This window comes from Delphinapterus leucas, chromosome 20, assembly GCF_059928025.1.
Source record: "Delphinapterus leucas isolate spDelLeu-1000000601 "Yukka" chromosome 20, BTC_Dleu_Yukka2, whole genome shotgun sequence".
Lineage (NCBI taxonomy): Eukaryota > Metazoa > Chordata > Mammalia > Artiodactyla > Monodontidae > Delphinapterus > Delphinapterus leucas.
Genome location: NC_143148.1, coordinates 13,377,332 through 13,499,301, shown reverse-complemented (window position 1 = coordinate 13,499,301; position 121,970 = coordinate 13,377,332). Strand labels below are relative to the sequence as shown.

At 51.2% G+C, this 121,970-nt stretch overlaps 5 protein-coding genes and 1 long non-coding RNA gene across 10 annotated transcripts; 2 read left to right on the top strand and 4 right to left on the bottom strand.

Annotated features, from left to right (window-relative positions):
- Positions 1–4,301: 4,301 nt before the first annotated feature.
- LOC111180539 (F-box only protein 27-like) lies at positions 4,302–9,850 on the bottom strand. The gene is made up of 5 exons (XM_089902876.1): positions 9,493–9,850; positions 9,173–9,287; positions 9,001–9,096; positions 5,190–5,325; positions 4,302–4,519 (listed from the first exon to the last, which is right to left on the bottom strand). The coding sequence occupies exons 1-5, from the start codon at positions 9,842–9,844 to the stop codon at positions 4,376–4,378; spliced, it is 843 nt and encodes a 280-aa protein (XP_089759002.1). The 5' UTR covers positions 9,845–9,850; the 3' UTR covers positions 4,302–4,375.
- Positions 9,851–17,586: 7,736 nt separating this feature from the next.
- LOC111180538 (F-box only protein 27-like) lies at positions 17,587–22,812 on the bottom strand. Its single transcript, XM_089903497.1, has 3 exons — positions 21,342–22,812; positions 21,164–21,280; positions 17,587–17,918 (listed from the first exon to the last, which is right to left on the bottom strand). The coding sequence occupies exons 1-3, from the start codon at positions 21,944–21,946 to the stop codon at positions 17,741–17,743; spliced, it is 900 nt and encodes a 299-aa protein (XP_089759623.1). The 5' UTR covers positions 21,947–22,812; the 3' UTR covers positions 17,587–17,740.
- Positions 22,813–37,360: 14,548 nt separating this feature from the next.
- On the bottom strand, positions 37,361–41,413 carry LOC111180537 (F-box only protein 27-like). Its single transcript, XM_089903496.1, has 4 exons — positions 41,377–41,413; positions 40,751–41,116; positions 40,267–40,480; positions 37,361–37,961 (listed from the first exon to the last, which is right to left on the bottom strand). Exons 1-4 carry the CDS (start codon positions 41,411–41,413, stop codon positions 37,769–37,771), a joined length of 810 nt encoding a protein of 269 aa, XP_089759622.1. The 3' UTR covers positions 37,361–37,768.
- A 484-nt stretch (positions 41,414–41,897) lies between these two features.
- LOC149744602 (uncharacterized) lies at positions 41,898–51,715 on the bottom strand. The gene is made up of 2 exons (XR_016390935.1): positions 51,342–51,715; positions 41,898–42,190 (listed from the first exon to the last, which is right to left on the bottom strand). It is a non-coding gene; the product is annotated as an uncharacterized LOC149744602 (long non-coding RNA).
- A 215-nt stretch (positions 51,716–51,930) lies between these two features.
- Positions 51,931–63,033, top strand: ACP7 (acid phosphatase 7, tartrate resistant (putative)). Its single transcript, XM_030761426.2, is given in 15 exon segments — positions 51,931–52,736; positions 52,738–52,825; positions 54,489–54,655; positions 54,657–54,696; positions 55,004–55,186; positions 56,279–56,402; positions 56,624–56,686; positions 56,785–56,843; positions 56,846–56,898; positions 56,982–57,089; positions 57,181–57,238; positions 57,330–57,397; positions 57,516–57,587; positions 60,845–60,982; positions 62,099–63,033. Coding segments are annotated over 15 exon segments (1,368 nt in total). The 5' UTR covers positions 51,931–52,700; the 3' UTR covers positions 62,210–63,033.
- A 4,148-nt stretch (positions 63,034–67,181) lies between these two features.
- On the top strand, positions 67,182–113,231 carry PAK4 (p21 (RAC1) activated kinase 4). 5 transcript variants are annotated; one of them, XM_022585701.3, is made up of 11 exons: positions 67,182–67,394; positions 96,355–96,529; positions 101,803–101,876; positions 103,204–103,461; positions 106,296–106,757; positions 106,950–107,390; positions 108,735–108,868; positions 109,146–109,272; positions 110,410–110,535; positions 111,795–111,929; positions 112,453–113,231. In XM_022585701.3, the coding sequence occupies exons 4-11, from the start codon at positions 103,258–103,260 to the stop codon at positions 112,606–112,608; spliced, it is 1,785 nt and encodes a 594-aa protein (XP_022441409.1). In that variant the 5' UTR covers positions 67,182–67,394; positions 96,355–96,529; positions 101,803–101,876; positions 103,204–103,257; the 3' UTR covers positions 112,609–113,231. The 5 variants fall into 5 exon arrangements, with proteins under 5 accessions (XP_022441409.1, XP_022441408.1, XP_089758984.1 ...); XM_089902856.1 differs by lacking the exon at positions 67,182–67,394 and adding an exon at positions 91,447–92,670; XM_022585700.3 differs by lacking the exon at positions 96,355–96,529.
- The last annotated feature ends 8,739 nt before the right edge of the window (positions 113,232–121,970 follow it).

Genomic DNA, 121,970 nt, shown 5'->3' with positions numbered 1-121,970 from the left:
ATTTCACATCAAAAAAAATTTTTTTAATCTACTAATGTGACACACCATATTATCAAATTAAGGGAGATGAAACATTCGATGGAGTTCCACACTCATTTATAACAAAACCTTTGTGACCAACTAGAGATAAAAGGGAAGCATCAGCGTGATATAAGGACCCCACTGGAAACCTTCAAAACATCCAAGTTAATTAGAAAACTTCCCTGTAAAAAACAAAAACGAAATTTCAGCCAGTCTGCTGGATTAAAGATCAACATACAAAAATATCATTAAGACTCCTCTAATAATAGCAATGACCAATTAGAAAATATAATTCTTAGAAAAGATTCCCTTCTCTTATACAACAAAAAGTAAGGTGCATAGCCCAAATGCCAAGAAAAGATGTTCAAGTTCATTTTGGAGTAAATTATGAGACTTCATTAAAGGATGACAAAGATGACTCAACAAGGAGACAGATGCTATGTCACAGGGTAGTTGAGATGAATGAATTAGACCAGGCACAAAAGGACAAATATTGTAAGATTCCACTTTTATGAAGTGCCTGGAATAGGCAATTTTACAGAGACAGAAAGTAGGATAGAGGTTACCAGGGGCTGGGGGTGGGGAGGAAGAATGGGGAGTTATTGTTTAGTGGGTACAAAATATCTATTTGAGATGATAAAAAAGTTCTGGAATGGATAGTGGTGGTTGTACAACATGGTGAATGTACCTAATGCCACAGAATTGTAGGCTTAAAAATGGTTCATGCTATGTTTATTTTACCACAATAAAATAAAGAGTCTCAGGGAAACAACTCCTGAAGGAACCATGTAAAAACAATTTTTAATGAATTAGATATACGCAAATCCATATGGATACATGTAAGAAATGTGATGTTGAGTGAAAAGAGCCAGTTGCAAAAGATGAATATGAAACTGTGACATTCTCTGTGTTCATTAGAATTTGGGTTTGGCTGTGTAAAATAGACACTCGAAATCATAGTAACTTAAACAAGATATAAGTTTATTTTCAAATGGGACCTAATGAAACTTAAAAGCTTTTGCACAGCAAAGGAAACCATAAACAAGACAAAAAGACAACCCTCAGAATGGGAGAAAATATTTGCAAATGAAGCAACTGACAAAGGATTAATCTCCAAAATTTACAAGCAGCTCATGCAGTTCAATATCAAAAAAACAAACAACCCAATCCAAAAATGGGCGGAAGGCCTAAATAGACATTTCTCCAAAGAAGATATACAGATTGCCAACAGACACATGAAAGAATGCTCAACATCATTAATCATTAGAGAAATGCAAATCAAAACTACAATGAGGTATCATCTCACACAGGTCAGAATGGCCATCATCAAAAAATCTACAAACTATAAATGCTGCAGAGGGTGTGGAGAAAAGGGAACCCTCTTGCACTGTTGATGGGAATGTAAATTGATACAGCCACTATGGAGAACAGTATGGAGGTTCCTTAAAAAGCTAAAAATAGAGCTACCATACGACACAGCAATCCCACTACTGGGCATATACCCTGAGAAAACCATAATTCAAAGAGTCATGTACCACAATGTTCATTGCAGCTCTATTTATAATACAGGACATGGAAGCAACCTAAGTGTCCATCGACAGATGAATAGATAAAGAAGATGCGGCACATATATACAATGGAATATTACTCAGCCATAAAAAGAAATGAAATTGAGTTATTTGTAGTAAGGTGGATGGACCTAGAGACTGTCATACAGAGTGAAGTAAGTCAGAAAGAGAAAAACAAATACCGTATGCTGAAACATATATATGGAAACTAAGGGAAAAAAAAAAAGGTCATGAAGAACCTAGGGGCAAGACGGGAATAAAGACACAGACCTACTAGAGAATGGACTTGAGGACATGGGGAGGGGGAAGGGTAAGCTGTGACAAAGTGAGAGAGTGGCATGGACATACATACACTACCAAACGTAAAATAGATAGCTAGTGGGAAGCAGCCGCATAGCACAGGGAGATCAGCTCGGTGATTTGTGACCACCTAGAAGGGTGGGATAGGGAGGGTAGGAGGGAGGGAGATGCAAAAGGGAAGAGATATGGGAACATATGTATATGTATAACTGATTCACTTTGTTATAAAGCAGAAACTAACACACCATTGTAAAGCAATTATACTCAAGTAAAGATGTTTTAAAAAAAGATATAAGTTTATTTCTCTCTAAGAGAAAATTCAGGAGTAGGCTGTGCAGGTTGGGCATGGTGGCTCTAGGATCTAAGCTGCGTCTGGCTTCTCATTCTGCCAACATTAATTAGGATGCGGCTCTTGTCCTCATGGCCCACAGTGTAACTACAGCCATCACATCCACCTTCTGAGAAGCAGGAATGCTGAAGAAGGTGTAGAAAGGGCATGCTGCCCCCCACCCTAAAGTCATATCTTAGAAGTTGCGAACATCACTTTCCCTACATTCCACCAGCTGGGACTTAGTCACATGGCCTCACTTGGCTGCAAGGGAAGCTGGGAAATATAGTTTTTATTTTAGGAAGCCTTGTGATCAGAGATATCAAGGGCAGGATGGACATTGGAGGACATCAAGTAGTTAATCTTACATGGTCCATGACAGAGACTGCTAACTTCATCAGTTTCCTCATATCCATTTTCCCTTTCTTGCTTTTTTTTAAAAATTTTTTATTTATTTATTTTTGGCTGCATTGGGTCTTCGTTGCAGTGCGTGGGCTTTCTCTAGTTGCGGCGAGTGGGGGCTACTCTTCGTTGTGGTGCATGGGCTTCTCATTGCAGTGGCTTCTCTTGTTGCGGAGCACGGGCTGTAGGCACACAGGCTCAGTAGTTGTGGCTCGTGGCCCTAGAGCGCAGGCTCAGTAGTTGTGGCGCAGGGACTTAGTTGCTCCACGTCATGTGGGATCGTCCTGGACCAGGGCTCGAACCCGTGTCCCCTGCATTAGCAAGCGGATTCTTAATCACTGTGCCATCAGGGAAGCCCCACAATCCCCTTTTGATGATACTGGCAAAACACTGTCCTCAGTGGGTGTGTCCCATGCTGATACTGCAGGTGGGTGGGGCAGTTCAGGGTAGTTACATCAAAGGCAGCAGCAGGCTTCATCTGCTTTACATCAGGAGGCTGGAACTCCTTAGGGATCCTGCAGCAGTGAGGCTAGCCACGACCCCTGGACTGGGGTGAGGACAGCCAGATCCTGCCATTGCATGGTCCTCTCTCACCCTCATCATGACTAGAATGTCACAAACGTGGTGTCACTGTGACACTGTACCCACATCCACCACCTGCCTAATGCTTTTAACCCTGATTGATAATCTTTGACTCCATGATTTCCTTAGGGCTTGGGAAATGGGGTGCTAACACTTCCACGCTCTCAAATGGAGAATACCTTCTATAGGTGTTTTCTTCTGTACAATTTTCCCTCCTCAACTGGGACAAATCCTTACTGTGAACCAAGTAGTCACCAATGCAGAAACATTGTATGTATTTCTATTAAAAAGACATGAGAGGGCTTCCCTGGTTGTGCAGTGGTTGAGAGTCCGCCTGCCGATGCAGGGGACACGGGTTCATGCCCCGGTCTGGGAAGATCCCACATGCCTCGAAGCGGCTGGGCCCGTGAGCCACGGCCGCTGAGCCTGCGCATCCGGAGCCTGTGCTCCGCAACGGGAGAGGCCACAACAGTGACAGGCCCGCATACCGCAAAAAAAAAAAAAAAAAAAAAAAAAAAGACATGAGACACTATTGGCAAAATAATACCTTTATTACCTATGATTGGCAGATATATTTCTGATTTATTCTTTCCATGTTTGAAAAGAATTTCAAAATAACAAAATAATTTTATACACCATACAATTCAGGGTACGGCTGGACTCAGGGGACCACTTGATTGTTCACAGGGTGGGAAGAACCCTCTGTCTCCATACATTTTTTTGAGGTAGTTTGACTTTCAGCTCTGAGTCCTGATCCCAGTCTTGAAACGCCATGGGGTTAAGTTCACCACCCGTGGGGGCTGGAATTTTCTCCGCCATAGGGATGAGCTTCTAGGAGACAAGGGTAGAGGGCTCTGGAGCTGAAACAGAGAGCCTGGTGTGGGTGGAGGGTGAGAAGCCCTCTCACAATCCAGTGTTTCCCTGTGCTGATCACTGCGTATCCACTCAGTAAAACAGGGGCTGCCTTAGAGCAGGAGCAGCCAGTAAATCTGATGGAGGAACTTTCTTATAGTAGTTTCCAGAATCTGAAGACAGGGCCCAGTAGGAACTTTGACCAGATCCAGGAGATCCCAGGATGCCAGGGAGCTACAAGCCCTTGATTACTGAGATGGCCCAGCCAATGGGCCCAGCTCCCCGGAGGCACGGTCAGGTAGTTTTCAAGGACAGCCCTTGACTAGGACAGACAGACCTGCACGATAACACTGGAATTCGTCACAGAGATTCCATACTGCTCATTTCTGAACTCCAAGTCCCAGATGCAGCATTCAAAAGACACAAAGCGAACGCCCTTCTTGAGGCTGGAGAACACGTGGCTGACCTGTAGGAAGGAAAAGAGGTAAGCCTCATTGTGACATAGGTTTCCTCTCAGAAGCTGAGTTGGGGTCCTCAGGCAGGTGGTATTTTCCATAGATGGCTGTGACAATGTCTCCACAGGTACTTCTAGAATCATGCCACTCCTTATCCAAGGATAGAATCTAATTCCTGTTCCCTTGAATCTGGGCAGGTTTCCTTGTAACCAAGAGTGTGGTGGAAATGACGCTGAGTGACTTTTGCTAAGTGACTTCCAAGGCTGGGTCAGAAAGGCAATGCAGCTTCTGCTGGTTTCTCCAGAAGCCTCATGGTGGAGGCTTGAGCCACCAAGAAGCAGCTGACTGCCCTAAAGCTGCAATGCTGCGAGGAAGCCCGAACTAGACCAAGCAGAGAGATCCCATGGCCAAGCTCTGAGACTAAACCAAGAGATACTTGGCCGGCCACCAGCTGTATACACACTCACATCCTGCCCTGCCCTTCGGCCCCAGCCAGTGCCTGAAGGCCACTACATGAGAGACCAGGGCCAGAAGCACCCAGCAGAGCTCTACTCACAGAAACCACGAGAGGTGAGAAAATGACTGCCGACGCTATTAAGCCACTATATTTGAGGGCAATTTTTTACGCAGCCATAGCTTCTCATAAGCCCCACTGTCCTTTCCCACACCCCAGAGACTCACCCGAGGAGAGACGCTGTTTCTCCACTTCCAGATGGGAAAAGGCAACGGAGAGAAGTGATCCAGGATGGCCTGGTCGGCATCTAGAAGCTGGACAGTCAGCTGATATATACAGTCAGTTCCTTGTTGGTCATTCCGCCTGTGGGAGAAGGGAGACCTTGAAGGCTGGACTTGCCGTCCTATCTCTTTGGGGGTCTGCCTGCTTCACCTGAATGGCCTTCCCATGTACAAAATAGTTTTGTGATCCCCGGGACTGGCACCATTAGTGTCACTTAGGAGTTTGGCCCCTCTGCATACCCAGTGAATCCATCTGCACTAAACTCTCTCCCCAGCTGGTCCGCATGCACATTCATTTCAGAAGTAATGACCTAAAGCCGTGCTCTTCAGGGTACCTCCTCCCATATTATTTCTCATTCTATATTTCACTGGTGGCAAAAGATGTCATTTCCGATGTGTACAACGGTGATGTTTTAAGATACAATTTTCTTATCAGCCATTTACAAGGATCCAGAGGAATCTAGATAAATTGGTGATGGGATATCCAGCAATATTCAAAGACACAACATGCAATGTCCTTCAATGGTAAATGGATAGATTATGGTATATTCATGTAATGGAATATTATAAAGCCACGAAAGTAAACTAACTGCAGCTACATACAACTATGGATGAATTTACAAATGTGTTATTGATTGAAAGAAGCTAGATACAAACTATATGACTCAATATGTATTAAGTACCAAAATGGACAAGACTTATCTATGGTAACAGAATTCAGGATGGTGCTACCCTTGGGTTGAAAGTGATGGGGCATGGTGCATGAGGGATGCTGAGGGTGGGGTTTGCTGGCAACATTCTGTTCTTGATTTAGTGAATGTATTCACTTCGTAATAATTCACTGAGTTGCACAGCCAAGACATGTGCTTTTTTTTTTTTTTTTTTTTGCGGTACGCGGACCTCTCACTGTCGTGGCCTCTCCCGTTGTGGAGCACAGGCTCCGGACGCGCAGGCTCAGCGACCATGGCTCACGGGCCCTGCCGCTCCGCAGCATGTGGGATCTCCCTGCACCGGGGCACGAACCCGTGTCCCCTGCATCGGCAGGCGGACTCTCAACCACTGCGCCACCAGGGAAGCCCAATTTTTTTTTTTTTCCGTACGCGGGCCTCTCACTGTTGTGGCCTCTCCTGTTGCGGAGCACAGGCTCCGGACGCGCAGGCTCAGCGGCCATGGCTCACGGGCCCAGCCACTCCGCGGCATGTGGGATCTTCCCAAACCGGGGCACGAACCTGCGTCCCCTGCATCGGCAGGCGGACTCTCAACCACTGCACCACCAAGGAAGCCCGGGAAGCCCAATTTTTGATGTTAGAAATTAAAAATTTAAAAACAAGAGTAATAGGTGGTATAAATACACAAACAAGTAAGTATCTCCTTTTACAGAGATTTCACATCACTCCACTACTTGGACTTAGAGGTCCATTCAACTTCTCCCACAGAATTTTGTCCTAATGTAGTACTAATATATTTTAAAATTCTTCTGACTTACCTTTCATACTGTTTGTGCCAACCACACACACACACACACACACACACACACACATACACACACACAAAGAATATAATTAGAAATGTAAAATTTTTCCTGTGACCATAAAACTCTAAGCATTAACATTTTTTCTTTTGGATTAAATTATTTCCTACTAGTGATTCCCAGACATTGGTGCAGATTGGAATCATGTGGAATCTTGAAATGATACCTTATAGAAAAGCATTTAGACCTGTCCAAAGGTAAGGTCTTTGCTGTCCACTACTGGGAGGGAATCCCTGGACCCTTGGACTGTTGTGTCTGACAGGAGTATCTTTGCTCACCTGGGGCCCTTGAGTCACATTGAATAGCCTGCCAGTATGATTTGGCGGGGGCTGGCCACATCCACATAGATAGTCTATAATGGGAGCAAAGCACCGCAGGAAGACGAACAATGTGACTTAGGGTGCCTCACGCAATATCAGTTGACCTGGAGGCTGAGGTGAAACACAGGATAAAGCCCCTATAAACTCAGGTGAGCTTCCCTGGCTGGCAATATTCCATGGGTACTGTCACCCATGGAGGCCAGGACAGTCAGGTGTCCTGATCCCATGGGGAGAGGGCGATGGAAATCTGGTATCCCCTGGATGCTGCCTGGGATCTTCCCCTTGGCTAACTTTAATCTGTATATATTCCATGTAATAAACTAATTGGATAATAGTTTCCATTCAGTTCTGTCTGTCTTTCTAGTCAATTACTGAGCCTGAGGGTGATTTTGGGAATCCCCCAAACTGGCAGTTGGAAGGTGGTCTTGACATTGTGCCCTTTAACTTCCTAGTTGGCTCTAAACTTCTCACAGATGTTGATGCCTGGCTCTCTCAGCCTAGACAGTCTATTTCATTGGTATATCCCAGACATTGGGAGTTATAGATATTTTGGGTGATGTACGACAAAACTGGGGAGTCACTGATTATTACAATCAACTGGTACACCATTGCTCAAAGCCACACAACCATGCTACAATAGTTTGATAGAGGATTAAATTAAAAACAAAAGTTGATTGGAAATACGCCTCCTAAAGATATGGATTTGCAGAGGGAGGAATTTTACGGTGCCTTGATTGAAAGTGAATGTGGTAAGGCCAAAATTTTAAATGGTCACTTTTCCTGTCTCTCAAGTAGTCTTTACATCTGAGGACCACGCAATACAGTGAGGGGCTTTCAGTTTCTGTAAAACTGGGGGACTGTGAGATAGGAATTGGGAAAGGATAACTATATGATGCTCCCACTCTCGATGTGAACTGTAGTGAGTTGTTTTAGAACAAGGAACATAAAACTGTAGAGGACTTGGATTTTGCCTTGCTTAAAATCATCTGTGTCCTGTATCCCCTGGAAGGTGCTCATGGACCGCAGTTTCAAGACCATCACTACAGAGCACAAGAGTCAGACAAGTATGAGTCTAATGCCAGGCCCTGCCAAGTCTTAGCTGTGCCACCAGGGAAAAATCACCTCCCCATTCCGAACTTCCCAGTTTGAGGTTTCAAAAATAATTTTCCCACAGGATCAAGGACCATGAAGGGTACGAAAACACCTCAAACTTCAAAGCACTGGCTTTGTGTTTGACATATAACCCTATCTTATAAAGATAGGGAAACTGAGGCACACTGTGACTTGCCCAAGGCCACAAAGCTGGGAAGCCAGGGTTTGAACCTAAGAGGTTCTAGCTCCAGAATCTGACATTTAGCCAAGTCTCCTACCTTGTCTCCTCCTAAACCAAGGAGCATCTCATTCACAGACAAGACCGAATTGGGCCCAAGTCCTCTGTATAGGATCCAAACTGGCATCATCCCATTTGGGTCCTTTTGGGGGTTAGGGGATGGGTTCAGGGAATGTACTCTGCTAAGTACTAAAGCTATCATGGTGGTTAAGTCTCACTTCCCTACCTGCTTTATCCTAAGGGGCTGTTAGGAGGCCTAAATAAAGTCACCCAGGGACTTCCCTGGTGGCGCAGTGGTTAAGAATCCACCTGCCAATACAGGGGACATGGGTTCAATTCCTGGTCGGGGAAGATCCCACATGCCACGGAGCAACTAAGCCCGTGCGCCACAACTACTGAAGCCAGTGAGCCTAGACCCCATGCTCCGCAACAAGAGAAGCCAGCGAACCACACCGAAGAGTAACCCCTGCTCTCCACAACTAGAGAAATACCCATGCACAGCAACGAAGACCCAAAGCAGCCATAAATAAATAACTAAATAAATAAATAAAGGGCTGTTTTTATCATCACACTCACCAGTCAGAGACACAAATCTCAATCTTTCCACTGTCCAGAAGTTCCCGCCAGAAACCCTCCTTCTCCAGGTCCAACACTTGCTTCTTGTGATAACCCCTAGGAAAGAGGGAGAAAGGTCAGTGAGGACCAGGCAAGTCCTCAACAACCGCCCTTGGGGAAGAGGGACATTCACCTGCAGGCAGACAGGAAGCTGGTCAGCATATAGGCACTAGGTATGACCTCCAAGTTTTCCTCCTCCGCCGCCCAGCCGTCTTCACTGCTCAGCACCGTCCATTTCAGGAAACCTTCTGTTAAATGAAAACGGGTTTTCCCCAAGTTCTTTGCCATCCCACCCGCCCAGGGATAAGTCCCCTGGGGTTTCCCGTGGGGACCTGCACGTCCCGCTCCTCCCTTGGGATCCGGTTCCACCCCACCCACGGAGTCCAAGCGCCCCCCGCATCCGGCCCCTCCCACCGGCTCCCTTGAGGAGGACCCCTTTCCTGGGCTCCCCACCTAGGCCCCTGGGGTTCTGGAGAAGGTTGCGTCCTATGGGTCTGCGCTCGCAGAAGCGGCCCAGGACGCAGGGCCTGGGGTCGTCGGCGGCCGGCAGGCAGGTGCGGAGGACGGGTGACAGGGCGGCGTGGTCTCGGGACAGGATGCTCAGCCACAGGGCCTGGCAGTCCACCAGGTCGCGCCAGCGCCAGCACACCCGGCGGCAGCGCCCGAGCAGCACGTGAGGGGGCACGTGGCTCAGCACCATCTCGAGCAGCTCCGTGGGCAGCTGGCCCAGACCCAGCGGCTCCTCGGGTTCAGGATCCAGCGCGGAAACACCGACTAGCCAGTTCCTGGAAGCCGAGGCACCCATGGTCTCCTCACCAGCCTCGGCTGCCACTGTGGGAGAGCCAGTGTCAAAACGTCAGGGACCTGCAGCCATGACAGCCCCGCCCCTGCCAGCCACACCCCAAGACTGTCACCCCCCCAAAGCCCGTCAGCTGCCTCCCCAACCTCACCACCCCCAGCCCCATCCTCCAGTCCCCAGACTCCCAACCCGTCCTTGCCGGCGGACCACTGCGGCCCCCTGCAGCCAACCCCCTCTGTGGCCTCACTGACCCCTTGGGGTCCTACCCTGCATCTCGGCCAGTGGTCAGTGCTCCTGGAAGGCTGGCCTTCACCTTATTTCATGTGTCCCCATCTCTAAGTCTGTCCTTTTTATAGGCCTGCCCCTCCCTAATACCCAGCACCAACCACACCCCTGCCCCTCCCCCTGCCCCACCTTACCTGTCTCCCCAGTCTCTGCCTGCCCCTCCCTTCTCACTGTCGTGCCCCCTTCTCCCTTCACCTTGCACCAATTTACAAGCCAGCCCTTCCCACCCACCCCCACCCCGCCGTATTCTCTAGATACCCCCTCCATCGGACTGTATTTGGACTGAGGGGTTAATATGGAACCGAATGCCACACAGAAGACGTTGTCGGACATTTATCAATAGAAATGTTCTAGAGATTATATGAAGTTCCTAAAATTTGAAATATCCTGTCATGTGGTCAGTCATAATTCTAGTTATTATCTTAAAATTAGACTTGGTAGCAAAGGGACTTTCACTTTGTATGATGGTTATTTCAGAAATGACTCTCTTATTTATTTTTATTTATTTAATTTTGGCTGCGTTGGGTCTTCCATTGCTACGCGCAGGATTTCTCTAGCTGCCGCGAGTGGAGGCTACTCTTCGTTGCGGTGCGTGTGCTTCTCATTGTGGTGGCTTCTCTTGTGGAGCACGGCTCTACACGGGTGGGTTTCAGTAGTTGTGGAGCTCCGGCTTAGTTGCTCTGCGGTATGTGGGATCTTCCCGGACCAGGGATGGAACCCGTGTCCCCTGCATTGTCAGGCGGATTCTTAACAACTGCGCCACCAGGGAAGTCCCAGGAATGACTTTTATGGAAGGCTTCTGAGGAAGTGGTAATAGGGTCTCCTTTAACTGTCTCACCATCAGTTGAGTCTCTTCTAAACTCTCAGTGCAATTCTATAAGGCAACTAACTTCTTATGAAGTATTGTTGCTTTCTGCACCTAATACTACCCTGGTTTTCCTTTTTCTTTTCTTTTCTTTTTTTTTTTGGCTGCGCCGTGACAGACTTTTAGTTCCTGACCAGGGATCGAACCTGGGTGCCCGACAGTGAAAGCACCAAGTCCTAACCAGGGCATTCCCTGGGAATTCCCAGTATTACCCTGGTTTGATGTAATAACATTAATCTTGCAACTTTGCTTCCAGCATCACAGCAAGAAAAAAAAAATCATGATTGCATTTTGTTAACAGATTCTATTCTTGCTCCCAGGAATGACGTACAAGAAGTCCCTGTTGATAATGCTGATGTAATTAGATTTACAGATGGGTCGTATTTAAAGGATGAGCAGGGACATTACCGAGCTGGATATACAATAACGCCCACAGTGGACATAACTGAAAGCTCTTATTTACCAGAAACAAAGTCAGCACAACATGGCCAATTAATTGCCTTAGCTCTAGGATGTCAATTAGACCAGGTAACAAATACTTACGCTGACGGTTACTATGCTTTTGTAGTGGTACACAACTTTGGAATGCCATGAAAACAATTAGGTTTTTTAACAACTTCAGGGCAACCTATAAAAAAAATAGAAAACAGGATGCCGAGTTATTAATTGCTATATAACTGCCAAAGCAGTTAGCAATTATTAAAACACCAGGGCATTCCAAATCGGACACCATGGAAGCTAAAAGGAATCAGTTTGTTGATGCTGCAGCCAAACAGTTAGCTTTAAACATTCATCCTGTCCAGCCTTGAAAATGTCCACTCTTCTCCATTAACCCTGCTAATCCAGTAAAAGATTTCTTTCTACAGGTTCAAGAAATCACCACTAATGAAGAGAAACAGATACAGCAACAAAAAGGAGGTATTTTGATCCCACCACACAAATATGGTTTAGATATGACAAAACAAAACAAAACAAAACTTACAGTGTCTATTGAAGCCCAATTTGCCAATACTCCAGCATGTACATTCTTTACCCCATTGGGCATCTGAGAAAACGGTTTTATGGGGAAAACAATATTTTGGAAACTTTCACCCATGATGGTTCAAAGGAAACATATTACATTATTGGCAGGCCTTATTGACATACTTAAAAAAAATTGGGGGACTTCTCTGGTGGTTCAGTGGTAAAGAATCTGCCTTACAATGCAGGGAACACAGGTGTGATCCCTGGTTGGGGAACTAAGATCCCACATGCCGCAGGGCAGCTAAGCCCGTGTGCCACAACTATTGAGCTCACGCACCTCAACTAGAGCCCGCGAGCCGCAAAGTACAGAGCCCACACACCCAGGAGCCTGCGCACCACAACTAGAGAAGAGAAAACCTGCATGCCACAACTAGAGAGAAACCGCGCACTGCAAAAAAGAGCCCGCGTGCTGCAGCGAAAGATCCCACATGCCTCAATGAAGAGCCTGTGTGCCGCAACTAAAACCCAATGCAGCCAAAAATACATAAAAAATAATAAATAAAATAAATAAATAATAAATAAATCTTAAAAACAAAATTGGGATCTACTTTTACAAAGAGCTCCCAGGAGGTGGAAAAGATCATGGATTATAACCCAGGGATTTTGCTTATTGGAAAGGACATCAAATAAAAGATTTTTTGCAGCCACGATGGAAAGAAACTTTTCAGATATGATTAACTAATCCATGCACAGCCAAACTGAGAGACATTAATTCAAGGATTCACATCTCTCATTCTCCACCTGAATGGACTTTGATGGCTGTTTCTAGCACCTGACTTCAACTAAGACAGGCGTCACCAAGTTAGGAAGAGAAGATGACAACAGCAATAGCAAACAGCTGACCCAAGGGTCTGGGCCAGGCCTAAAAGACCCATCCTACCAGTTCAAATGTACTGTTACCAAAAGTCTGTCTTGAAATCAAAATTGAAGGTTATTTTTTTATTTCTAGCCATGTTTTTACCCCAAAACCCTTTAGTAATGCTATCACAAAGTATTACTACTGGGGACAATTTAACTGATCGTTGGATTTTTCATTAAATTCCTCGGTCAATAAGGCCAATAGAAGCCCCTCATAATTCTCATCATTGACTTTTCAGATGTTCCTATAACCTACAAAAATTTCCCCATCAGCATATAGCTCCAAGTTTACTACACTCAATTAATTTATACAATCCTGAAGTTTCTGGGATGAGACTGTGATGTTGCAAAAGCAAGTAGCTCTTGATTTTTAAAACTGCTTTGCGGGGGGAAGTGTGCTAGAATCCAGACAATGTTGTACTTTCATATCAGATGAGTCCTCTAATATAACCACCTAATGACTCTCATACAAAATGAAAATTTCTACATTGAAGAACCCACTTTCTAGTCTAAATGAAATCTTTGGTAAATGGTTCAGTTTGGGGCATTCATGGCTTAAATCTCCACTTCTGACTTTGTTACTGTTATTGATTCTGGCGATTGTGTTCTATATCATTTATAGAGTAATAATCTCTTGTACATCTCAATGTATATATATTCAAAACTCCAATGAAAATAATGATGTCTAAATGACTTGAAACTATTGATCATATCTATTGTTCTATATAAAAAGGCATGCACAATGCACATACAGGGTAACATTGGCATAAGTCCTATTGGAACGGACTGATAAAATTGACTATCAGTCCTTGTGAAGCATTCTACTAGCATAACCCCTAAAAGGAAAGGAAGAACTGGGCTGTTAAGACTGGCAGCAAAGGACATGATGGATCCAGGGCAGGTAAGCAACCACCATGGCATCAGAGGCCAAATATTTGATCACCTAATGCTTTCTATCGGGATATTAATGATCAAAAGGGGGAAAATGATGAAATAAAATCTATATTTTGAGGCAGGAAAAGAAAAAATTAGACATAAAATTGTCTCTGTGGTTTTTTAGGCCTCCTACCTCCCTAATGTGGGGTGTGTATCTGCAACCAGAGCTCCCCAAAGTGCCTGCTCAACCGAAAGATCAATTTTTTTTCTTCTGATGCTGGTAATGTAACTTTCTAAAAAATAGCGTTCTTTCCCAGCTCTGTAGGGGGTCATGGTGAGTAGCTGCTTGCTTTGTACATTCTTACCTGGACTAGGTACCCTTGGGGAACTTTATGTAAAATATAAGTATGTTACACTGATGTGTAATGCTTTGTCTAGAAAATGTGTACGACTGTGCCTTTGACTTCTAAAAGGCAGAAGAGTTCTCAGAGCTTTGTGAGAATCTGCTTCCCGGGTTATAATCCTCAGTTTGGCTTTTTTTGCATTTTCATCTACAGGTGCAATTAATTGGAGCTCTCTTACCTGTGGGAGTGACGACATGGTACTATCACATTGGAAAATTGTTTGGCAGCACCTACTAGAGCTGAATATATACCTACACCATGACATGTATTCATCTAAAACAATAAAACAGCCAGTTATTTTTCTAGGAAGACAAGGTTATTCAGAAGCAGTGAAGAATTGCAGTTTGGGATATGAAAATATGGTGAACCACATGCAAGTCCTCTAAAGCAAAGGAGAGGGAATTCTTTTATAGAGGAGGGGGCATGTTTGGAGGGACTGTTATAAACAAAAAGTCCATTGGAGGAAAGGAGATGTTCTAAGTATAGAGGCTTTTTCATTGGCTGAGTTGTGACAGTCTCTCATTGGCCGAGCTGTTGCCAGGCCAGGAGAAAATCTTTCTTCCTCCTGCTGGCTGTAGTAAAGTAGTGTCACTTCCTGCCAGAGATGCAAGGTAGATCTCTTCCTTATGGGATCTGACATGGAGGGGTACCTGTGTGACAGCTCTCCTTTCTGGCCTCCTGACTCCATTTTATTTTATTTTTATTTTTTAAATGTATTACTTACTTATTTTGGCTGCGCTGGGTCTTAGTTGCAGCACATGGGATCTTTAATGGTGACATGCGCGCTCTTAGCTGCAGCATGCATGTGGGATATAGTTCCCTGACCAGGGATCAAACTGGGCCCACTGCATTGGGAGCGCAGAGTCTTACCCACTGGACTGCCAGGGATGTCCTCCTGACTCCAATTTAACGAGGTTTCTCTTCGTTAATTTTCACATGAGCAGTTGTACTCCCAGTTATGAGAAATGTGTGCACATAAAGATAGATATTAGAGGACTTCCCTAGTGGCACAGTGGTTAAGAATCCACCTGCCAATGCAGGGGACACGGGTTTGATCCTTAGTTGGGGAAGATCGCACATGCCGCAGAGCAACTAAGCCCGTGTGCCACAACTACTGAGCCTGTGCTCTAGAGCCCTCAAGCCACAACTATTGAGCCTGTGTGCCACAACTACTGAAGCCCGTGCGCCTAGAGCCCGTGCTCCGCAACAAGAGAAGCCACTGCAATGAGAAGCCCGAGCACCGCAATGAAGAGTAGACCCCGCTCGCCACAACTAGAGAAAGCCTGCCAAAGCAAGACCTAAAGCAGCCAAAAATAAATAAATTTAAAAAAAAAAGATAGGTACTAGAATGTTCACTGCAGCTTTATTGATCAGAGACTCAAACCAGAAACGAACCAATGTCCACCCAGGGCAGATGAATAAATCAAGAGTATTCAGCAAAGAGAAGAAACAAGCTACAGCCACTTGCAAAAACATGGATGGACTTTAGAAGCCTAAGGTTAAGGGAAATAAACCAATGCAAAGGAGCAAGTGCCATGTGATTCTGTTTAATATACCTCAGGAAAGATGCCATCAGTGACGCTAAAAGTCAGGACAGCAGTTACCCTGAAGGCGCAAGAGGCCGTGTCTGATTTCTCAGTCAGTGGCTGTTTATAGATGGGCTCGGGTTACACTTTTCTGTGTGCACATTATACTTCAATAAAAACGTAAAACACGAACATAAAAAAGTGAGCTTGTTTCAAAGTTAAAAAAATTTAAATTCCATAAATGATCCAGCAATCCCACTTCTGGATAAATACCCAAAAGAATTGAAAGCAGAGTCTTGAAGAGATATTTTTACACCCATATTCACATAAATATTCACAACAGCCATAGGTGGAAGTAACCCACGTGTCCCTTAACAGATAACTGAATAAATAGAATGTGGTGTTTAGACACAGTGGAATATTATTCAGCCTCAGAAAGGAAAGAAATTCTGATACATGCTGCAACATGGACTTTGAGGACATTATGCTAAGAGAAATAAGCCAGGCACAAAAAGACCAAAATTGTATGATTCCACCTATAGGAGGTTCCTAGAATAGGGGAATTCATTGAGACCAGGTAGAATGGTGGTTGCTGGGGGTTGAGGTGGAGGGAATGCAGAGTTATTGATTAATGGGTCCAGAGTTTCCACTGTACAAGGTGAAAAGAGTTCTGGAGATGGGTTACACAACAATGTGAATGTACTTAACATTATTAAACTCAAAAATGGTTAAGGTGGTTAAATTTGACATTTTACAATTTAAGAATATTTTTTATTAAAATTTTTTAAAAATTTGATTTACAAAATCTTAAGGTGGCTCAGAATAAATCCAGCAAAAGATATGCAATATTTTATGAAAAAATTTATAAAACTTTATTGAAGAGCATTAAAGAAGAGTTAAGTACTGACACACAAGAGGACAAGAGCTCCAGGTAACAATATGGACTAATCCAAAAGCACATCCTCAGGGCAAACATGAAGCTGTGGGTTGGTGACTACAATATATCATTTCCATAAAACTTAAGAACACATTAAAAAAATGCTATATAATAATTGTGGGACATATGGAGAAAAAGGTGGACGTAAGCCAAAGCGTATGCCTTCCCAGGACGGTGGCTGAGGGTGGGGAGTGGCATTGGAGGGAGGGGGCAGATATGGAGTGTTTGGTTTGGCCCAGCTAAGGTTTGAGACCTGGCAGTCTCGGCTTCAGAACTGATGCCAACGGTTCCTCTAGGCTCCATGCCAAGTTCAGGGACTGCTGGTGGAGAAGGACCTGGGGCTCAGGGCACCTGCCTCCACCTGCCCCCGAGAGCCAGCTCCTGGCTGAGACTGGTTCCCTCCCGTCACTGCCCTGCTCAGATGCCCCGCACAGCAGGTTAGAGGCAGACTCAGGAGCCTCCTCCCTGTGGACCGGGGTCCAGCTGTGTGACTTTCGGCAGGCTGCTGCCCTCCCCAAGCTTTTTTTCTCATTTTGTAAACTGGGATGGTAGCAAGGCCTACATCAAGGGGGAATTGAGAAGAGTTGATGAAATAGTGCTCCTAAGATGAGCAGCAAAGTGCCTGGGATGGGAGAGGGCACTGTTATTACTGATGCTATTATCACTATGTTCCCTGGGTGAAAGGGTCAAGAAAGGTTGGCCGTCATCCAAGGCGAATCCTCATAGCCCTTGACCTCCCCATCCCATGCAGAGACATCAGAAGTCTACTTCTCTAGGGAAATGGCAACCGCATCTCCACTAACACCAACCTCTCCAAGGGGTGGCGCAGTCCTGGCATTCAGACCCCTCTGAGCTGGGCAAGTCACTTGCCTTCTATCAGAAGCTCAGTTTCTTCCTGAATTTTCTGTGGGCAGTCACATTTGTTCCAGAGGTGGACAACAATTTCCTGACATGGCCCATAACTGTCACCACTCTGCAGCCCCATGCAGAAGAATCTAGACCCTCGACTGGACCCAGGAGATCCCAGGATGCCAGGGAGCTACAAGCCATTGATTATTGAGATGGCCCAGACAATGGGCCCAGCTCCTGGAAGGCACGGTCAGGTAGTTTTGCAAGGACAGTCCACGACTAGGACAGACGGACCTGCACAATCACACTGGAGTTGGGCAGATAGACTCCATAATGTTCAGAAAAGAACTCCATGTCCTGGACCCAGTGTTCACAAGACACAAAGCGGACGCCCTTCTTGAAGTTGGAGAACACATGGTTGACCTGTAGGAAGGAAAAGAGGTAAGTCTCATTGTGCCTTCAAACACTGAGTTGGGGGCCTTCTGACAGGTGGTATTTTCCATAGATGGCTGCGACAATGTCTCCACAGGTACTTCTAGTTCCACATGTACTTCTAGAATCATGACACTCCTCTTCCAGGGGTGGAGTCTACTTCCCATCCCCTTGAGTCTGGAGGGGTCTCCTTGTAACCAAGAGTGTGGTGGAAGTGATGCTGAGTGACTTTTGCTAAGTGACTTCCAAGGCTGGGTCAGAAAGGCAATGCAGCTTCTGTTGGTTTCTCCAGAAGCCTCATGGTGGAACCCTGAGCCACCAAGAAGCAGTCTGACTGCCCTGAAGCCACCATGCTGTGAGGAAGCCCAAACTAGACCAAGCAGAGAGATCCCAAGGCCAAGCTCTGAGACTAAACCAAGAGCTGCTTGGCCAGCCACCAGCTGCTTTATACACACTCACACCCCGCCCTGCCCTTCAGCTCCAGCCAGTGTCTGATGCAACCACATGAGAGACCAGGGCCAGAAACTCCCAGCAGAGCCCTACTCGTAGAAACCATGAGAGGTGAGAAAATGACTGCTGTTCATATCAAGCCACTAAATTTTGGGGCAATTTTTTATGCAACAATAGCTCATCATAGGCTCCACCATCCTTTCCCCTCACCCCTCTCAGAGACTCACCTCAAAGGAGATGCTATTTCTCCACTGCCGAACGGGCATAGGTACAGAAGAGAAATGATCCAGGACGGACTAGTTGGCATCTAGAAGTTGGATAATTAGATGATATATATTGTCAGTGCCTTGTCGGCCGGTCCACCTATGGGAGAAGACAGAGCTTGAAGGCTGGACTTGTCACTCCAACTCTTTGGATGTCTGCCTGCTTCACCTGAATGGCCTGTGCATGTATGCAAATCTAAAATGTGGTCCCCAGGACAAGCACCATCAGTGTCACTTGGCAGCTTGGACCTGCGTATACGCAATGAATCCATCTGCACTAAACACAAGCTCCCCAGCTTGTCTGCATGCACATTTATTTCAGAAATAATGACCTAGAGCCGTGCACTTCAAGGTACGTCCTCCCATAGGCTTGTCCAAATGTATGGTCTTTGCTTTCTGCTTCTGGGATGTAATCCCTGGACCCTTGGGATGTTATGTGTGACAGGACTAACCTTGTTTGCCTGGGGACCTTGGGTCATAGTGGACAGCCTGCCAATGTGATTTGGTGGGAGCTGGCCACGTCCACACAGATAGTCTATAATGGGGGCTAGCCACTCCAGGAAGACAATGTGACTTAGGATGCCTCACGCAATCAGTTGACCTGGAGGCTGAGGTGAAACATATAACAAAGCCCCTATAAACTCAGGTGAGCTTCCCTGGCTGGCAATATTCCATGCGTACTGTCACCCATGGAGGCCAGCAGAGTCAGGTGTCCTGACTCCACAGGGAGAGAGAGGGCAATGGAAGTCTGGTGTTGGATACTTCCCCTGGGTGCTGCCCTGTTATCTTCCCCTTGGCTAATTTTAATCTGTACCTTTTCCCTGTAATAAACTAATTGTATAAGAGTTTTCATTCAGTTCTATGTCTTCCTAGCCAATTACTGAGCCTAAGGGTGGCTTTGGGAATGCCCCTATCTGGCAGTTGGAAGGTGGTCTTGACATTGTGGTGGTCATTAACTTTGTAGTTGGCTCTAAACTTCTCACAGATGTTGATGCCTGGCGCTCTCATTTTAGATACTCCTATCTAATTGGTATGGAGTGCGATCCAGGCATTGGGAGTTTTAAATATTTCTGGGTGATGTACGACAAAACTGGGGAGTCAATGATTATTACAATCAACTGGTACACCATTGCTCAAAGCCACACAAACATGCTACAATAGTTTGATAAAGGATTAAGTTAAAAACAAGTTGATTGTAAATACATCTTCTAATGAGATGGATTTGCAGAGGTGGCAGTTTATGGTGCCTCGATGGAAAGTAAATTTGGGAGACTTCCCTGGCGGTCCAGTGGTTAGGACTCCATGCTTCCACTGCAGCGGGCACGGGTTCCATACCTGGTCAAGGAGCTAGGATGTTTATGTTTTGACGTGGAGTGGCCAAAAAATTAAAAAAAAAAAAAATAAGGACTTCCCTGGTGGTCCAGTGGTCAAGACGCTACACTCCCAATGCAGGGGGCCCGGGTTTAATCCCTGGTCAGGGAACTAGACCCTGGATGCCACAACTAAAGATCCTGCACGCAGCAACGAAGATTCCGTGTGCGGCAACTAAGACCTGGCACAGCCAAATAAATAAATATTTAATAAATAAGTAAATAAACAAGCACCTCACCCAAATTCCTCACCCCTCATTATCAGGTTGGGCAGAGAATGTACCATTAGAAAAAAAAAAAGTTAATTTGGTAAGGTCAAACTTTCAAATGGTCAGTTTGCCTGTCTCTCAAGTAGTCTTTCCCTCTGGGAACCACACAACACAGTGAGGGGCTTTGTTTTTCTGTAAAACTGGAGCATTATGAGATAGCAATTGGGAAGAGTAACCAGAGATACTTCCACCATAGATGTGACCTGTAACTGATTAATTTGAGAACAGGGAACATAAAAGACTAGAGAATTTAAAATTATCCGGGTCAGGTATCCCTTGGAAAGTCTTCATGGACCCCAGTTTCAAGACCATCACTACAGAGCACAAGCTCTGGAGTCTGACAAGTATGAGTGTCATGCCAGGTCCTGCCAAGCCCTAGCTGTGCCACCAGGGGAAGTCACCTCCCCTTTCTGAACTTTGCAATTTGATGTTTCAAAACACTTTCCCACAGGATCAAGGATCATGAAGGGTGCTGAAACAGCTCACACTTCAGAGCACTGGCTAGGTACCTGACATATAACCCAATCTTACAAAGATAGGGAAACTAAGGCACACTGTGACTTGCCCAAGGCCTCAAAGCTGGGAAGCCAGGGTTTGAACTTGGGAGGTTCTGGCTCCAGAATCTGACCTCTTAGCCAAACTCTCCTAACTTGCCTCCTCCTAAACCAAGAGGCATCTCATTTACAGAGTTGGACCCAAGTCCTCTGTATAGGATCCAACTTGGCATCTTCCAATCCAGTTCCCTTTGCAGGTTAGGAGAGGGTTCAGGGCGTGCACTCTGCTGGGTACTAAAGCTCTGATGGTGGTGAAGTCATTTCCCTACCTGCTTTATCCTAAGGGGTTGTTAGGAGGCCTAAATGAGGTCACCCATGCCAACATCAGCGCTCAGCAAAAGGGCTGTTTTATCATCACACTCACCAGTCAGAGACACAAATCTCGATCTTTCCACTATCCAGGAGTTCTGGCCAAAATCTCTCCTTCTCCAGGTCCAACACTTGCTTCTTTTTCTGACACCACCTAGAAAAGAGGGAGAAAGGTCAAGAGAACAGGCAAGTACTCACCACAACCCTGGCCCTTGTGGAAGAGCGACATTCACCTGTAGGCAGACTGGAAGCAGATCTGCAAAGGGGCCCTAGGCATGGCCTCCACGTTTTCCTCCATAGCCAGGGCACCACAACTGTGCACAACCATCAATTTCTGGAGGACTTCTGTTAAATAAAAAAGCTTTGTGACCAAGTTCCTCGCCAGCCCGCCAGCCCACGGAGAGAACCCATGTGTTTCCCATGAGGCCACACCACTCCAGACCCACCCACCGGCTCCCATGAGGACCCCTTTCCTGGGCTCCCCACCTTCGCCCCTGGGGTTCTGGAGGAGGTTGCGTCCTATGGGTCGGCGCTCGCAGAAGCGGCCCAGGACGCAGGGCCTGGGGTCGTCGGCGGCCGGCAGGCAGGTGCTGACGATGGGCCACAGGGCAGCGTGTTTCCGGGCCAAGATGCTCAGCCACAGGGCCTGGCAGTCCACCAGGTCGCGCCAGCGCCAGCACACCCGGCGGCAGCGCCCGAGCAGCACGTGAGGGGGCACGTGGCTCAGCACCATCTCGAGCAGCTCCGTGGGCAGCTGGCCCAGACCCAGCGGCTCCTCGGTTTCGGGCTCCCCAGCGGGGACTCGGGCGGGCAGGCCCCCAGAAGTCGAGTTGTCCATGGTCTTCTCACCAAGCCCAGCTGCAACGCAGGAGAGCCAGTGTCATACTTCAGGGTGTCAGGGACCTGCAGCCTCTACCAGCCCCGCCCCTGCCAGCCACACTCCAAGACTGTCACCCCCTAAGCCCCCTCAGCTTCCTCCCCAACCTCACCACCCCCAGCCCCATCCTCAAGGCCCCAAACTCCCAACCCGTCCTTGCCAGCAGGCGATTTAAGCCCCTCTCTACCATTTGCATCACAGCCCCCGGCAGCCAACCTCCTCTGCGACCTTGCAGACGCCCGAGTCCTACCCTGCATCTCAGCCAGAGCTCCTCACAGGCAAGCCTTCATGGAGCTTCATGGGCCCCCATCTCTACCTCTGCCCTTTTTATTTGCCCGCCCCTCCCTTCTTAATACCCAACACCACTGCCAGCCACCTCCCCTGCCCCATGCTCTTTCTGACTCCACAGTCTCTGCCCACCCCTCCTTTCTTACTGTCTGTCATGCCCCCTCCTCCCTCTGCCTTGCCCCGACTTACTAGCCAGCCCCTCCTGTCCCCACCTCCTGTATTCTCCAGACACCCGCCTCCCTCAGGCCGTATTTGGACTGAGGTGGAACTGCCCAACCAAATCTCCCAGAGTAGGGGCTGCCAGGATTCAGAGTCTGTCGCTCTTCGTCCGGACCAGTGGCCCCTTGGAGTGTCCCTAACCAGGCTGTAAGGCCCTTGGTGCTGAACAACTGCTGCTATTTGGGTCAGACACCTGGGCAGGAGGCTTTGTATTCATTAGGTCGTATAAAATTCTCATCACCTTTAAGGATCCAGCATCACTAGCTTGGAGACCATTGCACAGGAGAAAACAGGCTCCAGCAGGAGCCAAATGCATTTCTATCTGACTCCCTAAAAGAGTGCTGTAGCCAGTAATAACCCCAGCCAAACTTCATGGAGCCTCTTACTACCAGTCAGGGTAGCAACCCCCTGAGATACGTATGGCTATGTCCCCACTTCCCAGGTGAGAAAACTGAGGCCAAGTGACCTGCCCAAATCAAACAGCTAGTAGGTGACAGAGCTCGGATTTGAACCTAGCCTGGGTAGCTCTAGAATTCTTGCTTTTAACCTCTATACCAACTCTGTCCAAGAAAAATAAAAGGGGAGCTACACACAATTTCCAATATCAGCTAGTAAAACCATCATTGATTTTTGCCCACGTGGAACTTACTTTCTAAGGGAGAGAGACATGGTGAACAGGAGACAGATTAAGCAAATTAGATACTGTTAGGAAATCATTAAAAATAAAATCTCCTGCCAACCCCCAACATCCTCTTCAAAAATGCAGAGAAGATGCAAACAGTTTTTCTATGGAGTAAGTATTAAATCAGACTGTAATTCACATGGGCCATGATGAGCAGTAGACGTGACATGGAAATTGTGTAGTGTGTTAGAAGGTGATCAGTGCTCTGGGAAACAGAGCAGGCAAGGGGAAAAGGGCCATAAGTAGTCTGGGTGGGGAGATCCTGAATTCTGAGAGATGGATTGACTATTACATGGCCCAAATTTCTTTTCGATACATACACTGTCAGTACAATTTTTACCGTTGAGGTTTTCCAACATATCCCAAAGTGGAATAGTGTAAGGAGCTCCAGCAGTTAACTGCTGACCAATCTGGTTTCATCTCTACTCCCACCCACTTGCTCCCCCAGGCAATTTAAAGCAAATCTTAGAAACCACACCCTTCTGCCCATAGCAATACATTATTTTAATGTAATTTGTAAACTGGGGGAATCCGTTTGATAATGAGATTATGAAAATTGATTATGACTCAATCAGGATTTCAAAAAGTGGTTAAAATAAAAAAGTTTGAAAACTTCAAGTAAGATAAAAGAGCAGAGACTGACAAGTCAGTTTCCATTCTTCAATTTCCTCCTCAGACACAATCTCCATTAATTCCTGGAGTTACACCCCATGGTGTACTCCAGTTAAAAAGAAAAATAGGGACTTCCAGGGTGGCGCAATGATTAAGAATCCGCCTGCCAGTGCACAGGACATGGGTTCGAGCCCTGATCCAGGAAGAACCCACATGCCGCAGAGCAACTAAGTCCATGTGCCACAACTACTGACCCTGCGCTCTAGAGCCCCCGAGCCATAACTATTGAGCCCGTGTGCCACAACTGCTGAAGCCCGCGCTCCTAGAGCCCGTGCTCCACAACAAGAGAAGGCACTGCAATGAGAAGCCCGCACACCACAACAAAGAGTAGCCCCTGCTCGCCGCAACTAGAGAAAGCCCACACACAGCAACGAAGACCCAACACGGCCAAAAATAAATAAATAAATAAATTTTTAAAAAATAAAAGAAAAATATAATTCTGTTCCAAGGGCTTACTGCCTAGAAGAAAAGGATTAGAGAATAATGGCTCCCGGGAGATGAGGGTGTACAAGGCACCCCAGGGACCTTTTGGGGAAGTTGTGGGTGCATTTTGGTGTCACAGTAATGAGAGTGTTATTGGGAAGCTGTGTACAGGACAGTACCACCCAGGGGAGAACTATCGTGGATTCCTCCTCCTAGCCAATGTCCTGTGTGTTTTATGTAGGAGGAAATCCTGTTAATCTGAGCCTAGAACCCAAATTAGTTGGCCTGTAAATGTAAAGAGTGTTAATAGACACTGAATGGTCCAAGAACGCAACTTCTGAGTCAATTGGAAGAGTTTCCTCGGCTTTGTTGGCACTTTACTAGTTGTTACGATTCAGTTCAGGAAACTGCAAAATCTCTTCATCTAGGCAGTGCCAGCTGTGGGTTTTATGGAGCTTTAGGGATCCACAGAGAGTTCTGGGGATTTTTCAGATACACTGGGGAAGTTTTAAAATCCAACTCTGAATCAGATCTGCATTTGTAACAAATTCCCAAGGGATGTTGATGGCTGCCCTCCACGGACCACACACTAGCTGGATCTTATTGGGAGCAAGCTCGAGTATCACTTGCATATTGAAATATGTATTCTTTTTTTTTTTTTTTTTTTTTGCGGTACGCGGACCTCTCACTGTTGTGGCCTCTCCCGTTGCGGAGCACAGGCTCCGGACACACAGGCTCAGCGGCCATGGCTCACGGGCGCAGCCACTCCACGGCATGTGGGATCTTCCCGGACCGGGGCACGAACCTGTGTCCCCTGCATGGGCAGGCGGACTCTCAACCACTGCGCCACCAGGGAAGCCCGAAATATGTATTCTTTTACTTATAAATTTCTCTCCTTTTATTTCACCTTTACACTATACATATATATTTGGGAACTTTTATTAACATTTAAAGATTTCTCTGTGGAGATAGGTTTCATCAAGTATTTCATTTCAAGGTGGTAAAGGCTGAATGAGAAATTCTTCGCCATAAATGGAGGAAGGTTGTGGTTGGCTCTGACCGAGTGAAGCAACAAGGATGGGCAGGAAAGTGCTGAGTGGGGATGTAGGTGCCTCTCTCTGCTGGAGGAGGAGTGGTTAGGAAGTTGGGGGAAAACCTGCCAGCCTGGTTTGCAGAAGTAGAAAATTCCTGAACCTCAGAGCACTGGAGGCAGGTTGCACGAATATCCCAAGGATATCAGAAGTTCCACCAACTTTGCTTCCCTGCCCCTGGTTCTCCTATCCTGTTAACAGGAGTGGAGTAGCAAGCCTAGGGGTATTTTGATTCCAGGAAAAGAACTGGACTGGGGATGGGCCTTTTGTGTGGATGGAGGGTCTGAGGGATCTTAGGAGGAAGGAGGTAAGTAGTTAAGAAAATCTCTTTCAGAACGGTGGGAGGGATTTGAAGACAGCCCAGCTCCCTAGCTTAGGGTTGAGTGCGTCCAGCCCTGGGTGTCAGGTTCAAGTTCCTTCCTCAAGGTGATTCAGCCCCTGAAGGCTCTTCTCTCCTGGATTAGGGAGGATGTGGGTGGGGAGATGGGATTTCAGGTAAAACCTTCTCAGCTCCCCACCCAACCCAACCTCTAGGGGGTCAAGAGCAGAAAAGAGCCAAAAACCCACAAAATTTCTTTGCTCTAAAGAAGAAATTCCGGGGCTTCCCTGGTGGCGCAGTGGTTAAGAATCTGCCTGCCAATGCCGGGGACACAGCTTCGAGCCCTGGTCCTGGAAGATCCCACATGCCGCGGAGCAACTAAACCCATGCGCCACAACTACTGAGCCCACATGCCACAACTACTGAAGCCCGTGCACCTAGAGCCCATGCTCCGCAACAAGAGAAGCCACTGCAATGAGAAGCCTGTGCACCGCAACAAAGAGTAGCCCCCCCTCACCACAAGTGGAGGAAGCCCACACACAGCAACAAAGACCTAATGCAGCCAAAAAAATAATAATAATTTTAAAAAAAAAGTTCTGCCTAGGGCCAGTTTTCTAGGCTCTACAACAAACTAAGAGTCTTTAAATATCAAAGCACCAACCTATCTAGAGAGGACACACACCTAGGGAGTTGTGAAAGGAAAGTCCTGGGCAGGGCAAGGAGTGGGACAGGCCAGGGAGGGTGGGAAGGGAGAGGCCTGGTGTGGAAGGTCTGCAGAAGGCAGGGGGTGAGGAGGACGGCTGCAGCCTGAGGGGAGATGGGCCTGGAGGGTGTGGAGAGGCCGGCCTTCTTCCAGAGCAATCTACCACCCTACCCACCTCTCAGGGGACTGTCTAGCCAGAACGTCCAAAATTGCAGACCATGTGAACATTCCTAGTAAGGGTTCAGCCAGAGCTGCCTGCACCTCTGGTGTACCACAGCCGGTAGAATTACAGCATGCTGGCAACAGTCCATTTAGAAAATGTAATTCATAGGTGATCCCATATATTTAAAAAGACATTAATAATTCCTTATGTATGACACTGGTATTGCGGTTCCATTTACCTGTTGTATTTACTGCTGTGTCTCCATGCCTGGCCCGGGGCCTGGCAAACAGTAGGAGCTCAATAAATGCTTGTGGAATTTATGAGTGAATTGCGGCAGTTTCTCACAGGGTTACAGTTCCACTTTAACTAGATTCTTCTGCATAGGGCTCCTGACTGAGCACAGGCATGGGCCATGTCAGGAAACCGTTGTCCACCTCCAGGAACAAAGGTGATGGCCCACATTTAATTCAGGAAGAAACTGAGCTTCTGACAGTGGATAAGTGACTTGCCCAGCTCAGGAGGGGTGGTGCTGGCCACCTTGTGGAGGGGATGGTGTTAGCAGGGATGCGGTGGTTGCCATGGCCCTGTAGAAGTTGTCTCTGCATGGGATGGGGAGGTCAAGGGCTATGAGGATTCCCCTTGGATGACGGCCAACCTTTCTTGACACTTTCACCCAGGAAGCATAATGATAATAATAACATCAGTAATAACTGTGCCCTCTCCCTGTCCCAGGCAATTTGCTGCACGTCTTAGGAGCACTATTTCATCAACTCCTCTCAACTCCCCCTTGATTTAGGCCTCGCTACAAAATGAGAAAAAAAGCTTGGGGAGGGCAGCAGCCTGCCCAAAGTCACACAGCTGAACCCCGGTCCACAGGGAGGAGACTCCTGAGTCCGCCTCTAACCTGCTGTGCAGGGCATCTGATCAGGGCAGTAACGAGAGGGAACCAGTCTCAGCCAGGAGCTGGCTCTCGGGGGGCAGGTGGAGGCAGGTGCCCTGAGCCCCAGGTCCTTCTCCACCAGCAGTACCTGAACTTGGCGTGGAGCCTAGAGGAACCGTTAGCTTCAGTTCTGAAGCCGAGACTGCCAGGTCTCAAAACTTAGCTGGGCCAAACCAAACACTCCGTATCTGCCCCCTCCCTCCAATGCCACTCCCCACCCCCAGCCACCGTCCTGGAAAGGCACACACTTTGGGTTACATTCTCCTTTTTCTACATGTGTTTGGCCCACAATTATTATATAGGATTTTTTTATGTGTTCTTAAGTTTTATGGAAATCATATATTGCAGTCGCCCACCCACAGCTTCATGTTTGCCCTGAGGATGTGCTTTTAGATTAGTCCATATTGTTACCTGAAGCTCTTATCATCTTGTGTGTCAATATTTAACTCTTTTTAAATGTCCTTCAATAATGTTTTATAGATTTTTAAAAATTTTTACCTATTTTAACAAATATTTATTTATTTTTATTTTTGGCTGTGTCGGGTCTTAGTTGTGGCACACAGGATCTTTCATTGCGGTGCGCAGGCTTCTCTCTAGTTGTGACGCCAGAGCACGTGGGGTCAGTTGTTGTGGCGTGTGGACTTAGTTGCCCCGTGGCATGTGGGATCTTAGTTCCCCCACCAGGGACTGAACCCACGTCCCTGAATTGGGAGGCAAATTCTTAATCACTGGACCACCAGGGAAGTCCTCAGGTTTTTTTCATAAAGTATTGCATGTCTTTTGTTGGATTTATCCTGAGCCACTTTAAGGTTTTGTAAATGGAATTAAAATTTTTTCATAAAAACTTCTTAATTCATAACCATTTCTGCATTTAGTAATGTTAAGGATATTCATACTGTTGTGGAACCAATCTCCAGAACACTTTTCATCTTGATATTCTGTACCCACTAATCAGTAACCCCCTGGTCCCTCCACCTCAACCCCGGCAACCACCACTCTACTTGTTCTCTATCAATTTCCTTGTTCTAGGAACCTCCTATAGGTGGAATCATACAGTTTCTGTCCTTCTATATCTGGCTTATTTCCCTGAGAATAATGTCCTCAAGGTCCATGTTGCAGCATGTATCAGAATTTCTTTCCTTTTTGAGGCTGAATAATATTCCACTGTTGGTTTATACTACCCTCTGTTTATCCAGTCATATGTCAAGGGACACGTGGGTTACTTCCACCTTTTAGCTGTTGTGAATATTTCTATGAAGATGGGTGTACAAATATGCAAATACCTTTCATCTCTGGCAGGATGTGACGCTACTTTACTACAGCCAGCAGGAGGAAGAAAGATTTTCTCCTCGCCTGGCAACAGCTCAGCCAATGAGAGGCTGTCACAACTCAGCCAATGTAAAACTTCTATACTTAGAATTTCCTCCAATGGACTTTTTGTTTATAACAGACCCTCTAAACATGCCCTTTCCTTCATAAAAGAAAAATAAACAAATGGGACCTAATCAAACGTGTAAGTTTTTGCACAGCAAAGGAAACCGTAAACAAAACAAAAAGACAACGCAGAGAATGGGAGAAAATATTTGCAAATGAAGTGACTGACAAGGGATTAATCTCCAAAATATACAAACAGCTCATGCAGTGCAATAAAAAAAAAAAAATAGGCAGAAGGGATTTCCCTGGTGGCGTAGTGGTTAAGAATCTGCCTGCCAGTGCAGGGGACATGGGTTCGAGCCCTGGTCTGGGAAGATCCCACATGCCGTGGAGCAACTAAGCCCGTGTACCACAACTACCGAGGCTGCGCTCTAGAGCCGCAAGCCACAACTACTGAGCCCGTGTGCCACAGCTACTGAGCCTGCATGTTGCAACTATTGAAGCTCATGCCCCTATAGCCCATGCTCCACCATAAGAGAAGCCACCGCAATGAGAGTACGCGCACCACAACAAAGAGTAGCCCCCGCTCGCCACAAATAGAGAAAGCCCGTGCACAGCAACGAAGACCCAATGTAGCCAAAAATAAATAAATAAAATTTTTAAAAAATAGGCAGAAGATTTAAATAGACATTTCTCCTAAGAAAACATACAGATGACCAAAAAGCACAGGAAAAGATACTCAGCATCACAAATTACTAGAGAAATGCAAATCAAAACTATAATGAGGTATCACCTCACACCAGTCAGAATGGCCAGCATCAAAAAATCTGCAAACAATAAATGCTGGAGAGCATGTGGAGAAAAGGGAACCCTCTTACACTGTTGGTAGGAAGGTAAATTGGTACAATCATTATGGAAAACAGTATGGAGGTTCCTTAAAAAAGCACTCCTGGGCATATATCCAGAGAAAACCATAATTCGAAAAGATACATGCACCCCAATGTTCATTGCAGCACTATTTACAACAGCCAAGATATGGAAGCAACCAAATGTCCATTGGTAGATGAATGGATACAGAAGATGTAGTACATATATACAATGGAATACTACTCAGCCATAAAAAAGAATGAAATAATGCCATTTGCAACAACATGGATGGCCCTAGAGATTATCATACTATGTGAAGTAAGTCAGACAGAGAAAGACAAACATCATATGATATCACTTATATATGGAATCTAAGAAAATGATACAACTGAACTTATTTACAAAATAGAAACAGACTCACAGACTTTGGAAACAAACTTATGGTTACCAAGGGGGAAAGGTGGAGGGAAGGATAAATTAGGAGTTTGGGATTAACATATACACTCTACTATATATAAAATAGATAATCAACAAGGACCTACTGTATAGTACAGGGAACTCTATCAATAATCTGTAATAACCTATGTGGGAAACGAATCTGAAAAAGAATGAAGGGACTTCCCTGATGGCACAGTAGTTAAGAATCTGCCTGCCAATGCAGAGGACACAGGTTCGAGCCCTGGTCTGGGAAGATCCCACATGTCATGGAGCAACTAAGCCTGTGAGCCACAACTACTGAGCCTGTGCTCTAGAGCCTGTGAGCCACAACTACTGAGCCCGCGCACCATAACAAAGAGTAGCCTCCGCTCACTGCAACTAGAGAAAGCCTGAGCACAGCAACGAAGACCCAATGCAGCCAAAAATAAATAAATAAAAATAAATAAATTTATTTTAAAAAGAATGGATATATGTATATGTACAACCGAATCACTTTGCTGTACACCTGAAACTAACACAACATTGTAAATCAACTATACTCTAAAATAAAATAAAAATTAAATTAAAAAATAAAACTGCATCTTTTCTACATTTGTGAAGAGAATTTTGGGGGGTTGGCAGGAGACTTTATTTTTAATGATTTCCCCAACAGTATCTAATTTGCTTACTATGCCTCCTGTTCACCGTGTCTCTCTCCCTTAGAAGGTTAAGTCCCACGTGGGCAAGAATCCATTTCTGGTTTTATTTGCTGTTACTGAAAATTATATATGTAGCTTCCCTTTTATTTTTCTTGGATAGAGTTTGTATAGAGTTATAAATTTATTTATTTTAATTTATTTTATTTTTGGCTGCGTTGGGTCTTCGTTGCTGCACGCGGGCTTTCTCTAGTTGCGGTGAGCGGGGGCTACCCTTCGTTGCAGTGCGTGGGCTTCTCATTGCAGTGGCTTTTCTTGTTGTGGAGCATGGGCTATAGGCGCGCAGGCTTCAGTATTTGTGGCACGCGGGCTTCAGTAGTTGTGGCACGCGGGCTTCAGTAGTTGTGGCTTGTGGGCTGTAGAGCGCAGGTTCAGTGGCCATGGCTCACGGGCCCAGCCGCTCCGCGGCCTGTGGGATCTTCCCGGACTGGGGCACGAACCCGCGTCCCCTGCATCGGCAGGCGGACTCTCAACCACTGCGCCACCAGGGAAGCCCCGCTTTGTGTCTTTTGAACAGTACATCTGAGACCTGGAGTTCAGGAATGAGCCATATGGATTCTCTCTGTCCCACTCCAGTGTAATTGTTCGGGTTTGTCTGTCCTAGTCAAGGACTGTCCTTGCAAACAACCTGACAGTGCCTTCCAGGAGCTGGGACCATTGGCAGGACCATCTCAGAAATCAAGGGCTTGTAGCTCCCTGGCATCCTGGGATCTCCTGGGTCCAGTTGAAGTCCTACTGGGCCCTGTCTTTAGGTTCTGGAAGCTACTACAAGAAAGTTCCTGCATCAGATTTACCAGCTTCTGCTTCTCCAAGGCAGCTCCTGTTCTACTGAGTGGAGACGCAGGGGTGAACACAGGGAAATCCTGGATGGGGAGAGGGCTCCTCACCCTTCCCCGATGTCAGCCCCGTCTTGTTCAGCCCCAGTGCCCTCTGCCCTTGTCTGCTCCTGGATCGGCTGCAGAGGCTTTATTGGTCCCTTCCAGGAAGCCCTCTCTTCACCTATGGCTTATCCCTATGGCTGAGAGAATTCCAGCCCTCTTGGGGTTTTAAGATTGGGACCAAGACTCATAGCAGAAAGTCAACTAGCTCAAAAAAATGTTTGGAGACAGAGGGTTCTGCCCACCCTGTGAACGATGAAGTGGTCCCCTGAGCCCAACGCTGCTTTGAATTGTATGGCGTATAAAATTATTTTGTTATTGTTAAATTCTTTTCAAACACGGAGAGAATATTGAGCAATACATCTGCCGATCACAGGTAATAAATGTATTATTTTGCCAAAAGTGTCTCCGCTCTTTTTAATGGAAATACAATGTTACAGCCTTGGTGAGTACTTGGTTCAAGGTAAGGAGCTGTCCCGGTTGAGGAGGGAAAACTGTACAGAAGAAAACACCAATAGAAGGTGTTCTCCAGTCGAGAGAATGGAAGTGTTAGCACCCTATTTCCCAAGCCCTAAGGAAATCATGGGTCAAAGATTATCAATTAGGGTTAAAAACGTTAGGTGGTGGATGTGGGTACAGTGTCACAGTGACACCACAACTGTGACATTCTAGTCATGAGGCTGAGAGAGAACCATGCAATGGCAAAATTTGACTGTCCTCGCCCCAGTCCAGGGGTCATGGCTAGCCTCACTGCTGCAGGATCCCTAAGGAGTTCCAGGTCTCCTGATGTAAAGCAGACAAAGCCTGCCACTGCCTTTGATGTATCCACCCTGAACTGCCCCACCCACCTGGCAGGGAGACACAGCTAGAGGGGTTAGTGTTTTTCCAGTATCATCAAAAGGCGAGTGTGACAGGTTGAAACAGACCTAAGAGTCGTGACCACATGTAGTGTGTGGTCCTGGAGCAGATACTGGTTTGAACAATTCAACTCTGGAGGATAATTTTGGGTCAACTGGAGGAATTTTGATAGGAGGAATATGAGATATTCATGTTCAGGAAGGGAAAGGTGGAGACCATTGGTTCAAAAAAAAAAAACCACATATAATTTAATTCGACAACCTAGAAGAAATGGACAAGTTTCTAGAAACATACAGCCCACCAAAACTGAATCAGAATGAAATAGATAATTTGAAAAAACCTACCACTCTAGAAGTGAAATAGACTGTGCACTTTTTTATTTTTTCGGTACGCGGGCCTCTCACTGTTGTGGTCTCTCCCGTTGCGGAGCACAGGCTCCGGACACGCAGGCCCAGCGACCATGGCTCACGGGCCCCGCCGCTCCGCGGCATGTGGGATCCTCCCGGACCAGGGCACGAACCCGTGTCCCCTGCATCGGCAGGCGGACTCTCAACTACTGCGTCACCAGGGAAGCCCTAGACTGTGTAATTTAAAAACTTCCTACAAACAAAAAAGTCCAGGACAGGATGCCTTCACCGGGGAATTCTACCAAACATACAAAGAAGAACTTATATCCATCCTTCTCAAACTCTTCCAAAAGATTGAAGAGGAGGAAACACTCCCGAAGTTGTTCTCACAGTCGTCCTTTGTTTGGTCTACACGATAGTAATAATAACAAATATACTCTTACAAGTGATCAGGTGGAAAACTCATTTAACTTCTTACTGCACCTTAAGCTGTAGGTACTATTGTTCCTTCCATTTACAAAAGAGTAAATTGAGGCTCAAAGAGATGAAGAGTCTGACCTCAGGTCACACAGTCTGGGATTTGAAACCAGGCAGGCTGGCTGAAAAACCCTTGATATTTTTTTTTTAGAACTTTAAATTTTGTACTAATTTTAGACTTAGCAGAAAATTTGCAGATATATTACAAAGTTTCTCTGTCCCCCTCACCCTGTTTCTCCTAATGTTAACATCTTGACATTTTAGAGTCCTGAGCTGTTGTTTTTTTGTAGGATATCACTCCTTTGAGGTTTATCTGATGTTTTCTCATGATTGGAATTAAGTGAATTGGATTCTGGATTTTTCTGGCACGACTATCCTAGTGGGATGTAGTGTCCTTCTCAGTGCATGGTATCAGAGGGTTTATGACACTGACATGGCTTATTGCTCTTACTGCTGACGTTAACCTTCATTGCTTGGTTAAAGTGGTACCTGCTGGGTTTCTCCACTGTAAAGCTTTTATTCTTTCCTTTGTAGTTAATAAATATCTTGGGGTGGGGGGGTGTGGATCCCTTAAGGCTATGCAAATCAGGTTTCTTCTGAAATTTTCACCCACTAATTTTATCATTCATTGGTGGATCTCGTCTGCAAGAATTATTAGCATGGGGTTTGCCTAATGGTGATTTTGTTATTTTCTAATTCTCTTTCTTGTCTAATTGAGATTTTACTGTAAGGAAGAGCTGTTCCTCCCCACTCCATTTATTTATTTATTCAATTATTTCTTTATGTCAGTATGGAGTTACTGATATATATTTTGTCCCCTGGGTTAAATCCAATACTGTTGCTATTTATTTTGTGACTCAGATGGTCCCTGATATGGTCTTTTGATTTTCTTCAGATGGGTTTCTGGGTTCTTTCAACTCCCTCCCCAACCCCACTCCAACATCATGGTTTTTTTTTTTTTAAAGGGATGACATTTATTCCTTTTCCAAATGTTGCAGTAAAACCAGGTGGAAAAGAATGGTTTTAGCAGTTAGAAAAAAAAATGTACAAATCTGGGGTTTGGCCATTGAAAGTTGTCTACAACAATGGGAGGGGGGAAAAAAAAGACAAGAAGTTGTTTCACATTACATACCTCCCCCACACACCCCAGAGCTTAATACTTGCTCACCAAGTCAAAAAAGAGACACAGCTGATTCACAAGCTGGAGGTTTGAACTTGAGTTAAGACATTTACAAAAACCTAGACAGGGGCAGTGTCCTCCCCAGCTCAGGTGCCACTAGACACAGCACAAGAGACTCCAAACTCAACAGGGGAAGGCTGGACACTCAGGGTGTGGGAGTAGGCACCACCACATCTGGCTCAGGGATTTGGGGAGTAAACAAAGCCTACTTGGAAAAGAATTGGGGAAGAAAACCAGCAACTGCCTTCTGCACAGGTGGGGACAGGGAAGGAGGTAGGGACAGGGGCAGGAGCATTTCACATCACTAACCTAACTTGGGAAACTGCAAGGGACCATCTTCAACTGGCCTTAACAGGAAGACCAGATGGATGATGGGAGAATCCACAGGAGGGAGAGGAGGAGAGGGAACGTGGCTAGCGGACAACAGACCCTTCCTTTCTGGGCACAGGAAGGCAGCCAGGGCACCAGGTCCAGGCAGTGACCACAAGGACAGCACAGTTTTTGCAGCTTAGGGATCACCCATCTGCCCCCACCCAGATACTCACTCTGCTCACTCGCTGGTGTAGGGCCACTCTCTGGCCAGAGGGAGCGGATGGCTGTGCGCCTGGGGCCCTGCCTCTTCCGTGTCTCCTCCCTTGGAGGCAGCACCAGCCTCGGCCCCTTTGGCCTGGGGCTCCTGGCTCTCAGGGGTGGTGGCAGCCTTCCCTCCCTGGGCAGTGCCTTCCTCGCTGCAGGCACCGACCTCTCCCTGCTCCGGCTCTTCCTCTGTGGGTGACGAGGCAGATGGATCACCCCATCCTCCTTCCGATTTCTCTTGAAGGACAGGCCACTCAATTTGAAAGCCTTTTTTAAAAAAATTTTATTTTATTTATTTATATTTGGCTGCGCTGGATCCTCGCTGCTGCGTGCCAGCTTTCTCCAGTTGCGGTGAGAGGGGATTCCTCTTCATTGCAGTGCACGGGCTTCCCATTGCGGTGGCGTCTCTTGTTGCGGAGCACAGGCTCTAGGCACGCAGGCTTCAATAGTTGTGGCTCGCGGGCTCTAGAGCGCAGGCTCAGTAGTTGTGGTGCACGGGCTTAGTTGTTCCACAGCATGTGGGATCTTCTTGGACCAGGGCTCGAACCCGTGTCCCCTGCATTGGCAGGTGGATTCTTAACCACTGCGCCATCAGGGAAGCCCCACAATCCCCTTTTGATGATACTGGCAAAACACTGTCCTCAGTGGGTGTGTCCCATGCTGATACTGCAGGTGGGTGGGGCAGTTCAGGGTAGTTACATCAAAGGCAGCAGCAGGCTTCGTCTGCTTTACATCAGGAGACTGGAACTCCTTAGGGATCCTGCAGCAGTGAGGCTAGCCACGACCCCTGGACTGGGGTGAGGACAGCCGGATCCTGCCATTGCATGGTCCTCTCTCACCCTCATCATGACAAGAATGTCGCAAACGTGGTGTCACTGTGACACTGTACCCACATCCACCACCTGCCTAATGCTTTTAACCCTGATTGATAATCTTTGACTCCATGATTTCCTTAGGGCTTGGGAAATGGGGTGCTAACACTTCCATGCTCTCAAATGGTGAACACCTTCTATGGTGTTTTCTTCTGTACAATTTTCCCTCCTCACCTGGGACAGCTCCTTACTCTGAACCAAGTATTCACCAAGGCTGTAACATTGTATTTCTATTAAAAAGACATGAGGCACTTTTGACAAAATGATACATTTATTACTTATGATCGGCAGATATATTGCTCATTTATTCTCTCCATGTTTAAAAAGAATTTCAAAATAACAAAATTATTATATACCCCATACAATTCAGAGTAGGGTTGGGCTCAGGAGACCGCTTCATTGTTCACAGGGTGGGCAGAACCCTCTGTCTCCAAACATTTTTTGCGCTAGTTTGACTTTCTGCTGTGAGTCCTGGTCCCAGTCTTGCTTGAAACCCCATGAGGTTAAGTTCACCACCCAAGGGGGGCTGGAATTTTCCCAGCCATAGGGATGAGCTTCTAGTTCAGAGGTGAAAGAGGGCCTCCTGGAAGGGATGAATATAGCCTCTGCAGCAGAAACAGGAGGACACAAGGGCAGAGGGCACTGGGGCTGAACCAGAGGGCCTCTGGGGGATCGTGGAGCTCTCAGGATCCAGCATTTCCCTGTGCTCAACCGTGGGTTTCCATTCAGTAGAACAGGGTCTGCCTTAGAAAGCAGCAGAAACTTTCTTCTAGTAGTTTCCAAAACCTGAAGACAGGGCCCAGCAGGAACTTCGAATGGACCCAGGAGATCCCAGGATGCCAGGGAGCTACATGCCCTTGATTACTGAGATGGCCCAACCAATGGGCCCAGCTCCTGGAAGGCACGGTCAGGTAGTTTTGCAAGGACAGCCCACGACTAGGACAGACAGACCCGCACAATCACACTGGAGTTGGTAAAAAGGACTCCATATTGCTCGTTCCCGAACTCCAGGTTCGACACCCATTGTTCAAAAGACACAAAGCGAACGCCCTTCTTGAGGTTGGAGAACACATGGCTGCCCTACAGACAGAAAAAGGTAAGCCTCGTTGTGACATAGCCTTCCCCTCAAAAGCTGAGTTGGGGGCCTTCTGACAGGTGTATTTTCCATAGATGGCTGCGACAATGTCTCCAGTTCCACATGTACTTCTAGAATCAATGCCACTCCTCACCCAGGAGTGGAGTCTAATTTCCGTCCCCTTGAATCTATCTGGGTGGGTTTCCTTGTAACCCAGAGTGTGGTGGAAGTGGTGCTGAGTGACTTTTGCTAAGTGATTTCTGAGGCTGGGTCAGAAAGGCAATGCAGCTTCTGCTGGTTTCTCCTGAAGCCTCATGGTGGAGGCTCTTGAGCCACCAAGAAGCAGCTGACTGCCCTGAAACCGCCATGCTATGAGGAAGCCCAAACTAGACCAAGCAGAGAGATCCCAAGGCCAAGCTCTGAGACTAAACCAAGAGTTGCTTGGCCAGCCACCAGCTGCTTTATACACACTCACACCCTACCCTGCCCTTCAGCTCCAGCCAGTGTCTGAAATGCAGCCACATGAGAGACCAGAGCCAGAAACTCCCAGCAGAGCCCTACTCATAGAACCCATGAGAGGTGAGAAAATGACTGCTGTCAATATTAAGCCACTAAATTCGGGGGCAGTTTGTTACACAGCAGTAGATCAGCGTAGGCCGTACCATCCTTGCCCCTCACCCCTTTCCCCACAGAGACTGACCTCAAAGGGGACTCTCCTCCACCGCCGGATGGGAAAAGGATTTGAAGAGAAATGATGCAGGACAGCCTGGTTGACGTCTAGAATTTGCACAATTAGCTGATATATACGTATACGGTTAGTGCCTCTTTGTTCCATCCAGCTGTGGGAGAAGGGAAACCTTAAAGGCTGGACCCGCCGCCCATTCTCTTTGGGGGGCTGCCTCCCCCACCTGAATGGCCTTCCCAAGTATACAAACCCAAAATGGTGCTGTGGTCCCCAGAACTAGCGCCATTAGTGTCACTTGGGAGCTTGGCCCCTCTGCATACCCAATGAATCCATCTGTGCTAAATGTGCTCCCCAGCTGGTCTGCAGGCACATTCAGGAGTAATGACCTAGAGCTGTGCTCTTCAAGGTAACTCCTCCCATATTATTTCTCATTCTATATTTCACTGGTAGCAAAAGATGTCATTTCCAATGTGTACAATGGTGATGTTTTAAGATACAGTTTTCTTATCAGTCGTTTAAAAGGATCCGGGGGAATCTATCTATGGTAACAGAATTCTGGATGGTGGTACCCTTGTGTTGGAAGTGATGGAGAATGGGGCATGAGGGACGCTGAGGGTGGGGATTGCTGGCAACACCCCATTCTTGGTGTAAGTGAAAGTGTTCAATTGGTCATAATTCATTGAATTTCACACCCAAGATATGTGCATTTTTGATATTAGAAATTAAAATTTTAAAAACAAGAGTAATTGGTTATATAAATACACAGAGAAGTAACTTTCTTTACAGAGACTTCACATCACTCCACTTCTTAGACTTAGATGTCCATTCTACTTCTCCCAGATTTTGTCCTTATATAATAATATTGTTTTTTGGACTTATCTTTCATGCTGTCCTGTGCCAACCACACACACACAAAGAATATAATTAGACATTTAAAATGTTCTTGTGACCATAAAGCTCTAGGTGTCAACATCTTTTCTTTTAGATTATTACCTACTAGTGGTTCCAGTTATAGCTACAGATTGGAATCATCTTCATTCTTGAAAAGATATCGTGTAGAAAAATTCTTTGGCCTGTCCAAAGCTGTGGTCTTTGCCCTCTGCCACTGGGATGTAATCTCTGGACCCTTGGAATGTTATGTCTGACAGGAATAACCTTGTTTGCCTGGGGACCTTGGGTCATAGTGGACAGCCTGCCAATGTGATTTGGTGGGAGCTGGCCACGTCCACACAGATAGTCTATAATGGGGGCTAGCCGCTCCAGGAAGACAATGTGACTTAGGATGCCTCACGCAATCAGTTGACCTGGAGGCTGAGGTGAAACATATAACAAAGCCCCTATAAACTCAGGTGAGCTTCCCTGGCTGGCAATATTCCATGCGTACTGTCACCCATGGAGGCCAGCAGAGTCAGGTGTCCTGAGTCCACAGGGAGAGAGAGGGCAATGGAAGTCTGGTGTTGGATACTTCCCCTGGATGCTGCCTTGTGATCTTCCCCTTGGCTAATTTTAGTCTGTATCTTTTCCCTGTAATAAGAGTTTTCATTCAGTTCTACATATTTCTAGTCTGAGGGTGGTTTTGGAATTGTGCCCTCTAACCTTGCAGTTGGCTCTAAACTTCTCAAAGATATTGATGCCTGACTCCCTCACCCCAGACACTCCAATTTAATGAATATGATGTGTGACCCAGGCATCAAGAGTTTTCAGTGTTCCTGGGTGATGTATGGCAAAATTGGGAATCACAGATTATTACAATGAAAAGCTACACCATTGCTCTAAGCAACACAAATGTGCTTCAATAATTTATAAATGATTAAGTGAAAAACAGAAGTTTACTGTAAATATATCTCCTAATGAGGTGGGTTTTCAGGGTGGGGTGGGCGGGGGGAGTTTAAGATGTCTTGATTGAAACTGAATGTAGTAAGGCTGAAATTTCAAAATGGTCACTTTGCCTGTCTCCCCAGAGGTCTTTACATCTGTGGACCATACATCTTAGTGAGGGGCTTTTTTTTTTTTTTTTTTTCTGTAAAACTGGAGGGATGAGAGATAGGAATTGGGAAGGCATAACCAATGATGCTCCCACCATAGATGTGATCTGTAGCTGATGAATTTGAAAACAGGGAACATAAAAGTGTAGAGAATTTGTAATTTGCCTCCCTTAAAATGATCTGGGTCATGTATCCCTTGGAAAGTCTTCATGGACCTCAGTTTCAAGACCATCATACAATGCACAAGAGTCAGACAAGTATGAGCCTCCTGCCAGGTCCTGCCAAGCCCTAGCTGTGCCACCAGGGGAAGTCACCTCTCTTTCTGAACTTCTCAATTTGAGGTCTTAAAATACACTTTCCCACAGGATCAAGGATCACGAAGGGTGCTGAAACAGCTCAAACTTCAGAGCACTGGCTTCGTGCTTGCCGTCAGTCAGCGCTCAGCAGAAGGGCAGTTTTTGTCATCACACTCACCAGGCAGAGACACAAATCTCAATCTTCCCACTGTCCAGGAGTTCTGGCCAGAAACCCTCCTCCTCCAGGTCCACCACTTCCTTCTTTTGAAACCACCTAAGAAAGAGGAAGGTCAAGAGAACAGGCCAAGTACTCACCCCCACAGCCCTGGCCCTTGGGGAATGGGGAGGGACATTTACCTGTAACCAGGTAGGTAGTAGGCAGGTAGGAAGTGGACATCACAAGGAGTTGCAGGCATGCCCTTACATTTTCCCTCCTTTGTCCAGCCGTCCCCACCGCTCAGCATAGGCTGTTTCTGGGAGCCATCTATTAAGTAAAAAAATTTTGTGCCCAAGTTCTTCCTCCACCTGTCAGCTCAGGTATAAGTCCCAGGGGTTTCCCCTGTGGTCCATCGCTGCCCCACCCTCCAAACCCTAGAGGTCGGTCGCAGGCCTCCGCACCCTCGCACCGGGTCACAGGAGGACCCCTTTCCTGGGCTCCCCACCTAGGCCCCTGGGGTTCCGGAGGAGGTTGCGTCCTATGGGTCTGCGCTCGCAGAAGCGGCCCAGGATGCAGGGCCTGGGGTTGTCGGCGGGCGGCAGGCATGTGCTGACGATGGGCCACAGGGCAGCGTGTGTCCGGGCCAAGATGCTCAGCCACAGGGCCTGGCAGTCCACCAGGTCGCGCCAGCGCCGGCACACCCGGCGGCAGCGCCCGAGCAGCACGTGAGGGGGCACGTGGCTCAGCACCATCTCGAGCAGCTCCGTGGGCAGCTGGCCCAAACTCAGCGGCTCCTCGGGTTCCTGCTCTAGCAAGGGGATCCCGACAGGCTGGCCCCTGGAGGAGGTCTTCTCGCCAGGCTCCGCTGCGACTGCGGGACAACCAGGGCCAAGATGTCAGAGACCTGCAGCCTCCGTCAGCCCCGCCCCTGCCAGCCACACCCCAAGACTGTCAGCCCCCAAACCCCGTCAGCCGCCTCCCCATCTTCACCACCCCCAGTCTTGTCCTCAAGTCCCCAGATTCCCAACCTATCCTTGCCGGGCTCCCATCCCTCCCCTCTCCACCATGCGCCCCAAACACAGCCCTGGACAGCCAACCGGCTCTGGGGCCGCGCGGAGCCCTGAGTCCTACCCTGCATCTCAGCCAGCGCTCCTCCTGGGTGGGCCATCACCTTGCTTCAAGTGCCCTTATCTCTTCCTCCCCCCTTTTAATTCACCCGCCCCTCCCTTCTTAATAGCCGGCACCACCCTGCAGCCCCATCCTCCCTCTAACTGCCAGTCTCTGAGAACCACTCCCTTCTCACTGACCTGCACCCTCCTCCCTCTGCTTCGCGGCGATTTACAGGCCAGCACCTCCAGTCCCCGCCTCCAGTAATCTCCAGACACCCTCTCCTTTGGGCTGTATTCAAATCCCGAGGAAACTACCAAACAGAATCCGCAGAAGAGGGAGGGAGTAGGAACGCCAGGATGCAGAGTCTCTCGCTCTTCGTCCGCCCCCGTGGCCCCTTGGAGTGTCCCTAACCAGGCTGTAAGGCCCTTGGTGCTGAACAACTGCTGCTATTCAGTCAGGCCTCCGGATGGGAGGCCTCATATTGTTGCCGAAATATCGGCTTACCTGGGTACCGAGGCCGAACAGAAATACGGAGACAGGGATTTTAGAGGAAGAGAGGGATAGCTTTATTTTTCGGCCAGGCAGAAGGGAAGACACAGCAGGCTAGCGCCTCAAGAACTGTGGGAATCCTTGGGAATCGGAGAAGATTTTATATGTGGGGCTCGAAGTCCGGGGTATATGATAAGGATCAAAGTAGTGAAGGTCTTGCGTTCTTCCTTTCCTTTGCATTATTTCAAAACAGTCAGAGCTGGCATCAGGCCGCGCGATAATTGGGGTCCGGCAGCCTGGTAATTGCGTCCGTTTGCCTCCCGTTTATCGGCTGCTGACCTTGTCTCTGAAATGCAAAAACTCTAAGAGGTGATTTGTTACAAGGGGCGTATAGAATATAAGTGCCGCGACATAATAAGGTTAGGGAGTGAGGGGCGCGGGATGTAACTCACACAGCGTTAGGGGTGATAGGTGCCGAATGTAAATTACATAGTGTCAGGGAGTGAGGTTCGCTTTGTAAAGTACAAATCTAGTTACTACAAATTAGTGACAGTTGAAGTAAAATAAGGAGTGATTAACTCTTCCCGGCCAGGTTTTGTTTCTTCTCTAGCCTGTTCACTGTTCCCTTTGTTTTCCCTGGTCTCCGGAGAAGAAGAAAGAAAACCCTCACTTCTATTTACACTGCAACATGATTAACTCTTTCAGGCCAGGTTGTGTTTCTTCTCTAGCCTGTTCACTGTTCCCTTTATTTTCCTTGTTCTCAGGGGAGGGAAAACTTCATTTCTATTTTTGCTGCAACAATATTCCTTAGTTCCTGTAAAAATTCCTATCACATTTAAGGATCCAGCATCACTAACTCAGAGATCATTGCACAGGAGAAAGCAGGCTCCAGCAGGAGCCAAATGCATTTCTATCTGACTCCCTAAATGAGTGCTGTAACCAGTAATAACCCCAGCCAAACTTCATGGAGCCTCTTACTACCAGTCAGGGTAGCAACCCCCTGAGATAGGTATGGCTATGTCCCCACTTCCCAGGTGAGAAAACTGAGGCCAAGTGACCTGCCCAAGGTCACACAGCTAGTAGGTGACAGAGCTGGGATTTGAACCTAACCAGGCTGCATCTAGAATCCTTGCTTTTAACCTGTATACCAACTCTACCCAATAAAAATAAAATGTGTGCTACACATATAATTTTTCAGTATCAGCAAGTAAAACCAGATATGGTTTCTTGCCCCCATGGAACTTACCTTCAAGGGGGAGAGACATGGTAAACAGGAGACAGAATAAGCAAGTTATATACTGTTGGGGAAATCATTAAAAATAAAATCTGCCAACCCCCAACATCCTCTTCACAATTGTAGAAAAGATTCAGAGTTTTATTATGGAATAAACATTAAATCAGACTGTAATTCACATGGGCCATGATGAGCAGTGGACGTGGCATGGAAATTGTGTAGTGTGTAGTGTAGCTGATCAGTGCTCTGGGAAACAGAGCAGGCAAGGGGAAAAGGGCCATAAGCAACCCGGGTGGGGAGATCCTGAATTCTGAGAGATGGATTGACTATTACATGGGCCAAATTTATTTTCATTACATACACTGTCAATAAAATTATTACTATTGAGGTTTTCCAACATATTCCAAAGTGGAATAGTGTAAGGAGCTCCAGCAGTTAACTCCTGACCAATCTGGTTTCATCTCTACTCCCACCCACTTGCTCCTCCAGGCAATTTGAAGCAGATCTTAGAAACCACACCCTGCTGCCCATAGCAGTCCTTTTTTTTTTGGCCATGCTGCAGAATGTAAATTGGTGCAGCCAATATGGAAAACATTATGAAGTTTCCTCAAAAACTAAAAATAGAGTTGCCATATGATCCTGCAATCCCACTCCTGGGCATATATCCAGAGAAAACTATAGTTCCAAAAGATACATACACCCCAATGTTCATTGCAGCACTATTTACAATAGCCAAGACATGGAACCAACCTAAATGTCCGTCCACAGATGGACAGATAAAGGATAAAGATGTGGTACGTATATACAATGGAATACTACTCAACCATAAAAAAGAATGAAATAGTGCCATTTACAGCAACATGGATGGACCTAGAGATTATCATACTAAGTGAAGTAAGTCAGAAAGAGAAAGATAAATACCATATGACATCAGTTATATATGGAATCTAAAATATGACACAAATGAACTTATCTATGAAGTAGAAACAGACTCACAGATATAGAGAACAGACTTGTGGTTGCCAAGGGGGAGGGGGTTGGGGGAGGGAAGGATTGGGCGTTTGGGATTAGCAAATGCAAACTATTTTATCTAGAATGGGTAAACAACAAAGTCCTACTGTATAGCCCAGAGAACTGTACTTAGTGTCCTGTGATAAGCCATATGGCTAAACAAACAATAAAACCCCAAGAAGAAACGAGTAACAATCACAATAAATCCGTGTTAGTGAGATCGTGGTGTGATGAAATAAAATGTATATTTTGAGGCAGGACAAGAGAAATTAAAAATAAAATTCTCTCCCTGTGCTTTTTTGGGCCTCCTCTGTCCCTCCCTAATGCAACGTGTGCTTGCATTATGCAATCACCCAGAGCTCCTCAAAGATGGCAGTGCCTGCTCAATTGTAAAGATCATTTTTTCCCCTTTCTTCTGAAGGTTCACAATGTACCTTCCTGAAGAATAGAATTCTTTCCCAGCTCTGTGGGGGTCATGGTGACTTGCTACTCATTTTGTATATTCTTACCTGGACTAGGTATCCTTGGTGAACTTGATGTAAAATATGTCATTTTGTTGTACAATCCTTTGTCGAGAAAATGTATGACTGTACCTTCGACTTCTAACAGGCAGAATAGTTCTCAGAGCTTTCTGAGAATCTGCTTCCAGCATTATAACCCTGTTTGGCTTGAAGAAAATTCCCTTTTTTTTTTTCTTTTTTAACTTGAGAGTTTATTGAATTTTCATCGACATTTTCTTGGCATAGTCTGCAGGATATCAGAGACACCCACCAAAGGACACCAGGAGCCCCCCACCCTGAAACTTTGAGCCCCACCAGCTTCTTGGTATTCTTCAGGTGCTTCTCCAAGTTCTCCTGATATCCAGACATCATTGCTTAAATGCTGTCCTAAATTTTACTCCTGAAATTTATCTCTTTTTCTTGGGACTTGGAGTCCTGAAGGGGTTCAGGTACATTTCCTAGGCAAGGACCTAGGGGGAAATCTGGAGTGAATTGGGTTGTCTTGTCCTTTTTTTAAATTTGGCTTAAATTGGGAAGATTATGTGTATATGGTCTGAACAAACTGTCTGCTAGTGAAATGAGAGACTGAGCCTGCACAGCTCTGAAGGAAAAGGGACAACTGCTCCTTCTGGCCACGAGGTGGTCTGAGGTGACTGAGAACCTAGGGGAAGTGTCTGAGGATCAATCCTCGTGACCTGTAGCAGTCCCACAGAGGATCCCACTACAATCATTAAGTAAATTCTGCTTGTCATAGGGGCATAATAAAGGCTGATCATGTAGTGCCCCGAGAACCCCTGGCAGTTTTAGACCACTGGAGGGAGAAACTGAGATACGTAAGAGAATCGAACCAACCCAAGGATAGAACTCCCTTGGTGACCTAGACTCAGAAGCAGCACGCACTCGCTCCATCACAACCGCCTTCAGAAAGTTGTCCAGATCATATCTGAATTAGGCTGCCAAATTAATAATGGGAAACCATGCCTCAAAGGCCAAACAGCTCCTGGATGGGCAGCCACTCGCGGGAACTCTGCCTGGTTTCATGTACAATTGGAACAAAGCCAATGAAAGCACTTATCTTAACTCTTAAATGGCCAGGAGGGAGCTCTTTTCACATTTTAGAGAAAGTCAGCTTGAAAAAACACCTTTTCAAAGTTCTGACCCCAAGAGAATAAAAGTATTCCTAGGAGGGACTTCCCTGTTGGTCCAGTGGTTAAGACTCCACGCTCCCGCTGCTTGGGGGCATAGGTTCAAAGATCCTGCATGCTGTGAGGTGGAGCCAGTTTTAAAAAAAAGTATTCCTAGGAGAAAGCTTGAAGTTATAACGTTTATTACATCCTTGAAATGTAAACACAGCCCACATCATCTGAGAATACAGCCTTAGCTCAGTTAGTAGAACGAAAAACTGAAAGGAAGGAAAAGAAGGGAAAGAGGCTTTTTAAGTTCAAGCAGGAAAATTATGAGGTCTCTGTGTCTGTCTGGATGTATCTGTGTCTGTGTGTATGTTGTAAATATGCTATGTCCCTACCTCCAGACGGTGTTATCAAAATTAATTTGTAAAAGAGCTCTGTTTAACGGACTTAAAAGCAAGTGCTGGGCTTCCCTGGTGGCGCAGTGGTTGGGAGTCCGCCTGCCGATGCAGGGGATGCGGGTTCGTGCCCGGGTCCGGGAGGATCCCACATACCGCGGAGCGGCTGGGCCCGTGAGCCATGGCCGCTGAGCCTGCGCGTCCGGAGCCTGTGCTCCGCAACGGGAGAGGCCACAACAGTGAGAGGCCCGTGTACCGCAAAATAAACAAAACAAAACAAACAAACAAACAAAAACTAACCCAAATTTTTAAAGGATCACGTGATCTAGAATTAATCTTTAATGACCAAAAACAAGTTTAAAGTGATGGTTTAATTAATATAGACATGTCTTTAGAGTCATCAACATTAAGTATAATACTTTTATTGTACCTAGGGTTACTGAAAGTCAATAAGCTCGTGTTATTTATGTTATAAAATTTGTCAACAAGATAATTAATGGTATGATGATATTTTCACAAGTAATAAAATAGAGATAAATGGGATAAAAGCTTTTGGGTGATGCTTTAAGAATAATATGTTTTATTGTATGCCTAGCTGCAAACAGTTTCTCCAGATTTTTGGCAGCTTGAAACTTTAGAGTTCTGCTAACTCAAATTAAATGTTGGAAATTCATTGAATGTCTAGATCATTTTTAATAAGATAAAATACTAAAACATTAATTGCTAAAGAGGCCTCTGTTTACCTACTCTTGACCTCTTATTACAGAGAGACTAAATATGTATGAAACTATTAATAGATATATTTTGTGCTTTATTGAAAGATTGTACTATGAAATGGCATATATTTCTAGAAATTGATTTTTAAAAGGGAATACTGAGAAGAGAGTTTTATGCATGATCAAGACTAAGTTTAGATTGAATTTAATTAAATAAATGAATTTTAATATTAAAGGTAAAATGATGTAAAACTAGAATTTGGTTTTTTCTCTGTTGAGAGGACAAAGTTTTCTTGAAATATGGATCTGCTTTTGATAACAGATTGTAGAGTTTCTTTACCAGTGACTTCCTGCACTTGCCTTTGAGATCTTTTATCGTCATTTTGGTTATATGTATCAGTATTGCCTCACAGTGACTTCTGATTCTATTTGACCAAATTTAAAACATTTTGATGTCTTTGACAAACTTCCTCAAATCAAATTCTAAATGAAGTTCTTTTGACCTCCAGCTAACTCTGGAATGCTTCAGAGGGCCCCTGAACATCCCAAAGAGAGGTATTAAACTAGTTAGGTATATTTGGTATATTAAATGACCCGGGAAACAATGCCAAATGAGTAATAATAAATCTTAAGTTACATTGTAAAGGTAAATATTATTAATATAAATGTTCTAGAAATTATATGAAGTTCTTAAAATTTGAAGTGTCCTGGTATGATGTCAGTCATCGTTTTAGCTGTTATCTTAAAAAGTTATATGTCACAACAAATTTCTTTTTCAGTCTTTTGCATATATAGACAATTATTGTCTTACACTGATGCTTTTACAAAAATGCTGGTAGATGACTTGCTTTTTTTTTTTTTTAAGGTTTTTGCTTAAATTATTTATTTATTTATTTGGCCATGCAGTGCGGCTTTCAGGATCTTCCCTGACCAGGAATCAAACCCGGGCCCCCGCAGTGAAAGCGCCAAGTCCTAACCACTGGACTACCAGGAAATTCCCAGATGACTTGCTTTTATGCTTCAAAACTAAGTTAGACTCAGTAGCAAAGGGACTTCCACCTTGTATGATGGTTATTTCAGAAAAGGCTCTCTTCTGGAGGGCTCCTGTAGAGTAAGCTACAGCCATGTGCAACAACATGGATGGACTTTAGAAAGCTATGGATAAGGGAAATACACCAGACGAAAAGGAGCAAATGCCTTTTCTCAGTCTGTGGCTGGTTATAGACGGAGTCGGGTTACACTCTCTGTGTGTACATTATACTTCAATAAAAAGGTAAAACAAATATACAAACAAAAAATGAGATTGGCCCCAAGCTGGTAACTGTTGCATCTGGGTGATGAGGACATGAGGTTTGATTATGCCATTTTCTCTCCTTGTGTGTGTGTGTGTTAAAGTTCAAGGTTAAAAAAAATTAAATTCCATATATGATGCAGCAATTCCACTTCTGAGTATATATCCAAGAGAACTGAAAGCAAGGTCTTGAAGAGATAGTTGTACACTCATGTTCATAGAATTATTCACAATGGCCAAAAGGCAGAAGTAACCTACGTGTCCCTCGACAGATGACTGGATAAACAGAATGTAGTGTTTACACACAGTGGAATATTATTCAGCCTTAAAAAGGAAAGAAATTCCGATACATGCTGCAACATGGACCTTGAGGACACTACTCTAAGAGAAATAAGCCAGGCACAAAGAGACAAAAACCATATGATTCCACTTATATAAGGTTCTTAGAGTAGGGAAACACATAGAGGCCAAGTAGAATGGTGGTTGCTGGGGGTTGCAGGGGGGAGACTGATTAATGGGTCCAGAGTTTCAATCGTACAAGTTGAAAAGAGTTCTGGAGATGGGTTACACAACAATGTGAATGTACTTAACATTATTAAACTCAAAGATGGTTAAGATGGTGAAATTTGACTATTCAAGAATATTTTTTATTAAAAAATTTTTGAAATTCGATTTACAAAATCTTAAGGTGGCTCAGAATAAATCCAACAAAAGATACGCAATACTTCATGAAAAAATTTTAAAACTGTTATTGAAGAGCATTAAAGAAGAGTTAAGTATTGACACACAAGAGGACAAGATCTCCAGGTAACAATATGGACTAATCCAAAAGCACATCCTCAGGGCAAACATGAAGCTGTGGGTTGGTGAGTACAATATATCATTTCCATAAAACTTAAAAACACATTTAAAAAATGCTATATAATAATTGTGGGCCAGGTACTTCCTTGGTGGCACAGTGGTTAGGAATCCACCTCCCAATGCAGGGGACGTGGGTTCGAGCCCTGGTCCAGGAAGATCCCACATGCGGCGGAGCAACTAAGCCCATGTGCCACAACTACTGAGCCTGCGCTCTAGAGCCCGTGCTTGACAACAAGAGAAGCCACCGCAATGAGAAGCCCGTGCACCGCAACGAAGAGTAACCCCCTCTCACCTCAACTAGAGAAAGCCCGCGTGCAGCAACGAAGACCCAACGCAGCCAAAAATAAATAATTAATTTTTTAAAAAGATTTTTAAAAAATAATTGTGGGCCAAACATATGGAGAAAAAGGAGAACGTAACCCAAAGCATGTGCCTTCCCAGGACGGTGGCTGGGGGTGGAGAGTGGCATTGGAGGGAGGGGGCAGATATGGAGTGTTTGGTTTGGCCCAGCTAAGGTTTGAGACCTGGCAGTCTCAGCTTCAGAACTGATGTCAACGGTTCCTCTAGGCTCCATGCCAAGTTCAGGGACTGCTGGTGGAGAAGGACCTGGGGCTCAGGGCACCTGCCTCCACCTGCCCCCCCACCGAGAGCCAGCTCCTGGCTGAGACTGGTTCCCTCCCGTCACTGCCCTGATCAGATGCCCTGCACAGCAGGTTAGAGGCGGGCTCAGGAGTCTCCTCCTTGTGGACCGGGGTTCAGCTGTGTGACTTTCGGCAGGCTGCTGCCCTCCCCAAGCTTTTTTTCTCATTTTGTAAACTGGGATGGTAACAAGGCCTACCTTCCTAATTTTGGGAATTCCCTGGTGGTCCAGGGATTAGGACTCAGTGCTTTCACTGCGGAGCGCCCAGGTTCAATTCCTGTTTGGGGAACTACGATTCCACAAACCGCGCAGCACAGCCAAAAAAAAAAAAAGAAAAAAACACTTCCCAGTTTTATTTTCTTACATGGTAAGTATTAAAAGATATAACCCACACATACCAAATCTCTTTGGGGTCCTCAAAAATTTTTAAGAGGGTAATGTTTATAAACTGTTGCTGTAATTGAAATTTACCAGGTCCTTCTGCCATGGTGGGCGGGGGCGAGTGTTGGAAGGGCCAACCACAGGACAGTTAGCAGATGTCTGGCTTTGCCATGAGAAGAAATTAACAGCTGTTTTCCAACCCCACTGTAGTCGTCGCAAGACTCTCAAACATCATCTATACACTCAACAAAGTTTCTAAATTACTATAATTTTGGACCTGTCCCTAGATCTTGAAGTTTAATGCACTGATAAAGAAGTACATATATTACTGTATTACATATCGAAAAAAAATCGTGTATCTGTAATTCAATGGCATCCATTTCCTTTGTATCCTGTGTTGTTTTTTTTTTCTTTTTAATACGTGTTAAAACATGATTTGGAGAAGGGCTTCACCAGCCTGCCACAGGTGACTTTAGCCAAAACAACGTTCGCAACCACACAGCTCCTGGAAGACCACCAGAAAAACTAGAACTAAGGGGAAGTTAAAATTGCTGAGGGTGAGCAGGGTCTTGAGGGTATTTGAGTATGGCCAAGAGGGTTGCTTTTTATTACATTTTAAGCTGTAATGGAGACTCCAGGAGGTGGGGGAAAAAAGTCCAAACAGTGCAAAAGCCCATCTTGAACCACCCCTACACCCTCAGTGTCAGTCTATGGAATCAGTGTTCCCAATGAGCAGACACTGCTATACCCGACTTGACAAAGCCAAATTGTGGAGTCATTTTATCTGCAGACAGGAAGACAAAACAACTAAAACCTGGACCCTCTGACTTTTCCTGCTGCTCTGGGAAAATACGCAAGGGTATTTTGCAGCAAGCCACTCACAACCTTCAAACAGCTCACAAAGGTTTACAGAGAAAATTCTCACTTGCTCCCACCTAGACCCCAGGGCAATTTCTGGAACTCATGCATTAATAATAATAAAAATAACAGCTGATTCTTATCCAGCCCTTACTCTGGGCCAGTCCCTGTTCTCAGCGTGAAATTTCATGTGTCAACTGGTTTAATCCTCGCAGTAGCCCAGAGTGTCCATACTGTTATCACCCTCATTTCACAGGTGAAGAAACCGAGGCCCAGCGGGGTCGAGTAACCGGCATCGAGCGCAAGACTCAGAAGCAGCACCGTCATTCGGTGGACTTCGATTTTCTGTTTTCAGCATGCCCGGGGGCCTGAGGAGGAGCCGGCGTGGACTAAGCTTGCAGAGTGAGGAAGGCGGAAGGAACTGCCAAGAATACAAAGCCGGCGCCGCGAGAAGGGATGGGAGAATCTCCCCACACCCACCTCGGTCGCAGGCGCAGGTGCCAGCACACCTGGGTACCTCAGGATCCGTCAGGGCCAGAGCTGGGGACCGGTGTCAGTGCCCTGGGGGCTCCGTAGCTGCGGGATGGGGCTCCTGGGGGACGAGCATAGACCTCCTGTCCGGGTGCTTACCTGGAGGCCGGCTTGGAGGTGGCGGCAGCAGCTTATCAAATTTACCTAGGTCCCCCTTCCCCCGCCCAGCCCGGGGAGGCGGGGCGGGGGGGAGGTGGGCGCGTGGGCATGGGCCGCCCAAGACCAGCCGGACCTGTGGAACCCGGGGCGCCAGCTGTCTGAGGAGGCCGTCACCTGGAGAAGGCAGGCTCTTCCGGGGCTGGGATAGCTGTGGGCGGCGGGATGTCTCAGCGCCTACAAACTCATAAAATACCGCTGTCCCACTGGTGCCCCGAGACGCGCATGCTGGGAGTTGGAGCCCCAGCGGGTGAGCCAGGGACCTGGGGGGAACCTCCAGCCCCAGCTCCCGGCCCCCAGATTGACGGTCCCGGCCTGGCTCTGCCCCGACAGGCAGGCAGGCTGGTCCTCGATGGGCTGGAGACCGAACTGGAGCGGGAAGGGAAGGGCTGGGGAGGAGGAGGGTGGGTATACAGGTGCAGGGTCAGGGGAGACAGGTGGAGATGGAGAGGAATTGGGGTCACTAAAGGCAGAATGGGATGCTGGGTAAGGGGCAAGGAGGACGGGGCTGCTCCAGGTGGGACGGAATTCTTGGGCGGTCTGGGGATGGAGTGGGGGGATTGAGGTTACTATGATGGAAATGGAAGGTTGGAGGATGGAGTAGAGGGTGATGAGGTCTCTGAGGGCAGGGTGGAATGCTGGGGATGGGGTTGCCAAAGGCAACTTCCTACACTGAGACCCCCCAGCCCCACTCCCAAGCCTCTTGCATTGAGAGTGAGCGGTGGATAAGAGCAAGGGCTCTGGAGCCAGGACCCCTGGGTTCCAATCCCCGCTCCATCACACCTGAGCCGTGCAACTGAGTCACTCCATTGCTCAGCTTCATCATCTGTGATATGGGACTGATGGTCACAGTGGCCACCACACAGCGGAATGTCGTCAGGCTCCCATGAGCTAATCTATGTAAAGTGCTTAGCAGCCAGCGAGGCTCAGAGGGCATTTGCCTCTTAGTAGTGACGACTGTTTTTGTTTTTTCTCCAGCATCTGGATAACCGTCCCTGTAAAGACCTCCCTGCCGTGCTCCCTCCCTCCGTGTGATTTTGCCTGATCCCCCTTCTTTCCCCATCCTCCCCAGCCGCTCCTGCTGTTCTGAAGGAATCTCATACACTTTAGACCCTTCCCCTTCCCCTTTCTGCTTCCCACCTTCCCTCTACCATGTGCTCCCCTCGTCCCTGCTGGTCCTGCTGCTAGCAGTCTGCTCCTCTTTTTCTCCCTGGGAGTCCAGGGGTCCCCAAAGGCTCCCAGCGCTGCCCCTGAGCAAGTCCACCTGTCCTACCCAGGTAAGTGTCTGCGACCTCTCCCTGGGCATTTCCCAGTGAGGCTCAGGAATCCCACACTGATTTCTAGGCTGGTGGTTCTTTCTGAGACTCATGTGTCCACCACTGTTAAATGGAGATTATAAGCAGCGGCGCATCTGGCTGTGTAGGAAATGACTCTGGAGCCCAGCCTATAGTAAGCGCTCTCCTAAGGGGGCTGCTGTCGTCCTCACTCATTGTGGTGTTCGCACAAAGCTCCCTCCTGGTCCTTGATCTTCGGGTGGAGGTGCAAGGAGGTAGTAGGACCTTGGACTCTGGACCCTCTGCACCCAGACTTCCTGGGTTTTAACCCCAGCTTTGCTGCTTACCTGCCGTGTGAAATTGGGCAAGTGACTTAACCTCTCTGGCCTCAGTCTCCTCATCTGGACAATGGGGTAGTACTAATGTGACCTCAGAGTGACGAGTAAGTGAAATATCACCTGTGAAGCAGCAAAAGGGAACTTGGCGTGTGGCAGTGGTTCTCACACGTTTTTGTCTCGGGACGCTTTGGCACAGCTAAAAAAATTATAAGAACCTTAGAGAGCTTCAGTTTATGTGAGTTACGTCCATAATAGTTGCCATAACAGAAACTAAAACGGAGGCATTTAAAAATATTGATTCAATCATTAAAAATGAGCAATAATAAACCCATTCATTAGTAAGGTAGATGACATTTTTCATGAAAAATAACTATACTTTTGGGCTTCCCTGGTGGCGCAGTGGTTGAGAGTCCACCTGCCGATGTGGGGGACACGAGTTCGTGCCCCGGTCTGAGAAGATCCCACATGCCACGGAGCGGCTGGGCCCGTGAGCCCTGGCCACTGAGCCTGCGTGTCCGGAGCCTGTGCTCCGCAACAGGAGAGGCTACGGCAGTGAGAGGCCCGCGTACCGCAAAAAAAAAAACAACACCGTATAAAGATTTGCTCTAGAAGTTGACAGATTGAGTGGTACCTGGCCTGCTTCATTCACAGCAGCCATCCCCAGAGCTGAACGATGGCTCCTCTCTGAGGCAGTGCAGGCTCTACGCTTTGCAACATACTCCACATCTCCCTGCTGCCTTACTCCTTACAGCTGGCCCTTTTCCCCATGTATATTACCTAGCTGGACTCTAGACATCTGAGTTTACAACCCCTAAACTATGTCATGTGTAAAATACGTGGAACAGGCCTGCACCCAGTAACGATATTAATAATAATATTCATTCACTCATGTAACCCTGACTGTACTAGGCACTGTTTCAAGTACTTTACTTTTATTTTTTTATTTTTTTACATCTTTATTGGAGTGTAATTGCTTTACAATGGTGTGTTAGTTTCTGCTTTATAACAAAGTGAATCAGCTATACATATTACTTTACTTTTATTCATTCATCTAAGCCTCACAGAACCCTATAGGGAAGATACTATTATTATTCCATTTTATTGAGAAGGAAACTGAGGCTCAGAGAGGTGAAGTGGCTTGCCCAAGGAAAGCACAGCTTGGAAATGGTGGAGCGGGGATTGAACTTGGAAAGCTCCAGAACCTGTGATCTTAACTACTAAATGTTCAAGAGCCCCTCAGTCTCTCGTTATTGCCCCTCACTCTCTGTACATCCCTCCCCACCCCTGCCCAGGCCTCACTGCCCGACCCCCATTTCCTTTCTCTCCAGGTGAGACAGGCTGCATGACTGTAACTTGGACCACATGGGTCCCAACCCCCTCGGAAGTGCAGTTGTTCGGGCTGTAGCTATGGGGGCCCCTGCCCCTCCAGGCTCAGGGCACCTTCAGCCCCTTTATGGATGGGGGCATTCTCTGGCGGAAGCTCTACATACACCGACCGAATCACACTGCAGGGGCTGCTGCCCAGGGTCCAGTATGGTGAGAGGGGCCCTGGGCCCAGGTGTTGGGGGGGGAATGGGAAGAGGAGTGGGATGTGGGCTAGAAGCTGCTATTGGCAGGTGGCTCAGGTGGGCTGGTACCCCTTCTGCTTATCTGCAAGCCTATTGTATAAGACCCTAGGATGAAAATGGAAGGCTGGGGACCTGGGGTGAGGTGGACAGAAGGGGCATAGGGCAGACCCATTCAATCCCCGCACCAATTGAAGATGGATGGGGGTGAAGGAGACATCCTGGGGCGCCCCCCACCCCACTCCCCAGCCGACTGTGGCCTTTTCCTTTCCCCTCAGTTTACCGCTGCGGCAGTACTCAGGGCTGGAGCCGTCGGTTCCTCTTCAGGGCCCTGAAGAATGGGCCCCACTGGAGCCCCTGTCTGGCTGTGTTTGGGGACATAGGGACTGACAATCCTAGGGCCCTACCCCGACTGTGCAGCGACACCCAGCAGGGCAGGTATGACGCTGTTCTTCATGTGGGTGAGGCATCGGCCAGGGTGCGCCTGGAGGTTTGGGGTCGGAGAGGGGGAGCTTGGGTGGGAGGCAACGCCAGGACTGCGGAGGGGACCCGGGTCGGGGCTAGCGTGGCTCTGCAGGATGGGGGATGAGACTGGCCACAGAGACGGTGTTGTGGTCAACCAGGCTGCCCAGGTTAAAATCAGTCTTGACGCTTCGAGCTATGTGCGTTGGTTTTCTCCTCTGTATTATTGTTATAAGGGCTAAGACTAGGTTAGAATTCATAGGGCTCTTGTGATGACTAAATAAGTCGATATTGCCTGTCCTGTTGTAAGTGCTACATAAGTGTTTGTTGTCATGATCATTTCTGTTGTGATTTGAGAGGACGGGAACCAGATGGGAGATGGAGATTGGGGCCGATATAGTTCAAAGCCATAGTAGACTCTGGAATCAGGCTCCCAGGGTTCGATTCCTGGATCCTCACTAACCAGCTCTGTGACCTTAAACGAGCACTTAACCCCTCTGGGCCTCAGTTTCCCCATCTGAAACGGGGATGATAATAACATCCACCTCAGAGGGTGTTTTGAAGATTCAGGTGATCGAGCATGTAAAGCATCTGAAAATGTGCCTGGTACAAAACCAGTACCTGACTAGACTATCTCAGTCTTTTTTTTTTTAATTCACCCTTATATATTTTTTTATTTGTTTATTTTGGCCCCACCGAGGGGCATGCGGGATCTTAGTTCCCTGACCAGGTATCGAACTTGTGCCCCCTGCCGTGGAAGCACCGAGTCTTAAACCATTGGATCACCAGGGAAGTTCCCAGACTGTGTCAGTCTTAACGTTGTTATTACTCTGAGAAGGGGTGAGATGGCGGCTGGTGTGCTCAGAGTACAGGAGACTGGCAAGGTCCTGCAGGGGCCCTCAGGGACCAGAGGCTCAGGAAATGGTTCCAAGCGCACATGCGGGTGGGTGTGAGGTAGGGATCGGAGAACCAGGACGCCTCACAGTGGGGGCGACCAGGACTTGCACAGCCCGCACGTGACCAACCAGGTCTCTCAAGTCTGGAGAAAGCAGAGCCAGGTCTGGGTCCTCATTCTCTCCTCCACCCCCCAGGAGACTTTACCTACAACGTGGATCAGGACAACGCTCACGTCAGGGACAAGTTCATGAATCTCATTGAACCTGTGGCCGCCAGCCTGCCATACGTGACGTGTCCTGGGAATCACGAAGACCACTAGTGAGGCCTGAGGGCTTCAGGGTGGGCAAGGGCCTGGCCAAAGAAAACAGTCCTTCCTAGTGTCTCACCTTAGTCTCTCGTACTGCAGCAGCTCATTTGTGGAAGTGAGAGGGAAGGAGATGAGGGCTGGGCTGGGAGCCAGGCCTGGCCTGACAGTGGGAGGTGGGGGCGGGCGGGGGCACCCAGACCCTCCCCCCACCGTTTTACTTCCTTTTATCCAGCAACTTCTCCAACTACAAAGCTCGCTTCATCATGCCAGGGGACAGTGAAGGCCTGTGGTACAGGTAACCTGGGGGAAGCTGGGGGACTGACCTCCCTCCCCTGAAGGATGGGAGATGCAGGAGAGACCCCATATTTGACCCCTGCCCTTTGACCCTTCCAGCTGGGATCTGGGCCCGGTACACATCATTTCCTTCTCCACCGAGGTATATTTCTTTCTCCATTAGGGCGCCACCTGGTAGAGAGACAGTTTCGCTGGCTGGAGAGCGACCTCCAGGTAACCTGTGGATGTCCTCCTTGGACCTGCCTCGCCTCCCCCTCCTGCAACCCCTGCCCCTCACACTGCGCCCTTCTCTGCAGAAAGCCAATAAGAACCCAGCAGCCCCGCCGTGGATCATTACCATGGGTCACCGGCCCATGTACTGTTCCAGTGCTGATTGGGATGACTGCACCTGGCGTGAAAGCAAGGTGAGGAACCCCTCCCTGGGGAAAAGGTGCTGAAATCCAGGTAGGGGGGTTGGCCCGAGTCACCCCTCACCTCCTTGCTCACCCGGCCCAGGTTCGCAGAGGCCTCCTCGGCAAGTTCTATGAGTTGGAGGATCTTTTCTATAAATACGGTGAGTGACCCCAGGGGACTCCCCAGCCCCAGGCCCCACCCCCCATCTCTCCTGGATTCAGGGACCTGACCCCCCTCTTGCTTTGTATCAGGGGTGGACCTGCAGCTGTGGGCTCACGAACGCTCCTATGAACACCCGTGGCCAATTTACAACTACCATGTGAGGCCTGGGGTGGGCTGAGACCCATGTGGCTGCTGTCAGTGGACCGCCCCCTCAAGGTCAGAGCCGCGGGGCCTGGCTGGGTATGACAGGCCCCTCCCCTTTGTCCCTTCTCCAGGTATTTAATGGCAGCCGAGAGATGCCCTACACCCACCCTCGAGTCCCCGTCCACATCATCACCGGATCTGCCGCGAGCAGGGTGGGGGGAGGGGGGGTGCTGCTTTGGCCTCTGATCTATTGAGGGCTGCGCTTGTACCAGCCTGGGTGCCTCATCTCTTAGGTGGTTAGATGCACCTAGTATCAATGGCATGCCCATTGCACAGATGTGGAAACAGAGGCTCAGACAGTAAAATACTCCTTCAGAATCACAGGATCAATAAGTGGCGGGGGCAGGGGGTGCTTGCCCAGGTCTACTGGATGGATCCAGGGCAGAGGGCTTATTATTATCATTGTAACTGGACTCCAGACTTTATTCACATTGCACCAGCTTTCCCACCAATGACCTTTTTCTGTTTCAGGATCCCACACTGTATTTAGTTATTGTGTCTCCTTAGTCTCCTCCAAACTGTGATGGTTCCTCCCTCTTCCCTTGTCTTTCATTCAGGCCAGTTGTTTTTTTCAGAATGCACCTGGATCTGGGTTTGTCTGCTGTTTTCTCCTGCCAAGATTCGGGTTATGCATTTGGGGCCACAGAGTCACAAATGATGGTCTATCCTTCTCAGTGGGCCATACCGGGGGGTCCCTGTCCTCACTGTGTCTCATTCCTGGAGGGATTTCTCTGAATCACCTGTTTAAGGAAGTGTCTGCTGGGTTCTTGCTCTGTAAAGTTGTTGTATTTCCCTTTTTAGTTGATAAACATCTTGGGGGAGATGCTTTTAGACCCTGCAAATGTCCTGTTTCTCCTCCAACTTTCACCTGCTAATTTTTGAACCCATCAGTGGGTCTTGTCTGTTACAGTGATTACTGGGGTGTTCTACTGGGGATCTTGTATTTCCCTCATTCCTCCTCGATTTATTAGTTAGCATCCTCCCATGAGGAAGAGTTGTCCCTTCTGCCCCATTTATTTGGTTAGTTAGCTATGGATTTATACTAGTATGGACTCATGGGTAATTATCTTCTCCCGTAGGCTCTAATCCAATACGCCTGCTGTTTATGCTGCTGCCTAGATTGCTCTAACTTTGGCCACTGAGAACTCTTCAGATCAGGCCCTGTGTCCTTTCGATGTGTCCCTGTCGTTTTGTGGGGGTCTCTCTTACTTTTTGGCACTACAGGGTGCTCCAGGATCATCTTCTGTCCCCCTACCCCCACCCGCCGAGCCTTGGAATCAGTCACTTCCACAAGAAGCAAGGGCTTATTTTTTAAGCTGTTTCTTACAAATTAGTGAGATCAAAGTAAGAACTTCTCATGATAAAAATTCAAACAGAACAGAGGGCAGGAGGTAGAACTCTCCACACCCTTCTTAATCCCACTCTCAATGGTTACATCTCGGGTGGCATTTGAGAATATTTTCCATGTATGCAAATGAGTCATTGTCTCAATAGAGATGTGTTATGGCATCACCCACTTTTTAAAAACAGCTTGGATCATTCTTCATACCCTAGCAGTTCTCAGCCTTGGTGCACGTTAGAATTACCTGGGAAGGTTTTAAAACTCCAGTGCCTGGGCCCAACCCCAGAACAAACACCAGAATCTCCAAGGGCTCGGCCCTGGCATTGCCACCCCTGTGTGGCCACCACCTGCAGCAGGAAATAGAATGTTATCAGTACAGGTGGCTCCTCATAGCTGTAGGTGATCACTATTCTGACCTTAATCAGTGCAGATTAGATTTTTCTTTCATTTAAAAATTTGAAATTACTTAGACTTACAGAAAAGTAGCAAAAATAATACAAAGATGTTCCATATCCCCTTTACCAAGATTTCCCAAATATGAATATTTAACCACACTTGTTTCAATCTCTATTTTTGTCTCTCTGTCTGTCTGTCTAAGTGTGTGTGTGTGTGTGTGTGTGTGTGTTTACATTTTACTATTATTTTCAGATCCGATGAAGAGCACGTTGCAGAAATGATGCCCCTTTATCTTTCCATCTGTATGTCCTAAGAAAACGAGGACATTCTCTTACATCAGTACAGTATAATAATCAGATTCAAGTAGTTTACATTGATAATATACCATTATCTAATCTCATTCAAATTTAGCCAATTGTCCTATTCATGTCCTTTAAATTAAAGAATTTTTTTTTTCTGGTCCAGAATCTAGTCTAAGATCATACATTCTACTTCTGTGTCTTATCTCTCTCCCTTCCTTTTTTTTTTTTTTTTGTGATACGCTGGGCTCTCACTGCTTCCGGATGCGCAGACCCAGCGGCCATGGCTCACGGGCCCAGCCGCTCCGCGGGACGTGGGACTCTCCCGGACCGGGGCACGAACCCGCGCCCCCTGCATCGGCAGGCGGACTCTCAACCACTGCGCCACCAGGGAAGCCCCCTCTCCCTTCCTTTAATCAGAAACATTTCCCCACTCTTTCTTCATTCTTCATGACTTTGAAAAATTTGAAGAGCATAGCAAAGTTGTTTTATAGACTATCCCTCAGTTCGGATTTGTCTGATGTTTGCTGGTGATTAGATTGAAGTTACACATTTTTGGTAAGAATAGACAAAAGCGATATTGTGTTCTTTTCAGTGCACCCTATGAGGAGGTGCATGGTATCTCTTTAGCCCCTTTAAGTCTCAGTTTACACATCTCCTCCACCATAGTCACGGTTTTCCCCTTTAAAATTAACAAGGGTCTCCTGGAGATACTTTGAGACTCCACAAATATCCTGATATTCCTCAAATTTTCGCCGCTACTTTGACCATCCATTGATGGTTCTGGCTTCAGTCAGTTACTATGATGATGGCTGCAAAATGGTGACTTCTTTTGTTTTTGAGGCTGATGCTCCCTCATCCTTTCTGCTCACATTACCTGGGTTTCTACTGCAAGGATAAGCACTTCCTCTCCCCCAGACAATGACGATTTCAATAGCTTTCTTGGAGGGTCTGCTGTGCAGCGACGGTTGAGAGCCACCAATTTCTTCTATTCTGTGAATTGCATTTTCCCCTTAACCATACGTCTTGGCCATTTTTCTATACAGCCCCACTTTGTGATGGCTACCCTATAATTTATTTAACTGACCCCCATTGATGGCCGTTTGGCTGGCTTCCAGCTCAGGGCTTTTCGAGAAAATGCTGCAGTGGACAGTCTTGTACAGCCATGCACTGTTCTAGAAGTCAGAGAACCAGGAAGCCTGGTTGGGTCAAAACACTCAGCTGTGAGCAATTATTAAGGTCAAGTCTTAACTGGCTTTGTCTTCCTTGGGGGTGGCAGGGTCCCGGCCTGGCAGGTCTTTTCTGCTCCCCAGTGGGTACTCCACCTGCGCCAGCCCTGGGTCTAAATGATTCTCTCCGGCAGGGTTGTGAGGAGCGGCTGACCCCCTTAACCCTCTTCCCGCGGCCCTGGAGCGCCGTGCTCATCAAAGAGCACGGGTACACACGGCTACGCGACCTCAATGAGACCCGTGTCCACATCCAGCAGGTGTCTGATGACCAGGTCAGTGAGCAGTGGCCCAATCACCTGCCTGAGTAACCAGGCCTAGCATGCTCTGGAGCCAAGTGGTTTCAAAAGTGGACGTGAGAGCTGGAAATCCTGGGTTCAACTCCTGCCTCTGCTATTTACCAGCTGGATGACCTCAAGCAACTTTGAGCCATAGTTTTCCCATCTGAAAAATGGGGATATTAATAGTTTCTACCTCACAGGGTTGAATGACTTATTGTATATAAAGTGCTTAGAGCAGTTTCTAAAACACAGTCGACTCTATAGGTATTTATCAACGTGAAGCAGGGGAAGAAAAAGGTAGGTTGTGGGAGACAGGTAGAGGGAAAGTAATATGATGTGTGTGTGGTAGGGATGGCTTAAGGTTAGACAGACCCAAATAATCATGGCTCACCTTTCTTTATTTCTGCCATTGTAGTTTTATAAGGGTGCTAATAACTGATTGATTGAACACCTGTTGTGTTCCAGACTCTGAACTGGATGCCTTATATTTAGTCCCTTTAATCACCAAAACAATACCATGTGACAAATTTTCTTTTCATTTTACAGCTCAGAAAGGGGAGGTAATTTTCCCAGGGTCACACAGCCAGAGGGTGCAGAACTAAGATCTGACCCCAAAGACCATACTCTTTTTATGATAAATAACTACTATTTACTGTGTAGCCCATACACCACAGGCAGGCTCTTGTGTATGTTATCTATTCAGTTCTCCCCATTTTATGGAATATGGAAGTGAGGCTCAGAGTAGGGGCATGTGCTGAAGGCCACATAGGGAGTGGCTTTGCTGGGATATAAAGTGAGTTTTGTCTGACTCCAGGGTTTGTGCTCTAATAATAATAGCCCGCACTTACCCAGTCCTTGCCTTGTGCCAGGTTCCCTTTTCAGCCTTTTCCAAATATCTCACTTAATTCTCATGATAGCTATGATGTAGGTACTATTACTATCATCCTCACTTTCCAGTTGAGGAAAACTGACACCGAGAGAGGTCTAATAGCTCACCCAAGGTCACACAGCCTATCAGAGGCAGAGCTGGGATTTGAACTCAGGCCACTTGGCCCCAGAATCTGGGCTTTCAGCCTTCATTACCTCCTTTTTTTTTTTTGTCCCTTGCATGATGGGAAGATTGTGGACGATGTCTGGGTGATGAGACCTCTGCTTGGCCGGATGATGTACCTCTGGGGATGGAGACAGCTCTCATCAGGAACCCTGGGCCTTGTTACCTAGGCTGGGGTACCCAGGCCCGGGAGGGTGTCAGGGAGGTCCTCGACTCCTCTACCTTCCTAGGTCCCATGTGGGGTGGATGCAGCCCTGAGGGAGCTGGAGCAGCTCTCCCCTCCCCGAGAGGTGGGGGTCCCAACCTGCTGTGTTGGGAGAGCAGTTGTACGGGCAAAGTGAAGCAAGACAGGTCTTGGGTGGTACAACCCTGCCCTCCTGCATAGCACTGACTGGGCAGAGTGTCCACAGGGCCTCAGGAGTAAAGAGGCTTATGGCTGTGTCTCTGTGGACTCTGAACTTCTGCTGGGGATGCCCCACTGGGCCAACTCCTCTCCTGACCACGGAGCAAGGGCCATCAGCAGCCCCAAGTCAGCAGGGTGGGTATGGCTGTCATGACACCATTGTCCAGCAGGTGGCGATGGTGACTTTCTCCTCCAGGCCGGCCCTTAGTGCCAATCAGAGGCCTGCCTCCAACGGCCCAAGGAGCGGTAACCAGTGTCCTTCATGCCTCAGTTTCCCAGCCTGGCACTGACTTATCCTGGAAGGCGGGAAGTGTTAACACTCCTAACTTCCAACTGGGGCAGCTGACAAGCTTAGGAGCTCACGGAGCTGCCATTTTCCTCCCTTTTTAAATTTTTCCCCCTCCCTGTGTTTCCCTTCTTCCTTTCCTGTATTCAATCGGTATTTATTGAGCACCTGTCATGTGCCAGGACCTGTTCTCCGTGCTGTGAACAACACAGAGATGTCTGCCCTCATGGAGCCGACATTCTATCCAGGGTGTCGGACAGCAAACACAATAAATAAGTAAAACATATAATGGTAATAGTGATAATGCACAGAAAAAGCGGGAAGGGGGATAGAGAGTAGTGGGGGGCAGTGGCAGTTTTCACGAGGGTGGTCAGGGAGACCTCACTGAGAGGGTGATGTTTAGATCTGAAGGAATCTGAAGGGGGAGCCACGTGAGCAGAGCAGTTCAGGCAGAGGAACAGCTAATGCACAGGCCCTGAGACAGAAGCACGCCCATCCTGTCAGAGGGCAGAGGGAGTGAGAGGAAGAGTGGGGATGAGGGCAGGAAGGTGACTGGGGCAGAACGTGTGGAGCCTTGTGGGTCACAGGGAGGACTCTGCCCTTTACCCTGAGTGACATGGAACCAGGGGAGGGCTCTGAGCTGCGGATGGACAGGATCTGACTCCAGAAGTCCTAGGCAAAGGCTGGGCTCTGGCCCCAGGGCTGAGGGCTCCCCTGAGAGAAGCCTGTGAGCCCCTAGCTCTGGCTGATGGCACATGTATTCCTCCATTGCGCCATGCAGTTTCAGCCTCCTCACATCGTATTCCCCCCCAGGCTCCACTAGGCCCAAGGCTCCTTGCAGTTTCTTTCTTTCTTTCTTTTTTTTTTTTTTTTTATTTACTTGGTTGTGCCAGGTCTTAGTTGCAGCAGTTGGGTTCCTTAGTTGCAGCAGGCAGTTTCCTTAGTTGCGGCTCACCGGCTTCTTAGTTGTGGCACATGGGCTCCTTAGTTGTGGCTCGAGAGCTCCTTAGTTGCAGTTCACTGGCTCCTTTGTTGTGGCATGTGAACGCTTATCTGCGGCATGTGGGATCTAGTTCCCTGACCAGGGATTGAACCTGGACCCCCTGCATTGGGAGTGTGGAGTCTTAACCACTGGACCACAAATTCGTAAATGCTCTTTACCTATAAAGGACAGGAAGCTTTGCTTGCCATCTATATATTGCCACTGATCTTTTTCCATGATGTATTGAAATTTATCATTTTTTTTAAAATGTATTTATTTTATTTATTTATTTATTTTTGACTGTGTTGGGTCTTCGTTGCTGCGTGCGGGCTTTTCTCTAGTTGCAGCGAGCAGGGGCTCCTCTTCGTTGCGTTCCGCGGGCTTCACACTGCAATGGCTTTTCTTGTTGCAGAGCATGAGCTCTAGGCACTCGGGCTTTAGGAGTTGTGGCTCATGGGCTCTGGAGTGCAGGCTCAGCAGTTGTGGCGCACAGGCTTAGCTGCTCCCCGGACCAGGGCTCGAACCTGTGTCCCCTGCATTGGCATGCGGACTCCCAACCACTGCGCCACCAGGGAAGCCCAAAATTTATCATTTTTATGAGGCCAAATCCTCCTCACTCTCCTCACCTTTTCCATCTATTGGGGGTCACCTCCTCACCAACCCCTCCAGGAAGCCTGCTATAGGAGGTTCTTGGGGCCCGATTTCCTCTCCCAGGGCCCTGAAGTAGAAGGGCCTGATCGCCCATCCCGAGGAAACCCTTGGAGCAGATCTACCACTGGGCTTGTTCCAGGGCTCTGATCTCTGACTGAGATCCCCAACTAAGTTACAGGAGGGCTTCCCCAAACATGGGTTCTAGAGCCTGATGCCCTGCACTGTGTACAGGGTATTAAAGAGGCAAAGACTAGATATATGTATATGTGTAAGTGAATCACTTTGCTGTACACCTGAAACTAACACAGCACTGTAAATCAACTATAGTCCAATATAAAATTAAAAAGAGAGAGACAAAGGCTGTACCCAGCCATCCTCCCATCACTGGGACTTGGATAAAGTGCCATCGTCTCAGCTACTAGACTTGCTTGTTTTTTTTTGTGGGGGGGGGGTGAGGTGGGGTTGCAGAATCTTAGTTCCCCGCCCAGGGACCAGGGATTGAACCTGTGTCCCCTGAAGTGGAAGGGCAGAGTCCTAACCTCTGGACCACCAGAGAAGTCCCAAGACTTGTTTTTTTTTAAAAACGGAGACTCAGTAAGGCAGAAAGACTTCAAAAGAGCACAAGAACAAGAATGTTTAATGCTGGCAAGGGTAGTTTAAGGGGCATATTCTCTCCGAACACTGGCGGGTGTGTGAATTGGATCCCTGCAGCACAACTTGGCAATGTGTGTCCCAGGCCGTGGGGAGGCAGCAGAGCGAAGTTAGCGAGAGCCTTACTTGGGCATCAAAGCTAGGGATGAGCCCAGTGTGTGGTTTCGAGCAAACGAAGTTACTTCTCTAAGCCTCAGTTTCCTCCTCTATGAAGCAGGGATAATCACAGCCCCTGCTGATTAAATTATGCAACTTAGCACCGTGTATAGTGCACAGAAATGTTTGAAGCATGGGAACTGTTACTATTATTAAATCTTAAAGATGTACGTTTCCTTTGACCCAGCAGTTCCATCTGTGGTAATCTTTTCAAAGGAAATAATTAAAGACGTGCACAAATATTTAACTGCTTGGATTTTTTGGGGTGGGATAAATTATTTATAATAGCAAAATATTTATCACAGTTTAGATGTTCAACAAGAAAGAGTGGTTCAGACAAATTAGCGTTCATTGATAGAATGGCATCTTATGCAGCCATTAAAACAAATGTTCTTGAAGAATATTTAATGACCTGGAAAGTTACTGGTGATATTTATAGTCTTGTTTTAAAAAGATACAAAATTCTTTATAAATGTGTTTCCAATTCTGTTTTAAAAGGTAGGTAGGGGGCTTCCCTGGTGGCGCAGTGCTTAAGAATCCACCTGCCAATGCAGGGGACACAGGTTCGAGCACTGGTCCAGGAAGATACCACATGCCGCGGAGCAGCTAGGCCCAGGCGCCACAACTGCTGAGCCTGTGCTCTAGAGCCTGCAAGCCACAACTACTGAAGCCCACGCGCCTAGAGTCCGTGCTCTGCAACAACAGAAGCCACGGCAATGAGAAGCCCGCGCACCGCAACGAAGAGTAGCCCCTGCTCGCCGCAACTAGAGAAAGCCTGAGCGCAGCAGTGAAGACACAACACAGCCAAAATTAAAAATAAATTTATTTTAAAAATAAATAAAAGGTAGGTAAATGCACAGAAAAAAAGACATTATGCAATCACTCATTCATTGCTTCTGCAGATACTAATTAAATGCCTACTATGTGCTAGACACTGGGCTGGGGCAAGGGAGATGCACTAAATATTTAAAAGTACCTCTGCAGAGGTGGATTTACAACTCATCCAACCATCCATTCAACAAATGGGCAAGTACAGTGAACAAAACAGACAAAAATCAATGCTCTCATGGTGCTGACACGACAGCAGCGGAGAGAGCCAAAAAACAGTAACTATGATTATCTAATCATCTAGTATGTTAGAAGATGATTTGAGCAACAGAAAATAAGAAAAAGCAGACAAGGTAAGGGGTTTAGTAGCATGTGAGAGGGATGTTTGCTGCATTAGTCAGCGTGGGCAGGAACAGTCCCACTGATAAGATGACATTTGAGTAAAACCCTGAAGGACAGAAGGGAGGTAGCCATGACGATACCTGAGGGAAGAGTCTATTCCAGACAGAAGGAAAAGGCAATGCAATGACCTTGAAGTGGGAGAGCACCTGATTTTTTTTTTTTTTTGGAAGAGCAAACTGGCTGGAGCTCAATGAGTGCAATCACAGAAAAAGATGTCCGAGTTTAGATTACGGGGGTTTTTTTTCAAAAAAATTTTTTACAAATAAATACTAAAAACAAAAACACACAAAAAAAACCTTATAAAAAGATTAAATCAAACTGTGCCTTGATTCCGGGCCAAGTTCCCGGGCTCAGACAGACTGACAGACGTCGTCCAAAACTCACTATTTACTTCCTGTGATCCCGAACCAGCTCGTTCGCCCCTCTAAACCTCAGTTTTATCTGTAAAATGGGTACTAACATACAATACGACTGTTGTGAGTATTCAGCGAGAAATTTCACTTGGCGGGGTGTCTGACACATAGTAAATGCTTACGAACTGTTTCTGGCCATTATTACCGTTACTGCCTTCCACCCCCTAACTCCTTTTGAGGGAAGGTGGGAAGTTCTGTTACCAGAGGATAGCCATTTTCCCCTTTAAGAATCCAAGTGGGCTGGGAGCCAGCCTCTCCGCACCCTTTCCAAATTTTCCAATCCCTGCTTGGCATTTTCTGCCCGAAGGTCTCCGATTGGACTATCAGCACCAATCAGAGGCTGGAGCGGCGCTGCCCGGAGCCCAGCTCCGCCCCTGAGCGGGCCCTGCCCCCGGCCCAGTCAGCCCCGTTGCTATGGGGACTGGTGGACGGCGAGGGGGGAAAGCCCCGGATGTTCGTTGGGGATTCAACATGGCGGCGGCAGTGGCCGTGGTGGCGGCGGCACAAGAGAGCTGAGGGCGGCGTGAGGGCGCCGATTTCCGGGCCGAGCAGCTAGGCCGCGAGCGACTGCGGTGCCGAGCCGGTAGGATAAGTGGTCTGGCCACGGGATCGGGGTGCGCCGGGCGGTTGTAGAGCGTTTAGGCGAGTAGGGGGCGGGGCCCCTGGGGTCAAAGTTCACTTGTGGAGGGAAGGGTCGCGTCCGGGGGGGTCGTGGGTCTACGCTGAGCGGGAGGGAGGGAGGTGTATAGGAGGTCAGAGGTCAAACTAACGAAGGGGGCGTGGCGAAGGGGGGCGCAAAATTCGAAATTTGAAGTGGGAGTTCGTTGGAGGGACACGGGGTGAATGTCAAAAAAGGGGGGTCAAATTAATAATTTGATGGAAGGATGTGCCTACGAGGGTCAGAGGTCACAACCGTGGGGGCGGCGGTTGGAGTTAAGGCAGCAGCCAGTGGAGCAAATGTAGGAGACTTAGGTTGGGGGGCATCTTTATGAGATCAAAGGTGGGGCGTGACCAAAGCGAGCAAAAATCAGAATCTGATGGCCCGACAGATGATGTTCCCAAGGGTCAAAAGTTAAAACCCAAGTGGGACATATTGCTGGAGAGGAGGGGTAGGACATTCAAGAAAGAAATCAAAGGTGCTTTCTGGTGGAGGAGAAGGATCCCCCCTCCCGCAGATAATGAAAAGAATTCCAAGCACTCATAAAGCACTATGTGTCAGACCCTGTTCTAAACTCTTTACACGTATTTAATCCTGACCACAACCTTATGGGCTTGGTGCCATTATTAAGAGGCCAAGTGATTTGCCCAGGGCCACCTCATGAGTACGTTTTGCAGCTGAGATTGGAACTCTGGAGTTCTGGGCCCAGAGTTCTATGCTCTGCTGCCTCTCAAATACTCATAATGTTGGTTAATACTTAATGAGGGCTGACACTGTGCTCAGCGCCTGGTCTTATTGTACTACAATCTAGATACACCCACTTTACAGCCACAAAAAGTGAGGCTCAAAGAGCTTCTGCTAAGTGATGGAGGCAGATTCCAGGCTGGATCTGAATGATTCCAGAGCTCCTGCCCCTGGTCGCCACACTGTAGATTGCCAGATGTCTGTTCGTGGAAGCAGGGGGCTGGGCAAGGCCGGGCCGCTCCCTGGGCAGGAACAGATTGTCTGTTTGGCCTCCGTGGAAGGGTGTGATCTGGGAGGAGAGGGTCCCATGGGCCGATGGGATGGGGTGTTTGTGGGTGGCCCGGAGTCCAAGTGAGTCTGGCAGGCTCCTGTCTGGGGAGGGTGTTGTTGGGTGGTACCCTGTACAAAGTTGGGTGTTCTCTGTCCTTAAAACCCCAACCTCTCCTCACGATCTTCAGTCACTGCCACCTCTTTTCCTCTTGCTCTCTCACGTCCCTCCCCGAGGTCCAACCACACTGGCCTGTTTGCTGTTCTTCAACTCTGTAGGCTTATGCCTGCCTCCAGGTCTTTGACCTTCGTGTTCCCTCTGCTTGGAATCCCTTCCCCACTTTGCACCCTCTCACTCACGAGCCACTCACTCACAGCCTGACCAGGACCACCCTGCCCCCAGACACTGTTTTGTGGTATTTTGGCCGTGCTGTGTGGCATGTGGGATGGTTCCCGGACCAGGGATCGAACCCAGACCTCTGCAGTGAAAGCACTGAATCCTAACCACTAGGCCACCAGGGAACTCCCAACCGCCCTCCACACACACTCTTTATCTCACTATTGTTCTCTCCCAGCCCTTCACTCGGTCTTTAACTTATTTATCAACACGCAGTTTCTTGTCTGCCTCCCACTAGAATGTGGGCCCCTCACGGGCAGGAATTTCTCCATGTTGTTCTTTCCCTGAATCCCCACTTGAATCACTGCCTGGTCCATGGAGGGTGCTGGGTTGGTGGTGGTTGAATGTCGGGCGTGGTGCTGGGTGCTGGGTCTGCAGCAGCGGACAAGACACACGAGCCCCTGGCCCCTGAGGGCCCTCAGTGTCCCTTGGTGGGAGCGGACTGGAACCAGACCCCTAGCCAGTGATACATGGCTACATCTCTACCAGCAGTGACGTGGCCTGCGAGGACATGGTCAGAGGACCAGGAGAGTGCCCAGACCCTGGGCCCGGTACTCTGTCCCTTGGAAAGTCCCCTGGGTAATCTCTGAAGGATGAGCAGGAGGAATGGGAAAGGGTGCGCCAGGCAGAAGAAAAGGCGTGAGTGGAGGTCAGGGATGCGGAGTTGGGGGCTTGTCGGCAGCATGTAGCCTGTGGGAGGCCCCTAAGGCTCCTGGCCTTGGAGGAGAGTGGGCAGTGCAGCAGGGGCAGATGAGTAGCTGCCCTGTGTGTGGAGCTCCGAGGCAGCACTGGGGAGTGGTTCAGAGAAAGGACGCTGGTGCAAGGATGCCTGGCTCACATTCATCACTCACAGGCTGTGTGACCGTGGGCAAGTCGCTTAACTTTTCTGGGCCTCAGTTCCCTCCTCTGCAAAATGGGCATAACGATAATGACTACTTCATAGAACTGCTGTGAGGATGCAGAGCATAAAGCGCTTGGCCCAAGGCCTAGCACACAGTAGGTGCTGTGTAAGCACTGGTCTTGAGGCCGCTGCTGCTACTGCTACCTGAGGAGGGCCTCAGAGGTGGTGGCCGGGCCTCTCTCCACCTGCCTCCTGGCTTACTCTGGGAGCTACCCCTCCCCCACCTGGCTCTGGCAGGGTCACTGGGTGGGTACAGGGCCAGGCAGCCCTATGAGGCCAGCCAGCCTTGGGCCCTCACGGCGGCAACTTACTCAGCATCTCAGGGCTTGGCACAGATAATGGGGGAATTATAGGGCTTTGGCACTAGACATTCGGGCTCCTGCCCCATCACTTACCAGCCATGGAACCTTGAGCAAGTGATTTCTTATTTGCCAGTTTTGTTCCTGTGATACATTTTTAGACTAGGGGAAAAAGTAGAGCTTTCAATGTAGCAAAACACCCACGCTTCCAGTGTCCAGCCTGGGACAGAGCACACAGTAGATACAGTTAAAGGCCCCTCTTCTCTGCCCCGCCCTCCCTGCCTGTCCTCCCTCCCAGTGGTAGCTGCTGGGCTGGATTTGGTGTCCAGCCTTCCTCTGCAGGTTTTCCTACTGTTCCTGCCCTCGGATGGATTCACAAACAATAGAGTAATAGCTCTCAACCCTGGCTACATACTGTAGTCACCTGGAGAGCTTTCAAAAATACTGCTGCCCAGGCCCACCCTAGAAATTCTGGCTTGGAGTCCCTTGGTCTGGCGTGGGGCCAGCATCGGCACGTGGTTCTGATGGCCAGCCAGGGTTGCCCAGTGTTTTACAGTTTTACAGATCATATAAAGCGTACCACAGTAAACAGCCTGCTTCTTCTGCTCTGCGTTAGTTTGGCTTTTTCTCCATGTGGATGTGTGTCGGTCTAGAGCAGGCCATTCGTTTTCCCTTTCTGCGTTTCTTTTTGTATTAGTGACACACAGGAGTTACCTGTTCACCTTTCGGTGGCCATTTAGGTGGTTCCCACTGGGACTGTAACAAACAACACTGCAATGAACATTCTAGACATGTTTTCTTGTGTACCACGACCAGAGTCTCTCTTAGGTATATGTCTCACAATGGAAATGCTGGACCTTCCAAATTGCTTCCCTAAGCATTTGTAGCAATGTGCTTCCCAGCAGTGCTTGAGGGTTCCCTTGCCTCCGTGTCCTGCTTCGGGCAAGTCTGCGGCCCTTGCTGAAACAATTTACTCAGCCATGAGGTGGTAGGTTTCATGCCACCTGCCTGCCCCCCTCACCCCAGGCTGGAAACAGGGGGATGGTTCATGTGACGGGCTTAGCTGGGGCCTGACACCTGCTGAGCCCTCACACCCAGAGGAGAAGGCAGGCTTTGACCTTCGCCCTCTAGGGTATCCAGGACAGTGGCTGAAACTTTGACCCAACTCTCCTTGGGGATCATCTCCCAGGGCTGACATTTGGGAAGGGAAACGGTACTGACTTAAACCTCCTCAGGAGGGAGGCAAAGAGGAAGGAGGTGCAGCTCGGAAAGGGATGGGCAAAGCCTTGATACACTCGTATGTGTCAGATCATTGGTCCCAGTGGTGACCAACGCAGTCCAAGCCCTGCCCTCATGGGTTACAGGACAGTGAAGGAGATAGACCTGTCCCCAGACAGTGACAGCCCACAGTGGTTGGGCTGGGATAGGGATGCACAAGCAGAATGGTTAGGGCTGGGATGGGGGACGCACAGGGACTGTAGGAATCCAGAGGAGGCATCTGACCCAGCCTGGGGAGCCAGCACAAGGGCTTTCTGGAGAAGGAGACATCTGATTGATGAGAGGGAGCCAGGCCCGGGAAGAGTTGGAAAGAACAGAACAGGTAGTTGGTATGGAAAGTGCAAAGGCCCTGAGGTCCAGAGGAGCTTGGGATGTTCAGTTCCCACCAAGGAAGCCAGTGTGGCAGAGCTGGCAGTGAGGTCAAGGAGGTGGGGAGGTGTGACAGATACAGCAGGGGGTGACAGGCTGGGGTGAGGAGTGTGGACTTCATTCTGTGTGTAATGGGAGCCATCGGAGGGCTTTAAGCACATCTGCTTTGCCTTTTATCAGGACTGCTCAGGCCGCCGTGTGGGGACAGGTCAGGGAGGGCGGGGGCGGGGAGACCTGAGGGGAGGCTGCCGGGATAGTCCAAGCAGAAGAGAGTGGGTAGCCTGAGGGCGGCGGTGTTGGAGGGTCCCGTGTGCTGGCCAAGATTGTGAGTCCTTTACCCATATGGACTCCCTTGATCTTCACGGCAACCTATGAGGTAGGTACTGGTATCAACCCCTTTTTAGAGATAAGAGAATTGAGACCCAGAGAGATACGTGACCTGCCTAGGGTCACACAGCAGGCATGTGGCAGAGGCAGGACTTGAACTCCAGGCCTTCAGGCTCCAGTGCCCTGCAGTGTTTTGGAAGTGGTCTTGGTAAGACAAGGCTACTTCCTGTTCTTCCAGCCTCCTGTTTAGATAGAAACTCTTCGGGGGCCTGTTCAGCCTGGGTGGTTTCTGGGCACTGGGTCCCTGCTTCCCTCACGACCTCCCACAGCCCCCTTCCCTTTCGTGTCTACTGCCTCACCGCTCCTTGTCCTGCTGGCTCACAGTGAGCCAGACTTCCTGGCCAGACGCCGGTCGGGGTGTCCCCAGCAGCTGTTTCTCCCATCACCCAAGCCGGGCGGCCACAGATGCTGCCAGCAGGAAGCAGTCTCCTTCCAAGTCACAGCCAGGGAAATGGGACCCTTCCCGGCCCAGCCACCCATCCGGGGCTGGGGCTTATTGTCTGCCAGCTGCCTTGGCCCACAGGAATGCTGGTGGAGGTGGGCAGGGAGGGTCAGAAGGGGAGCTTTCCCAGGTCCCAGGGGAGCCAGCTACGGCAGATGTGTCAGAAGCCCTCACTGCAGCCTGTCTCACGGGGCCCTCTGGTCCTGCCCAACGGCACCTTCCCTGCCAGGGCCACACATTCCGCTCACACGTCCCTCAGCCCGACCCCCTACTGGAAGAGCCAGAGCATCCCCGGGCCTCACCTTCCTCACCTGTTAAATGGGCTATCGGGGGGATTGGAGGAGACCGTGCTGTCGAGTGCTTAGCACATTACCTGGTACATAGTAAGCTCATGGTACGTGTGCCCCTCTGGGCTGCAGCCTCCTCTTCGCCTGCTCCCAGCCCCTCGTGATACCGTGCTAGCCGCCAGGTCCCTGAGTGCCAGGCACCAGATGTGTGCTTTTTGAGCATCCCACCGTGGCTTGGCCCGGAGCCCTGAGGAGGAGGTGTTATTAACCTCATTTCTCTTTTCCTGCATTTTAATTTTAAGAGGCCCATTTTTGCCCTGTCTGCATGTATTGCCTATTTGCAGTTGAGAAACCACGCACAGCGCAGAATGGTATATACAGCAATAAGGTCTCTTTCCCACCCCTTCTCTGTCTTCGGGCCCCTTCCCAGAGACAGCATTGTTCCTGGTTTCTTTTCTGTCTTGGGTGTTTGTTCCTGCACGTGTTCTCCCCCGCTTTTGTTTTTGCTCACATGGAGCCGACTTCCCATGTTTGTATTCTGTCCTGCCCCTTGCATTTTTCACTCTTAAGTTCTGTGTCAGGATGTAGAGGGCTTCCTCGTGCTTTCTGTGGCTGTGTGAGGTTCCATGGCATGGTGTCCCCCCACACACGTGTGAGCTGTGGGCACACCTCTGGAGGTGCTCGGGGGTCTGAGATGCGTGCCCCGGGAGCTCTGCTGGCAGTGTCCCAGTCTGCCTGAGAGCATGCTCCTGTTTGCACCCCACTCCCAGTGTCCGGTGGCGCCATGGTCTCCTCACGTTCTCGCCATGTGGATGGGTGTTATCTGATACTTTGACCTCTGCCAGTCAGGCAGGTGCCAGTCAGGCAGGTGCCACAGTAAGTGGTCCTTATTGTGGTTCTGATTTTTAAAAATTATTCTTGTTATTTATTTTATTTTAATTTTGGCCATACCATGTGGGATCTCAGTTCCCCCGACCATGCCCCCTGCCGTGGAAGCGCAGAGTCTTAATCACTGGACCACCAGGGAAGTCCCCTGATTTTAATATGAGTAAAAGGGAGCATCTTTGTGTTTGTTGAAAGCCCTCTAGACTTCCTTTCCTGTCTATTTGTGATATTTTTGCTTTCCCTAAAAAGAGGAAACTGAGGCATAGGCTGGAAACCCCACAGCTAGTGAGTGGCAGATTTGGGACTCAAATCCAGGCCTGCCTCGCTCCAATCTGGAGCTCTTAACCTGTCGGATGCAGTGGAGATTGAGGGCATAGATTCTGGAGCCAACTTTGCCACTCTTAGCTGTGTGATCCCAGACAAGTCAGTTCACCTCTCTGTGCCTCCGCGTCCTCATCTATAAAATGGGGATGATAATGATACCTCCTTTACAGGGTTGTTTTGAGGATATAAATGCATACTCATCAGACAAAATGCATAGTAAGTGTTCAAAGACGGATAGCTGCCAGTATTAGTACTCACAGTGTTACTCTATATTATTAGTATTAGCAGGCACTGTTTCGTGTGCTTTGAGTGAACGAACTTGTCACATCCTCCTAGCAACCCCAAGATGTAGACGTTCTTGTTTTTTTGGTGGTGGTGGTTTTTTGTTAGCAGCATGTGGGATCTTAGTTCCCGGGCCCCCTGCAGTAGAAGCCCAGAGTCTTACCCACTGGACCACCAGGGAAGTCCTAGATGTAGATGTTCTTATTATCCCACTTTTAAGGGGAGGAAATGGAGAACCTGGGAGACCAGCCTGGTGTCAGAGCCAGCAGGGCTGGGGTTTGGCCCCGGGCTCCCCCTGCCACCCGCTAACTGAGCGGAGGGATTAGAAGGCTCCTCCCTTCCCAGCCGGCTGCAGGGGAGCTCTGGAGGGCACACCTTGACAGGTGGGGACGCCGGGCAGGGGCCCCACATAGAGAGCCTCCCTCCTGGGCCCTCTGCTCCCACCCCAGTGCCCCAGCCCGGCCCTGGAAACTCTGATAAAGCGGCATTGTGTGGCAGTTTCGGGCTTGCTTCCCCTGGCGGCTTTCAGCCACTCCCACACATGGGGAAGCCGCCTGGGCCTCCTCCCCCTCCCCCGCCCCTCCTGCCAGCCCTCCACGCGAGTGCTGGGAATGGGGAGGAAGTAGGGCATTGCGGGAGGGCTGGGCTCCTACTGTCCCTCAGGTGAGGACAACCCCCCAAGTCCTGTGCGCAGGCACACGCTCTCTTTCTCGCGCTTTCTTTCTCCCTAGGGACCCCTCCTCTGCTGCCTGCAGCCACTTCCCCAGCTCCCTTCCTCCAAATCTGGCCCCAGATTATTTGTGTATTTATGTACCTTGATGATTCCACCTCTTTAAACCTTCCACAGTGGTGAAGGGTAACATGCCTATAGAAAAGTGCATCAGTGCCCATGTCAGTTTAACAGGTAGTTATAAGGTGAGCAGCATTTCACCACACCTAGGCGAAGACTGCCAACACAGCACCCCAGGAGCCTCCCATGCCCTCTTGACCACAACCCCAGTAGAGGCCACCTCCCTGACCTTGGGGGTCACCAGGCCCCCGCTTTTCCAGAGGTTTTACCAGGTGTGCATCCTGAGTTATAGCCTGCCACCTCGCCTGCCTGGGGACTTCACATAAAGGGACTCCTGCAGCACATCCTCGTCTGGGTCTGCCCTCCCTCATCCTTGGTCTGTGAGGCACAGCCATGTGGTTGTGGGTGTGAGTGGTTCATTCGCCCTCGTTGCTGGGCAGCCTTCTAATCATAACTTACTTCTCCGCCCCTGCTGCACGGGGGTGACTGTGCTCTTTGAACACATCTGCTGGGACCTGTGTGCATGCACTTCTCCAGGGATCACGTCCGGGCTGCGGTGCTCAGCTCAGAGGGTCGAGTCTCACCCCCTTAGCAGAGCCCGCCACGCAGCTGTCCAGAGTGGCCGTAACTGCGCGCCCGCCCAGCAGTGCTGCTCGTCCTCCCTGCACTGGGTCTCTCAGACTTTGTAACTGACCTTGGAACACTTTATATTCTCTTCTCCTACAGAAGTAACATGTGTGCGTCTTATCGCTGAGATGAGTCCTCTTGTCCTTTTCTCCTCCCTGGGCTCCTATCCATGCCAGCTCTTACCCATCCCACTTATGGGAGTCCCGTGCTTACTCCTTGATAAGCCCTGTGCTGGGGCCCCGGGTGCCAGGACCTGGAGGTGAACACAGCAGGCTCCCTCGCTGGGCTCAGTCTGGCAGGCGACCCAGACCTTGACCAAAGAGTGATGCAGAGACAGGTAAAATAGACCAGACTCCCAAGCCCCATCTCCTCCCAGCAACCCTGCCTCGTTCACGGGCACCCCATTCGTCCTCTCCATGGGACCGGGAATCTGGCGTCATCCTGGCTTCTCTTGTCCTCATCCTCCACATCCACGATGTCAAGAAAGCCGGCTGGGGCTTCCCTGGTGGCGCAGCGGTTGGGAGTCCGCCTGCCGATGCAGGGGACACGGGTTCGTGCCCGGGTCCGGGAAGATCCCACATGCTGCGGAGCGGCTGGCCCCGTGAGCCATGGCCGCTGAGCCTGCGCGTCTGGAGCCTGTGCTCCGCAATGGGAGAGGCCACAGCAGTGAGAGGCCCGCGTACTGAAGAAAAAGAAAAAAAAAAAAAGCCGGCTGTTCTGCCTCAGATTAGACCCCAGCGCCTCCCACTCCTTGTTGTCTCTGCCTGGTTCCAGCCGCCCTCCACTCCTGCCTGGGCCATGTGGCCGCCTCCTCACTCCCCCGCTGCCCCCACAGTCTGTCCCCGTGCCCAGCCAGGGGTTCCCTGCCCTGCTGGGCGGCCTCCCGTGGCTTCATCTCTTTTGGGAATGCCTCCAAGGCCCCACAAGATCCTGGCCCAGGTTCCCTGCTCGCCTTCACTCCTCTCCTGCCGCCCTATTCCTGGAGCATTCCAGGCTGGTCCTGCCTCAGGCCCTCTGTTCATGCTGCTCCCTTGTGTTTGCAGCACCTCGCATCCCTGCCTCCAGGCAGATCTCCCTGACTCCTGTCTACAGTAGCGCCGTCACTCTTTCTCCCCACCTTCCCCTGCTTGGTTCTCCTGGTCCACTCACCTTCACTACTGATCCTTAGTTATGACTGTGGGCGTGTGGGTTAGTGTCCTCTCGGCCCGCCCCTCCCCACCCCGCCCTGAATGACTTAGCTTTGTGGCGGTGTGGGGGGGGGGATTCTTGCGTCCCTTGTTGTATCTCAGGGCTTGACTTGTAGTAGTCGCTCAGTAAACACTGGTGGGCCGAATGAATGAACAAGTCATAATAAACGGAGAGTGTCATTGCCAGCATGTATGATGTGGGGGGGTGTCCTTCCCCCACCCGCCCGCCCCGCCCCCAACGTGAGACTTACAGGGCAGGCTTTCCTAAGGAGGAATTGCTACTTGAAGGATGAACTCAGGGAGGAGGAGGGTGACTGTCGCGGCTGAGGGAGCTGCCTGGGCAGAGGTTCCAGGCGGGAGAGCGCAAGGAGCCTTCCAGGAGTTGAAGGAAGACTGGCATTCTCCCACTGCTCTGGATTCGAATCTTGGCAGCCACTCGGGCCTCTTCATGTCTCAATTTCTTCCTCTAGAACTAAGGTTCCTCTGCGTGTCCTGGGGCATGTGTAAAGTTCTGCTCCTAACATACGTATCCTAGTGCCTGGCATAGAAATATGCATGTGATTGGTTTATTACCCTTTTTTCCAACAAATACTCTGGAGCGCCTGGCCCTTGGTGGCCTCCGGGGACACTGTGGTAGATAAACAGACCCAGTTGCTACCCAGATGGAGCCTATCTCTTGGGCTCTTAGCCTTCTAGCCACACCCCCGACCTCCCAGGTCAGAGGCAGGAGAAGGCCTGAAAAGACCTTGGGCCTGGGGAGTCCTTATTCCTGAGGCTGATTAATAAGGAGAACTAATCGCGGGTTTGCACGTGCCAGGCCCAGTGCCCGCACACAACTCCCACGCTGTTTCTACTCAGTCCTTCCTGGAAGGATTCAACCCATTTCAGAGATGAGGGCAGTGAGGGTGGTACCAGTAGTGAGTACTGGGTCCATCCTACCGGCTGGTGCTAACCTGATGTGGTGGTATCTCCTCGGGGTGTTGGAGCAGCTTTTCACATGCTCCTCAAACATCTGGAGCGCCCCTCCTATGAATGGCCCATTCGGGTCACTTGCCTCTTTTTCCTCTGGCTGTCTGTACTTTTTTTTAACCACTAGACCGCCAGGGAATTCCCTGTCTGCGTTTTTGTTTTGAATTTCTGTGAGTTAAATTCTAGATTCTGGTCAAGAACATGTGTTTCCTAGATGGTACTCCTGCCTTCTCTCAGTCCATGGCCTGTCTTTTCACTTTTTTTTTTTTTAATATTTATTTATTTATTCATCTGGCTGCATCAGATCTTACTTGCAGCACACGGGCTCTTCATTGCAGCACTCAGGCTTCTCTCTAGTTGTGGCGCATGGGCTCTCTAGTTGAGGCCACGGGCTCAGTAGTTGTGGCTTAGTTGTCCTGCGGTGTGTGGGATCTTAGTTCCCTGACCAGGGATCGAACCCACGTCCCCTGCATTGGAAGGCAGATTCTTAACCACTGGACCACCAGGGAAGTCCATTCACTTTTTTTATTGTGTCTTTTGATGAACAGAAGCCTTTAATTTTAATGCAGTCAGTTATCACCCATTTCCTTTATAGTTTTATAGTTCTGCTTTTCACGTTTAGTTTTCCTTTGTGCTAGAATTGGAGTGTGTATGTGTGGTGTGAGATAGGCACCCAGTTTCACATTGTCCATCTGGATCCCCAGTCATCCATGTACCATTTATTACAAACCAGCGTTTCTCCCCTGCCACCTGTGTCATAAATTATCTCTCTGTATAAGTGGGCCTGTTTCTGGGTACTTTCTTCCTTTCTCATGCTTGGTTTGCCTAGTCCTGTGTCAGTACCCCACTGTCCTAATTTCTGTAGTTGATAGTAAGTCTCGCTGGTGTGGAGAGCAAGCCCTTCCACATGTCCTTCTTCCCGAGTGTCTCGGCTATTTGACTTTTCATAATTCCATTTAGAGATGAGACAAGCATCTTGCCACACACACAGACGTGACATTGAGTCTCCCAGTCCATGAACATGGCCTGTCTCTCCATTTATTTATGTCTTCTCTGACTCTCCATTTATTTATGTCTTCTCTGATGTCTTTCAGCAAAGTATCACACTTTTCCAGCCTGGGCCTTGCCCACCGCCTGCTGGATTTATTCCAAGGCACTTTGTGGTGTGGCAGGGGGAGCCTGTGGCCTCCTCTCCCACGAGGCGCCTTGTTCACTGGGCTTGGCTTTGCTGGGTGAGGCTCTCACAGCAGAGGCAGGAGCCCACCTCCCCCATTCCCTGCTTTCTCCCTGGCACCGCCCCTGGGCCCTGGCAGAGGGCAGGCAGGGTGCCAGAGAGGAGGTTGTAATTTTCCTGAATGATTTCAAGGGCTAATTAAAGGTTTTCCTTGACTAACCAGCTTACGGTTTAATTATCGGGAAACAGGCTCAGGGATGCAGGAAGCAGCAGCGCTGGGGTCTCCTTACAGCGTGGCGGGAAGGAGCCAGGGCCCAGCCCTTACCCCGTAGCCATGGCAGGATCTGGGGATACCCCTGCACCCCCAGGAGGCCAGCTGCGGTTCTCCGTCCCTGGGAGAGAACAGGGTGGAGGGCAGCAGATGCCGGTGAGGTCAGAGTGGGTCCCTGCCCTGCTTAAAATCCTTCTATGGTTCCCACTGCTGGGGTGGTGGGGGACCTAGTCCCGCCTCTGGTCGGCAAGGCCCTGCCCCCCTCCCTTGCCGGCTGCACTTCAGCCTCGCTGGCCTTTTTTTAGTGCTCTCACCTCATTTATTCTTTGGGTCCTGGCCTAAAGGTCACCACCTCTGGGAAGCCTTCTCAGGCCACTCCTGCCTCCAGAGCAGGTGATAAACTCTGCCAGCCACAGGCTGGCTGTCAGTGTCACTCCCTCCACCACTGATAAGCACTTCACTCCTGGGCTGCGCCCTGTGGTCCAGCATTGGGATTGCGGAGGACCCAAGAGGAGAAGGGGTTCAGGATGGGCGCTCTGAGGAGAGGGCTGGGTGCGGGCTTCAGGCCCGCAGGACTGAGTGATTGCTGAGGCCTTCCCGGGGGCGGTGGTTGGCAATCTGGCCAGTGACCTGACCGGGGAAGGGCTCTTGGGAGTTTGTGAAAGGGGCGGGGACCTGGAGATGGCCGTGCCAGGCCTGGCTTCATTCCTTGCATTCTTCAGCAGGCCCCAGACTCCCGGTGGCTACGGTGGGGGAGGGTGGGCAGGCAGAGAGGGGGGCCTCCTGGGCACTCACCCTGCCCCGCCCTTTCCCTTTCAGCCCCTAAGGCTTACACCCCCATCAGTCTGTCTCACTTTACACCACCCCTCGAGGACGCAGGCCTGGGACTGTGTGTCCAGGCCCCCCACCCCTAATCCCGTGCTCACCTCTGGCCACACATTAGGGTTACCTGGTGCAGGCATCCATGCGGGGGTCCAAGGTCAGACCATTTGAATCCGAATCTCTGGCTGTGAGGCCTGAGCATTGGGTTTTGTGAGGTTTTTTCAAGCTCCCTGGGTGACTCTAGTGCAATTCTGAACCGAGATGAGAGCCACTGGCTTACAGAATGATAGGAAACATGTATTAGCTTTTGCGATTTCCTGGGTTTGGGTACTTTCCTGGGTTTCTGACATGGCGTGATTAAGTCATGTCACCTCCATAAGCACACTGTAGGAAGATATGATTATTATTCCCATGTTACTGACAAGGGAGCTGAGGCCCAAAGAAGGCGTCCGTGCCTGGTGGTGCAGCCTCTGTCGCTGTCCTGTCTTCCCATCCCTGGGCCCTCCAGACCTCTGTCTGAGCAGCTACCTCTCTGTCCCCGCCCTGCTCCTGTCTTCCTCTACCTGTGTCTCTGCCTCCTATCTCTCTCCCTCTTTCCCTCAATTTCTGCTTCCCTCCTCCCCTGAAGAGGCTTCCTTAGCTTCCTTGTTTAGAGCCAGGATCCTGCTGAAGCCACAGAGGGGAGATGGTTTCTACAGGCCCAGGACAAGAACAGGAAGGAGGGCTTCCCTCCTTCCACAGGCTCCCCCTGCCACACACACTCCAGCCTCCCTTGCTCCTCCTGGCACCTGGCGTGGGAGAGGGTGGGAGGCAGGGCACCCATCCCACTGATGGTCAGGGGCTGGGGGTACTGGGGCTGGCTCTGCAACCTTGCAGGGAGGACCATCCAGTGGGGTGGAGCCTAACAAATCCCGTGGGCCCCAGATCTGGTGTTGTCATCTGTTGCTGGTTACCATTTCAGGCTCCCGTGGGGTGGCTCATGGTTTAATTTCAGGAAAGGTTTGTGCTAATATGTGAATATTGCATTGCAGGAGCCGTTATTGTTTGATGGGAACGAGGGGGACCAAGAGTCCAGTGCCCCTGTGTGTCCCCACTCACCAAGGGCTCTCTGGCCTCCTCTCCCCGACCCCATCCCAGCAAGGGCTGGGCATGCAGCTCCCCCGCCAGCCTCAGCCACCCCCAACAGAGCTTCCTCTGTGACCTGAGGCCAGGCCCTGAGCCCTGGGTATCTCTGCACTGGTTCCCATTTGGAGCCAGAGGAGAAGGATTCTTGTTGCCTCCCAGGGTGGCTGGGAGAATTGAGCCAGCGTGTGTGTAACACCCAGCACAGGGCTGTCGTCATTACGTCATTCTGGTTACTGTTGCCGTGATTACTGTTACAGTTATTAGAGGCGGGATATGTGTTTGGATTTAGTAATTAAGGTTCACGGGGTGAGCGATCCATAATTCTTCACTGTTATGACTGGGTCAGATTTCATTTCCTTTTGCAAAACATTTAAAACCTTTGTATAATGGAAGTGTCCACACATGCTCTGAAGAATGGTCTGATGGCCTCCCCACGTCCCCGTCCCCAGCTTCAGCAGTTATCAGTAACCACCAGGCTTTTTCATCTGTACCCCATCCCCACCTCCCTGATTCTTTTCAAGCACTTCTCAAACATCATAGACTTCAGCCATAAGTATCTCAGATTTTTTTTGCCCATGAGAGATAAGGAATCCTTAAAACACACAGACACACATACACACACACACAATACCATTGTCACAGGAGAAAAAGAACCAGTACTTCCTTAATATCCTCACATTTCCCCAGCTGTCTTATCATCCTTTTTCATGTGTTTGTTTGACTTGGCATCCAGACAGGGTCTGCTTTGCGTTCGGTTGATAGGCCCCTTAAGGCTTCTGTAGTCTGTAGGGTTTCCCCTGGCGGCTCTTTCCTGTGCTTGCTTATTGGGTCATTGATCTGTCAAAAACCCTGGTCCTCTCTCCTCTGGAAGTTTCCACACTCTGGATCTCACTGATGCATCTTTGTGGTGTCATTTCACATGTTTCTCTGTCCTCTGTACTTCCTGTTTATTGGGCCTTAGGCCTAGAGGCGCTACTGGATTCAGGTTCCCTTATTTCATAGGCGGTGCTCTGTGGGAACATCAGGCCAACATTTGTGTCTGAGTGACTATTTTAAAATAAATTTAATTAAGTTTTTTTTTTAAGTGAGTGGATTGAAAAAAAAGTTCTTAAGTCACTCCTAGTAAGGCTGGTACCCAGCTACAGCGGAGCGGAGCGGGAGGAAGCCAAAGGCCTGACTTCCAGAATGGCCGGGGCCTGGGAGCAAAGGGCTGTGTGTGAGCCCCTGGCTTACAGTGAACCATTGTCATAAGTGCACAGCTTTGGGCTCCTGCTTTGCTGGGACCAGAGGCGCCCAGCTGAGAGCCGTCCCTGACCCCCAGCCCCACCCCCATCCTTCAGCCTGGCCTGGCGGTTAAGCTTTAGGGACACCTGCCCCAGTTCTGCCCTTGGCCAGCAGGGCCACCCTGGGAAGCTTTCCCATCCCCCACGGGCTTCCTCCTCTGTAACATGATGCTGGTAGGGGGACCACACCTCCCTTGGAGGGCTGTGGTCAAGAGGCCTGGGCGCCGGGAGCCGCTGTTCTTCTGCATTTAGTGTAGACTCTCTTTGACCTCAGCCGGGCCACTCTCCCCTTCCACCCTTCCTCCCTTCCTGCCACGCCAGCCTCCTTGGCCAGCCTCCTCCGGCATTCTGGAATGTGCCAGGCAGGCTTCAGTCCTCGGGCCTTTGCAGTTGTGGTTCCTTCCACCCTGAAAACTCTTCCCTGGATCCGCACGTGGCTCCCTCACTCCCCTGCTCTTGCCCAAATGCCGCCCTCTCAGAGACACCCCTCCCCCCACTGTCCCCTCTCCCACTTGTTACGGACTTTTTCGTTTACTTGTGTGTTGTCTTAACTCCGTCTCACTCACTAGGATGTCATCTCTGGGAAGGAGGGACTATCTTACTCACTGCTGTATCCCCAGGGCTTAAAACAATGCCTGGCACATACTGAGTGCATAATAAAGAATTGTTGAGTGCGGGACCGAATAAGAGCCTGAACGGGACGAATAAGAGCCTGAACGTGGTTAAGTGAGTGGACTCTGGCCTGGGTCACACCTGCCATGGAATCCTGGCTCTAATACATGCTGTGTGACCTTGGGCCAGCACCTCACCTCTCTGAGCCCCACTTCCCTCGTCTGCAGCATGGAGGCATTCACAGCACCCTGCTCACTGCCTTGTCTTGCCCTAGTGTGGTGCGCGCACGTAAGGCTCTGTAGCTGGCCTCGCTGGTATCCTCTGTCTCCAGCGCAGGGCACAGGTGAGGCAGCTAGGGCTGTCCCCACCCTGGGGACCCTACCAAATCTTAACTAACTCCTTCCACTCTGGGTGACCGGCTGTGGCACCCCAGGGTAGGGACGCCGTGGATAGATACTTCCCCGTGGCCAGAAAGGTTCCACGAGGAGTGTGATCCACGCAGGACACCAGAGTGCTGGGCATGTGCAGAGACCTGGGTGTTGGGGCTGAGGCTGAGTCTGGCTGCTTCCAGGCCTTTGTCTCCTTTGCAGGAAACAGCCCAAGAGCTGCAAGGGGCCAAGGGGGGCTACTGCTCTGATCGCGGCAGCAGTTACAGCCTTGGGAGTGTGTGAGTGTGAGAGAGAGAGAGAGATGGACAGAGAGCGAAAGAGACTGTCTGCGGACACCTGCAAGTGTGGAGGAAGCTTCCAGCTGTCAGAATTGCTACCCCTGGTGTTTCCTGCACCAGAGTGTAAAATATGACACGCGTACAGAAAACTGCGTGAGACCTCTCTGTTCAGTCTAGTGAATGATCATAAAGCACATGCCCTTCTAACGACCACCAGATCAAGAAGACAGGCGTTGCCAGCACCCTAGAAGCCCCCTCCTTTGTGTGCTCTTTCCAGGTTTATCAAATAAATTCAGCCCTCTTTTCTTCCTTTTAATTGTTGCCTGTTCGTTTGTGAATCATGAAAGATTACAGTTGCCCTCAAGAGATCAGAGAATCAGCTGATGGACTCCCTTGGGCCTGTTGCCCAACTAAGAGAGAAAAAACGCTTGCCATGGTTAAAGTCCCCTGGGTCCCCTCCCGCAGGTACTCACTGTGCTTCCTTGTTGCTTCCATAAATAGTATCCCATATTGTTCTGCAGGTTTTAACACTGTATGTAAATGGTTCCAGACCGCCAGCACTCAGCTGCAGCTTGCTCTCAATAGGGTGGGTAAGTGAAGTCGCATGCTCCCCAGCATGGGTCAGATGGAAGCCTCTCCCCATAGCCAGATGAAAGCATCCCTGCCCCGGTGGAGCCGCAGGAGGGCGCTCTGGGGCTCCTCTCGGCTTGCCACCCCCTGCTCCAGCTGGGTGTGACACCTCTGCCTCAAATGAAGGTGGGTAGTCCCTGTCCGGAGAGGGCACTGCCAGCTTCCCAGGTTGACAATTGGGATTCAGCTGTAGGCCCATGACCTGTAAGGGGCCTTCCCTGACACCTGTAAGGTGTGAAGGGGGTTCTGGTACCATCCCAGATCTGTCACTTCCACGGAGGGGCCTTCCCTGGAGAAGGGTGAGACACCACCCCCCCCCCCGCCACGTGGGAATGGATTGCGGGCTGGGTGCAGGGAGGGTCTCTTCTCTTTCCCTGCCTCCTCTGCCCCTCTGCTTCCCCTGTTAGCCAGTCTCATCCAGCCTTTCATGGAGAAGCCCTGTGGGGTGGAGATGACTATCAAAGGCTCTGGATCTGAAGGCCTGGGTTTGCTACCCAGCTCCGCCACCTACTAGCTGGGTGACCTTGGGCTCGTGGCTCCCCTCCAGCCCCCCTCGGCCTCAATTTCCCCATTTGTAAAATGAGATTGTTATAAAGGTTATTTTATCCATGTAAAGCACTCAAAAGAGAGCTAGCACATAGAAACCTCTTAACAAGTGTTAGCTGAGAGTATTATTGTCATTATTGTCCCTCACTCTTTCACTGTGTGCCTCCTCTGAGTCCAGCCCTGTGCTGGCTGATGCCTGGGACAGGATGGTGACCTGTCTGCCCGAGGCCCTGCTCTCACGTCCAGTGATGGGAGACAGACACAGCACTAAGCAGTGACAGCCCAGAGTGACCCTGAGGAAAGCACAGGCCCGAGGGTCATGGCTTTGGTGGAGGAGGCCCCGAGAACTTGAAGCAAGCCCTGGCTCCACCCTAGGAAATCAGGGAAGGCTTCCTGGAGGAGGAGACATCTGTGCTGAGGGCTGTAAAAGGAGCAGGAGTTAGTGTATGGAAAGCTGTGCGTTCCAAGGAGAATGAATAGCATCTTCTAAGGTGGGAAAGGGTCTGGCATTTTCAGTAAATTATTAATATTTTTTTAATTATTAATATTTTTAATTAAGCTTTTTATTGTGAGATCATTGTAGATTAACTTGGACGTGTAAGAAATAACACAGAGAGAGCCCCTGTACCCTTTACCCAGTTCCCCCAATAATAACATCTTGCAAAATTATGGTTAGTACAAGACCACGACCAGGATATTGACACAGATACAGTCAAGATATAGAACATTCCATCACAAGGATCCCCCCTGATGCCTTTTTATAGCCACATCCCCTCCCTGGCCTGTCCCTAACTCCTGGCAACCACTCATCTATCTGTTCCCCATTTTTATTATTCTGTCATTTCAACGTTATGTAAATGGGATCACACTGTACGTCACCTTTTGGTGTTGGCTTTTTTTCACTCAGCATAGCTCTCTGGAGATTCATCCAGGTTGTTGCCTGTGTCAATAGTTCATTCCTTTTTCTTGCTCAGCAGTGGATGTGCCATAGTTTATTGAACCATTCACCCATTGAGGGACATCTGGGTTGTTTCCAGTTTGGGGCTATTAGAAATAAAGCTGCTATAAACAGCCTCATACAGGTTTTTGTGTGAATGTAAATTTTCGGTTTTCTGGGACAAATACCCATAAGTGCAACTGCTGGAAAGTAAGGTAGATGCATGTTTAAAGAAACTGCCAGACTGTTTTCCAGAATGGCTGTTCCATGCTGTATTCCCACCAGCAGCGTATGAGTGATCAGCTTTTCTGTGTCCTCGCCAGCATTTGCTGTTATCACTATTTTTTATTTTGGCTGTTCTAATAGGCATGTAATGATAACTCAGTGTGGCTTTCATTTGCATTTCTCTAACGGCTAATGATGTTGAACATCCTTTCATGAGCTTATCTGCCATCTGTGTATCCCCTTTGGTGAAATGTCTCATGTCTCCTGCCCATTTTCTAATTGGATTGTTTGGGGTTTTTTTACTGTTGAGTATTGAGAGTTCTTTATCACTTCTAGATATTAATCACTTGTCAGATATGTGGCTTGCAAATATTTTCTCCCAATCTGTGGCTTTTTATCCTCTTCACATGGACTTTTGCAGAGCAGAAGTTTTTAATTTTGATGAGGTCTGCTTTAATTTTACAGGTCATGCTTTTGGTATCAAGTCTGAGAACTCTGTGCTTAGCCCTAGATCCTGACGATTTGTTTGTTTTCTAAAAGTTTTATAGTTTCACATTTTATATTTAAGCCTGTGATCCATTATGAATGCAGGTTTGTGCAAGTGTGAGGTTTAGATGAAGGTTCATTTTTTAGCATAGGGATGTCTGATTGTTCCTGTACCATTTGTTGAAAATGCTGTCTTTCCTCCGTTGAATTGCTTATGCTTCTTTGTCAAAAATAAGTTACCACAGTGAGATACCACTTCACACCTACCAGGATGGCTATTATCAAAAGAAGAAAGGAAAATAACATGTATTGGTGAGGATGCAGAGAAATTGGAGCCCTTATGGATTGCTGGTGGGGATGTAAAATGGTGCGGCTGCCGTGGGAAACAGTTTGGTGGTTTCTCAAAAGGTTAAATATAGAACTACCATATGACCCAGCAATTCGACTGCTAGGTACACATCCAAAAGAATTGAAAGCAGAGACTTGAACAGATATTTGTATACTTTAATGTTCATAGGTGCATTATTAACAATACCTAAAAAGTGGAAACGATCCAAGTGTCTATCAACAGATGAATGAATAAACAAAATTTGGTGCATACACACAAGGGAATATTATTCAGCCATAAAAAGGAATGAAGTTTTAATTTATGCTACAAGGTGGGTGGACCTTGGAAACATGCTTAGTGCAATAAGCCAGACATAGGAGAAATATTGTGAGATTCCACTTACGTATTGCACCTAGCGTAGGCAGATTCATAGAGAAGGAAAGTAGAATAGAGGTTACCTGAGGCTGGGGGGAAGGAGGGAGTGGGGAGCTATTGTTTAATGGGTACAGGATCTTTTTTGGGGATAATGAAGAAATTTGAGGCATAGGCCTTGAAGGTGTTCCACAACATTGTGAATGTATCTAATGCCACTGAAGTGTACACTTTACAAATGGTTAAAAGGTAAATATTATGTATATTTTACCACAGTGAAAAAAATCAATGTTTTAAAAACCAGTTGGGGGCTTCCCTGGTGGCGCAGTGGTTGAGGGTCCACCTGCCGATGCAGGGGACACGGGTTCGTGCCCCGGTCCGGGAAGATCCCACATGCCGCGGAGCGGCTGGGCCCGTGGGCCATGGCCGCTGGGCCTGCGCGTCCGGAGCCTGTGCTCCACAACGGGAGAGGCCACAGCGGTGAGAGGCCCGCGTACCGCAAAAAAAAAACCAGTTGGGTGTATTTGTAAGGGTCTGTCTCTGGGTTCTCTATTCCGTTCACCGGGCTCTGTGTTTATCCCCACTGTCTTGATTACTGTGTTTATCCCCACTGTCTTGATTACTGTGTCTGTACAGCTGGTCTTAAGGGGAAACTACTGGGGAAAGTGAGTCTTCCCATTTTGTTCACCTTTTCCACAATTGAGTTCTTCTAGGGCCTGGGCCTGGCATTTTTGGAGCCCCTCTCGCACTCCCTTTTGTAGAAGATGGCACCAGGACTTACCTACTTTCAAAGTCACCCTTGACACCTGCCTTGCCCTCAGCCCCCCGTATCTGACTCAAGCGTTGCTTTTTTGGGGGCAGACATAGCTCTGGTCTGTGCCCCTCTCTCCGTGTCCAGCCATACTGGCTGCTTTCATCAGTCTCCTGGAACACTGCTTCCGTCTCATCACTTGTCCGCACACCCTCTCAGGCCCCCTTGATCCCATCCTCCACAGACAAGGCAGCCAGAGTTACATCTCCCAAATACCAGCCCGTCCTCAGCGCCTGCCTCTGCTCCCCCGCCTCCCTGGTGGCCTGGCTCCTGCCCCGCTCCAGCCTGGCTCCCCCACACTCTCAGCCCTCCAGCCACCCGTCTCCGCTGGAATTTCACACTTCGTCAGGCGATGCTGGACTGCAGGCCCCAGCGGGCAGGGGCCATGCTGCACCGTCACACCAGCTGGGACTGGACTTGGTGCATGCACATTGGATTTCTACTGACAAACCCCATGAATGTGGGAAGGAGCCCATGGTTGGGGGTGGTGGTGGGGAGATGAGGCTGGAGACGTGGGGATAGCTGGGGTGGGTTTACAGAGGTCTCCCTGACCCTTGCAGAAAAACAGGCAAAAGCTTTTTTTTTTTTTTCGGCCATACCACATGGCATGTGCGATCTCCCCAACCAGGGATCAGACCCGCGCGCGCCCCCTGCACTGGAAGCACAGACCCAGAAAGTTCCAAAATAAAACTTTTTTTTTTTTTGGCCACGCCGCGCAGCATGCAGGAGGCAAAGGCTTTGAAGAGACACTTAGCAGAAAAGGAATTGTGGTGCTTTTATAAATATGAAAGGATGCACAATTACTAAGTACAAAAACGCAAATGAAAACTAGGCCGAGAGGGGCCAGACTTCACCTGTCTGACTGAGGAAGATGGGCGAGTTTGAGAGCACCCTGGGCATGAGGCCGAGGGAGGGGCTGAGAATGGGCAACTTGGCAGTGCTGAGCTTTGCCCGGCAATCCCACTTGTAGGCATTTGGCCCACAGACATGCTGGCACACCTGTGAAATGACATCTGCACATGGTTATCATTGCTGCACCGTTTGTAAGAGCAAATGCCTGGAAACCACTGACCTGGCCCCATGGGGACTGGCTCAAGACATCGTGGCCCTTCCACACAGCTGCTAAAGCAACAAGGCTGTGCTTTGCAGAGATGGAAGCATGGAAAGATCACTAGACATATATATATTTTTTATTTAAAATCCTAATTTTAAATTATTAGCCTACCTAAGGCATAAATGTATAGTATGACCAGTTACTTTAAAGGGAAAACCCACGTAACCCCCACCTCCATTTGAAGACACAGATGGTTCCAGCCCCCCAGAAGCCTGTCCCAAGCCCTCTTGCCCCCCGGAGGCAACTTCTCCCCTGATTTTTGAGGCAGTCGCTGCCTTGCTTTTCTCTTTGGTTTTGCTCTCCTCTGTATGCTTCCCTAAAGAGCATATTTCATTTTGTCTGGTTTTAAACTATTTCTGAACAAAGTCCTAGGATGTATCGGTTTTTGCTTTGCTTCTTCTGTTTAATATTGTTTTTGATGTCCATCCAATGTAGCTGTGGGTCATTCATTCTCACTGTTGTGTACTATTCCACGGAGCTAGTAGATCACAGTTCATCATCCATCTCCTGTAGACGAGCATTTGTGTTGTTTCCAGTACCTCGCCGATTCAGACTGTGCTGTGTGAACCTTCTCATGTGTGTCCCTGGGTGTAGACGTGGAAGAGCACTTGCCAGGTCCCCAGTGTGTCTTCACCTCGACTGGATCCTGCCAAATTCCTCCTGGTGCCAACGGCGCAGAGGGGCCGAGGAATGCTGTTGGCAAAAGCATCGTACATGTGGTGCGCTGCCATTTCTGGCTGTTTTAAAAGTGCGTAAGCATCTCTGTATGCGCGCGTGTGCACACACACATGTGCATAGGCTCTCTCAGAAAGAAAACAAAGAAACTCCAGTAGAGGTGGCTCCAGGGCTGAGCTGGGGTGGGGCAGGGCAGGAGGGCATCGTTCTGTCCCTGTTTTCCCTTTGGTGCCATTGGCTTTTGAACTATGTTCCATATTATAAAGGGACAGAGACTGAGACGGAGAGAAGGAAAGAAAAGGGAGGGGATAGATGAAGCCTAAATGTGGCAGAATGTTAATAGTTGAGAATCCGAATGATGGATTTTATGGGGGTTCATTGGTTTAGTCTCTAGCTTGGGGTGTGTTTATAAAGTTTGGTAATGAAGATCTGTTCCGGTGTGAGAGGCTCTTGAACCGACCTCTCCTTGCCCCTGAGGCCTGTCCCAGGAGGATCCCTTGTTTCCAGTGAGACTTCCTCCTGGAGGAGGGGTGCTCCCTCCTTCCTCCCCCCTCCCCGGTCCCTTCCCTTGGGACCTAGTTTCCTTGGCTGGTCAGAACTGCCCAGCCCTGACCGCCTCCCTCACCAGAGCCCAAACCAGCCGGTCCGGTTTGGGGAGCCCGCCCCATTTGGCTCTTCTCTGGGTAGCTGCCTGACAGGTGCTCCACCCTGAAGGGGGAGGGGGTGGCCTGGGATCTGGGGCATGGGGGGGGAGCGGGAGGGGCCAGACCTGCCCTGCCGTGGCCCCAGGCCTGGCTGGGAGCCCGTGGCTTAGTGAGCAGGTGGTAGACAGAAGGGGGTAGATGGGATTTCCAGGCCCTTGGAGCCAGTCAGTCCTCCTGGTCCCCGTGGTAAAGTCCTGGAGGAGTCGGTCTGGGGCAGAAGCCGTGGTAGGGTGCCGGAGCAGGGGAGTGGGAAGGACCCAGGCACCTCTGTCCACCTGCCGCCCGGGCTACCTGCTCACTCACTGTTCTCCCTGGGCTCCCCGTCAGCCGAGTACCCGCCCAGGGCCCAGGACCCTGCTTGAATCTGATCATTGCTGCTGCTCACATGACCACCCACCCCCCACCCAAGTCAGAGAGCAGTCCTACTCTTCTGTCCACCCCCAGGGCAGGGAGTTTTGTCGGGTTTGTTCACTGCTGAATTGCCAGGGCCTCCGACAGGCTTGCCTGGTATGTGCCAGGAGTGGGGCAAATGTGTGAACCAATGGGGGACACAGGTCAGGGACGGTGACAGCCTGAGGGTCAGCGCAGGGATGGAGCCCGGCGTGTCAGGGAAGGCTTCCTGCAGAAGGGGCCGCAGTAAAGGGATGAACTGGGCAGCCCCGGCCCCTGCCCCCCACAGGGGAGACAGAAAGAAACAGATTTCGTGCCAGGAGCTGTGCCCCGGGCCAAGGAAGGCTTCTCAGAGAAAGTGAGATCTGAAGTGGGGAGAAGGTGTGAGGCAGAGGTGGGGTGGGCCTGCACTACCCCTTCTAGATTCCCTTTCTCTGAGCGTCCTTTTCTCCTGTTCTGCGATAGGGATTCTGGGCCCCCTAGCCTCCTGCTCAGAGTGGCTGGTCTAGGACACAGGCGCTGGGACAGACGGCCCACTTGGGCACGTCACTCAGCCTCTCCAGGCTTCAGGTTCATCTGTTGTAAAATGGGCCTGATAAAGTACCTGCCCATTTAGGGCAGTGGTGAGCTAAAATGACTTAATGTGTGTCGATGCTGAGAGCAGGACCTGGCCCAGAGGAAGTTCTCTGGAAAGTTGGGCCACTTATTTTCAGAAAGGTTACTTACATCCTGGCAAGACAGCCAGCATAGCGACACAGGAGCCCCAGCCGTCCCCACCTTTCCCTCTCCACATTCCCGCCATCCAGCCCCACTCTCACGCCTAGGTATTTCCGTGGCATGGGGGTGGCGGCTGTTTACCGTGATCTCCCCTGGTGAGGCCGCAAGTCTCGGGTTCATCCCGATGGGTGAGTGGGGCAGAGCAGCAGGGGCCCCCTTCGTTGCACCCTCTGGGGCTCTTGCTGGCATCGCAGCCTGGGTGTGCAGGGAGAGGGGGACACAGCAAGCCCCGGATCTCCAGCCACCCTCCCGTCAAAGAGGCCACTCATCCCCCGTCTCTGTGTCCTGCACCACAGCCCCAGCCAGTGTTTCACACCTGGCTGCCCCGCCAGCCACTCTCGGGCACTCAGCCCCAAGCTGAGCCACTGTTTCCCTGGCCCCTGGCACCTGGCCTGGCATAGGGAGTGAGATGGGGGTGTGCGTGTGTGGTGGGAGACTGACCCTGCCGAAGCAGGGGCTGTGGTTGGGTCCCCTGTTCCTGTGTCCCTGCCCAGGCCCTCCCTCCGCTGGGACAGTTGTGGGCCCCATGGCTCAGGCTTTCCAGGCTCAGCCCCGCCTCCCTCCGGCCCTCCCTTCACCCTCCACCCTTCCCCTCCCCCTCCCATGGGCTGGAGCCACAGCCAAGCTCAACTCCTGCCAGGGCAGGGCCGCGTCACCAGCCGCTGCCAGGGAGGCCAGGGCGCAGAGCCCAGCCAGCTCACCTCCGTGGGCAGGGGAACCCCTTGATCCCAGCTCCCTGATCTTTCAGCTGGAAGCCTCTGTCTGCCGGCCTGCCCCACTGCGGGTGGCCCAGGACAGAGGGAAGAGGATGGTGGAGGTGAGCTGGCCCAGGCCTTGGAGAGGAGTGGAGGAGGGGGAGGGCTGCCTGGGTGTGCGGGAGGGCAGTCCGGCCACACGGCCACCTGAGCCAGCGTAAGCACGTGCGCCAGGGGCCACACCTGTCTTGGGGCCAGGGGCGGGGTGGCCATGTGTGTGCCCGTGTGGGCGGTGGCAGGTGTCTATCTGCTGGGGCTTAGCCCACACCTTGGCGCGGGTCCCCCTGAGCATCTCTGTGGGAGCGCATTCCTGGGGTCTGGTCTGCATGGAGGTGTTTCCAAGGGGTTGTGCCTCCCTGGGCCACTGGTGACCCTGGAGCTGGCTGTGGGCATGCCTGGGTCTGTGTGCGGATCTCATGGTTCAACTCTGTCTCAGGAGCGCTCCTAGGTGTGTGGAGGGTCTTGGGGTCTGCCTTCCTAGTGAGTCCAGCCATAACGGAGCATTTGTGGGATTATGTGTGTGTAAGCACGTGGCTGTGTTTTTAGGTGGTGGCTAAAGTCCGTATCGTTATGTTATTTGGCTCCCCCAGGATCCTTGTATGTGTCTCTGGGTCTCTCCAGAGTCCCTCCATCTCAGGGGTGAACGGGTCTTTACGTTGTTTGTGGCGGGGCTCCCAGGTCCTTGACTTCTTGGGGTCCCAGCCGTGGGTCCCCAGTGTTGCGGCCCTTTCGTTCTGAGAACTTCCTCTGAGCCAGGCCCCTCTTAAGACTGCTTTCCCCACCTTCTCCCATTGACACCTCACAGCTGCCTCCGGCCCACTTGCTGAGGCTCGGGGTGGGATGTTCCCTCCTGCGCCCAGGCCCCTGTACAGCCACCAGCAGGGTACCTGGGTAGTGTGGGGCAAGCGGCTGCTCCGTCTCGGGCTGCTTGGGGACTTTTCCGTGCAACCAGTGTGTGTGTTCTCATGTTTCTGTGGTTGTGTGGCTGGACGTCTGTGTTGCATGTCTGTGTCAGTCTCTGAGGATAGCTGTGCACTGTGGAGCGACTTCATTTGCTTCTGTGTCTTGGGTGCATGCGTGTGTGTGTGTGTGTGTGTGTATGTGTATGGCGGGGAAGGACTTAGGTTGGAGGGGCCTGGGAGGCCACTGGAGCCTCTTTTCTACCTGTTGCCCCCTCCCTCCTTCCTGCCCCACCTCAGGGGAGGAATGAATGAAGTCGAATCTGATTTCCCCAGTCCCTGGGGGCTCGCCCACACTCTCAGGTTTGTTGTGGCATCCATCCCCACCCTGGGCACCTCTGGGGGGTGAGGGACACCAGCAGTGCCCTTTGTGTCTGTGCTCTATTGAGCCTGGCCAGGCGGGGAGGGGGCCCCCGAGCCTGGGGCTGCCACAGGAGCCGCCTGGCCTCCCTGGGGGCTTAGAGCACCTCGGGGTAAAGGAAGCACCATCTCTGCATTCAGCCACATTCTCTGAGCTGTGCCTCGCCCTGTGCTGGGCAGGGCCGGGGACACAGGGTGGCTGAGAGGGCCCCAGGCCCTGTCCTTTGGGAGGGCAGGGGTCATCAGAGCATAATGGGGGCCCATTATGCTCCCCCATCCCAGCCCTGGAGAAGGACAGTCTTAAACAGAGATAGCCAGACTGGCGCATTTGCTCTGGGAAACCATGCTCAGCATCCTCTGTGCTTTATTTGTTCCTTCCTTTATTCGTTCAGCAGCAACAACAGCAGCAGTGCCAGTAATGATAACAGCAGCTAGGCTGTAGCAGTGAGGGCCCACTCGGCGGCAGGCGCTGTTCTGAGCGCTTTGCATGGGTCATCTGGTTTGCTCGTCCAAACACTCCCAGGAGATAGGGACCATCGTTACCCCCAGTTTGCAGGTGAGGACACAGAGGCCCAGAGTCACTTGCTCGCGGGCACACAGCTTGGCAGTGGTGGAGCGGGCACGAGCCTGGGCCGTCCGCTCTTACTCATCGGCTGCCTTCCGAGTCCTTGTCCGGCACTCAGTGCAGAGGCCTGCTGAGGGGAGGATGGCGCTTACGTGGCCAGAACACGGAGAGCAGGCTGCTCGTCACTTCCCACATGGCCGACTCCAGGCCCTGCTCCCCAAGGCTCGGGTGGCCCTCGATCTGTGTCTTTTTATGGGCTTTCACCCATCGTGGGGAGCGCAGATCTCTGGCGGCACACCCCCTGTATGATGTTCTTCTTGCTTCTGGCCAAAATGTACCACCACTTCCTCCAGTTCCCAGCCTAGGCCGTGTGGTGGGGAGGGCCTGGGGAAGCGGGCTCACAGCCGGGCGCTCCTTGTGTTTGGAACACACACCAGGTTATTCACTAAGTAGCTAGATTCAGTCTCTAAAGAGGCTCAGTTCCTTCACAGGCATCAAGGTCACATTTCCAGGCAGCGTGGACAGGCCTTGGGGACTCCTGGCTGCCTTCTGCCCCACCACCCTTCCCTGCGCCTCCTCAGGGCCCAGCCTCATCACTTTGGCAATGGCATCACTCATTCGTTGCACAGATATTTACCAGGTACCTGCTGTGTGCCAGGCCCTGCTCTAGCTGCCAGGGGTACGACAAGAATGAGACAGACAAAGGCCCCTGTTCCTGGGGAGCCCATACTCTGCTGGGGGGTGGGGAAGGAGGGGGGGACCAACAGTCAACAGGTATATAATGCCAGATGATAATAAATGCCACGGAGAAGTATAAAGCAGGGGTGCAAATTTTGTCAGGGGGTCAGGGAAGGCCTCCCAGAGGAGGTTTTCTTTGCACTGAGACCTGAAGATCAAGAAAGGGGAGCCATGCAGCTCTGGGCAGAGGGAACAGTGGGTGCAAAGGCCCTGAGGCTGGAACAAGCTTGATGTGTCCAAGACTGAAAAGGAGGAGACCAGCGTGGCTGGGGTGAAGTGCAGGGAGGAGATGGGGTCCCTTGGTGGCAGGGCCCAACTGGGCAGGGCCTTGCTAAGTCACAGTGGGGAGTTTTATCCAGGTGGGAAGCCCTGCAGAGTTTTGTTTAACATTTCTTCAGATTCCCTGATAACCACAGCAGCCTTTCTTTGGTCATCGGAAGTAGAGTTGTCTCTGTTCATGTTCCTGTCCCGTAAACCTCTGAGGTCCTTTGTCTGGAGTAGAAGCTTTGGCTGGAGCCAGGGCTGCTGGGAAGCAGGAGGCTTAAGGGGGCAGTGACAGGCCTTCTCCATGGGTCAGAGTCGACGCTTTTGTGCCCTGGCGCTGGGCAGCCCTGGGCAGTGACTTCCGCTCTCTGGGCCTCAGTTTCCTAGTTTGGGAAACAGGAGGGAAGAGGACTCTCCACCCACACACCCAAGAACCACCGGGAGGGTTCACTGTGGCCTGGTCTGCATGCCTGGTGCAGGCATAGGCCAGAGTCAGTGCTGAAACACGTGTGTCCCCTCCATCCACCCAGCAGCCACTGAGGGGAGACCTGGGATCCAGCCTGTAACCAACCAGAGCATTGTTCCTGCCTGCGCCGAGCCACCGACTTAGCAGGGAGACAGCAGACACAATCATAACCATATAACATGTTAGGTGATGCTAAGGGCTGGGAGAGAATGGACTGGATGCCAGGATGCCAGGCTCTGGGGGATGCGGCAACGGGCAAAACCAGACCAAGCCCCTGCCCCCGTGTGGAGCTCACGCTCCAGCTGTTGCAAAAGGTGGTGTCAGTCCTCAGCAATCCTGCCGTCTCAACCTCTACAGGGTGCCCAGAACCTGCCTATTCCTTCCGCCTCCACAGGCTCCACGTGGTCCCGTCCACCCTCTTCTCCTGCTGGACTGTCGCATCCTCCTCCTCCCAGGTGTCCCTGCTCCTGCCCTGCCCCCCCCACACAGCCACCGGGAGCCTGTGAACACCTGAGTCTGGCCACATCCCTCCCCTGCTCAGAACCTTCCTGTTGCTCCGTCTCACTCAGGTAAAAGCCAGAGTCCTGGGGATTTCCATGGTGATCCAGTGGTTAAGACTTTGCCTTCCAATGCAGAGGGTGTGGGTTTGATCCCTGGTTGATCCCTGGTCAGGGAGCTAAGATCTCACATGGCTCACAGCCAAAAAACCAAAACGTAAAACAGAAGGAATATTGTAACAAATTCAATAAAGACTTTAAAAACGGTCCACATAAAAAAATTTACAAAAAGCCAGAGTCCTACCCACGGCCCACAAGTGCCTACACAATCTGCCCTTCTCTCTCACCTCACTCACCCGGCCCCAGCCACTCGGCCTCCTCTCTGCTCTTTGGCCACATCAAGCATGTTCCTGCCTCAGGACATTTGCACTGGCCGTTCCCACTGCCTGGGTGCTCCTCCTCCAGCTACCCACAGGGCTCCCTCTCCTCTCTCCACTCGGGTCCCTGCTCAAGCGTCACCTCCTCAGCAAGGCCCTCCCTGACCACTTCACTGAAAATTCCCACCTCCCCTCACCCTCCACACCCTCCTGATCCCTGCTGTATTTTTCTCGTCAGCACTTACCACCTGACTTACTAGCTATTTTTCTGATTTATCTCATTTATTGACTGCCTCCTTTCCCCTAGGCTGTGAGCTCTGCAAGGGCAGGGATATTCCTGACGCTCCTGGCGCCCCTGCCCCGGGCCTGGCAGAGATCGGTCCTCGGTAGACATCGATGATTGGATAGAGGGGTGGGGGGCTGCGTGTGATGGATCATTTGTGGGTAGAGTAGCTGTTTGCCAAGGAGGGGGCTTGAGCACGTGTCAGTCCCAAAGCGTGAGGCAGGGTCTGGGGACAAGGTGCCAGAGGGTTCCTTGGTGGAACTAGGCTCAGGGCAGGAGGAGAATGGGGGGTTGCGGGGGGAAATGCAGGTGGGCAGCAAGAGCTGAGCAAAGGTGTGAAGGAGGAACGGTGTGGGGTTTCGGGGGGCAGCGAGAGCCTGCCATGGGCTGCCACGTTAAGACTCCCCCTCCATCATCAGAGCACCGCCCAGGGAGGTAGGCGGTAAACTGAGGCAGGGAGGGGGCTTCTGGAGCTGGTGGGTGGAGATCATGGCAGAAGGGTGGGTGGGAACCAGCGGTGGAAGCGATGAGCGCAGACTGGGACCAGTGAGCCCTTCCTCATTGCCCCCTTCCTCATCGCCCCCTTCCTGCTTTAGTTTCATTTTGGTGACTAGGAAGGGGTAGCTGTGGCCCCTGCCGCATCCTCTGCTCTGCCCCTGCGCCCTGGGGCCCTGGCTGAGTCAGCTCCCTCCACTGCCGGGGTGATGGGGGGGCAGCTTTATTCAGGGCTGCTGGAGCAGGTGGAGGGCAGGAGGGAAGGAGCTCTCTACACGCGCACGCACACACATACGTGCACACGCACACACATTCCCTTGACCGTGTTATCACACTAGCAGATCTGGTTCTTCCACGTGCGCTGATTTCCTTGGTGGGGAGAGTGGTGCCATTTTTGTCTCATGAAAGGTCTGATGGTAGAACACGTGAGCATAGGGGGTGACTGGAAAATGTGAAGCTTTTGCTAGGACAGGTCGGAAACTGCCCGTCCCGCGTGTGAAATAAAAAGACTTTTTTTTTTTAATTGAAATAAACATTTTAGAGTAGGATGGAAATGTGCCTGCATTTGAGGGATCAAGCACTGGGCTTCAGAGGCATCTATGCCCCGGCTGGTGGCTGCAGGCTGCACCCTGTCCTCCTTTGTTCCGTGTCGCTGGGGTCACTGCTTCACCCTCTGCCTCTGAGTTCCAGGGGTTTCTCTGCCAGAGTTTCACAGGTACTGCCTGGGCAGAGTCTGAGGTGTCTGAGCAGGGGTGTAGCATAGCGGGTACAGGCGAATGTGTTCGTTCACCAAGTGTTCCTTGAGTGCCTGCCACGCAGTGTTGTAGGCATTGGGGTACAGTGGGGAGCAAGACAGAGGACAGGCTCTGCCCTGGTGGAGCTGACATTCTGGTGGAAGAAGCAGACACTAAAGAAGCTCACACACGCAAACACATACACACACAGTATATGGTGAACGCAATGAGGAAAAATAACGCAAGGAAAGGGGCATAGAGGGTGGTAGGACAGGAACAGGGACATTTGTGTGCAGATGTGGGTGGAGGGAAGGAGGGAGGGAGCCCTATGGAGATCACTGAGAAGAGAGTTCCAGCACAGGGTGGGGTGGGGGGGGGGTTGTAAGCTGCCAGTGCAAAGGCCCTGAGGTGGGGGCATGTCTGACGTTTGAAGAACAGTGAAGAGGCCAGAGTGGCTGGGGCAGAGTGAGTGAGAGGCCGTGTGGGAGGAGAGCTGATGGGCAGATCTCTCAGGACCTCGTGGGCCACGGGGAGGAGTTTAAGGATGTTGACTCTGTAGTGGATCAGACTGTCTTCCAGGCCCACCTCTGCTTGGTGACCTTAGCGAGAGATTTCACCTTTGTGAGCCTCAGTTTCCACATCTGCAAAATGGGAGTGAAATAGCCACTCCACCTAAGTGCCGGGGAGTCGGTGAGCTCAGCATTGGCATCTGCGCAGGGTCATGGGCCCCCCATGGTGGTGGTGATGGTGGTGGTGGTAGGGGTGTGAGTACTGGGGCTGAGCCTCAGTAAACCACATTTGGTGGTGGGGACTGGTTCTTGGACAGCTTTTCTGCTGCAGACCGACAGGCCAAAGGCCCGTGGAAAAGGCGAGTAATTCCTTATTCCTGGGTGGGGGGTGGCGGTGGTTGGAGCCCCACTTTGTGCTGCCTCCCACACTACCGCTGGGGGCCTGGGCATGTTGGAGGAGCTGGGGACCCTCACCCCCAGGTGGGGTCAGGACAGGAGAGGAAGAGCAAGGTCTGGGTGTGGATAGAGAGGGTGGAGAAGGAGGGAGGAAGGGTTGGAGGCCAGGACCATGATGGTAATGACAAAAACAGAAGCACCACCGCAGGACAGGTGGGTAAGAGCCTGGACTTCGGTCCCCGACTGCCTGGGTTCAAACTCTAGGTGCCCTGGATAAAGGATTTTCCCCCTCTGAGCCTCAGTCTCCCCACCCGTGAACTGGGGATGACGAGCGTGTCTGTCTCACAGGTTAGCGGTGAGGATGGAATGCGATTAGACACAGAACACCAAGCGGACCCGGGCACACACGAGTCTCCAAGGACGCACCTGCCGTAATTCTGAGAACTGGCGGGGCCCGGGCTCTGTTAGACAGGGTTGGAGTCTTGTGTCCACTCTGCTTACCAAGCTGTGTGACCTGGGCAAGTGGGGTGCCCTCTCTGTGCCTTGCCTTCCTTGTCTGTAACACAAAGCCCAAAACAGCCCCTTGGTCTGGGGTCGGGCGTGCAGATTAAATGAGGGACTCCGGGTCAAGTGCTTAGGAGAGGGGCCGGCACGGTAGGTGCTCCCTAAGTGTTGGCTGCTGCTGTGATAGTGAGCGACATTTACCGCGCGCTTCCTTGCTGTGTGCGCTTGGCCTTGGGGCCAGGCCATCAGTGCCTGGGTTCTAAGAACTCCAGGAAGCAGGTACTGTCATGGTCCTCTTTCAACAGAAGAGGAGACGGAGGCACAGAGCAGCTGAGCTGCTAGCCCAGGGCCACGCAGTGAGCTCCCACGGTGGGTCAGCTCACCCACACTTCACAGGCAGAGAGCTGGGCTCTTGGCCCTGGGCTGTCTGACCCCTAAATTCTGGGCTTGCCTGGGAACCCCAGCGCCTACTCTTTGCCCGCCTCCTCTGCTGCTGGCACAGGCCCCTTTATATGTAGCAGCTCCTCTCCCTTCCGTGGCCCCCATAAAGTCAGGAGCTTGGGGACTTGGTGGGAAGGGGGGTTTCTGGTCGGGGGAGCCGGCAGTGCTTGGAGCTGCCCCAGGGTGGGGCTCCCGCCTGATCATTATAAACACGGTTGGTTCCTCTGTTTGTCCTGCCCTCCATGCAGCGCCCAGAGGGAAGGGCTGGCCCCGGGCAAATATCCGGAGGTGTGCCCCTCTGTCCCCTTCCCCTGCAGGTCACACAGGCAGCTGGGGGCGGGGCTGGGGGCGGTGTGCAGAGGTGGCTTGGGGGTTTACGGCAGGGCTTCTGGGTTGGCTGCCCTGTCTTCCAGGCTGCCTCCTGCCCACCCCGTCTGGATCCTGAGCCCCTCCCTCTCCTGGGTTTAGTGAGGGGTCCTGTGGCTAACCCTATTCGTGCAGAGGGCTTGGAGCTGACTTGGGGCCCGAAGGTCCTGGGCTGGGGGGCAGAGGATGGGCAGGCAGAGTGAGAGAGGCCAAGGTGAGGAGTGAGGCTGGGCCCAGGGCCAAACGGGGGCAAATCTGGGAAGGCAGTGAGGAGGTGGTGGGACATGGTGTACACATCTGGAGGGATGGAGTGGAGTGGGGAAGATGGGGGAAGGTCAGCATGTAGGGATGAGGCTAGGAGCTGGAACTGGGAGAGAGTCGAGGGCAGAGAAGCCTGGAGAGAGGACAGGGTAGGTCAGGGCCTCTGACAGGTGGGCCAGGAATGGAGGCCTGGGCGGGCGGGATAGGCAGCGTTCTGGGGGCTGGAATGCGGGACCGCTGCTGAAGGGGCTCCTGGCTTGCAGGGTAGAGAACGGGCTGGGGCAGAGGGCCCCTCACCCTGGCCAGGCCTGTTCCACCCCAGAGCAGGCAGGGAAACTGGACCCCTGGGGGACCCCTCGCTCTGGTCACCTGCTGCTGGCCGGGAGGCCCAGGCCAGTTGAGGCAGGTTGGCTGCTGGGTCCCCACCCGCCTCCCACTGGGCGGCTCCTGCTGCCAAACCGGTTCCCCTGGATCACTGCCCACTGATGGCCCTACCTCTGGCCTGGGGATGGCGGCCTCTTCGTCCTTACCTCACAGAGCTGCTCCGCGAAAGGAGCCGGGAGTGGAACCAGGGGCTGCAGGGGCCGCATCCCAGCCACACGCAAGCATCCTTGCTAGGTCACGAGACTTACTGAGCTTGGGGCCCGACCCTGTGCTGGGCACTGTGCCAGGCTCTGGGGAGCCAGCCATGAACCAGACAGAAATCCCCACCCAGTGCATTTCCCCTAGTTCTTTGGGTATTCGTTCACACGGGCCCTCTTCTGGGAAACCTCCCTTATCCCCAGCCTGCCATCCCTCCAGGCTGGGTCTGGCACTCTGTGACCCCAGCGCCGACCACTCTGGGCTGTCAGAGGCTGTCTCAGTCACCGCAGTATCCCTAGCACCAACCAGCGCAAGGCTGGACACAAAGGAGTGAGTTATTGCTGAATGAATGAACGAACGAATGATGGACAAATGATGTTTTCTTCCCACTTTACAGATGAGTAACCCGAAGCCCCAAGAGGAGACTTCTCGTGCCCAAGGGCACTTCTAGCACAGCCAGCATCAAACCAGGTCTGTGGGACTCAGGGCCCATGTGCGGGTTGGGGGCAACACCTGGGCCCCCTTCCCCAGACGCGGCTACGAGTCGTCCTAATCATCAGAAGAGCAAACGCCGACGGCCCCCCCCCCCCCCCCCCCCCGTGTCCCAGCCCTGCCCGCATTAACTCATTAATCCTCCCGGCAGCCCTGTGGGGGCTGATGCAGCGCACAGACAGGTTAGGTCACTTGCCCAAGGTCACACGTAGTAGGCGACAGAGAGAGATTTGCACTCTGGCCATCTGGCTCCCCTACCCATCATTTCTCTGGTCTCCCTATGGGACACCACCATCACACATGTCCTCTTCGGCCCCTTTGGTTTTTAAATCAGCTCTCATTGAGCATTTACTCTGTGCTGGTACTGTTCTGAGTACAGGACTGGAGACCACAGGCCCTAAAGACAGGGACTGTTTGGTCTGTTAGTATCTGTTATGAAGTGGCTCTTTCTCCGCCCTGTAATCTTGGTGAGGAACTTCCCTCCTCTGAGCCTCAGTCTCCTCATCTGTAAAGTGGGCATATAGCAGTAAGGCTGCCTAGGGGTCACGCATAGGACAGGGGCTTGGTAACCATTTGTTGAACAAATAACCAAAGGTATGTGGTGCTTCCAGCCCAGAGTGCAGGCTGGAAAAGCAGGGATAGTGTCAGCTGGCCTTTAGGAACCAGTCACTGAGCACATACTGTGTGCTGGACGTGGCCGAGACAAGGGAGTGGGATGCCAGGAAACTGGGCAGGTGAGACCTGGCCTGGGGCACTGAAAGTCTAGTGATGGGGGTTTTAAACACTGAACTAGTAAACACAAGACTGAGCAGCAGAATTTCCAGAAGTTAAACATGCTATGAAATGTGATGGAAGGACAGTGGGGAATGGGGACTCTTTTTCTTGGGGTGTTCAGGAAAGGAGTCACCAACGACTGTGAAGGAAGGGAGGGAGGGGACCATGTGTGTGGATACTGGGGAAGAGTATTCCCCACAGAGGGAACAGCCAGTGCAAGTCCCTGAGGTTTGGAAGCCAGTGTGAGTGAGAGGGAGAGATGAGAGCAGAGAAGTGATGGGGCAGGTCGTGTAGGGCGGGCCACGGGAAGACTGAGCTTCTCCCCTGAGTGAGGTGGAGCCACAGGAGGGCTCTGAGCAAGGGGCCTGACTCGGGTGTTCACGGGGTCCCTTGGGCTGCATGTGGGGGACAGACTGGGGAGGGGGCGGGGGGGAGTGGGGAGGCCAGGGAGGAGAGGAGAATGGATAGGACCAGGGCGGGGCCAGAGGATCGAGGAGAAATAGCACGTTCTGCGAGCTGTCCCCTCCCACAGGCCTGCCGGTAGGAGCCCAAATCTGCACCCTCACCACGCTGAGAGCCTGGCGCCATGTTTGGGAAGAAGAAGAAGCGGGTTGAGATCTCGGCACCGTCTAACTTCGAGCACCGCGTGCACACGGGCTTCGACCAGCACGAGCAGAAGTTCACGGGGCTGCCCCGCCAGTGGCAGAGCCTGATCGAGGAGTCAGCTCGCCGGCCCAAGCCCCTCATCGACCCCGCCTGCATCACCTCCATCCAGCCTGGGGCCCCCAAGGTATGCTGGTGCCCACCACCGCCTCTCCTGACCCACGCCAACCCCCTTGGGGTGACCCCAGCCCTCAACCCCACACTTGACCCTGCGGCCAACACCTCCCCCTCCCTTGCTGACCTCCACACAGACACGCCCCAGTCCTCACCTTTCGCTCACCCCTCCACCCACTGATCCCTCACTTGGCCTCAACACTGATGCCCCCCCTTACCTTGCTGAGAACCCTACACTGACCTTGACCCTCCGACAGTCCCCCACACCAGCCCCAAGTCGTGCTCCTGTCCTTGGAGCCTCACGCCCTGAGCTCTGTGCTCCGGTCCCCAGCACCAGACTTGTCCTGGGCCTTCACCGGGCTCTCATCTCAGGACGAGGGACAGGCTCGTTCCCTCATGGCGACTGCCCCAAGTGCTCAGGGCTGGGCTGGGGGAGCCCAGAGGGGGCTCCTGACCAGCCCCAGGGTCCAGGCCAGCTTCTTGGAGTCGGGGACACCGGAGCTGAGCCCTGAGGGCCGAGGACGAGGAGGAGTCATTGGGGCAAATGGTGGAGAGGCAGGGCTTTTAGTGGAGGAAACGGCCCACATGAAGCATTGGGGGTTTTTTGGTTTGGGTTTTTTCCCTGCCATCTGAGCAAAAGGGCAGAGTTGGGATTTGAATCAAGGTCCGTTTCCAAGGCCCATGTTCTTAACTCCTTTCGTGTCTCCGTGATCCCAGTGCCGGGCGTGGCCTATGGTGAGGCTGGTCTGGGGGCAGGGGGTGCGGCACCCCGCAGCCTGCGAAGCCGGCCTCGGAGCACGGACTTTATCCGAAGGGCAGTGGGAACCGGGAAGGGCCATGGGCCAGGGAACGCAACCCGGGTTGTTCGGAGGGGTGGAGATGGGCCAGCTGGTCAGCAGGCTCAGCGCCAGGGGGCAGGCCCAGGGCTGACTCATCCTGCCCCGCCCCGGGCCAGCGGGCGTGGAAGCTCTCCCCCAGGGTCTCCAGCTGGCGGCCCACTGAGGCGTTCATGTGCCCCAGCCAGGGGGATTTTGGATACTTTGAATTCTCTGCCACTGCCTAAAAAAGCAAGAGGCTTCACATCCAAATCTCTATTTCTGGCTTCTCCTGACAGATCGGCTGGGGCCACTGGAGGGGCAGCTGCCACCGCAGGCGGGGTGCCAGCTCTTCTGGGCCCGCAGGCCCCACCCAGCCCACCTCAGTTCCATCCCCTACCCGGCCCTGTGGCTGCTTGTCTGCTGGTTATGCCCACACTAGGGCGCTTCCTAAAATCTAGCCCCTGCTCGGCCTGCCAGCCACGAGCCGTACCTGGGACTGTGTCTGCCAGGAGGAAGGGGCACCTTAAGTCACATAAAGGTGCCACACGGGCTGGCACTCTCCTGGGGCCCCTGTGGGCGCTTGTGTTTGCTGCCCTCGGCTGAGAAACTCCCTAGTCCTCCCAGACCCTCCCCCAACCCCCAGGGACTTCTCGACCTCTTATTCCAGCACCAAAGCCTGACCAGGTGTCTCCCTTGCTTCGCTGGGCCCCTGGGCAAGGCCAGGCCTCCAGGCTGGCAGCCAAGCCCAGGAGAGGCCGGGGGCAGGGGCTGGCCCCACAGGGGTACGGTGGCCTGTAGGAGGGTTTTGTGGGATCTGTGTTTTCTGCACATTTGAAGTGGTTCTGGCTTTAGGATGCCTGGCAGCCCATGTCCCTGCCTGCCAGTGATTGACGGCACAGGGCTGAGGGGCATGGGCTCTGCTCCCCTCAGCCTCCTCCCAGCCTGCCTGCCTTACTCACTCACGGGTTCAGCAAATACTTATTGAGCACCTTCTGCATACCAGCCAGAACAGAAACAGACAGGAGGAAACCATGGCCTCCCTCACGATCATTGCCCTGGGGGAGCCGGCCATGGACAGCTGTACGCATGCTTTATGTCAGCTGGTTTTAAGTACTCTAGAGAACAGGAAAGCAGGGGAGGGGGATAGGGAGTGTTAGGGGCTGGCGTTTCAGACCACGGGTGGTCAGCAAAAGCCTCCAGCAAAGACCTGAAAGGGGGGTGCGCTGGGGAGGGGAGCTCAGGGCAAACTTGGGGGAAGACGTTCCAGGCAGTGTGAAGAGCCAGTGCCTGAGGTAGGAGTGTGTCCGGTGTGTTTTAGGAGCAGTTAGGAGGCCCATGTGCCTGGAGCTGAGTCGGGGACAGGGGGAACCCTGGAGGCTGTGACCTGGATCAGGATGGTGGCCGTGGTGGGTGAGGGTGGATTCAGGACAGGCTTTACACAGGCATTCGCATTTGCCAGCCTTGCTCCTGGGGCACTCCTGCCCTCTACTTTGGGCCCAAACCTTTCTGACTCTCCCTTTAACCCACCCTCAGCCTCCAGAGGAACAGAGAGCGTGGTTTGGAGTTAACAGCCCTGGCGGGCTGCAGGGGAGGAAGTGCCAAGCTGGGCCCTGGCCCCAGCATCCTGTAATTTGCAGCTCTCCCGGGCTGATTATGGGGTGGCATAGTCTCTGCCCTTCTTCCCCTGCACCCCACAGGGCAGGGACCGCCCCCCAGTCCGGAGAGCAAGAAAAAGACAGGGGTGCATCCCACAGGGAGGGGGCGACAGCCTGTCGGATGGGCAGGCTTTCCTCCCGCTCCCCTCCTGCCACCCAAGGCTAGGTGCTGGGGGAGGGGCAGCAGGGGCCTCCCTGCTCCTGCCCGCCCCCCCTGCCGCCCCGCCCTGTCATCACCCATGGCATTTCTTCATTCCGTCTCTGTCTTGTCTCTGTGTGTGTGTTGTGTTGTCCTGTCCTCGTGTGTCGGATACACGTCCTGTGTCCCCCTCCTCCTTGCCCGGCCCCCACCCCGCCATTGCCCCGGACCCCAGACCATCGTGCGGGGCAGCAAAGGCGCCAAGGATGGGGCCCTCACGCTGCTGCTCGACGAGTTTGAGAACATGTCGGTGACGCGCTCCAACTCCCTGCGGAGAGACAGCCCGCCGCCACCCGCCCGTGCCCGCCAGGAAAACGGGATGCCCGTGGAGCAGGCCGCCACGGCCAGAGGGGGCCCAGAGAAGGCGGGCGGTCAAGGCTGGGTCGCCGGTCGCAGCGAGGCGGGTGGCAGCAGTGGAGACAGGCGGCGGGTGGGGCCGGACAAGAGGCCCAAGTCTTCCAGGGAGGGCTCAGGGGGGCCCCAGGAGTCCTCCCGGGACAAGCGCCCCCTCTCTGGGCCTGACGTCGGCACCCCCCACCAGCCTGCCGGTCTGGCCAGCGGGGCGAAAGTGGCAGCTGGCCGGCCCTTTAACACGTACCCGCGGGCCGACACGGACCACCCATCCCGGGGCGCCCAGGTAACTGCTCCCCCTGCCCCAGGACCGCCCCACTGTCCCCTTGCCCGGAGCTTCCCCGTTGCCACCCACCGACTCCAACCTGTGCCCAGCCCACCGTCCATCTGCATCCTGACCACCATGTGTCTGTCCCACAGCCGGGGTCCCCGTCCCTCTGGCCCCTCCACTGACAGCCGCCTCTCTTTTCTGTTGCAGGGGGAGCCTCACAACGTGGCCCCCAATGGGCCATCGGTGGGGGGCCTGGCCGTCCCCCAGTCCTCCTCTGCCTCCCGGCCCCCCGCTCGAGCCCACGGCCCCCCCAGCCCTGGAGTGCTGGGCCCCCACGCCTCCGAGCCCCAGCTGGCCCCTCCAGCCCGCACCCTCGCCGCCCCCCCTGCACCCCCCGCCCCTGGACCCCCCGGACCCCGCTCGCCACAGCGGGAACCCCAGCGAGTGTCCCACGAGCAGTTCCGGGCTGCCCTGCAACTGGTGGTGGACCCCGGCGACCCTCGCTCCTATCTGGACAACTTCATTAAGATCGGCGAGGGCTCCACGGGCATCGTGTGCATTGCCACCGTGCGCAGCTCGGGCAGGCTGGTGGCCGTCAAGAAGATGGACCTGCGCAAGCAGCAGAGGCGCGAGCTGCTCTTCAATGAGGTGGGCCTGCTGCCCCTGCCTCCGCCCTTCACCTCTCCTCCTGGGGCTCCTCCGCCCCGTGGTTTTTGAGGGCACATAGGGGTGAGGAGGGGAAAGGGCCTTCGGGGATGGGGTTCCCCAGGGCTGGGTTCTGGGCCCGGCTCCTGTCCTCACTCGTCACACCTCCCCAGGCTGTCTCCTCTGTCCCCACGATACCCATGGCCACGGCTGTCCTGTTCCTGGCCAGGCCCCGAGCCCCAGCTCCAGGCTCCCTTAATCCCCCTGAGCCCCACCCTCTGCGTGCCTTCCAGGCCCCTCATACCCACCAAGTCCCATTCTGGCCCCGAAGCGTGTACTCCAAACCTGCCTCTCCTGGTTCCCTGTCTCAGACAGGCCCCGCCACTCCTGTCCGCAGGCCGGAGCTCTGGACCTCCCTGGCCCCCACCCCGGCTTGTCAGCCCTGAGCCTGTCACTCCTTCCCCCATCCCCGTTCCTGTCCCCATGTAGTCCATTTGCTGCTCGGCCCTGCCCCCTGGGCGTTCCGCACACCCCTTTACTGCCCCTTGCAGCGCCCCCTGGTGCCCTCAGGACAAAGGCCTGGCCTCTTGGCCGTGCATCTGAGATCCGCCCCCATCTAGGCCTCGCTTCTGTCTGACCTCAGGCTTTGGCCCTTGAGGGGCTCACTACCAGTGAGCATGTTGCAAAGGCAGACCCCTGGCTCCTTCCTGAGAGGAATCTGTGTTGGGAGCAGCCCCCGGCCCCTGATGCAGGAATCCCAGGAGGACGTCAGGTCCGGGGTCGTCCGACTCTAGCTCTTGCCTCCTGACCTCTCCACACTCCTCAGCTTTGCCCAGTGTAATGTGGCCCCTGTGAGCATCGTGTTCCCCCAGCTCCATGAGGCTTTGCCTTGCTAGGCCTTCCTGCCCCTGAAATCTCTTCCCCCACCCCCCACCCCCCACCGCCTTTTATCTGACCTGCCTAGTACCTGCTTGGCCTTCTGGTCTCAGCCCTGTGCTTAGACACCCTTGTTCCAGCTCCCTCTCCTGACACCAGCCTGGCCATCAGAGCCACTCGCGGCCCAGCTCAGGGCTGGTCAGAGACCAGCGTCAGAAGTGTGGGGTGTGTGCGGGGCGGGAGCACCCCTGGAATAGAGTGCAGACGTCAGGCCCACGCTGCCTTTGAGGTCTCTTGACTTTGGCCTTGGGAGGACAGCCCAGGGGGACCCCGATGAGCAGGAGTGACGGGTGGAAGCGGACCCGCAGTGTGGCAGGGCCCACACCCAGGCTGAGAGGGAGGCAGGAGGGCTCCGGTGGCAGGGGCTGGCCGTCCTCCCTCCACCGCGCCGACCTGGCCTCCCATGCCCAGGTGGTGATCATGAGGGACTACCAGCATGAGAACGTGGTGGAGATGTACAACAGCTACCTGGTCGGGGACGAGCTCTGGGTGGTGATGGAGTTCCTGGAGGGAGGCGCCCTCACCGACATCGTCACCCACACCAGGTACTGCTGGACAGCTGGACCCTGTGACAGCCAGCCTGCTGTCTCCCCCGGCTCCCCAGGGTGGACCTGGGTCCTCCTCAGACCTCTCCCATGATAGGACTGGCCCCCTCCTGACCCCTTGGGGTGGGGCCATGTCTCAGAGCCAACAGGCTCTGTCCGCATCCGGCCCCCAGGGTGGGGCCATGTCCCCCTCAAAGCCCAGGGTAGTGTTGTGTCCCCCTTAAACCACAGGGCGGGGCCCTGTCTGTCCCCGTCACTCACCCACCCACCCCCGCAGGATGAACGAGGAGCAGATCGCCGCCGTGTGCCTGGCCGTGCTGCAGGCCTTGTCCGTGCTCCACGCCCAGGGGGTCATCCACCGGGACATCAAGAGCGACTCCATCTTGCTGACCCACGATGGCAGGGTGAGGAACGGGGTGGCTTGGCCTTCCCCCACCTCTGCCCAGCTCTCTCTCTGCTGGTAGGGTGTGCTCTGACCCCCGAGTTCAGTCACGTGAGGAGCAGTAAGTTCCTTCGTTCCTCGTGCAGCAGTCCAGAGACAGGGGTCCACGTGAGTGGGGCCTCTGCCCCTTCGGTCAGGGGCTCAGGCTGGTGGGGGCTCTGCCGTCAGCACGGGCCGTTGGGAACTGTAGTCTAGCCCTGGGCCCAGAGAGGGGAGACTCCATTTGGGTGGCCAGCCTCTCGGCCACATGAGAACCTGCTCCTAGCCTGGCATCCAGGCGTGGGCTGTGGACTCCAGTCCTGTCTCCCATCTTCTGGACTGAAGTTCTGAGTCTGAGGTCCATGGATGAGCCTCACAGTGACCAGAACCTGCATTTATATTCCAAGAGTGAACATGATTTTCAGTGGGAGGGGGCCCTTGACTTTCACCAAATTCTTGTTGGTGATTTGCCCGCCCTCCCCCAGGAACGTTAAGCCAGTCAGCAGAGGCGGGGGGTGGGGGGAAGGCTCAGTTTCACTGGGAGTCTCAGTTGGGGTCCACGAACACCTAAAGATGTCTGCAGATGTGTTTAGGGGATATGTGTGAGCATGCTCTATGGGGGTGGGAGGATCCATAGACATCCTCGAGAGTCCAGATAGGGCCCACGGTTCCAACAGAGGTATAAATCCTTGGTCTGGGGACGTAGCTGTTGCAGAGGCAGGCTGTGTCCCCTTGTACCCGCCTTGGACAGGGTTGCACCCCTCTCACACCTGCCAGCTGAAGGTGTGCTTCCTGCCGGGAAGCAGGGGCCCAGGGCACAGCATTGGGAGCCAGCCCCAGTCTGAGCCCCCGCCCAGCCTTTGGTACCCCTGGGACTCGGGCCACTTCCCCCGAGAGCCCCAGCACAGACCCTGTCACGGAGGCAAATGGTGCGATCTTGGGCAGGTGACACGGCTGAGGGCCCCAGCCAGGAGACGGCAGAGCTCCCCAGAGGCTCTAACCTCTGGGCAGCATCGTGGAGACCCAGCGCGTCCGAGGCCAAGGAATCAAATAGGTAGATGCCTCTGCTCACCCTGCCCCCACCAGCACCTCTGACCCTACTGCCTACATCCTACTGCAGGTGAAGCTGTCGGACTTTGGGTTCTGTGCCCAGGTGAGCAAGGAGGTGCCCCGGAGGAAGTCCCTGGTCGGCACGCCCTACTGGATGGCCCCGGAGCTCATCTCCCGCCTCCCCTACGGGCCAGAGGTGAGCCAGAGGCGGCCGGCCGTCCCGCTCGGCACTGGTTTACGCTGTGACAGTCCGGAACAGCCAGAGTGCTGGGGGTGAGGGGCTCAGTCCCTGGGGACAGTCTGGGGGGGAAGTAGGCATGCCTGCGTGCACTGCTGACTGGGCTCTAGTTTGGAGCCAGGCCAGTGCTCAGCAATGGGAACAGAATGCGGAGCAGAAGCGGCCCCGGCCCTGGCCCTGCCCCTGCCTGTCAGCCTGGGGCAGAGGCCACAAACTGGCTGACGTGCTCTGAAGATGCTCTTGCAAGCATTTTAAAGAGAGCTCTCACGTGAAAGTCTGAATTTTATCCTCTGTCAGAAAACCAAGAGCTCTGGCCACGTGGAGGCCAAGTTCCTGCACAGCAACAATCCGCAGGCTCTGGGGCTGCTCCACATTAGCAAGTGCGGGGCCGCCTTCGTCTTGGCCGTAGTCCCCACCCGTCTCTATTGCCCGCACTGACCTGCTTCACTCCCTGCCGTTACCTACCTGCCTGGTCTTTGAGCTGTGGCCTGTGGCCCTGAGGATTCCTCCACAGTCAACAAGGCTTGACCCAGGGCTGGTCCAAGGTGCCCTTGGAAGCATATCTTGGGGGAACCCCAGGCAGGAGTGGGATCACACTGGGAGGGGAGTCTGGGAGGAGATTCTGAGGGACCATCTCAATCAGGACTGCCTGTGAGTGACAAAACTATCTCAAATGGATTTAGCAAAATGGAAAGCTGTGGGTCCCTAGAATTTCCCCCCTGTAGTCTTCACTCAGGCAGGTGCTCCCCTGGTCAGCGCAGACATGACCCTGGCAACTCCAGAACACATCACGTGAGCCCTACTGTTTTCCTGAATACTTTGGTTGAAGTCTCAGGGTTGACTGTGACTGGCTCAGCTTGGGTCCTGTGCCCGTTCCTGAACCAATTACTGTGTCCGGACTCTTGCCGACTAGGCCACCTGGTCATGTTCCATGGACTGAAGTAGGGGAGAGGGGGTTCTCCAGAGGAACCCAGGGGAAGGAGGGGGGTTAGCAAAAAAGAAGGGGATAGACGCTGGGTGGGCAGAACCCTTCAGAAGGCTCCCTGGGTGAGGAGTGCATAGGGTCCGGCAGGCTAGGTATCAGCGAGGGTGTTCAGGCCCCAAGGATTCTAGGAGCGAAGAGGCAAAGACAGAACCAGGGCCATCCCTCTGTGGGTGTCCCTCGAGCACTGGCCGTGCCTGCACAGTTCAGCCCTGCTGCCCCGTCCCCACCGCAGGTGGACATCTGGTCTCTGGGGGTGATGGTGATCGAGATGGTGGATGGGGAGCCCCCCTACTTCAATGAGCCACCCCTCAAAGCCATGAAGATGATTCGGGACAACCTGCCACCCCGACTGAAGAACCTGCACAAGGTGGGCCCCTCCCGCAGGCGGCAGGCAGGTGGGGGTGGGGGGACAGGGCTCCACCCAGCCCCGAACCCAAGCAGAGCGCTGAGTGCGGGCAGCACTGGGGTATGGATGGCTCCCTCCCGAGGTGGCGCTTACTGTGCGCTGGGTCACCCCCGTGTCCCCCAGGCCTCGAGTGTCTGTGTAAACTCTGTGCCCTCACCACCCCACATCCCAGAAGTTGTGCTTAGGCTGGCCTGGCTAGACACACACAGCATAGCCAGGTCCAGGAGAGGAGCCTTCGTGGTGAAGGAATTGCCTGGTGAGAAAGGGGTGCCTCCAGGGCCCAGCTGCTGCCAGGGTCCTGCCAAACCTTGGAAATGGGGAGGGAATGAGCCCCTGGGGCCAAGCTCCTGGGACCTCTTTGCCCCCTCCCTAGGCAGTAGATGTTGTCAGCCCATTTGACAGAGGACGAGACTGAGGCCCCACAGCGAGTGAGCAGTGGAACTGGCTCTCAGACCCCCTGACCCTCTCGCCCGCCTCCTGACAGGTGTCGCCATCCCTGAAGGGCTTCCTGGACCGCCTGCTGGTGCGTGACCCGGCACAGCGGGCCACGGCGGCTGAGCTGCTCAAGCACCCATTCCTGGCCAAAGCGGGCCCGCCCGCCAGCATCGTGCCCCTCATGCGCCAGAACCGCACCAGATGAGGCCCAGCGCCCTGACCCTGAACCAAAGAGCCCCTTGGGTCACCCCTGCCCTGCCAGAGGCCAGTGGAGGGCCGGCCCCTGCCCCTCCCAGCCCAGGAGACACTCTGTATGGCACTGCCCTCCTTGCTGGGGGGTGTGCGGGACCCTACTACTGAACTGCCGTTTTGATTTTGGGACTTTTAAAAAAGCGCAGGGACTTGTGGGAGCACACAAGGCTCCCAGGACCCGCCAACCCTCTGGGACAGGCCCGCCCCAGTGTTGTCCTGTCTCCAGGAAGGACGGGCAGCCTTCCCATCACTGGAAATCTGCAGTGGGGGCCGCCAGGGGTGGAGACAACACTACGAAAGAGGTGTGTGTGCGTGTGTGTGTGTGTGTGTGCGTGCGCACGCGCGTGTGTGTACACGCATGTGTGCATGTAGAAGGTCCAGCTCCTCTGTCCTCCAGCCTGCGAGTGCGTGTCTCTGAGACCTCGCCTGATCCACAGCCCCTCCCCCCTGAGCCATTGCGGGGGTCGATCATGAATGTCTGAAGAGTGGCCTTTTCCCTTCGCCCCACACCCCTCTCTGTGGCTGGATGCGGAGACAGGGGTCAGGGCTTCCCACCCACCCCCAGCCTCTGCAGAACATGACTACTGCACCTGGAACAGCCTCCTCTTTTCTAGAAGTCTATTTATATTGTCATTTTATAACACTCTAGCCCCCATCTGGGGACGGATGGTCCCTGTCCCGCGGGGTGGCACCGGGGACAGGACCACTGCTTGAAGAATCGGGTTCCTGCCCCCTCAGCACAGCCCCGCCCACCCCTCCCTCAACTTAGTTTTACAATTAAACCAGTTTCTTGTTTTGTGTGTGTGCAGTGTGCATAGAGGCCCCCCCACCCCCGTCCAGGCCATCTTGGGGGGAGAATTGATGGGGAGGGGCTCTAGGGTTGGGAGGGAGGCCTGGCTGACCCCAGGATTCCAGCCCAGTTCAGGGCCAGGGCCGTGTCTGTGGGTGGGTGGGAGTTCCAGGTCCAAGCAGCCGGTTACAGGGCTGGATTGATGCCCCCCAGGCCTGGAAGCAGCCAGTTTACCAGTCCATGTGCCATGATGACCAGTTTGCCAAATCTGCAGTTTGCTGGAAACCTATTTTAAAGGTTGTCTGGAGTGCGTTCAGTGGGTAGGAGCTGATCCTTGGTGAGCTGATGTTAGGAAACCGGTCAACAGGCAGATGGGCTGCTGGGGCATCGGCTAAGACAGATGGACCTGGAGCTGCCAGCCTCAGAAATATTCCATTGGCCATATCCTGCCCTCCAGGCTGAGGCCGGGTCTCAGGGAGAGGAGAAAATCCGGCCGACAGGAGACGGCGCTGCTTCTGCATTTTGGGCAGTGACTGCCCCAGACCAGTGTGGGCTCGGCGTATGTCCTTCCCAGCACCCTGGGAGGTGTCGGGGCAGCAGCGGCCTCCTGGGGACACTGAGAGACCAAGGAGGGGACCCCCTTCCCAGAGCCCTCCAGGCGTCACCGGCACCAGGGACCTCAGTCTGGTTTGTGGGCTGGAAGTGTGTGGAGAGGAGCCAGAGAATCCGACCTAGTCCTGCCTCGCCCCCACTGTCAGCCCCTACCCCACAGCACCCCTCTCCACAGGCCCTGAGTCCCCCAGGGATCCGGGCACTGTTTCTGTGTCAGCCTGGCCAAGTACACGCATGATCTAGATGGATGAACACAGAGATTTAAAGCATAGTGCAGGACGTCCCTGGTGGCGCAGTGGTTAAGAATCTGCCTGCCGATGCAAGGGACACGGGTTCGAGCCCTGGTCCGGGAAGATCCCACATGCCGCGGAGCAACTAAGCCGGTGCCATCGCAGTGTGAAGCCTCATTCTGATGCCCCCTCAAGTTTGAGAACCACTGAGATCTACAGTTGCTCTCAATAAGAGGCCAAGGAGTGGGGGACTCAGTCCTGCCCAGTCAGCAAGGTCCCAGCTTCCTTCCATCTTGCTGCTCCTCCATCCTAGGATTGTTACCTCTCCCACGTGAATAGGAGGGCACACCCCTTCCTTTTAAAGGCCAGTGACCCCCAAAGCTTTCACCATTGCCTCTTTGGCCTGAGCTTAGTCACGTGGCCACACCCAGCAGCAAAGGAGGTTGGGAAATGTAGTCTTTATTCTGGACGACTGTGTGTCTAATTAAAACTTCTATTACTGGGACTTCCCTGGCGGTCCAGTGGTTAAGACTCCACGCTCCACGCTCCCAATGCAGGGGACACGAGTTCGATCCCTGGTTGGGGAACTAAGATCCCACATGCTGCATGGAAAAGCAAAAAAAACGCTTCTGTAGAATCGTGATCCTCCATCCCTGCTATTCACTACATTCGCCAGGCTTCACCCCAGAGAACCCAGAGGCAGGCCCAAGTGTATGCAGGAGCAAATTGAAGGGGGGAAATAGATTGTTTAATAATAGTGTTGAAGAAATTGGTTCATTTTATTAAGAAAAAGAAAACTGAATCCCTACCGAATACAATGAAAGGGAACCCGAGATCAGTGCTGTGCAGGGCAGTAGCCACTAGCCACATGTGCCTATTTACTTTTAAATTAAATGAAATAAAATTAAGCATTCGGTCCCTCAGTTGCACTAGCCACGTTTCACACGTTCAATTGCTACTTCTGGCCGGCGGCTGAGGATTAAACGGTAGAAATACAAAAACCTTCTATTATCTCAGTTCTGTTTTGACAGTGTTTTTCTCTAGCTGGATTAAATATCACCGTGGGGACTTCCCTGGTGGTCCAGTGGTCAAGAATCCGCCTTCCAATGCAGGGGACGTGGGTTTGTTCCGTGGTCGGGGAACTAAGATCCCACATGCCACAGGGCAACTAAGCCTGCACGCCGCAACTTAAGATCCTGTACGCTGCAACGAAGATCCCGCGTGCCGCAACTAAGACCCGACGCAGCAAAATAAATAAATAAACAAATAAATATTAAAAAAAAAAACACACCGTGAAAGGTAAACTATAAAGTTGATAGAGGAAAATAATTGATGAGCTAGGGGCAGAGAAGGACTTCTGAAAACTCCCCCAAAGAAACAAATTATGAAGAAAAAAATCAATTTGATTATACCAAATTAAAAGGCCAACAGGGATGTGCACAGGTGCTCAAACCAATTAGTAATCAGAGAAAAGCAAATTCAGCGATGAACTGTCATATTAACAGTACGAATCTGGTAAAAATTAAAGTCTGGCTTAGCCAGATGAAGTGCTGCACATACGTATCTCGCAGTAATTCCGCTCCTGGGTGACTTCCCAAAGAAATTCTCCCTCGGGACCATGCAGTATTTATGCAGGATCTGAGGGCACAAGGCAAGGGCTCCTGTGAAGCCATCAGGAGCCAGGGACCAAGTGTGCCCATGGGAATGGGGAGCCAAGCCAACCAAGTCTGTAAATCAAAAACTGTGGACATAAAGAATAGTCCTCATTTGGCAAGACCAAAAAAAGAGACTCATTTATGGAACAGAATGGCTCACAGTGAGGAGAATGGAAGAAGGAGTGGGCTAGAGGGAAAGAATGAATGAATGAGAGAGGGGTCTTGGGAGGAATAAAGGCCTTGAAGGCCATGCTGAAGGTCTGTTCTGTGAGCAAAGGGCAACCCCCTTTGGTGCGGATTGGAGTCTGGTCATAGGTATATAAAATGAGAATTATCCAGGCAATTATAACATGCAGCCAGGATTGAGAATGGTAGTTTATCTGCCACAGTAAGTCGTTGGTGACCTCAAACTCGTGCCTGCCTCCTGCCGACGCCCCACAACGAGAAGGGCCCAGGAATCATCTCACACCTTCCCCCATTTCACAGATGTGGAGACTGAGGTCCATGGAGGGGAAGGGCCTGCCCAGGGTCACACATCCTACGAGGGCCAGGCCTGAAGTCCTGGGTCCCTCACTGGCTTTCTGAGCCAGGCCTCAGGCTGGGTGGTGGGGCTGCAACAGTGAGCAGGACAGATCTGGTCCAGGAGGCTCCAACTCTGATGCCCCAGGGCCAGGCAGGTGACACTGGGGACTGGGGAAGTGGCCACACACGCCCCTTCGAAGGTCAGTCACTTCTCAGGGCTCCTTGGCCTTGCGGGGGTTTGGTCCAATGATGCAAAATGTTCTGATTTTCCTCAAGAGATCCTCATTTTCATGTGAAAGCTTTTGAACTCAAAGGTAGGCAACTTATGAAAAACATTTAACAATATCATGTGGGCCAAGCAAAATCAAGGGAATAGTTAACATTCATCAAAACCTTACTGTGTCCAGCGCTTTGCTGAGCTCCTAGTTTTACCTCATTTAATCCTGTAGTGGGTTAGTGTCCCCTCCCCACCCCACCCCCCCAAAAAAACCAGACGTGTCCCCGTGGAACCTGTAACAGTGACCTTATTTGGAAAAAGGGTCTTTGCAGATGTGATTAAGGACCTTGAGGTGAGGTCATCCTGGCTTACCTGGGTGGGCCCTAAATCCAGTGACAAATGTCCTTATAAAAGAAAAGCAGAGGTAGACTATAGACACCCAGAGAAGACCTTTTGAAGACAGGCAGAGATTGGAGTCCTGTGGCCGCAAGCAAAACCGCACTGGGAGCCCCTAGAAGCAGGAAGAGGCAAAGAAGTCTTCTCCCTCTAAAGCTCTAGACGGAGCAAGTCCTTGCTGACACCTTGATTTCAGACTTCAGCTCCTAGAACTGTGAGAGAAAACATTTCTGCTGTTTTAAGCAACCCAGTGTGTGACAATTCATTATGGCAGCCCCAGGAAACTAACACAGCCCTCCTAGCAGCTCTCCGAGGAAGTACCTTCCTTGTCCCATTTTATAGCTGGGAGACTGAGGAACAGAGACTTGAAGTCACCAGCCTGAGGTCACACAGCAAGAAAGTGGTAGAGGCAGGGTTCAAAGCCATCACCACGCCACAGCCTCCTGAAGACTGAGCAGGACCTCCCTTTCCAACCGCACCTGAGGGACCACAGGTCTCAACAGGAAAGGGTCAACCTCTGTCTTACAGGGCCGCCAGTCAACTCAACTAGGCCAGACCCCAAAAAAGGAGACTCCGGAAGAAAGATGGCCACTCCAGGAGAAGACTGAGAGGTATTAGGCCTGGGGGGACAAAATGGGGGCAGCAAATAGGGTCCTGGCCTGTCATTGGGGGAGGTCAGGACCCCTCACAGCCTTTCCCCGGATGACCAAAGGCATCTACAGAAGTTTGGGGACCACTGGATTAAACAGAGTTAAACTCTCTCTCCCTTTCTTCCTCCATCCCTCTCTTCCCCACAGCTTTATCCCTGACTTTCTGTCTCCCTCTGTCTTTCTTATTCTATCATTTAATCTTATTCAGTGTTTGAACAGGTAACTGAAGCCCATGGTACAAAATATAGAAGATTCCAAAGGGAATAAATTGAAAAGTCAACCTCCCTTCCTCTGCACCCCCAGCCTCTCGGTCCCCGTCCCCAGAACCAGCCACTGATGCAAGTTTCTTGTATCTGCTTTCAGAAATGTATGCATACACCAGGAAATACCTGCATGCGTATACTGATATGTGTTCCACTTTGCGCAAATGTTAGCATACTGTACACGTCCTTCTACACCTTGTTTCTTTGTGACCTAACAATGTATTCGAGTGGTTGATCCCAGTCGGTACATAAAAAGCAGCCTCGCTCCTGTTAATGGCTGGGTAGTATTCCGTGACGCATATGAACCTTGATTCACTGAAACAGCCTCTGTTGATGGACATTCAGGACATTCAGCCTGCGGCTGTTTGCTGTTCTAAACAACGCCACAGGAGAGACCTTGCACGGACTTTCTATCTGGCAAATTTATCTGGTGTGCGTACGCCTCGCCTCCCCTGCCTGCCCCTGGACTCCCACCTGCCCTCTGTCCCAGGTAATGCCTTGTGGGTATCCCTGACTCTCTGGATCCTTCCCTGGATCTGATCAACTCCATCCCAGTCCCTATAAGCATCTCTCCTTTTGTCTGTCTGCTTCAGCCTCTCTAGATCTCTCTACCTCTCTTTCCTTCTGTCTTCATCTTCATCACTCTGTCTGGATGTCTCTTTGTTTTCCTCCTTACCAGCGTCCCTCCTCCGTCTCCCCTCCTCCCACCCCTTCTCATTTCCTTCCTTCTACCCCAACTCATCCCCACCTCTCTGTCGCCCCCTACAGGGTGAAGCTGGCTCAACACATATCCCCACCTCAGAGCCCAGTGGTTTATATTTGGGGGACGCGGCACCCAACCTAGCACACCTTTCTCCCACCCTCACCCCACACCTGACCTGGCTGGGCTCTCCCATCCCCTGCAGCCCTGGTGGAGAAGCCACCATCTGCTCCTCCAAGCCCTGATGCCCGCCCCCCAGGACATCCCCCCCCCCCTTTCTTTCTCTGTACCAGCAGGATTGGGCCCTGAGACGCGCCGATGCACCTGGGGGTGATACTGGTTTTGCAGCAGGAGCCGTGGGAGCTAGACTTGTGCAGGTTGGATGTGGTTCTTGGGCTGGACAGAGCCTCTTCCTCCTGTTCGGGATCGGCCTTCTTGCCCTCCCTGCTCAGCAAATAGAGCAACCAGTCAGTGTCAACCCTGAGCTGAGGACAAATAATAAACAAATAATAATAATAATATATAAATAATAAATAATAATAAACAAACCCACCCAATAAATAAACAGGCCCTGCCCTGGTGAGGTTGACATTCTTACCGGGTGACACAGTTCATGACCAAGTGAACATACCCATGTACTCACAGGTATTTACAAACAACACTCAGTTCAAGAAAGAAAAGAACAGGGTGTGGCGGGGGTGGGAAATTGACCTGGTGGGGGAGGGCCCAAGATGCTTTATAGGAACCAATAGGGAACAATCACCGAGATGTATTATTAGGTAGAATAAAGCAGGAAGGGTGTGTGCCTTGTGAAGAGATGACATTTGAATGGAGATGAAGGCATCCACTGGAGGCGTGGAGTGGAAGGCCTTGTAGGCAGAAGGGGCAGCATGTGCAAATGTCCTGAGGTGAGAAGGAAGTTGGAGGGTCAAGGCCCAGCAAAAATGTGGGACTCACAGTGGGCGAAGAGGAAAGCGTGGGTCACCTCAAGTAGCACTGTGGGGAGGAGAAGATAGCCCCATTTTATAGACTAAGCTTTGGAAAGAAGGAAAGTCCTTTGCCCAAGGACACACGGAGTAAGGGTGAGGACTGTTGAGCTCAGACAGCCTTCTGCTTCTCACCACCAAGATCCCAGATCTGCAGCAGCATCACCTCTCGGGTGGGCGCAGGGGTGTGGAGCCCAGAAGCCTGCATTTAACAAGCCCTCCAGAGGATTCCAACACACGATCTTTTTTTTTTTTTTTCCTGTTCTAACACACCAACTTGAGAACCACTGAACCAGGCTCTCCTGCCTCTCCCAATTTCGCTCTTGCCCTATGAGGAATCCCTGTCCATTGTGGGTTGACTGATGGTCCCCCCAAAAGATATGTTCACATCCTAATCCCCGGAACCTGTGAGTGCCCCCTTTTTTTTGGAAAGAGGGTCTTTGTAACTATAATTAGGTTGGGGACCTTGAGATGAGATCATCCTGGATTATCCGGAAGAGCCCTAAATTCAATAAGTGTCCTTATAAGAGTGAGACAGAGGGAAATTTGAGAGCAAAGGAGGAGGCAATGTGACCACGGAGGCAGAGACTGGAGTGATTCGACCACAAACCAAGGAATGCCAGCTGCCACCAGGAGCTGGGAGAGGCGAGGAAGGCTTCTCTCCTAGAGCCTTTGGAGTGAGTGCTGCCTGCCAACTTGATTTCAGACTTTTGGCTTCTAGAACCATGAGAGAATACATTTCTGTTGTTTAAGCCGCCAAGCGTGTGCTAATTTGTCTCAGCAGCCCTAGGAGATGAATCCACTCTCTAATGGGGCAGACCGAGCAGCAGACTCCAGCCTGACTTCCCACCTCGGGCAGAAGACTGAGCCCACGCAGGCTTCCCTGTCACCGTGCCTGGCACTGGCTTCATCCTGTCATTTTCCCGAGAGCTCTGAGTCTTCTTATGAGTGGAATTCAGAGCTGCTGGGATGTAAAGAGAGGGGCAGGGGTGGGGTTGAGGTACACTGGGACCAACTGGATGACTTAGAAATGGGGCTGCAAACTAGAATCTGATGGGGGGGGGCGGGTCTGAGGAGCCGGGAGGGGTTTCAGGGAGAGCAGAGCCATGGTCAGATGGCTGGTGAAAAGGATCATAATGCTGGGAGTTAGACACTAGCATGAGGAGCTTGAACCCTAACCTGGGCCACCCTCCCCTCCCTGGGGATGCAGACTCTGGGGCCAGACAGTGGGGGTTCAAATCCCAGCTCTGCCACTTTCTGGCTGTGTGACCTTGGGCAGGACACGTCACCTCTCTGTGCCTCAGTTTCTTCATCTGTGAAATAGGTTTAATGATAATACCTACCTTAGAGGGTGCATTTGATTAACAGACATAGAGCACATAGTGCCAGGCACACAGTAAGTGCTCCATTATTGCTATTGTTTGTTTGTTTTGTTTTGTTGTGGCTTGTGGGATCTTTGTTTCCCAACCAGGGATTGAACCCCGGCCCTCAGCAGTGAGAGCTCGGAGTCCTAACCACTGGACCGCCAGGGAATTCCCATCACCCCTTTAGATGTCCAGTACTGACACCTGAGATAAAATACTTGATTTCGTGCCCACTCTTCGCCCTCAATCTGTTCCGACCTCGTTTTCCCCTCTCTGCAAATGGTGCCACCTTCTTCTGCCCATTGCTCAACCCTCAAGTCCAATCAAGCCTTTCCTCTTTGTCAGATCAGCAAAGATATTAAACCTGTCCTCGACCAGTCACTCTATGGCCCCACCCTGGTCCTGCCCACCCCCATCTCCTTCCTCATTGTTTCCTTGCCCCCTCCCTGCCCTCACTCAGCCAGAGATCAATTCATCACTTGCCAGCCAAAAACTTCCCCATAGTTTCACTTTGCATTTATTACACTTAGATAAATCCTACAGAGCTGCCCACTCCATCCTCTCTCTGATCTCATCTCCCCTGCGTTCCCTCCATTCCAACCACACTGGCCTCCCTCCTGTTCCCCAAATGCACCATGCCTGGTCCCACCTCAGGGCCTTTGCACTTGCTGCTCCCTCTTCTTCAGGTCTCTGCTCAAATGTCACCTCCTCTGAGAAGCCCTCCCTGACCACCTCAGCTAAAACAGGCTTCCCACCCGCTGCTCTTCCCTGTCATCACAACCTTTTTTCACCATCAAAGCATTTCATGCTGCTTGTCAATTAGTTACTTGTTGAACAGTTGAAGCCTATCCCTCCTCCCACGAGGAAGCCCCATGGGGACAGGAATCTGTCTGTTCTTTCACCATTATATCCGCAATGCAGAGGCCTTGG

Bases quoted from the DNA above. Each gene is read 5' to 3' on its own strand.
- LOC111180537 (XM_089903496.1), bottom strand. From the start codon at position 41,413: ATGGCCCACCCAGGAGGAGCGCTGGCTGAGATGCAGG. The intron at 40,481-40,750 runs GTGGGGAGCCCA...CCTTGTGATGTC, and splicing joins CCGGAACCCCAGGGGCCTAG to CACTTCCTACCTGCCTACTA. The intron at 37,962-40,266 runs GTGAGTGTGATG...CTTCTCCCACAG, and splicing joins GAGATTTGTGTCTCTGCCTG to CTGGATGGAACAAAGAGGCA.
- PAK4 (XM_022585700.3), top strand. From the start codon at position 103,258: ATGTTTGGGAAGAAGAAGAAGCGGGTTGAGATCTCGGCACCGTCTAAC. The intron at 107,391-108,734 runs GTGGGCCTGCTG...TCCCATGCCCAG, and splicing joins GCGAGCTGCTCTTCAATGAG to GTGGTGATCATGAGGGACTA. The intron at 111,930-112,452 runs GTGGGCCCCTCC...GCCTCCTGACAG, and splicing joins GACTGAAGAACCTGCACAAG to GTGTCGCCATCCCTGAAGGG.
- LOC111180538 (XM_089903497.1), bottom strand. From the start codon at position 21,946: ATGGACAACTCGACTTCTGGGGGCCTGCCCGCCCGAGTCCCCGCTGGG. The intron at 21,281-21,341 runs GTGAATGTCGCT...GTTCTCTTGACC, and splicing joins TGCTTCCAGTCTGCCTACAG to TTTCTCCCTCTTTTCTAGGT. The intron at 17,919-21,163 runs GTGAGTGTGATG...CAGTGTTTGAAG, and splicing joins GAGATTTGTGTCTCTGACTG to GCACAATGAGACTTACCTCT.
- LOC111180539 (XM_089902876.1), bottom strand. From the start codon at position 9,844: ATGGGTGCCTCGGCTTCCAGGAACTGGCTAGTCGGTGTTTCCGCGCTG. The intron at 9,288-9,492 runs GTGGGGAGCCCA...TTCATTTAACAG, and splicing joins CCAGAACCCCAGGGGCCTAG to AAGGTTTCCTGAAATGGACG. The intron at 9,097-9,172 runs GTGAATGTCCCT...CCTCTTTCCTAG, and splicing joins AGCTTCCTGTCTGCCTGCAG to GGGTTATCACAAGAAGCAAG.